Raw genomic sequence first — 144,179 nt, forward strand, 5'->3', positions numbered from 1 at the left:
CTCAGTGACTTTTTTTTTTTTTTTGTGATTCAATAGCTGCGAGTCGGACTGGAGAGCGTTAACCCCCGTGAATCATAGACTGCTGCAACCTTCCAGGTGCCTTTGATGAAGAGCTGAACACAACCAATTACCCCTGTCGAACACATTCTACTAGGACTCTGATCAAACATAGAACTCACATGTGCAATATCCCCAAATTTCCTCCCAGTTCACTGTTTAATGTGATTGAGTTACATTTGAAAAAAAAAAAGTACTGCCAGCTTTGTAGTATCTTAAGTTGTGATACGAGGCATCGACCGCTGATGGCCGTAGTGTTTTTACCTTATTCCTTCCTTCTTCACCATCAGGGCAACATCTCCGTTAAGGCACAATACAAGTGAAATCTGATGGGCTGATTGCCATGGAAGTCACGAAGCTCCTGGAATGTTCCCCAAAGGCTGCGCTTTTCAGACAATTTGGACACGTTCCTGTAAATTGTTTTGCATAACATCCGTCTCCATTTACAAGCAGGTTCATGTTTTTTTAAGAGACAAACGTCTTTAGTGACTATTGGCCAGGATCTAATAAGCCAAATCAGAAATGTTTCTTTCATTTCAGCTGGAAGCAAAATCATGGCTTCTGAGCTGTTAGTCTCCTTTTAGTCCCATTCTTTCTAGGAATATGTGGATGTGAACATTTGTATGTATTTATATATTTTCTAGTTTTTATTTGACGGCAAGAAAAGACAGACAGCAATTGTGGAGAGATGAAAACATATGACAAGTATGACAAAGTTTGGCATTTGATTTTGATTTAGTCTTTTTATAAAAGTGTAGTTTTAGTCCTTTTTTTTTTTTTTTCGCTCTGCACTTATGCGACCGACTGACTCCTTGGTGAATCCAGTTAGGATGATAAACTGAACAGTCGGTCGTCATCAGCCCATTAGTTTGCTACACAAGGCCACCGACTAACTGCTGGTGTAGTTATTATGACTGAGACTGTGGGAACCTGGGTGACATCTAGTGGCCTTGGTAAATATGACAGAGACGACATCATTAAAGCTCGATTCACAGTAAAGTGCGTCTGCGCTACAACAAATTGAACAATGCAATGCAGCAACAACTTCGCAACAAACTGTCGGTTAGGTGGTTGTGTGGACCATGTCCTCTGTAAAAGTAACTGTTGTTCGACATCTGTTCGCTGTGGAGCAACATTTTTGGTTCAGTTTCAGCCACTGTTGTTCATAGAACACAAGAAAAACTCACACCAGTTGCAAAGAAACTCAATACGTTGGCGCAAAACCCCGACTGCCAACTTTTAGTTCGGTGGCGTAATGGCGGGACGACACCAATGCACAGGTATAAATGGACACAGCGTCATAGGTCAACTGAGCTGCCTACAGTAGAATAAACGAAGCTTACGAGTGGACAAAAGATTTGATATTGTTACTCAGCGTTGTTACTTTAGCCAGTGTTGCTTTTGTATTTTAACCCAACCAATCATCTTTCACTAACACCAGTTTTTTCCTTATGTCCAAACCCAGTCACGTGTATGTTTTATCTCAACCCTAGAAGACATTGGATCATTTTACATGATCATGACCTTCTGAGCCTGCTAACCCATGGAGCAGGTACCTACCAATCCACAGCTATAGCGGCGATAGCAACAGATAACCATCATTATTGGGTCTATGTTTGTCTCAGCTGCTTTGTTAACTGCTCACTTTTTACTCAGCGGTGTTTAAATAATTGGGTCTGTGTGTCTGTTTCGAAGACTTGGGACATTTTGGCCGGAAGATTAAACCTCTTGGCAAACAGTCCAAACTTTAGCCATGTAGGTTGTAGAGGCCAGCGCACGTCTAAGTGCTGGTCCCAAGCCTGGCGACAATTTGGAGATGGTTGCGTGAGGAAGGGTATTAGAAATCAAAGGCTGTGCCAAACACGATCCACTGCGGTAACTCCAGCTTATGGGATAAGAGGAAACACAAAGAAAAAGAGAATACGGGAAAGAAAACCTTGTTGCACAGTGCGTAGGTGGACCACCACCTACACTAATAACTTCCTGACCAGGCTGTGTCCTTTCTCTGTCAAGCTGTGGACTCAATCACGTCTTACTTCTGACAGTGGGTCGACCAGAACAAATTTGGGGATAGTTTGTAACAGGCTGCACATACGACATCACACATAAAATAGTCCCATAACCCATTGTTAATATCGAATTATAGTTGAGGCCACTTTAAATCAACTTTGGTCTTTGGTAATAAAGTGTGCGAATAATCCAGATGCTTGTTGGAATTTATTTATTTCTGTGTTTGAGGAACTCATTTCCTCTTCCTTCACCCTCACTTCCAAAATCAGACGAGCCGCGGTTGCAGGCAAAGAAAACTAAAGATCAGCTGAGGAGCAGACATGTCCACTTGTAGGACTGTAATGGAGACAGGATATTGGGGTCAGGCTGTGCCTCACTGCTCTTTCTGCATGTCAAATAGGTTGTTTGTCTTCAAGATCAGTGTAGGCTGTGTCCCATTGCAGTTTTTCGCAATCGGAGCGAAAGAGGCAGATTGAGACTGTGTGTGTGTGTGTGTGTGTGTGTGTTGTCAGCCATCTTCCATTACTTTAATCTGCTTGGCTGAAGTGACACAGGCTGAAGTCACGGCACAAGAGACAGATAGTGTTTTACCTCAGTCTGCTGAGCGGATGCGTTCACTTTCCTTAAAGCGCGTCAAAGAAATTTATGTTTCGATTCCCGCACAAAGTGCATTTCGTTGGAGCAGCGTCGGAGCCTTGAGGGCAGACTGGAGTCTAAGGTGAGAGTTCTTGAAGGGGGACGCAACCTGAATGTTTGCCTGGCTTCACCTAGTAACTGCTGGATGCTGCACGGACCGTTTGTTAAGACGAGAGGAGAAAGAAGAAATTGAAGCCCTTTTCAGCAAACCTGCTGTAGATGCACTGGTTTTTCCACATTTTTGCTTTGTTGTTTGTGCAAGAAACATTATTACCATCATTAAAAATCCCTGTTTTCTGTACCCAATCTGTTCACATATGCTGGCTGCTAATGTTGTCACATCGCCCACATTTTGGCTTCCTTACATTGGCTCCCTGTTAGTTTTCTGGTTTAGAGCCTTTCACGCTACCTGTCTGACTTGCTTCACGGCGTTGCTCCCCGCAGAACACTCAGGTCTGCTGACCAGAATCTGTTGGCTGTGCCTCGCACCGGGCTTAAAACCAAGGGTGACTGAGCATTCGCTACTGTGGCACGAAGATTGTGGATCTCTGTGCCACAAGAGATAAGGCCATTTTTAAAAACCTGTATTGTCAATATTTGTATTGTTGTCAATATTTGCTGCATTTTGTTTTGTGCCCTATGGTTTTTCGTTTTCATTGTTCTGAAGCGAAGCACTTTGTGAGCTCTTCTCCGTGAAAGGCGCTGCATAAATACATTTTGAACACAGTGCAAAACCCTTTCCGTGTCTCCACCAGCCGTGTGAAGTCTGACGTTGTAGCTCATCTCCGCCTGAGGCCACATTAGCCGCAAGTAGCATCACACACCTGATTCTTCCAACGGAGCTGTCAGAGCTGCATTGTGCTCAGGCTTCGACTAAGAACGCACAGTGTGGAAAAGACCACAGCTGCTGGATGTGCTGCAAGGAGATTTCATCGCCAGTTGGACTCTGTTATAGAAGTGCAAAGCAGTGTCCATTAATTAAATATTCAAGGGGTTTTGCATCGGAGGTACCAGCGCCAATGTTTGCTTTGGCACGAGTTTGTACGTTTGCATCCGTTCACACCTTTGCAGTGACTTTATAGACATCAGGTTGTTGTTAAATGTTCCACTTCTCATAATATTGTGACTGATTGTAATAATTAGAGAGGCTCATTAACCTAATTTGTTTTTCTCCATGAAGAAGGTGCTGCTGCTGTCTGATGGTGTTTGTCTGGGCTGCGTTGAATTTTAACAACCATGCAAACAAATTGGAAACAGCTTCACTGAGCTATTGTTACTGAGACGAGCTCTTCGTTGTTTCAAAGGCTCATTTTATCTTTCTTCTCATTGAGTTTACTGCAACTTTCGGATGCTCTCTACAAACCCTAATTTCTTCACTCGCTTCACACGCACGCACACACACACACACACACACACACACACACACACAGACACATTCATAAATGCTCTGATCCTGTCTGTGGCAGTTAATAATTAGCAGGACACGACAGAAGCCCGTTGTGGAATCAGCTGCTAATCTGTTCCCATTGACTGAGCTGAGAAAGCAAATGAAACAGCTAATGAGCATCATGACATCACTCAAATGGCTGTAAACAGGCTCCGTGCTCAGCATCAAACACACACACACACACACACACAGAGAATGTGGAACTTTTCCCACCACACTTTAAATCAGTCCCCTGCACTGGACCCCCGACCGTTTCTTTAAATGTGTCTTGTCTCTAATTGATTTCTGACTGATTGATGGTCTCTAACCTTCAAAAACTTCAACCCAACTGTAGTAACGCAACATCATTTTAGTGTTTGTAAGCCAGCGGCTGTTAATTTGTGATTCCCTGAACTCTGTTTATGTTGAGTGTAATGTGAGTCACATGTGTGATGAACTCAGCTTCCAGACAAGTCTAGGATTATTTTTAGATGTGACATCTTGATCTGCCACCCGGACAGACCCAGGAGACCCAGACCTGCCCACTGTAGGACATTACAAAGTTGGCATGAATCCTGTTCTTATCAGTATTGATTCTTGGTGAGATTTTGTATGTGTACGCACACATGGCATCTGTGAATGAACCGAATGAAAAAAACTTTTCCATATTTGATCACAGTGAGCAAAAAATCCTTCTTTCAGAAACTCATCCACAAGTCTATTGGTCACTAAACATGCAAAATAGCTCAAGTCTTATTTTTAAGAAAGGCCCTAATACAGGACTCAAACAGGGGGAATAATTTCAGCAGTTGTGCAGCAGCAACTTCCCTTTTTACTTGAGTACTGAGACAAATACATGTCCAGTTTTCATCAGTCCACTGCAGTTAAGCAAATCCCTCAAAAAACGAAAATTCTCAGGCCTTCTGCTGCCAAACCAGATATGGGGACAACTGGTGTTTAATAAAGAAAGAAAAAGGTGAACAAAGCACAGATTCAGGGTCAGGTCCTGGATGGACATGCGAGGACAACATAGACTGTAGAGTCTACACAGGAATATGAAGGTAAAATTACTTTGTAAAACGAAATATTCCTTAGAAACACGAGAAGGACTTTTAGTGACTAGATCTTAAGACTTTAGCACTGCAGAGTTTGTATTCAGCTTTACTTTAGTCCTCAAAAACAGCTCTAAACCACAGACATTTTGGCACCTTCGCCTACCTGCCGAGGTAAACGTGGTGTCGGGTGCAATTTTGGAAACGTTTACGAGTACAGGTTCCCCTAGTGTACAGTATATCATAGACTGTCGCTCCTGTTTGCTTCCCGTTCAGTTCTTGTCTTAGATCATCATCATCATCATCATCAGCTCAACTATTGTCTTAAAACAATTTATTGTAGTACGTTCTTCAAATCATGGTTTAAAAAGAGACTCGGTGGCCAGAAGACCATCTCTGTGACAGTAGACAGAGGCTGGTTCAGACTGTGGAGACCAAGAAGATTTCTTTTCACACATGAGAGGGTCTCTTGTTTCACATTACGAGCTGCAGCCCCGTGTTCCCCCATGCACACTTTGATTTGACCAGTAAGGAGGCTTGATAATACTGAAAAAAGCAAGTTATTGTATAACACCTCTGAATAATCCCACACACATACAGCATGTGGTAATGTTACTGAGTCTCACACATTTACTGTTAGAGATAAGGTGGATATTGGGAAACACACACACACACACACACACACACACAGACACACACAGGGACAGGGAGTGGGCTGAAAGAGACCATACATGTCTGCACATGTCTGTTCCCCCCTCACCACAAACGTCACAACTAAATTCTTTACGAAAACAGTTTCAGTTGAGAATCCCATTTCCACTGGTTTTCATTCATTTCAGTGCCTTTGCAAACACCGTGGATGATGCATGTGAGATGGGAAATCAGCAACTGTCTTCATATATTTTAGTCCAGTGTTTTTTTTTTATTGTGTGCTTTGGCACCTGCCATGTTGTGCGAACAAATCCCCTTGTTGTTTTATTCCGGGACACTCTACCTGTCTCACCTGAATGTATTATATTCGTTACAAAACACAAGATCAGATAGACTTCACTGTCCCCGTGGGGGAATGTGTGGCTGGTTCTCATACCGGAAGCCGTAAAGGTTTGAATGATACTGCTGATCATCTGATCCAATAACTGCCTACTTAGACTATTGCACACACTTCTGACTGAATGTCAATAAAACAAAATGTGGCTTCCCACTGTCACATGCTGCATAACACTAACTTCTCTCTGCAGTGTTTAGTGGGTGAGTTTGTAAGATCACAAAGTAGGTTGACTGCAACAAGATATACATATTCACATTTATGTGGCTCAGTTGCTGGAGTTGCCGCCTACCGACCACAGGGTGGGAGTTTCGGGAGGTCACATGTAGTCCCTCCGATCTGATTTTGCCTTGGCTTCTTACCAGTTCTGCTTCCTGTCCACAGCAGACACAGTTTCTCTGGAATGAGCCTCAGTTGGCCCCATATGTATAATATCTCAGGCCAATTTGCACCAAAAGACGCCTGTTTTCTTTATATCATATAAGACGATAGTACATTTAGCATTTCTTGTTTCATGCTCCATTACTTTTCTAAAACCTTTTTTGACTAGTGGGACATTATTTTTCTTCACTGTTATTGAGCCTGTCAGAAATGTGCCCCCAGCAGATCCTCAATTATTTTGGAAACTATTGATGCCACTTTCGCAATGTGGTGCTTTCATTTCCACCGTGTTCTCTTCTCCCAAGTTGCATTAGTCTCATTTTCTTCTAAACAAACACACTCATTAGCATAATAACAATGCAGAGTTACATTTCAGTTGTAGAAACTCTCATATAACTGTGGTGACCTGAGAAGAAAACCCCGTGAAATTGCTTTTTTGGCAAAACAAAAAGCTCTTCCAGTGTTCAGTCGGCACGGTTCAGATGGCAGATTACGAGCTGGGAGATAGAAGTATAATCACGGTTTTCATGCTTTGTTTGTGGATGTGTTCCTCCGTTTATGACCATTTCCCTAATGTAATGAAACGTTCCACATCAAGGCAGCTTGGCGAGACAAAAGTTAATGTGTGGAGGATACAGAGATTTGATTAGGACGTCCCACAACTACTGATGTTGGTAGTGTTTTACATTGGCGATCGTGACCATGAGGATGTTATGTATGTGACGTTACACTCTATGATGTGTGTTGTGTAACATTATGAAAAGTGATTTTAGGCATATTTCTGACATTTTCCCAGACCTGACCATGTTTTTTAGTACCTAAACCCAACTCATGAGTGATGGGGCATAAAATGAAACTAACCGCTGCGTTTGCACTGTTGTAAACCAGTGTTTAGATTGAGAAAGAGTCTTTTGCTTGCTATTATTTCGATGCCATTTTCAGTCATGGCATTCACCATTTTTGGACCCTGGCACCAAAGGGCTGCAGTTTCAACACTATGAGCACCTGTGCAATTTAATTCAATCCAATACAGCAGCTCCCTCATGAATTCTACTTTTACAAAGTTTTAATTTCTCGATTTTTTTAAGTTAAAACTGTCAGAAAGGTGATAATTGTACTCTGCTTATTAAGGTCGAAGTGGGTAGTGGAGTCATAGTGGAGAGGAAGAAGAGGCGGGTCTATGTTTTGGCCACACCATTCATTTTAAATAGGGTGGCCAAAACTTTAGAACCAGCTCTTCTTTTGTGCTCTGTCTGGACCAGCACATTGGTCCAGATGGGACTGTGATCAGCTGTGATCACCTGCAGAATCATTTTGTCTCTGGTGACCTCTGTAGTGTCAGTATTATTTGGGATTTTACAGTAACTGGATTAATTGCAGTGCCGTGAAAAAGTATTAAAAATGTGGCACATAATTGTGAAGTGAGAGAAAATAGGTACAGGCACAATATCAGGTCTTCCAACATGTTAAACGTGTTAATACTTCATTATTTTTACTATTTTCATGTTTCCACATGAAAACATTCATCAGTGAAGCTCCATTCATGGACACACTGTTCTGTACTGTACACAATGTTTGACAGCTGTGAGGTAATGAACACTTACTCAAAGCTTTTTGTTTTCGGTACAGCAGCTTTCTGACAGCCGCCAACCGAGCAACAGAACTTGGAGGCCAACTGTTCATAAAAAGATGGATGACGTGCCGTCGAAGCAATATAAAGGAAAAACGCCGAATTTGTCAGCTGCTAAAGTTTGCCTTCACAGCGCTGCATGGGTGTGTGGCTCAGCAGACATATGAATCTTTCTGCATGGAGAGCTTTTGAATTAACGGATGGCTGTTTAAGCAGGTCGCCTCTGGAGAAAATGGGTTGTAGGAGCAAAGCTGTTGCTCTTTTAGACCTAAAGTATGATGGGAGATTAGGTCTGAGAGGAAGTGTATTAAGCACAGTAAGTGACAAATAAGATGACAGAGTTTAATAATAACTGAATGCAATGTCATCATTAAGACGATAAAATGGGCTTCAGACGGAGTTGTACTCGCTAGAGGGCACTTGTGTCATATTGAGAAAAGTTGCTGTCAGTCTCATTTCCCTTTCATCAGTGCTCCCACTTGGTTTGAAATGGGCCCATTTAAAACACACTTAGTTTATTTACAACATTAATTGTCGCAGCATTAATAAAAGGTTTAATAACTGCTGTGTTCAACCGCTCTGCGGTCCTGGCGTCTTGGGGGCCGCGACGGACCCAAAGTTGCAGCGTGGTGATTTCACTGATTGCACGTCTGTTAAAATATGAACTTGTGCGGAACAAAAACTGACGTTGCATTTGACCTGCTCCTGAGATGAGCTTTTTTTTTTAACTTTGATAATCATAAATGTGCACGATTTCTTGCCCAAGAAGATGAATTTTTCATAAAAAGTGTCTTTAGTTGCAGCCCTCGGATGATGCTCCCGTCGTACGTACTTTAAAGGTGACTATCCAACGTGACATTTCTTGTGATATATATATTGTCATGGGGGGGTGGGTGGGGGGGGGGCACTGGAGCCAATCACAGCTGTCAGTGGGCGGGAGGCGGGGGTAGACCTTGCACCGAACATAGAGACAAACAGCCAATCATGCTCACTTTCAATTTAGAGCCACCAATTAACCTCACTGCATGTCTTTGCACCGTGGGAGGAAAGTAACAGTCCCTGTAGAACAGAGGAACAAACATGCAGGTGTGTGGAGAACATGCAGACTCCACACACAAACGAGTTCCCTCTGATTGTGTTGGTATAGATTATGAAAATTAAATGCATGCTGCATACTGATGCCATATTCAGTCCATTTTCTATAGTTACTTTGCATTCAGCTCAGCTGGATTTGAAATTGCATCCCCACCCAGGTTTTCCTTGGTTGAATCTGATTAAGGCCTATGCTGTCTACACACCACACATTACCTGTGGACATCGACTAATAGAACAACTCAACCATGCGGATTTATCCAACCAGCCAGCCGACCACACGACCCCCGCACAGCCTATTGAATGACGTTACTCCAGCAGCGGCCAGTGCAATTAGTTGTTGTGAGTCCGGCATCAGCTGACATCGCTGAGAGTCAGTTTCGCGGAGAGGAAAATAATGAGAAGCCTCTCAGAAGAGGGTCAAACGAGATAAGATTGCTTTCAATAGGCCCAATTGCAGCTGCTCTATTTGCAAAGCATTGTGATCTGAACGTGTTACAACATCCTCTGCCGACCGGCTATTTAAAGATGAAGCAATTTGTCAAGTGTCAGTGTTTATTCCACACAGGACTTTACAGCTGTATGTCCCTGCTGTAGAATTACTACACCATTTGATGGTTTTCAGACATTTTATATTCTGCTGCAACATCTGAGGAGAAAGTGACTGGGCTGCGAGTAAACTTCCACCTATACAAGGCCACGTCTTGGGCAGAGTCTGGGTCCCACTTCCAGAAGGTGGCTAACATGTTGAGGAACTCTATGTCTACCAAGAATACCTCCTCGGAGACATTAAAGTCGTTCCAAGAAAAGGGCAGTGAGTTAACCTCAGGAACTGTCTGGAGCTCCACCAGGACAGGTAAAGGATCAGGCAGGGTGTGGAACCAACCCAGGAACAGACCCAGGAGCAGGTTCAGGAGTAGTGAGAGCAGGCAGGTGCTCCAACTACTCCGGTGCAGGAACAGACAAACTAACACTCTCCAGAGCAGATAAGGTGGTTGTCTCACCCCGGGGAGTGGGGGCAGCATAGGACATGGGAACACAGCTGGTGGCCTTGATAGGAGCCGAGGTGGTGGAGCTGGGAAAGCCAGCTGACTCGGATGCAGCAACTAAGATATAGGGTGTGGTCTGACGCTTATGGTTACAGAGGAGCTGAAACTGAGGGGCACCCGAGATCTGAGGTTTGGTCTGAGTTTTAGTTTTGATTTACGTCGAATCGAAAGACCCTTAACATAATACGGGTCAGTTTGCCGCCTCGACAAATGAACAGGGCGCTTATAAACATAAATACCCAGAAAACCAAACTGATCTGTCTTTGCTTTGTAATGAACTGGTGACGGCCCCTTTTTTCACAGCTTATCCTGTGAGTTCGGGTTAACCACAGCGGATCCTTTGTCCTTTGTTGATTGGGCACAGTACGGGGACATTCACCCAGGGACACTTCGCCATGTGGTCGGGAAGTGTGGGACGCGAACCTCCGACCCCTATGTTTGGTAGACGGCCACTCTACTAACTGCCTGGGTCCTATTTGGCCAGATTCTACTTTCACGCTTTGTATTAGGAAAGTGGAGGAGAGTGGCTACAAAATAAAAGTGAGGCCAGTAAAGGAGACAACCTGAAATCGACAGCCAGGATCATGACAACAAGATAAATTACATAAAAACAAAACCTCACAAACCGTGATGTCACACACCTACTTGCTCATTCTAGAAACCGCATGTGCCACATTGTGTCAGGATCATCGTTAGAGTGCACAACATGTCACAGCAGAGTTGAATCCTGGTCTCCTGTGGAAAAGTTCTGTTTCCTCTTGCACCATCCGCCGCCCCCGTCCACCTCCCTATGAGACACTTTCACTTTATAAACCCCGTCATTGCTTTAGGTGTGAAATACTGAAGCGTCTGGGCTTCCATTGAATTACACTGCGTCAGCAGTTAACGCAGAGGGACTGGGCAGCTCCTTTTATTGCCTCGTGAACACGAACAGGCTGGATATGCAAATAAAGCGTTTTTTACTCTCACAGATGTTGTGATCAACATGTGGTAAAAAGATGCCGTGAGCTTGGCAACAGTAACTACATGTATTCCAGTCAGTGGCTCTCAGTCCTGGTCTTCAAGGACCCCCGCTCTGCTTGTTTTCCGACCGGCCCTGCTGACAAACCTGCTGGAAGGGATTTTTGAGACCTATCTTCCAGCCTATGCTCGACCGAGAACACCGGGTCCAGGTAATCAGCAGTTGGTAACTGGGGGGAAAAAAGCAGAGCGGGACGAAGATTTAGAGCTGTTTGTATTGTTGATGCTTGTTGATACCAAGACTTTGGTACATTCACTTAAAAAGAAATCAGCATTTTTCACTTGCTGACATATTTTCAAAGAAGAAAGAATATTGTTTCCCTATAGGTTGTTCAGAGCTCAAGGATATTGGTTCCACATGAAGTTTTGATATATATGTATGAATTATAATAGCAATCAAGCATAACTTATTCTCGTGTTTAGCTCAGTCATTTCACAGCAAAGAAGGACCTACATCATCACCTTAATCCACCATTTCCCATAAAACCAGTTCCTTAAGTTCATCACTGCCTTAATCCAGTCCAGTCCAACCTCCTATCAGCCTGCTGAGGGTTTCTGCACTGACAAGCAGTAAAAGTCTCACTAACTGTCACTGAGCCAAAGGAGGTGAAATGGTTGTTTTTATTTCCCAGGTACGAATCCTGAGATCTTTTATCCGACTTTTCCGGACATATACATATGTATACAACATAAACCCACATGATGCACAAGCACCTCTTTTGCATCCTGTTGTGTTTGATGTGTGTGTCTCATTGAAGGACGGTGCCTATGTCCCCTACAGCACATATTCAGTCCCTTGACATTATTCCTTCAGTGAAAGTGTTTCTGTTTGAACCCTGCGACCCACACATCCGAATCTGGATAGATGCACTTTGCGCTTTTTCCATTTGCTTCATTCCACCTGCACTTCACACACTCAAACACACACACACACACGTACATTTAATAAGAAATCCACAGAGGAGGCAGCTGGCTGCTCCATACATCCAGCTGAGGTTATTAACTTCCACTCTCTTCTCCGTCACCTCTCATAACATGGAAGGAGCAGTTTGCTCAACATGTCAAGGGGTCCACTCTCCCAGCAGCTGCCAGTCATTGTGTGTGGAATGAGCTTTGAAAAGAAACAGTTTGCTGAGCATCGCAATGCAATTTAGGAATATTTGTATGCGAATTATAATGTACAAACAACATTAGAAAAACACTCGAGTCATCAGTTTATGTTCTTTCCCCTAAAGCGCGACCTTCTCTTTGAAAGTCTGTCAATATTCTGCTTGGTTTTGCTTGAACAAGCTGAAAGGTGGGTGTGAAAAGAAGCAGTGTGACTGTGGTTTCTAAGACTCTGTCCCTTGTCCCGTATCACTGGGAGTCAGCAGTCGACTAGCGGGCTATCGATCGCCGTTGTCCCCTCAGTCGTTGCTCCGCTATGGTTTTATCAGAGCTCAGGAGATGACCCGCTGTGCCGCTAGATAATGGACAAGGTGGCACAGGTGACCTGGACGTAACACAAAGTGCCACTATGAAACTTGGAGCCGAAATCGATTTGTTCCAACCTTTCTTCCACCTTTCTGCAGCCTTGAAATAGCAACAGTGGCTTCCTGCTGCTGAAATATGATTCGAACAAAAATAAGAAAAAAACACAGTGCATATATAAATAACACCTTAGCATTTGTGCAAAACGATACCTCGTTGTTTCCTCAGACTCACAGAACTAGGTGTGCAGACCTCTTCACAGGTCCTTCCACGCTAACACCTAATTAGGTTGTTCACTTCCACTGACTCATTAAGCCCCGCACAGCGGTTTGTGCCTGTATACGGGGAGGCAGGACACCCTTCATGGTGCCAGGGAGCAAAATGGCGACTAGTTTCATACGATGTTTCTCCCTAAACGGTAACAATTGCTGGATTACAAATGGTTAGTTGTTGATAAAATAATTTGGCTTCACTTCACTGATACGTAACGATTTGCATCACGCTGGACTCGAACCTCCCTGTGGAAAGTTTTCTGCTTTGTGAACCCTACCGAACTTACAGTATTTAATGGAGGACATGTAACTGCTTCCCAAATATATCCTCCAAAGCACTTTTTGGCATTTGGTTAGAGATATGAGAGATATGGGCGGGTGTTGCCAACAAGATCGGTCATTGATTCTGAAGATGACTTAGATGTTACCAGGCCACCTTGTAGCCGTGTCTGAGATTGTCCACAGCCTCAGCCGTGGGAAACATGTCCCGCTGCTCCGTACTATGCTGTGGGTCAGTGGACAGCTACTGTAGCATGTCTGAAGCTCGTTCTAGCAGCAGGAGCTGGTTCACGCTAATGTACGGAGAAGACACCGGTAGCTTAATGGGTGCAGCTCCTTGGTTGGACTGTGATTCTGAGGACGCGGCTTTTGAAAATCCATGTATGAAAAGAGCGGAGGTTTGTTGCAGCTGCCTCATGAAACATGCATAAGGTGAGACAATTCACAGTTTGTGTTTTATTCATGAAATAACTTCAGAAAATATTATAAATTATCTCCTGTATTTGATGGTAATGTGCTGTGATCTTCACTGCTTCTCCACCAAATATCAAGAGGTACTTTCATGAATTAGCCGTTGCCTGCACTTCATTAGGCTTTTATTTGTGCTGTCACTGAACCAGTGGACTCTAAGGTTCAGTGAATATAGGTCAGTGAAGACCGCTACCAAAACATGCAGGCAGAAGCTGCAGACGTCGCTCGTTCAGTGTTTCCATCATTTGCGTCTGTGTAAACACCTAAAAATTGATCAAGTGATTCACTTAATGAAATACTATCGCTTTTATACTTTACTGCTTATTAAAAAGGTTCTCAAATTGTTTCTTATTGCTTTTACAAGGCAAGAATTCAAGACAGCTTCCAAAATTTTATTGCCTGTGGGCCAAGTTCCCAACGTACTGTATCAGATGCTTTTAGACTTTAGATGCTTTTTTCTTCAGTGTCACTCGACTTCAGGGCTGTGCACTGTGATTCCTACCCACTGAAGACGTTACTCCCCCTAATCCCACAAACACCTGCTTCTAGCCTTTGTGCTGAGACACCATTTCCCAAAATGCTTCTTTAAACGAGAAGTCAAATCCTCTATTTCCCACATTGAGAAGCTTCTTGTTCTCCCGCTGGCCTCAAAACCCAACTTTATCTTGTCCCCTTCTCAGTTTCTGTTATTCTTGTTGACTGCTGGGACAAACCCATCCACGCCTGCATGGTCCTCTCTCCTCTCTCTGCTTTCACCCCCCCCCGTCATCCAGCAGCTCGGTGTTGAATAAAACATGCGCGCCACACGCTGCGGCTCTTCGCTCCTTGCAAATCGCAGCCACCTTGCCTCCTTCGCGCCTCTCGCATCCCTCCCCTTTATCTCAGCAGATGCACTTCACTCCATTTACTCTTTCTGCTTCCGCCTCCCTCCTCCTTTGTCTCTCTTCTTTTCCCACTTCTCCGTCCCTCCCTCTTCCATCTAAGAGGGTCTGTTCTCCCAGGTGATCGCTGTTGAACTGTACGCTCCCCCCCCCCCCCCCCCACTCGTACGAGCGCCGTGAGTGGTTGACTGCACTGAAGGCGCTCCCAAAGCTCTCCAGGCAACACCTCCCTCTCCCCTCCGGTCTGTACAGTAGAGGCAGAAGAAGAAGTGTGAAGTGTGCAAGACCACACTATTGTCTTTGCTGCTACTCGCCACATTAGCACAAAGAGACAGAGAGGATGGGCTTTCATGGAGAGAGAAGGCAAGAAGAGATAAGAGGCTGTGCAAGAAAGGTAGAATAGAAAGAGGGGAGCATAGGGAAGTTCAACCAAAGGCGGTTTCTGTCACACCTCGGATGATGACACCAGGGCAAGGCATGCATGTGACAGTAGCAGCTCCCCAGCTGGTGGTTAGGGTGAAGCCAACCTCTCCATCCTTGTTTTAGCAGCACACGGAGCCCTGTCTCTCTCGGGAATGCACAAATGGACGATACCAGCTTGAATATTCAAAGCCTGAGTCCAGAGCAAGGTAAGAAAAGCAAGCAAGCAGTCCAGAATTCACTCTTTCTTTGCATGTGGGAAAGTAGGCCAGCTGAGGATCAGGAGCTCTTTGTGATCTTTCAGAGGTGAAGGAGGAGGAGGGATGACAGAGTAGTATTTACTCACTTCAGCTCATCTTATTTTTTTTCCCTTTTGTTTTAATATTTTTGCTGCTGTTCACTTGATCTGAGCTTCGTCACACCTGCACCGCTGCTTTCTCGGCTTTGTCCCTCGTTGCACATGCTCGTATGAATATTCACTGCTCTCCACCGTCCCGGCGGGTAAATGTTTCAAAAGAGGCTCCTGGTGAAATGTGAAGGTGGTTCATGTGTTGACTGGAGCATTTCTGCACTGGATGTGAGTCTTTGAAATTAAATGTCCTTTTCCTTTTTGTATTTTTGTTTTTTTTGCTTTTTTCCCTTTTCATGGGGCTCAATCTGTTAATTATCGATCCCCAGCCCAGCACCTGCGAGGCAGCTCACTAACAAGCTCCCACCAAAGTGAAAAAAGAAAAAGCAGGCAAAATTAAGTAATCTATCTTTGACAACTACCCATCAGGGCTTACCCACTCCTCCCCCACCTCCACCCTGTGCCCTCCCATTCTTGCCAGCAATCCCTTGAGCCCCAGTAACCATAGAGCGAGTCATTAGTGTTGGATCACCTCAGCTCACAGGAGCAGAGCCGATCTGAGCGCTATAATCAGACTTCCACAGATCCACACAATGGAGCTCCCAAGTCCTCACTGCCGCTTCAGGCTGGTGCCAGCTTCTCTCCGAGCTGACGTAAACGGATTTATATACCGCTCAGATGCGCAAAGCCAGGTGTGATGGGGCTTGATTAATAACTAATTGCAGAATCATGGGTCTCAAATTCAACGCTTAGACTCATGGAGGTCACAGGAAATTAGCAGGAAATGGATGCAAACGTCACTTCACTTCAGAACAGCAGGTCCTGTTTTTGCTGTTGGTTTTTTTTTTATTATATAATTAAGTCATGATGCTGAGTCTCAGCCCTCAGTTGGTTTGCCTGCAAAGTGTGATGCATTTCTGGGGAAAAAACTCAACTCAATTTGAATAGAACCTCAAAATGAACAGGGACATGCAGCAAAGAGATGTCGGCAGTGAAGGATGTGCTGCGTTTGAGTAAGAGCACTGTTGTCAAAATGTAAAGAAAGTACTAGGAGTAAAAGTACGCGTTATGCAGAATGGCTCAATTCCCATGAACGAACATGATGTTACTGTGATATAATTACTGATCCATTCATGTGTTCCTCACTTTAACGCTGTGGTGATGATGACTCATATTTGAACTTATTACTTTCTGTGTTGCTGATCGTGTGTTGTTACTTTACTGCTGGATGTATAAACACTTCTCTTTATACTGTATTTTCTAATATTAATCAGATGCTGCAAAGTAACTATAGTTGTCAAATCAGCGTAGTGGAGTAAAACTACAATATTTTGCCTTTGAAATGTAGTGAAGTCATGTATAAAGTAGAAGAAAATAGAAATAATACTCCCTGAATTGTACTTCAGTTCGGTACTTAACTGTGTGGCTGATGATATTCTCCAGTTACTTATTGTCAGAGAATTTGACAGAAAATATAAATATACTGTTACCATGTCCCTAAGCTGTTGGATACAGGGTTTGGTTTGAGGACTACCTGCAGCAGCTGAGCTGTGGGACAGTCTCCCAGTGCAACAGAGCGCGTTTGTGTGTTTGCTGTAGCTTCTAGACAACAGTGGACGACACTGGGAGCCGCATTAGGACCTTTTCATGGTTGGATACCTTCTTTCGTTGGATTTGTTGGCAAAAATGAACACAAGCAAACGTTTACACCAGATAAATGCTTTGATTGATGGTAGTTCTGCGTTGTAAATGCTTTTTTTGGGGGGCAACCGACCAGCTCGGCTGTAGATATTTTCAAATTCAATTCCCTCACCCTCCAAACCCTCAGTATCATTCATTGCTAGTGTGTACAGCCATGGTGCAAATTGTAAAGTGTGTTGCATATCATAAAAAAATATATTAAGACTTATCATGTAGAGACCGAGCTCGTGCCACTTTCATGCCATTCATCAGTCAGTGTCCGTCTCTGTGGTTTTAATGTGATTCTGCAGCCTTTTTAATGAGGCTCAGGTTGCAGGATGAGGCTTTTTGACAGGAATGATAATGACTTTTTTTGGGGGGGGGGGGGGTGGGATGCATCAGAGGGATTTTTGCCATAAGACCCGAGGGGCAGGAGTTGAATCACCTGCCACCGTCACAGAGTATCAGCTGCTGCCGTCTGATGTTAAATCCGTAGAGGTAGCAGGGACGAAAGCGTGTTGACTTGATATCACCGGGAACCGGCTGCAAACTATTCATGTCACGTTCCAATATTTTTAACTTAAGAGTTGATAGATGTTGATTTCTCAAGGCCGATGCCTGGACTCGGTCAATATCTAACCTTAATTGAAGTGCTGACAAAACTTTTCATGATCTAATATTTGATTTAAATTTGTGATCATTGCTCAGACGAGGAGCCGACTTTCTCTCAGTCGTTTTATTAGGGACACTTAACGCTGTTATCTACAGCATGTCCAGCGTGGTTAGTTTGTAATTATCAGGCATCATTTTATTAGTAAAATTCACACACACACACACCTCCAAGACCCACAGCCGACATATTATTTATTTTTTATTCAGAATTAGATTTTGACTGGCGGCTCTCATTTCTATACCGTTCCTCAGCAACAGTCTCTAATTGGCCAGTACTCATTACGGGGCTTTTAATCCGGAATGGACTGGAATGTCCTCGCTTTAGGCGTCAAATATCGAGGCGTTTCCGTCGTACTACACTAAGCGTCAGCATGTTACCCAGAAGGACAAAGATGGACTTTCGGACACTGTTGCAGATTTTTGAAACGTGGGACGGGGATGCTGCCGCTGTCCTCCTCTTCCTCGTTTCTACGTAACTTTGGAGCAATGGCAGAAAACAAAGGTGCAGAGCTAGGCCCAACACAAAGCTTCTCCATTGTTACACTGATTTTAACACTGAAAAGAAAGTTGTGTCTCGCTCTGTCTGATGTCTCTCAGCAGATTCGAATTGTACTTTGGGCTAAATTAAGTGTAGAGTCACGAACAATGTTTTCCTGACAAATGTATTCAGCAGATTTGTAAGTGGCACAAACATTAACAATATAACCAGAGAAAATGAAATTAAATGTAATGATGGTGTCTGTGTTCAGAATTCTTTATTCTTAACGAGGATTTATCCTCAGGGAGCAGCAGACTGGGAGCTTGTCGTGTTTGACAACAGACAACAGACAAATGACGATGACGAGTGACAGTTTACTTTGTAATCTTGAATGAACGGCGGTTATCGTGTGTTCTGACTGTCACATCACAGGCCCACATGCTCACCGCTGACAAACGCCAACATTTACATCTGCGTGTGGCTTCTCCCATCAATCCTGACGAGCAGCAGGAGCCTGGGAAGTTAGATGCTGTCCACGAATACTGCTTGTGCACAAAAAGTACCATTCAGGATTAATGGTAGTACGGGGTCTGTTAATTGTGATATAATATAAAGCACGATAAACACTTTTTTTCTTTTGCTTGTTGCAAAAGTGTTTTATTCATCAAATAAAAACTGCAGTTAAGTGTGCGCATAGAGAAGAAACCTAACCAGCTTTTATTTCCTGTTTGTTCCTGTAAGTTCAGCGTCACCGCAGCGGATAATTAGTCCACATGTTGATTGATGTGGCACGGTTTTACACCGGATGCCCTTCCTGTCGCAACCCGTTACCCCATTTCTACTGAGCTTGGGACGGGCACTGCACGGTTGGGGATGGGGATGAGCTCTTTGGGGGTTCGGTGTCTTGCCCAGGGACACTTTGACATGTGGTTGGGAGGAGCTTGCCGCGAGCCCCTGAACCTGTGGTCGGCGGGCGGCCACTTTACCAACTGAGCCACGGCTGCCCCTCTTTTACCTCCTACAACCTCAAAAAAGACATTAGATTTATTAATACAGTACATATCAATTTTTATCTTTATTGGCTTTTGATGAAGAAAAGTTTTAATCTCGACCATCGGTCAACATTAGCAATTTGTTTTGTGCGTAATATGTGCATCAATAAAGACAACGAACAGTGTCATGAAGTCTCAGCCATTAGCAGCTTCTGTTCCAAATTACTGACAGTGACATTCAAAACCCCACAGTGGTTGAAATGTACAGTGACCCATTTCCATGTGCAGCCATGCATGTTTATCGTGTGTGTGTGTGTGTGTGTGTGTGTGTGTGTGTGTGTGTGTGTGTGTGTGGAAATGTCACATTACATGTTGGGTCAGAAAGCAGAGCGCAGTGTTTTATTGATGAACTAGTCTGTCTGTCTGCATTGAGTCTTGTTTTCCTCGCTGTTGCGTTGGAAAGGGCAGAGACGCCGACAGCCGAGACCACGACTCTTCTTAAATGTGCCTTTCAGATCTGCTGCTGGTCTTCGAGGACTGAAAATGTAAAGAAAGGGGGGGATTGTTGGCACCCAGATGATGGGACAGATTGTAAGGAAGCAATCATTTTAGCCCCATTATCCAAACGTGTGGACATCAAACTGAGAGACAGTGCACCTGGATAATTCCTGAACACGAGACGATTGCAGTTGCAGAAATCCACAGGAAGTAATGTTAATTTATGCCTCGAGTAATGACGATCAGGAATAGAATCAGAATATACAGAGTAAATGTGATGGCAGCCTTTTTTATGAGGCCCAGTCATTTTACTGTAAGCTACTGTCACAACAATGTGAGTTCTTCATCACTCGAGCTTGAAGCAACACTGGCTTGTCACCTCCTACTGTACCTGCACTGTCCTGCTCATCCATCGTCTGCTGAACTCAACCTTAAACTCACTTGTCACAGTATCAACATAATAATAGTTGGAGGTACTGAACAAATATGTCCAATTCTGATTTGTGTGACCAAAAAAAAAAAAAAGATGCTGAATTGAACTAAATGTCACCTTTGAGGTTGCTTTTCAAAATTTCTGCAGGTTGAGTGAGAGGAAAGTTAATCCAAGTGGCAACAGATGGGTCTCACCTCACTGAGCAGGCAGGGCTGAGCTGATTCCTGGGTGAAATAGCTCCATAAGGCCTCAACACACACTTGTGTTTCATTAGCAGCTATGTGACAAGAATGCCTGGGCAGAATATGAGATGCCTTCTGCGCCCTCATGCACGGCCCCGTTGAAAGGGGAAGACAACAAAGCAGCACCGCGGAGCTCTTTTTATTGAAACCGGCCCCTTTCATAAAGGGACTCGCGGCAGGTCAGAATGAACGCGGCGGTGTCCCGGAGGCCAAGCTTTTTCTTTCCAGCGTCTGATCACAGATGTTGACCCAGACAAGCGTCGTCTAAGAGGTCTCCTGAAGGATCAAGGAAAGGAGCTGCTGTTCAGGTGCAAAAACGGTGTCACAAGATGGCAAACAGTTCGGAAACAGGTACCACTTCAGTGCTTCTTCTGTTCTTCTGTTTGTGCACAGGATGGAGGTTGGGGAGGGGGCAAACAAGGGCAGTCTCCCTCCCCCCTCACTGCCTTTTCTCTCGTTTCCATACGTAGGGATACAAACAGAAGCAATGACTGGAGCCATTGAATTATTTTTTAAATACGTTCTTTTACATTTTTACACATTCACAAATTATTTTTCCGCTTCAGAGACTCAGGTTTATGGGGAAAGCAGAGCAGTAACAAAGAAGCACCATGAATCTAATTGGCCGCTTCAGAGACGCAAAGTGTCTGGGAGGATAGTCAACGCTGGTTTCTTCCGACTGTAATGGCGATTTTACACTCGTGTCTGGATTGTCAAACGGTGTCCACCCCTTATAAAACAAGTGCTGCCTGTGCTAATCAAAGACAATTACAGGCTTCAACCTTCTAAATGACTTAGATTAAGTGGAGATCTTTCAAAAGTGCCTCTTTGTGTTCATCGTCCTCCACTGCAACTCAGCAGGAGAAGACAGCTGAGGGAATTTTATACTAAAAATGTCCAGCTGTTGTTCGCTTTTTGCTCCATCACTTACACTCAAGGGGCATTAAGAAAAGATCTCAGCTGCCGGTGAAGACGCACTTCCAAGTAGTTGTGTCCCTGAACATAACTCAACTTTAATAAGGTGAAGAATCAAGAAAGCTTGTTTGCCATTTCCCTGTCGGCCGTGTTCAGAGGTCACCGCACTGCCACAACACAACCAAACGACTCGACCCGCTGCATCGCTGCACTTCAGAGCATCAAAGCCGACTGTCTATCTGTTTTACCCTGTATCTTTACTCAACTGTACAGCTGCTCCGCTGCAGGAGGCCTGTAAATGCTACTTTGTCAACCAGCAGGCACAAAGGGGAATGATTAGAATGAGTGGATTTTCCATCGGCAGCATACGGATAATGTATTTTACAATGGAGCTGCCGCACGGCCCTCGAGCCTGTGCACCCTTTGCCCGGTTTTGCAATATTGGCAGCTGATTCTTTTCTGCAGGTAAAATTGTTGCGTGCTGCAGAACACTTAGTGCTGCACTCATCCAGAAACATGTCTCGCAGTGTCAAAGCTTGATGAACTGCTGCTTAAACACTGCTATCGTGTGCACGAGGCTCTACTCTTGCTATTTGTGGGCAGGTTCAGTGCAACCACGAGCTATAGATTCTTCTGCTAATAGATTTAATGAGGTTTGAACACCTTATGCGGCAGATGAGGAGGCCTCCCAAGTGCTGCCCACGCTCTCTCAGTCTGGAGCACTGCTTCAGCACGAGGGGGGAATGAGAGCTTCTTCATGGTTAATGACCATGTATGTGGACAGGGTGTAAAAAAAATGATTGGATGTGCATTTGTGTGCAAAGAGGAGGAGAATTAGAGCATGTGCACACACTCTGTGACTGAAGAATGCAAATGTGCTTCAGCAGGGGTTAATCGATCTTCCCCGAATTGTCCTCGGGAATTTGCTTTGTCTGTCTTGGACAAGTTGTCAAGCACTAGTGGGAGTTCTTGACAATACCCAGGACGCAGGACGCTACGCGGGTTTTGACGCTGCGTCTATGCAGGAGCTGGCTGTGGATGAGAGGGAGGCTTTTTCGAGCCCCAGCCACCAACGAGCAGCTTGCTGGAAAAGTCTTTCAAAGTGATTTATGCGCCGACGGAGCGAAATTGCCAAAGCATGTGATTATCCCTGTGTGTTTGTAAAAACTACGAGACAACAGGGACACGCCTCAGAGATGACGGACGGGTCCCAGCTGCTCCTCGCACATCCCAGCGTCCTGCCAGACTTTACGGCTCCGCAGTTCCCTGCAGTTATGGCACCGCTGTACATTTATTCTGAGCAGTACTTTATTTAGAACACGCTGAAATCAAACCTGTTTGACTGAAGACACTCTCTGGGTTTGTACTACATAAATACGCTTTCATTAGCTCTAAAATGTCCAGCTGAGCTTCGGATTATTTTTCCATCATCAGAATGGCTGAAAAATGGCTTTTGTAGAATGTGTCTTTGCACTAGATCTTCACACGCCTGTTGACCTCAAGTACTTCAGCTGTGGCATTAAGTTGAGATCTTTTGGTCCAGTTTCAATGAACAGCAAGTGTCTTTGTGCCAAATCTGTCGTGTGATCAACAGAACTGCAAAATGGGTGCAGAATAAAAACAATTATTTCCTGGTGATTTTTACCCAGTGCGTTCATCTGTCGGTGGTGGCAGGAGCTCGACTATAAAGGAAGAAAGTAAGATAAAGACAAGCTGTTCCTGTTGTGTCCCGTACATGTGCATCACAGTTCTATTTCAGCCACGGAGTCTGTTTTGACTTCCTGTTACTCTTTGACAGCAACGTTGTGATCGTAACAATGAATTCAACCTCCCACGTGAATTCTGCACAACGTGGCAAATTAAAAAACTCATGAAAAAAAGGTTCCAACATGCCTCACAATTGTAGGCATTTTGGGCCTCAGCAAACACAAAAAGATCTGCAGAATGTTGGAGGGACCTGCGCGGATTTGCCGTGACAGTGATGAATGTCAGTGGACTGTTTTGCCTCTTCACAGTAAAAATAAACTGAATTCGGTGCCGAATAGCATCATCCCAGAACATATTTGCTTCGGGTGGGCTAAGTTCGCCTGCACTGCAGAAGATAATGATGACGTGCCAACTTGGCCACTCGGCCTCTTTCTCTCTTTGGCTGTGACACTAATCACCGGCTCTTAGAGAGTCAGGTGCTAATGGAGCCAATGTTACTTCCTGTAGTTTCACCTAGTCTTCCTGGACCACCGCACTGAGTGTGTGTGTGTGTGTGTGTGTGAACGGGTGAATGAGACGAAACATTGTAAAGTGATTTGGATAACAGTGCTTTATAAGCAGAACATCTACCAACGAAATTCAATCTCCACATTCCACCCATGTCACTCAAGGACACACCTTGTGCCTGTGTGTCCTGCATTTTGATGTTGGGGTTGGTTGGGTCCATTTGAAATTTCTGACTTTTGAATTTCTGAATTCACACCTGAAAACACACCATTATATCCCTCATTCAGATCTCACAGGGAACCTTGGATGCATTTATTTTTCCAGTCAGTCTTTTGTTTCTTCTCTGTTTTCCAGCAAAAAAAAAAAAAAAAAAAAATCGCCAGAAAACGTCTTTGCAGCTCTGACGATGGCATCTTTGGGTCTCATTCCTACAGATGGTGTTTTTAATTTTCCTTTCTGTGCCTTCAGCTGACGTCAACACAATTCATGCATGTTTTTGACCTCGTGATCATAGCATCACAGCAGCTGCTAAAACCTAAACACACAAATGACATTTTTCTTTCACTGTGCTTTTGGAGGTTTGTGGACGTGCACCATGATGCCATCTCTCAGGGTTCAATATGGAGTCACAGTGGGGTTGTGTGAAATTCGTTGCAAGCATTACAAATCCCTCAACTGGGCTGCACTTTATAGCCAAGACACCATTTGTGAAGCTAAAAATATGAATGGCACTGTTCTGTGAAGCATTTCTCTTTGGTGTGTCATCGATAGTAACGAAACAGCCAACAGTGGACTCGAACTGCCTCTGGGCGTTTGCTGTGGTTTCAATTAAAAAGCTGAATGGAGCCTGGAAGCCGTCGGCGTCAGCGTGGCAACTCCAGCGGGTGTTGTTCACTGCTCTTTTATCATTTCATCTGTCACAGCAAAAGTTAAGTTAAATACAGTGCAGGTGCGAGATGGGAGGGAAAGCTCTAAAAATAATATTGGGAAGAAGTGTTAGCGAAAAACAAAAAGTCGATTAAAGCAGATCCATTTCAAAGGGAAGCCTGTGGAACTGGAGAGTTGTTTGTGCCGACATCTCTTACTTTATTTGTTCCCTGTCTGCTTCCTCCATTTTCAGCTCCATCCACGAGCCTCTACTTCTGACAAAGCGACTTCTGGCTTTACACAATCGCTCCCATGAGCAATCTCTCGAGGATCTTTTATAAATCCTCTCCTCTTTGATAACCCTGCTGGCTCTCAGGTCCACCGCCTGCTGGATGGTGCCCCCTCTGTGATTCTTCTCCCCCGGCTTTCTGCTTCCCTTTCACCTGTACAGACACAATGCTCTTTATTTCCACATTCTGACGTCCTTTTGAAAGCTATTTTTAGTTTTTGAAAAGCACCTGATGAAGCCAGGAAGCGACTCAGTTACACACCTATTCATTTACACTACACATGATTTGTAGAAGGTTGCATATGGTGCTTGAAGCATTTATTAATGTGAGCATTACGTCATTAAGTAATGGATGTTTTTAACCCGTTGGTGCTATAAACACAGGTATTTGGTTTTAAAAGCTGAAACCAGAGAATATTTGGCATTTGCTAATATATCAAACTATTTATGGAATTGGCTAAAGTGATTTCTGTAAATTGGTGAATAGTTTGCACATAGACTCCGCAGGGACCCCAGCTTGCACCTCTCATGTATCACATCCCTAGAAAGCAGCACAGGGCTACATTTTCGTAATAATTAGAGCCGTTTGACAGCACTCACCCAAATTCTGAAGGAACTGGGTGAGTGTTGGGTTTATGAATTGCACCAGGTTGATTCGACCCCATTAATTCGTGCCTTTTTGTAAATTTCTGCCTCTGACTGGGGATGTTGATTCTCAAGTAAAAACTGGACACATATATATATATATAATTTTATACTTCTTCATGCAGCCAGTATGATTATATTATTAAACAATTATTATTAAACCCAATACGACTGGTCTTTGTGGAAGCTGCTCTTGTAAAACTGCATCATTAACTATTTTTGTTTTGTGGAGACCAAATGGTCGACCTGAGAATCAGACCCAAATATATTCTTCCAGAATGTAATACATTTTATTTTACTCAGGAGAATCAGTTTCAGAGCGTTCATGAGACTTGCTGAAATACAGAATTTGAAATCCTTTAGGGTTAGGGTTTAGGATACTAATGTTTGTGTGCTTCATCTACAGCCTGAAATGACAAATGAATATACAAGTTTCTCTTTTCTGATCCAGCATTTGGATCTAAGCAAATTTCATGAAGAAAGAACCCAAACCTGATCACCAACCGCTCCACCTTGTTTTCCAACGCTTCTCTGTGACATTGCAACAATGATATATGCACTAACCGTAGCCTGTTAGCCTGCAGCTGTGTGATTCACAACGGAGAGTCAGTTCGGATTCATTTCCGTACGCGAGTATAGTGATGCAGAGGCTGATACTGATAATGTTAGACTAACACTTCCACCAGTGGAGCCTGGTTCATACACCATCCGGTCACTCCCATGACTAACAGCAGTCAGTCCGTTTCAGAGTGTGACAGTGATGCTGCAGCCTGTCTGCCTCCTTGTTTACTAGCATTCAGTTGTATGTGAATGCAAGTGTCCACATTCGTTATTCATCCCAGTCTCTGCCGGAGGGGAGCTGTGAGCTCAGGGACAATCTGTGTGAAGCTCACTGTGATTTGTTCCACCAACACCAGCTCAGCCCAACTGTGACTGTTATTGCTGTTATGGTCCAAACTTCAACTGTACTTTCCTGCTGGAAATGACAGGTGTTTTATCTGTTATTTCCTTGAGTAAAAAACTCTGGTTTGCTGGCAGTCTACAGGAACCTGGTGTGAACAACGAAAAGGAGGCCATCCGAATGAGGGTTTTAGTGCGGATTTGAACATAAAGACGTTTGTGTCCATGTATGTGAACTCGACAGCAAAAGCATGTGCCAGACTCAGGCAGGATTTCAGAGCGAACACTGTATGTGCATGTGAGAATGTGCAGGTTGGGTTTTTGTGTGCACATGAGAAGGTTTCGAATGATTCTGCTGCAGCTAATCGTCTTTATTGACTCTTGACACACACACACACACACACACACACACACACACACACACACACACACACACACACACACTGTGGTGGTTGTTGTTCTCCCACAGCGCTAAGCAGCAGGCCTCAGCTTCCTCGATGCGACTAGGCCATCTGGCAGCTTCAGATGGTAGGTTACTCCACACCAGGGTCTGACTCTTTCATCCAGCAAGGACCAAGTGAACTGAAGCCACTAAAGACACAACCGTGCAGATGTAACCAAGGAGAAACGACTTCTTCTTTAACAGCATTCATGTATTGTTTTATTACGGCCTTTGCTTGTTGATTAGCCTGGCGTCTGTAGAGCATTGGGGTTCGAATCCCACACCCCACCAGGTGTGGCCCAGCCACCAAGAGCCACCTCGGTGCCGGTGCCGATCCCCGATAAAAATGGGAGGGTTGCAGCAGGAAGGGCATCCGGCTTGAAAAGTATTATAAAATATATTACTTCATGTGTACTTTTCAAACACGGGGTTAATGCAGCATTGTGCATTTTCCATGATTTGTTTTACAAGATATCAGGTATTTATATGGCAACAACCAGACTGTTTCTATTTTAAAGCTCAGAGATAGAGCCGTTTCATCCCACAACTTGTGAAAAATCTGATGGCTTTGTGGTGTTTGCTCGTACATCTGTTTTGCCGCTCTTTCTCTTTCTGTAAGTGGATGATTATCGTGTTCCTTCTCTACACGAATCAGGCAGAAAGGTCAAGAAATAAAAGTGGAGGCAGTACGGAGCTTCTCTTTCTTTTCCTGGGAGAACGTGCGCGGCAGAAGAAATGTCCCCTCTTGTTTTTGTGTAACGTGAGTTGGCTCGAGGAAATCCTCATCCACACTGAGAGAATGTGAGCGGTGGGTTCGTGCACACACTGATGTATGACGTTATGTTCAACTTCACGTCTTTTACAGTGTACTGTCATAAGGTCTTCGTCCAAAGTCATAAAAATATGAAGATATTTTCCTCACATTTCTAATACAGCGAGTTATTCTTACATCTGAAAACTAGTTTCTGAACCAAAACGTCCTTCTCTGGGAAGCTTAAGAGCTGGTCAATATGTCTCAGTTATTATTAAGTGGAATTTGATTTATTTTACCTTCAGATAAACTGATTCTTAACATCATTACCAAAATTACAATTGAATAATAATAATATAATAACGATAATAATTTCATAATTTGGTTTATTACATTAATGAAATAAAAATATCTGGTTTAATACCTGCTGAGCAAGTGTTGAGATGGTGACCGTGGCAAACATACCTGCAAAAACAGCAGGACTTAGTGCAAAGCCCTGCTCTGCACTGTAAATTCTGAATAATTAGCCTGATCTATAAAAAAAAAAAAGCCATGCGTACTGAAATGTATACACTTATTAAGCGTACGTCACTTACATTTAGTTTACACAACAACAACTGTCTACAGGAATCAGTATGGAGAACTCAGAAGTAGTATTTCAAACTACAAAATCAGTTCAAGTTGAGTGTACAACTGTATTACAAACAACACACTTATTTAAGTTGGGCCAACTAAGGTGACACGTTGAAATCAATAGACTCCTCCCACCCTTTCTCACAAAAACCGGAAGTACTTATTGAACGTGCAGCCTTATTTCCGCTTTACTCTGTGCAACGCAGTGACACGGTAACAATGAACTGCAGTAGTGTTTTCAACTTCTCTGTCAATGAATAAAATTATTGTATTTGTATAGTTATGAGGCTACTGTTTACTGAGCAATAACTTGTGTGGTAGTATGTGAAGCTTACTAGCTTTACCTTACAGGATACGTTGGTTTGCTTTAAATTACAGCCAACAAAACCCACTGAAAATGAAAATGGTTTAAATTTTCGCCATAACTGCCAATAATATTATTACATAGTTATGGATAGAAAATTACATAGCGTCACTATAACGATCCAGAGTTAAAGAGATCGGGTTAAAAAACGCAGAAGTGTGAACAAAATTACAAAATTAGTAAGAAGTGCATATTGTTGATAAAACCTAAATTAGGACAAGCTATGGATTTGCTTTCATTTTGTGAGTTCAGACTGAATAAAAGGGTTTTTTTTTCTGCCCACGTTCGTTAACCTCAAACAGTGGTTAGCTGGCGACGCACAACCACAGCTGTTTGTGAGTTTTTCCGCCGTTGTAGCAACTCGAAACTTTGAGTCACGTAGTGTAAAATTGAAGCGGATACTGAGGTGTTGTTCCTTTTTCCTCTCGCCACAGGACATTTAAGAAGAAGATCACAAAGATCAGAATAAGGCCAAACTCATCCCTTAAGATAAAGACGAAAGTGCGGACGTCTTCACACACCTGTAATTCCTCTCCCACTCTCCGCATCTCAGTGTATATTTTTATGTCGATGATAATAATAAAAAAAGAGCCAAATTTGAACACAGTATGAAAGTTGTAAGCACTTTGACAGCGATACGCAGCGTTGAAACCTTCGATGCAATAAGCATTAATGATGCTAAGTGCGCGAGAGCATTACAAAGTGCACATGCAGCGCTGATCTGGCCCTAATATGTCCTGTGCCCATGCAGGGGTTGATGTAATATCCTGTTCCTGTTATTTATAGCTGCCAAGAGGGAGCTGCTCCTCTGTCTCTGTCTCTGTCTCTCACACACAAAGTCAACACTGTCTGCTTCTTTCTGTCTTTTGGTTCCAGGATGTTATGAGACAGAGAAATTGTTTTTCCCTTTTATTTAGAGAGATAAATCCAATCTGACTGTCGGTGCATTTTTTCTGTGGGCACCTACCATTTGCAATATCAGTATAAAGTGGAGCTCCACACTGATTATATCCAGGACGCTGCTTTCTGAAGTAATCCTTCGCAGCCATTGGGAAAAAAAAGAGGGTTTCACTTTGAAAGCAAATGCAAGGGTTCTTGACAACTCCCCCCCCCCCAAAAAAAATTGTCTTCTGTGATTACATTTCATTATTTCTCCCTCTCTGCTGGATTTAATATGCAACTTTCCAGCCTACCAGGCAGGAGCGCGGAGTTATTTAGCCCGTGGGATCACAGATGACAGAACTAAGGCCGCATCATAAAGTGAATATACCTGTATTCTCACATGTACCAGGGGCTAGTTTGTCATTTGCAGAGAAACATATTGTCTGCATTGTTATGTAACTTATTCTCTTGCTGCTCATTAGTCTTTCTAGTTTGAGGCCTTCATCAGGCGTTTACGAAAATTTTCTGCTACTGTGTTGTAACTATTGTATTCTTTTAATAAAGAAGCTTATTAATCCATTTATCAATTATTATAGTCTGTAATAACAAAACACATTTTGTTACTGACCATACTTATATATATATATCTTATATAATATTTTAACTGGAGTTTTAGCACAGACAGTCATTGTGGCTGTTTTTCATTTTGGAAATGTTTGGCATTAACTTACACTGAATCAACACTGGATTATCACTAATTAGTAGCAAAAAACATTACTATAGAAAAAAATTGTAACTAACGATACAATATATTCAAAAAGGTCGATTGATTAGCAAAGATCCATCGTGTTGATTCGCGGTACTTTTAAGGATCTTTGTTTTTGTGCGTATCCAGGAGCAAAACAAAGATCTGAAAACTGCGCAAATGGCAAAGGCAGCAGAACCTGCAGTATTTTATTATTTAACGCATTCATCCTACAAAACCACAATGCAACTTCTTCTGCTGACGCTTGCGTCAGAGATCGGGCTGCATTAGTCTGGTGCTTCTGGTCTGCAGCAGAAATGAGGAGTGGGCTACAGAGGTCTGGTGAGCTCATGTTTGATCTCATTTGGTGACACTAATGATTTTATACAAACTTATGATATCTGTAGCTCAGTTGGTAAAGGCCGCTGTCCATTGACCACGCTGTCAGTGCTTCAATCACTGGTCCCTGCGATATGTTGAAGTGTCTCTGGGCAAGACACTGAGCCCCTAACAAACCATTCCCCTCCCCCGCTGGTAGAAATTTAGGAGGGTTGTGTCAGGAAAAAAAAAACTGTGCCAAATCAACATGCGGACATGTCGATGTTGGAGTCTGTAGACTGTAGAGTTGAAATGTTTCAACAACAGATCCCCCCCACTCTCTGCTTTAGCTGAGACCTCTGCCTGGCGTCTATGGTCGACCTCCCTGATGCCTTTGCTGCAGACAGAGGCCATTTGCTTCCTTAATGTGCACATCCACATTTCACGGCGGCGTTTCAGCACCGTGGCCGGCACACATCCAGCAACGCTCTCCTCTCTGGAAGCGAGAACTAATTGAATCGGATGCCGAGATCCCAGAACGCCCCCAGGGAGGATTAACACTTCCTGTCGAGTGTCATCAGACATGAAGGTCACCTGAGTGTCCACTTTAACGGTCAAGTGCCTGTGTCCTCTCACTGATTGCTTGACTTCACAGTCTATCACAAACAGACAACACAATAGAAGGAGACATTTCTTCCAGAACAATTAGCCACCTGGGCTTTGCCCCCTTTTCCACTGACCTACTTCTACCTAATGGGCTTGTATTGTATTTTGTTGTATCTTGAGGACCAACATCAGTTTAAACGTGATTACATACCGTTTGCCTGTACTGTGTCACACTGTGCGGCAGATGTCCGTGCAGATGTACTTTACGGAATGACATCTTTCACTTGCTCAGTTTGAGATTTAGATTTTAAAAAAATGATATTGTTTTCTTTTCAACTTTTATGGACTATTAGCAAATTCACAATGTGTAATACCAAAGGGAAAAATCCTTCAATACATGTTTCCACATGCTGGTGGCTTATTTGTAAGTATGACAAGGAGACGACAGGACTGGAGCTACTATTAAGGACACTGAGGACATTGAGAGGGGAAAAAAAATCTACTACATTATCTGCCAATTTACAAACAGATTTCAAATATACATTTCTAGGACTGGGGGGTTGGATCCAGTGACTTGTCATGGTCTGCAGTTCATGAATGCAGAAAAAGAAAAAACTAATATAGACAAGTCAAGATTTCATTTCTGTTTCTGTGTTTTTACGATGCATTACACATATTTATACAATTTATAGAGTTTGGTTGAAGCATGAAAAATAGATGCATGACTACTTCTTCAGACCTACTTCACTGTTGTATTTCAACAGCTGGTCCTAGAACTAAATTTATAATCAGTGGTGGAAGAAGTACTCAGATCATACAACAGTACATCACTGCAGTGTAGAAATACTCCATTACAGGTAAAGATCCTGCTTTGAAAAGTATAAAGTAAAGTAAAGTATAAAGTATAAAAGTTCTACCTTAAAAAAAACAAACAAATGTAAAACTACTTTTTGTGCATTGCAACACGGCTCATTTGACATCAATATGTTACTGTTGGATTATACTGATGCCTCATCATGATTATTAAATGTTGCAGCTTTGAATCTATCAAGCATAATTTGAATTACTTTACGTGCTATGATGTAGTTTGTAGGTTTTACACTGGGGATCAATAATGTGTCAGGCTATACTTTATTTTGAAAAGTTATCAAATCGCGATAGAGTGGAGCAAAGTATGATATTTGCCTCTAAAAGTTAGTGAAATCAAAGTGTGAAGAAGGAGAAAATAGAAATACTCAAGTAAAGTACACAAACTTGAAACTTGTACTTTATTACAATGTGTATTCGTAGCTCGGATGTGGCGTTTCCGATTATCCAGTGTGTGTTCACGTGCGTGAGCTACCGGGAAAACGAGATTTGGCCAAATGTTCTCGCGTGGTTTCTTTTATTTGAAGCGTTTTAAATTGTTAATGAGCAAAACTCGGATTCTGTTGTGACGCTTTTTGGTTTAATAACTGCCGAACAGACGGAGAACATGTTTCCTTCTCGGCCTCTTTGAGTTATCATGCCGCAGATCGGCAGTTCCTGCGACTCGTCTTACCTTTGGTACGTGAACGACAGGTCGTCCAGAATTCCTGTTTATGTCACCTGGTCGAAGGTGCGAGAACGACTCCGTAAGCCCAACCTGCTGCTTGAAAACACAGTTCCCAGATGTGTGTGCGGCAGAAATGTGAAAACAGCCGCGTCCCGGGGCCACGGTGAGTTCAGCTGCATCCTCTGCTCCTCACAGTCCAAGTTCCACTGGGAATCCTGTCACTTTCAGGGTCTCGTGCCCATTAGCATGCACACAAGAGCAACCACGCGGTGATGAAACTGCTTTTACTATACACACGCTCCTCTGGTAAATTCGGCAGCGAAACGATCCATCAAGCGGCGCTTTATGAGGATTACGTTTGAGTTTTCCCTCGGCCTGCAGCATCCCGTTAACGTTAACGAGCGCTCAAATCGGATCAGGATTTCAGAGGCAGTCCGTCTTGAGGAGCGAGCATCCCAGCGATTCAGTGATTATCGCCGGTAATGGGGACAGTGGCGGCCACAAGCGAAGTAAATTGAAGTAATTACTACATCGGACAGGAGCTGAGTCGTCTCTCTGGAGTGTGGTTTGCTGACACAGACGGAGCCCACACGGTTGTTGTGTCCCCGCACGTTTGAGGTCAGACACTCCGGTTAATTATAGATAACACAGCGGGCAGGTGATGCAGGATTTAACACTTCTGCTGGCGACAGCATCCCATACTGTCAGTGCTTTAAGCCTCAGCAGTGGGCTGATCACATTTGTGTTTACAGAGGAAGTTAAAGAAACTTTGGGTGGGGGGTGGGGGGGGACTGATTTTGTGACCCCTAACAGGGTTTTGTTGCATACCTGTGCTATATGGACGCCATTTGCTGTCCAAACCCAAATAAAACAATTAAATCAATCAACAGGGCCGATAATAATTAATAATAATATTTGCAGACATTGCAAAGTGGAATTTTGAATTTGGATCAAATCCTTAAGTGAGCAAATTCCATTGGCTTCTCTCCCACAATGGTAAATGTCACAGTGACCCAAAGTTTGGCATTCATCGCTAATAATGACTGTGAAGCTTCAATAATAGCTCCGAATAAAACCGCACAGAAAGTGTCCGCAATGTGGGCAAGTTAACAGCTTTAAATCACATGAACAGATACTAAAATTTCACCACATAATTACATTTTATAGCGAGCCACTGGCTATTATAGCACTAGATTGATTGAGAAAAGTGACACGTTAATTTATTAGGATGCATTTTTTTGAAGATTTGGGAATCTCCTTGGCCTGAAATGATTGTACTGAAATAAGCTGAAAGTTTTTTTTTTTTTAAACTTTTCCAATTACAGTTTTGGAGAAAAGATTCCTTGTCACGTGATGTAAATCTTCTATCAGAGGCTTTTTGTTGGTTGGTGTAGTTGGTGAATCGCTAAATAGAAGTTGAATCTCATGGAAAGGAATTTAGTGTCCACTTCAGCTTTCTTTGTCTAATAGCAGCTTTCATAAACCCATAAAAATCTGATATTCTGCAGAGTGACCTGACATAATGGTGTCTTATTACACAGAGATGATACAGTTTTATTTATAGAGCAGAAATTCCGCTGATTGTGATCATGCATGTGTACTGTACTTGGACTTCTGCTGCTGCCTTTCTTTTAACCCCAGGCTTATCACTGACCTTATTTCTCTCTCTGTTGACTCGTCACAACACACACACACACACACACACACACACACACACACACACACACACACAAAGTACGATTCGGAGCACTTATCCTGAGATATCATGTCTAATCACGTGTGAATTAGCTGAGCTGAATCCTGTGTGAAAAGTGCCCTGCTGCTCCTCTTATTCCCCCACGTAGAGTCACCGTCTGCTTGCAGCTGCTTTGTATGCAGTTTGCTGAGATGTTGAGTGCGAGAGATGTCCATGCGCTAAAGGTTTCCTGCTTTCAAACAACCTAGAACCTGGAATTTGTGCTTTCGCTGCGGTTCAAAACATTAGACAGTCTTGCAGCTGTTAATGTCGAGTCCTAGTCAGATTTTGTTGGCTCTGTGACTAAAACCGTTCTACATTCAGTACCTGGCATCTGTTTGTGAGGCAGATAGTCAGAGATTCAGGTCCAGAGGTCTGGACAGTGTTTGACACTGCTCAACGTGCTCGGACTGCTACATCACACTGGCAAGAATCCGCCTGAAGCTTGGCCTAGTTTGGCAGGCATACATACATTTTTTGGATGGACTTTGATGAGCTGTTATATTTACTCAAGCGTGTATGGTTAAATTATTTACATTAGCACTGAATAAATAAATTGTAGTAATTAATTTATAGCAATGATAGTGCAGTGCCTTCATCGGGCCGTCACAAAGAGAGAGGGCCAGCCGGGTAATTGATAAAATGATTGTTTCATGTGGAGATTGGCTGTGGCTGTGTGACATCTGCAGATAGCTGTAGGACAGAAACTGTCCAAGCCCTCAGAAGAAGCATCCTCTGATGTTAAACAGACTTGGAGCATAAAAGGATCTCAGTTTGTAGTAGGGTGTCCTCCTCTACTGTCCTCCTCCGTCTTTTTCTGTGGGTCATTGAATTTTACTGCACACATCTAGCAAATCTCCTAGACCAGGATTACCGCTTCCTAGGGATTTAGGATTGGTGCCCGCCCAACACATGTTGCACAGTTACAGTTTGTGTGTGGTGTTGCCGTGTCTTTTCTACTTTCCATCGATGGGGCCACAGTCCCTTTCATAAGAGTCCAGCCATTTTTTCAGCGCTGCCGATGAATCCTACATGAGGGACGAAATAAAGAAACCATGGCACAGGATGAAGAGAAATTGAAGCTGTGAAAACACACTGCTGTGTCTTTTTGGTCTTTGAGATGGAAGAATATTGAAGACATGGCACTGCAATAAGCAGGTTTGCTGGGGAAATACAATCGCAAGATTATTGACCAACTGTTGATGCCATTCATTTTTTCTTTGGGCCTTTTCTGCTTGGATTCTGGATTGAACCTAGCAAGAACACTATCAGCAAGTGCTTCTGTGACTCGGTCTGTGAGTTTTTAAAGAGGTGGAATAACAGATGAACTAGAATATTAGCTTGCAAAGACATTTACTTAAATGTACCAAGCTAGGCGAGCACTTTGACCACCTCGTTTACCCAATGAGACATTTATTCTCGAATGAAATTTTTGTGGAACTATCCCATAACTCTTAGGCAGCAATTTGTAATTTCAGTCAGTCAAGATGATTGCATCTAAGGAGAGCAGCTTTGCACACGTTGGCTCATTATCTTCAGTCCTGATGTCTTCTGCTGCTGCAACTGCCAGAGACAAACCTGGACCTCCAGCTAAAGGGGCTCTCTCCTCAGAAGAGGACAAGGACAAACAGAAGGAGGTGGCTCAGTGTAAGAGCCAGCAGCCGACCTTCCTGCCCTCTCTGGTGGAAGAGTTCTTCTGGATAGGCAACAGTATTGTCGCCTTCTCCAAGTGGAGGCTTGGCTATATGGGTGAGCTCAGAGTCGAGTTGGGGTGTTTTCCCACCTAGTTTGTTTGGTCTGGACCTTTGGACTTTTTACTTTGATCTAAATCAAAACATCAGGTGTATATGGTGCCTTGAAACACAGTCTAATCTAAAGAACCTGAAATTGGTTTGAAAAAAAAGAGGTGGTCTTGCTGCAGACCTACTGACCAGTGATAGAAAGTTTAGGCAGGATATGATCATACCTGAAACAATGGAAACAGGAAAATAACTGAAGCCATTGCAGTTGATCTCTGGAGGCACCCGGGGGAAGGAGGAGACCAGGTATTCATTTTAACTTTAGTTTGAGGAAGAAATAAAGAGGATGATTGAGAAGGGATACAAGAGGCCTGGAGAGCGATGCAGAACCTACAGCAGCGGTACATTAAGGTGTGGAATGCCATTAGCAGGAAGCCACATAGACAACAGCATGTAGGTGTGTCTCGCAAAACGTTCAGAAAACGAGCAATGTGAAACTGGACTTCTTAGTATTTTCCAGCATTTCAATCATGCATTTAGAATATACTAACTTAAGCTGTCTGAGGTTCGTTAATTTCACTGAAGAGCGTCTCGTAAGAACCTGTTGAGGGCAGAAAGGTTGTTAATCGCTTTCCCACTCTGCAGCCTTCACAGTGCCTCTTAGTGTTTAACCTTTACACCACCCTGTCAGTCTTTATTAGGTTCGCTGCTTCGATGTGACCAGCTGCACCAGGAGATCACCTGTGTGTGTGTGTGTGTGTGTGTGTGTGCGCGTGCGCGGCTGCAACATATGGCTTCCAGACAATCCCTCTGAGCTTAGCCTGCTACTTTTAAACTCCACCTCCTTGGTCCATGTTGTGTCTGTGACAGCAGGGCAGCAGCCACCTACTGCAGGTCCCCCCACCCACATCACTGAGGTGACCTACTGCAGGTCACCCACCCACATCATCTTACCTGACCTTAAATCCTGTGTGTGGCTTTTGTGTGTGTGTGTAAAACTGCCACCCCACCTGTCAGCTGTTCTCTGCTCCCCACATTAACCCCATAAACTAACCTCAGCAGCTGTGGGCTCCAGAAGGACCGTTAATGCCTCCCCGTCGATGTAGGTCATCCCATTACACGTCCTTCTAGGAAGAGGCACGAAATGTGCTGGTGCTAAACGGAACTCGAATTATATTCCTGACGAGTATTTAAAACGCTGTGATTGATAATGACACGACGGGTAATGTGTCCAGTAAAGGTTGTCATGTTTATTATTCAAAGCCAATGGTGCAAAATACGAAAAAAAGTACGTTTTAATAGAAACTAAAGAGGATTATTCTTCTGGTAGATAGATGTTCTAAAGAGAACAACCACCATAAATGTAAAACGGATTAAAATCCGCACAGAACAGTTTCTTCCTTTAAAATAAAATGCAAAATCTAATTTTCTGTTTGTCTCTTTCTTTCTAAAGCACACGAGTGCGAGAATGATGTCAAAGTGCTTTGAAGAGTATCGTTTTTCAACCATTTGTGGAGACTGTGCATAAAGTCTCATCGATGTAATTTAAAGAATCGCATCGTTGAACTTTCTAAACTTACTGGTGCTTCTAACATGCAAGTAGATAGAGATTGTGTGTGTTGCTGTTATTTATTGGTTGGGGGACACATGCATGACATGCAGCACTCACAGGTGGAGAAAATTGGTTAACTATAAATGAAAAGCACTCGTGTGTAGATCTCTCTGGATGAGGCTGGTTTTGTGTGCTCGGTAATCACGCTCACAGATTTAGGATCGGAGCCAGTCTCCAGGCGTTGGGAGCATCTAGTGTTTCCCCACAATGCGCATTTTCTGCACATCCCATGCGGACGAGCACATACACACTTCCCATTATGATGTGGTAACCATGGCAACGGGCTCAGACCCTCCAGTAGTAAAGAGTGCGCCAGCTTTCACTGTCTTGTGCTCCACTTTTGTCTCTCTACATGATGTTGTACATGTGCTGCTGCTGCTGCTGCTGCATAGTTGTTCTCTCAGAAACATTGCGTAAGCAGCATCTTCCTGCTTGTCTACTCGCAGTCACACTTTGCTGGCAACATTTCTTGTACTATTATGTGTTTTATTTCCACTGCTTACCTTCGTGAATGCTTCCCATGAATCTCCCCGTTTGGTGAAAGTAGAACAAAAAACCACACACAATCCTATGTTCTGCAATCAGTGTTGTAGTGTCTGGAGTCAGAGTTAATATTTGTAATGTCTTGTGCATTGCCATAGTTTCCACACTACTTGCAGTAAAAAGAAATTTGCATTTAGATACTGAGGACATGCAATTATAAATCACAATTTCTGTATTTCTTAATTGCTATGTAAAGAAGGATGTGCCACCTCCTGGAGCCTCAGCACCAAAGCCCAAACCACTGAACTGTTGCTTAATTGATTACACTGGCCTTTATTATGTAGGTATTAATCAGCCTTCCATAGGCCACGACTGACCTTTCCAATGGGCAGAAATGGGTCAAATGCACGTCTGCATTTATGTTGAAATTTGAGCTGTTATTTAATGACTTGTGTTTTCTCTTGTCACAGAAATGATTGATTTTATTGTATAGCTGGGGCTTCTATGTGGGCACTCCTTTCCAAAGTAGCAGAGGAAGATATTTCAAACATTTACTTGACATCCCAAGGGGCTTCCCACACACAGCCAACCACCGCACATGAGCAAACACACTCTCCTTTTAGCTGACTGGCAGGGGAGAGGGAGCCGAACGTGGCCTCGTTCCCTGCCTCCTCATCTGTGAGTTAATTGTGTTCCGCCACAAACCAGTGTGTTCCGTGCTCTCCTCGGTTGTAGATTTACCTCTTGCTGTACTGCTGAAATCTAAATGAAAAGGGGCTTGTAGCTTCGCTGCTGTGTCCTTCACAACTTATCACCGCTTAGTTTAGACTGGATCGTGTGGGTGTAGGTCGCATTAGCAGCAACGTATATGGTGGACAGGATGCAGTGATGTCTGTTGGAAGGTGTGATGCTCATCTTTGACAGGAGGAGGAAGATGAGCCCCTTAGACTGCTGACTGGAGATAGATTTCAGCGGTGTGCCATCCCGGCCTGAGTGCACGTACGAGTGCACGAGTCTGTAGAACTTTGACAGCAGCTCATTTCATGGATTACTGCTTCCTCTCTCTGGCTGAAGGAATATAGATCCTTAGCTCTGTTAGAGCCACTGGCATCAGGCCCCGTAGTCAGCCAGAAGCTACAGAAAGAACACATCCATGTTGCATGTGTGTCTAACGTGTAAATTCATTATGAGCTAATTGGTTATCGGTGGTACAGGAAAGGTTTGTGTTAACTGGTTCATTAAGGTGTTTCCAAAATGACTAATGACAAATTATTGTGTAGTGTAGTGTAGTGCACAGAATGATTATACATTTCACATTCAATTTACAGTTATAAACAATGTTTTGAATTTGGTACTTTGCAGGTACTTTATGTCTAATTAGTGGAGAAGATTACATTTTTGTGTGGACTGTAATTTCTGGAGGCGTTAAGTTCAGAAGCAGTTTATTACTTGAATGAATGATATGCTACATTTTCTATGCACGGCGAGTCCCAGGGAGGTGAATGGGGAGGGAGGCAAGCGTACAACATGCAGGAGTGTCATACCACAGGCCTGAGGTTTAGGAAACAAAAGCAGTTTGGGTCAGGTTAGAGAGAAGATTGTAGCTAACTTTATCCAAGTGCTGTGAGAACCTAAAAACAAATGCAAATGTTTAATACTCCTGTAGTCACAAATACGATGTACTGTAAGACATGTTGTCAGTGTGGACTTCCCAGGTGGAACTAGCTATGTGGAATGGAAAACACCTCACTAGAGTTTTTTGGATCAAAGGTTTTTAAATGAGATGCTGTATTTTCTCAAGGTGCACAGGTGAGTTGCACAGGTAAAAGACACAAAAGCAACAATGCTGCATGAGGGGCAAGGGAAAAGAGAATGCAACTGTTCTGAACACAACAAGAAGATATTTAGTGTGGTTATGCCATTGATTTGACTGCTTATCAACATAGGCAGCAGTTGGAACTGATGTCGGAGTTTCTCTAATTATGGACGACAAAAATCTCCGGTTGGATTCTAAGGAGGACTGAGGTGTTTTCATTCCTGTGTAGTTAGAGAGACAGTTTTCATGGTGGATGACAATCTCACTTTGTGTCTTTTATTCTACCTTATGAATTCAAATCGTTGTTTCACTTGCATGTGAACATCCATCCACAAACTATTGCATCAGCTGCTGCTCAGCTGATTGCGGACTTTTCTGTCTGCCCAGAAGCCTCTGAATCCATCCATCGGGATTAATCATTGTAATCTGAATAGGACGTAGTAACCTGTGCTGCAAAAAAGTACTATGACTAAATTTTTGCTGGCTCCATAGGCAGAGCATCTTTCCCTGTGCCAACTTAGAAACCTTTATACAGGCATATGGCTGGAAGAGAGATAGGGGGTCGAGATTTGGTCAGAAAATAACACCTATATTCTTCAGGCATATTTGGGCTGTGCTATATGACTGGCAGTGTTTTTACAATGCCTGCTATTACTGAAATGACCAAAACTGTTTCTTCATACATGACCCGAACCAGGATGGGGTTATATATTTAAAAAAAAAAAAAACGTACATAACCAAGGGACTTAACAGAGTCTTACATACAATGAAAAGAGAAATTCTATACACTGCTGTTCTTCTCAAAAAGGAGGTTAAGCATGAAATTAGGAAAACTAATAAGGAAACTGAGAATTAATATGGTTTTGGCAAACTTAGGCAGTCTGGCAAAGAATATAATATATGGCATCAATTAAGCAACAGACTAGCAAGATCACACAATGTATTACTACGAATGATATGAAAGATGCTGATCTAGCAAATGCTTTTCATGTATTTTTATTTTTTTTGTCTCCTTGGGAGGTCGAATCGGAGAATCTTTGTCACCATCTTTGTCTTCTAATGTTTCTGATAAGGTTGTATGTAACTTATCGTCTTTTGAGATTCTCTTATCTGTTGGTTTTTCAATATTGTGACAGTCTGCCCGAAAATCGTGGCTTGAAATTGAGCGACTCATGCTCGTTCTGGAAGGAGCGTGTAGTTCAGAAGGCAGATTACATCACCGATCAAACCGAGCACATTCCATCCCCAGAATTTGTCGCGTTATAAATCCCCCCCAGACGAAATCGAACCGTTACACCTACTCGTTCATTCCCCCCGTGATTAGGCTGTTAAAGATTGATGATTAGTGTTTTTTCGACATGTATTTATTTGTTTAGTCTGGTTTTGTGTTGACTCCTCCTCTGTGTAATATTACGATATGTGAATATTCTCTGTTCACTGTTTTGAGATCAAAGTGTGTGTGTGCGTGTGTGTGTATGAGTGATCCAGCCTAAACATGGGATCAATGGGGACCCTGTGTCTGTTGACACTGTTATGGCTGCAGTATTGATTCTTTAAAAAATGGTGATGGTCTTTTCTGTGTCTGCCTGGTGAGGTAGCAGCATTATTACAATTTATCAGACGTAGCTTCTGCTGAATCTCACTTGTGCGCTGAATCTTTTTGTAAGTCGAGCACTTTTTTTCTTGTGTCGTAGGGTTTTTTTTTTTCATTGGCTCAGTGCTCAGAGCCTTGAAAGAAGATCACATAACCAGACGGAAGGAAGTTTAATTATCCTTCGCAACATGTTTTTGACTTCCTTGAATTAAATTTTGCCTTACAGCTAGAAGATTGAACTGCTGGGTAGCTGATGGTTCTGGGTGGACTTTGGATGTTCTCCTCATGCTGTCTTGGTTTGCTTCCTGGTACTTTGGCTTCCTTCTAATCCAAAGACCTGCAGCTAGCTCATTTGGTGACTCTAAATAAAGGTGTGAAATGGAACTGAATCGTTGCCCCCTACCACTTCATACTGGCTCAAATTAACTCCCCTTTTCCATCAGGCAAAGGTTGTTGACACTACATAGTACTTTTTTAAATCAGTAGAAGTTTCAAGCATTCTAAGCCAAAAGGGGCAGCAGAAATACAGTACCACAGAATACTGACTCATCAGAAAGAAGCATCACTGCCACTGCATCGTCTTTGAGCAACTGCTGTCATCTCAAGATTTTTTCAGCGATCTTTAGTTTTACTGCCTTCCGTCTCTTCGGAAACAAAAAAACAAAAAAAAAAATCCCCTTGCTTGTGGTCACAAATCCAGAATCAGCAGCTATTTTGACTGGCTTGTAGATCACACCACCACAGGGAAGAGGCACTGCTAGTTTAAGAAACATTGAATATTTATTACATTTAATAACAGGCAGCTCTGTTGGGGGGCGGCTGTAGCTCAGTTGGTAAGGCAGTCGTCCACGGACAACAGGATCAGTGGCTCAGTCTCTGGTCCCGGCTATATGTCGAAGTGTCTCGTATCAAAGGTGCGTGAAAATGTATGAATCCATGAGCATATGTGAGGATGTTTGTTACCCTGAGAGTGCAGGTCAGCACTCACATTAAAGTGGTCTATACTAGCCCGCCTGGGTTAAACACAACATGTTTCTAATTTAGACTGAAGACACTGCCTTCCTCCCCAGGCTTGTCCTGCCAACTTGTGTTAGCACTTGCACGAGCCCGATATTATCAATACAAGTCATACAGGTTAACGGCATCGTCACTCTTATTGTAACAGTGGTTGAAAATGTTTTCGGTGTAATTATATTTTTACTGCCTAGGAGATATTAAGATAGGAGATATTATTAATTTGCAGCCTTACCTGTCACCTGAAAAGGTGCATTCTGGGATGGTGTCAGACTGACACATTAGGTAATGCTTACTTTGTACGTATGCTGGAGAGTACTGGCCAGTTGCTCCCAATTACAACGAGAAACGTACACATAGCACCACAGGGAGACACTCGGACTATCGCAGCCCCTTTGGAAGTTGTGCCACAGTAGTGTTATGTAGTGTCTAGTCTGTTTTTAACGATACATGTAGAACACATTGAATAAGCAGTTTGCTCTGCAAATAAGCTTTTCTTGTCTTGCTGCACATTTTTAAGTCGTTCACACCCACCCACATCTACATCTTCGAGGATGCTGCGGAGACAGCAAATTGAATCAAAGTATAATGAACCCGTCTTGTGCTGGTGTAATAATTTTAGCCCAACATTTTTCTGGTGGAGTTGTGGTCTTTGCTTTCATGGTCCTGAGCAAGAGTTTAGCAGCAAAGGGAAACAGGATGGAACTACATTAACAGTGCCTTTAGGGTGGCTCTCTGCAGACAAAACCACAGCCAGGTCACATCAATACTCGGTTAGGGCAACCCATCACTGCCGATTTGCACTGCTTACTTGCACAGCAGATACATTAGATGCATGTTCTGGTCAGACAGGGCGAACTTTGATCTAGATTGAAAGTGAGTAAGAAGAATTTAGGATGGGTGCTGTTTTATCCTGAACATTTTTGTGGCGGCTTCTATCAAACAGGATTCAACACACAAGATCTGTGATGATACATTAGAGTCAGGTCAGAAGTTTAGAGTCTTCATTTAGAAACACACCGAGTTACATCAAGAACGCTCGCGTTCCTGTAGAACCTCGAGTTCAATAAGATCTGTTTACCTTAATGTCAAAATGAAGGCTCAAAACATCTTCCCTCTTCTTCCTGTTCTTTGGTAAATTCAGCACAGTGCACATTTGCACACCAGCCGCATCATACTCAACACCGCTGCTGGTACTTTTGTACAAAAACATTGTCCATCATTGTCATTCATTAATATTCACTTATTTCTTGTTCCTATTTGTTTCCGTTGCTATCAGTGAAACTGGGGAAGTGTTCATCTCACAATGCATATATTGACAACATTGACTTTGCCAGGCAGCAGTAGTGGTCGTGTGCTCCAATTTGTGCCCTTTGTTTGTGCTGAATTATGGAAAATACAGTACAAACACATTTATTTTACATTTATTTAAATTATTCATTCTAGTAAGCTGGTTGTAGTTTTTTTTCCCCCAATTACGCTACATTGCTCACACACTACAATTGTTTAGTGCCATATGTCCGTGACCTGCCATTCTTCTTTAGAAATGATTCCCCAGTGAAGTGGCCTAATATTCTGCATGTTTGATGGGTTGTGACAGAAAGAGTTAGATAGTAGATCATTGCTAATACGACCACATAAGATTTAACTCGACCCCATCGGCCGTCTACACTCGCCGGAAAAGGCCTGACTACCGCACTATGATTCTACCGTTTAGTCAAATTCTCCCACGGAAACGACGGCAAGGAGTTGTTTTATAAGGTGTAGAGGTTTAGGCCCCAATGTGAATCCTCCCATCTGAAAAGAGCCACTGGCTTTATTGATTTTCCTCGTTGATATACCCTCATAGTTCACAGTGTAACGTCGAGATGTCGTTATAGGGCTTTTTGTGCTGAAATTCCCTCCGGCTGTCGTCTTTCTTCTCTTACATTGTCGTGGTCTCAAGCGACACACAAAACCCTGTCCGCAGTGACAGGTATGTCCAATGCTTTGCAATGCTGTGTGTTTTCGTGTTGGTGTATAAGTAAATAACTGCTTTTTGCACTACTGTCTTGATTAATTCTCAAATGAGCAAAACATGTCTAAACATTTGTGTCTGTCACTTTCTCAGTTGCAGTGCATACTTCACTTCACTGCTTTCTCTTTTTGACAACATTCCAGCGTTTTTATTTTTCCTTCTGTCTTTTGCTTGTTTTCTTGCCCCTAGTGGAAAAATGTATGAGCTCCATGCAGATGGGGACCCAGATGGTGAAGCTCCGCGGTGGCTCCAAGGGACTAGTGCGGTTCTTCTATCTGGACGAACACAAGTCCTGCATCCGCTGGAGGCCCTCACGCAAGAATGAAAAGGCCAAGAGTGAGTCTCTTCTTCCTTGTTACAGTTCTAAGGGACAGCATATTAAACTGTTATATTTCTTAGGCTTTACATTTTTCAAAATTGAAACCACTAGAAAGGCCTTGCTGTGAAACACTATTCATCCGCCCTTAGTGTCAAATAATAATTTTATTAGTTGAGGCAACACACATGAGGCTTTTTTTTTTGTTTTTTTTTGTCTTTGACAGGTTTTTACTTCTGTTAGATTTAAATCGTGCTACTATACAAACCCTCAAGGTCTGAAGTGCTTTTGTTTGAAGTGCACATCTCTCTGCACAACAAGCAAGCAAAGCCCTTTTCCGCATTGTTTTAGAATAAAAGAAGGCGAAGTCGCTTTTTAGCAGCAGCTCCCAGGATGGCTGTGCGTCTCATGGGGGCTTAGGTCTCAGTTTCCTGTTGCTCCCCCTCCTCGCTAGCCCTGGATTTAATAAGCTTCTTAAGTCGACTTAATTATTCATCAGCTTTAATCTGCCCAAACTGTGTTTTACACACTGAATGAAAATGACACACACACCTAATTGGCTGATCAGGACAGTTAGAGCTTTGTCTTTTAGAGGTGTGGGGGCCTTTACTTTAAATGAAATCCTGGAATTTATCCTAATTCCTAAACTATTTATGGCTGGATGAGTAAGATAGTGACACAAATGAAAGAAGCCAAACTTTCTTTGCCCGGTTACATGTGATGAAAGGTCAGTATCAGGTACTGTTGTCTTATTGGACCTTCTGGCCCTCATCAAACAAAGTCGTGGCTTCTGTTCACACAACCAGTGTTTCCATGCTTTCAGTCCTGCCCCAACTTGTGTATATTCCTGCATCCCTCATTTGATACACTGACAGATTTCAGTCACTGAAGCAGAACACAATAGACTGGCCATGGCAGCACATTCCCTGGCGATCTGAGTGACGTTCAATGCCACCGGCCTCTGGATCACACAGCACCCACTGGGACGGACTGACAGAGGGGAAACGCAGTGGGCTTCTGGTCTCCCCGTACAGTGATCCTGCGCTTCTGGCTGCAGATTGACTTTAATATCTCCTAAAATATAAAACAATCCAAACAGTAGTTTATCCAACAGTAATGCAAATGCATGTCAAAATAAAAGCAGTTAGTCTTCGCCACTCCCACAGAGTTTCAGTGTTAAGTGAAAGGTGAATGCAACACAGTGGTAAACATGCCCCTGGCCAAATGAACGTATATTAAAAAAATAAAACAAAAATCAAAGTTTTAACATTTGATATGTTATGTAAACATACCGTTCAAATGATTTGCAAAACCATTACATTCTCTTTTTATTTACATTTTACACGTTACAAGTTCCCACCTTTTCTTGAAATAGGATTTTTAGCATTTAGCAAGTAATATAGAAATGTAAAACACATTTAAATCAAGATTATTCAGAATTTAAAAATACAGCCTTGAACAACCGGCTTTTATCTTCGAAGCTGTCAGAACGTTACATGATCATGCTTGGCAAATATGTTGTATGACAGGATTTCCTGACAGCTAAGCACAATGCAAATGGCAAATATTTCGGGCTACAGGCAGCATGAATCGGACGAGTCCACGTTGTGGTGGTCTGCTTATTAGGATCTCATTTGCAAATACACAAGTGGAAATTCTGACCTGATAAGGGCACAGGAGCAGGGCCGCACAAAGTCAACAAACCCTGCAACTTGTATCTGTCTCTGAGGAGGGTGGTAGTTTTGGTTACTGATATCTAGCAGAAGCCTGGTGTATACACATGCATAATTTATAAAATTGCTGGAATCAGGTCAGAGCTGATGTACCCATGTAAAATCTCAAGCTGCAGCATCTGTGGAGAAACATCCATGTCGACATACAGGTGCTTGAAGTATTTACACTCCACTGGCACTTTATTGCGTAGGAGATTTAATTTAAAATGGATAAAATTTCATTTCTCTGTTTTTAAATGGCAGGTCTGTACAGCATAAGCAGGGGCAGGGTGGGTTGCACAAGGGAGAAGGATTGAGTGTACAGCTGTACCACTACATTATTAATGAGTGTTTGTAAAAAAATCTTTTATCTATGAACTGCATTACATGTCTGAAAGACAGAGAGATGCAGAAGGAGAAAGATTTGAATGAACCTGGTCTATCAAATGTCAAAAACCGTGTAAACTGAACAAGCAACAGAAACCGTCATGCGCTTGCTTCCATGGGAAAGTGTGTGACTGTGTCTCGGTCCTCTGGTAAAATCTCATTACCATCGCTCATCTCATAAATGCCGTATTGCAATAAAACTGGGAGCTGCTGAATATTTTTAATCCTTAGTATCATAAACCCTGAAATTACACCAAATAATCTCTCCAATAAACTATCACAACAATCAATCAGCTTTTTTTGCCAGAGGTCAATATTAGAAATTTAAAGAGCGCAGAACGATAATAAACCGCTTTTTGCTCTATTGCTCTTCTGGAGGCTTTGTTTTTCATTAGCGTTTGACATTTCCCAATATTTAACCTGAGGATCTGAGAGACTTTATTTATATAAAGTACGACAGGACTATTTGAAAGCACTACAGTATGTTTCTGCATTTATATTTTATTCACAATGTACCAAAATATTAGCAGTACAATGCATCTATAGTGTCAAATGTAAAAGGACCCATTGCGTGATTGCGATTTTTTTTAATTTTTTTTATTGAACTCTTCCTGCGTAAGCAACATGTTATTCTACAGTTGCAGCTTGTTCTTAATAATTTTCTACAGACATATTAATAACCTGATTCAATATTTTCCATCTGACTCTGCAAAAGTACTAGTAACTATAACTGCAAGGGGAAAAAATTCATTCAAGAAACATAATCTCTTATCAACTTAAGTTCGTGCACTTTATGTTTTATCTCTGACTTCCTGTTTGCTCAACAGTCTCCATTGACTCCATTCGGGAGGTGTGTGAAGGGAAGCAGTCTGAGATTTTCCAGCGCTATTCAGAGGGCAGCTTCGACCCCAACTGCTGCTTCAGCCTGTACTACGGGGAGCACATGGAGTCCCTGGACCTGGTGTCTGGCACTGGAGAGGAGGCGCGAACCTGGATCACAGGGCTCAAATATCTGATGGCAGGCATCAGCGATGAGGACAGCCTGGCCAAGAGACAGCGTACCCGTGACCAATATCCTTCACTTATACAGTTACACGGGGGACGTGACTGTTATATGTGATGCAGTCATGTAGATTTTCATCATCAACATTAGGGGTTGTTTAAATAGGAGTATTTGGCAATTCCGGGTTCTTCTGTTAAAAGTATGACTGGCTCGATGTTTCTTTTACATTGGTGCTTTAAGTGTGTGCTCTGAGAGCTACTAACCAAATTAGAAGAAATGAAATCTTTCCATAACCGTCTCTATCATCACATGGCTGAAACAGACTTTCACCGAGGCCGATAAGAATGGGGATGGCAGTTTAAGCATCAGCGAGGTCCTGCAGCTTCTGCACAAACTCAACGTCAACCTGCCCAGACAGAAGGTCAAGCAGATGTTCAAGGTACAAAATGGTTCTTGGGGATTTTGAGAAGCTTCACATCATTTGTTTTGTGTTTCACTGTTCTTTGTTTTAAAAGCAAATAGTGATTTTTTCTGCAAATTTCTTTCTTATTGTCATTGTTAGAAAAAAGTCTTTGCTCTGAACTTACTGACATAAATCTTTAGATGGCGACAGTATATCTGAGTACTGACGACTTTTTATCCAATGCCTGTTGAGACGGTGTGATGCAAATGAGCTACCGGCAAAAGCAGTAATCAAGGGCATTGTGTTTCTTCGCTATCTCTCCAATCTTCTGTACAATCTCCATAAATCCTGAGTGATGGACATTTTATACAGAGGTGTTGAAAGGCTTCGTCAAAGTGCAAAGTAAATTTCATGAATGGTTCCTTAAGATATACTTTAAAACGAGTCAAAGAAAGTTGGAGACAACAAAAAGCAGTTGTCTTGACTTTGCTGCAAAGGAGCTTATTGCAGAACGGGACCGGACAGCACCCGACTGAGCTGGTCTCAGCCTGTTAACCCTCTCATTGCATTTTAATACAGCAACTTGTTCACAAAAATTTGTCATTCACAAGTTGCTGTGCTGCAGTGATATAATTTTGACCACTTGTTCCTTTTTTCCAGTGACATAAGTTTTGTAATGACCTTGACCACATTAGCATAATGTAACAGAGTGATAGGAACAGATTTTTGAGCTTTTAAAAGTCAGTAAAAATGATGAATTGTAATCTGGTTAAATTGCCGACATATAGTGTTGTAGATGTGTTTGAGCATTGAGACAGGCAACACTCGTGTGTTTCCGTTTACATCAAGCTCTTATGGTTTAGTGTAAATAATTATTTTAGACTCATATTTTAGACTGTCCAAAAAAAAGCTTGACTTAGAGAATCTGAGCTGACTGAGTGATCATCCAATAGATTTGTCTCGTGAAATGTGTGTTTTTCCTGTACACTAGCGGTAATTTCTTATTTTGTGCAACCATGTTGGGATTTGAATGCTCCTGCGGGACCCTTGGAAAGAGTATAGTATTTAACCTTTAGGAGAATTTATGTGGTGGAGAAATGCCATTAAATTGTGCAGCTAATGCTCAGTACACATTGGACTTCAGCTCATTGAGACAGTAAATGGGCTTATTAGGTCACTGGAGGCTGCAGAACTGACTTACTTCCTGCCAGATTGTGAATGAAAGACACTGACTAATTGCGACTGCTGCAGATGTTGGCTATAACACGGCTCAGCCACTACTCTTTCCAAAACACAAAGATTAGCATACTACAGAGTTGAGCTGCTTTTTTTTTTTTTAGCCTCCTTCTACAGAGCAGCTAATCAGTTTGCCGTCACTAAGTCCAGTGGCCTGTTGACAGTCACCCATATGGTGCTGCTGGGACACAGATGGCCTCTGGTGTAATGCAGGGTACGCACACCAGGGACTGATCTGGTCCTGTGTGTGTGTGTGTGTGTGTGTGTGTGTGTGGACGTGGACGTTCATCAAGATTTGTGCATTCACTTTCTTGGCTTAACCTAGTTACGGTGAAAAGAAAAAAACCTGTGGAGCTCATTCTCAGCGTGAAGACACAAACCGATGAGTCTGAGCCTTTTTGTGCACATTGCTCCATACACTTAGAAGACAAAGTAAAGAGAATTTGCCAATTTTGCCGCTATGGCATGTTCCTGACTGGAACACATCAAAATAATTCTTTAGGCCCAGTAAGGAGAAGCTGAACTGTCCATAAAATGCCATTTGCAAGTGTCATTCATTGGCAGCCTTCAGTGTGGCTGGGATGCATCTGCACTGCTATTCAATGCTGGTACTTAACCTCTTTTTGGACTTTGGCCTCAAAACAAATTGTCCAAATTGTCCAATTATATAAAAAAGGGGAAATTTAGCTCTTCTGCCAGTGCCATTGTCTTGGGTATAATTTAGTCCAAATTATCTCCAGTTGTTTGTATGCTCAATATGTCTTGGGGACATTTACAGGATTAATGATTTTCCCATTTGTGAAACAAGGAGGCCTTATCTCTCAATTGTTTAATTAAAACACTGACTCACAGTAACACAGGGGAGAAACCCAGAAAGTGAAGCAAAGTGGAATAACTGAGCCTCTTAAGCTTTCTACTTATATTATAAACACTGTTTACCCAGCTACAAGGTAATATAATGAAGTATCTGGGAGGCAAAATACCACGGTGGCACTGTCCAATGTAATCTGAGGATGATGGACCATGTAGTACTGTTTCGCCCCCATCAAGTCCCCATCTAGATTTTCCGCACGAAACATTTTGCTGTGATTTTCGCTGAGTGTCTAAGCAGTCATAGCGCGATTCATCCAGGGATTTGATTTTGATGGGAAACTGAAAAGACACACACCTGGGCCTGTCTGTGTCCCTCTGATGTGATTTATTACGGGCAACGCCAGAAAGAACGCTGTGGTAGTAGTAGTAGCAATAGTAGTACTTGTTGTTTTAGAACAGTGTAAAATGGAGAAGGAATGTGGGTCATGCATCAATTTAAGGCCTGGCACTAACTGGAGCATTTGCAAATCCTAACTGGCTTTAAAAACATGGGCGGCCACAGACATAACAGCAGATTTAAGCCGGTTTTAATATTTATTTTCAAAGACAAATACCAGATGATTCACTCAAGAGGCGCATGCAGTTAGATGATCTTAACCCCGATGCTAGTAGTATTTGTGTTTGCCATGATTTGCACTGAGAAACAACTTCAGCATAGTTGCGGTTTGTTGCTGATCCGTGACTCATAGAAGCTGGTTGCATGTGGTTGGTGGAGCTATTACTGCAGCTGTAAATGACAGCAAAAGAATCGGGCTCCTCCTGCAGAACATTTGCTCTGCGATTTATTACAACGGAGACCTGCAGATGTGCTCGCGGAGGAAAAGCTCTATAAAGAGGAAGCAGCGATTCTAAATGCTGACTTTTTATTTATATTGGCCGTCGAGCTAAAACGCAGTGCGGAAGCATGCAAACAACTTAAGTGCCCGGTCTCATGCATAATGTATCGGAATGAATAAAGCTAGAAGGATGTTTTAGTCTTTCCAGAAAAAAAGGACTCTGTTCATTATCATCCTGGGGCTAAAATACGGTGTTTGTATCTGAAAATAATTCCTTCACCTCAGTGAATGAATAAAAATGCAAGTCAGCTGGCAATTGGGTCTCACCTCACCAGTGGTGGCCATCGCTGATTCCTATTCATCTGAAATGCACTTAACTGCCAGGCAAACGTTGGCCACTGCAGCCTGGCCACATCGCAGTACTGATGAGTGCTCTAATTACTCCTGCATCAGGAGTAATACTGTGTGCATGCATCTGTGCTCGCCACTCATGTGGGACTTGGTCACAACTTAGGCGGCAACTAAGTGACGTGAATGCAAAACCAACGGCCGAGTCGTGCGTTTCTGAGTCATTTGACTTCCTGTGTATCGGCTGTGTTGGGCAGAGAACATTGTGATGGCAGTAAGCTGACATAATACTTTAGGTTAGTTGCGGACAAATGTGTGGTGTGTTGGCTTTCTTTCAGGCTACAACCTCGTCCCTACTGTAGTTGACAGTGCAACTCTTTAAAGGGTCAATGTAAAACTCTTGACTGGTCCACTTGATCCAATCCACAGAATTGTTATTGGTGCCCTTGCTCATTTAATCGATCAAGTATTGTTCCATATTCGTCAATATTTAGCTTTTCATGTACATTTGTGTAGTTGTGTCCCAAGTGTCCCAGTTGTCCCTGGTGCACGGCTCCTATTATTTACCCACTGTGGAGGCCTGTAGTGTCTCCAGCCCAATCTCTCAAATCAAACCTGTGATCCTATAATGCGCAACACTTCAATAGGAGAGTAGGAGAAGCGTGGAGCACTTGATGGAAGACATTTGAAGAACAGTCCAGATATTTGTATATGAAGTCCTTTATTAAATTTTTCCCACACCACCTTCACTGATTTTTACGTACATGCACATCTACAGTCAAATAATAAAAAGCCCGTAGAATTATATTTATTTGCTGCCTGGAGTGATACTTGGCATATGGAGCTGGTCACAGGCTGTCTCAGTCAACGGGGACAAGGATTACACAGGCCATGGTGTGACCCACTGCAGAGCTCGTGTTAACTTTGTTCTAGATTACAGCTGTAGACTGAACCTGAATAGCTTCGGCTCATTACATCTAGAAAACCAAGCCTGTCTTTGTAATATGAGCTGAGAACCTATAGGATGGTAGTAGGTATGTAATGATGAAAATGACTAATAAATGCAATATCCAAATGGGCATTATATTGGTTAATGAAAATAATTGCATAAATATATGAATTCATAAAAATTATGCGATGCATTATATTTTTGCACGTGATGATACAAGAAGCCTCTTTAAAAAACATCTTAAAAACAGTACAACTTTTGCTTGTACCCGGTGTTTAGGAGGCAGACACAGACGACAACCAGGGGACACTGGGCTTCGAGGAGTTCTGCTCCTTCTACAAGATGATGTCGACCCGCAGGGATCTGTATCTGCTCATGCTCACCTACAGCAACCACAAAGACCACCTGGACACAAACGACCTGGCCCGCTTCCTGGAGACTGAGCAAAAGGTACACGCTGTGACTGCATTGTAAGAGTCACCGAGATTGACGGTGAAAAGTGAAAACAATGAAGTGGCAACGCCAGTGCAGCAGAACCAGAGTTATCATTGTTTTCCTTTCCCGCGTCACTTTGCTTTACTTCATTATTCGTTCATTTGTCCCACTGCTAGAAGGAAAGGGAGTCATTAAATGTAGTTTAAGAATTCACACTAGATGTCTGTCAACTGGGCCAATTGTGTGCCAGTTACTTTTAGTTCAAGAAATTACCATTGTTGGCTGTTACTGAAAACGTTAAAAGACACACAGATAACAGGATGATCTGGAAACCAGCTAAATACACTGAAGTGGTAAAGTACTGCACCACAGCATAACACCCCCACTTAACCCGAACCGATGGAGAAGGAGGTCAATGTCAATAACAGTAGTAATGCAGTGCTACATAGCTTTTGGGCTTCATCATTTTACAACCAATAAAAAGTTCTTTCAGATCATTGGCCTAGTGGGCCACTAAGAGTCAATAGTTGCTATTGTGGAACTGTTCCAAAACACAGCCTGTAAATGGAGCAGTGGAATGTGGAGTTTCAGGGATGAACAGCCGGGTACATTCCAAATCCCGCTGAATATTTGTACCCATTTCTGTGCGGTGAACCCAATTTCAACCTGCGTTTAGCCATTAATTACGCTCAACACCATTACGTCCTGATTCACTGTGATGTTATGTCCTCATTCAGAGCTACATCAACTACCCCCACATTTGGGGGCTTTAATGTCAATACAGGAATTCTAAATTGTTGGAGTGCAGCCTTTCTGCTGTTTTACCAGGCCCATTCGTTCTCTCTCCACCTGTGTGTCACAGCTTTCGAAATTAATGATCGTTTCACTTTGGTGGTGACTGCTTTCTACTGAAATATGCCATTGGACATACTGTAGAGATGGGGAATAGTTATAGTGTCCCTTTATAGGGTCATGTGGATCTGGAGTTTGTTAGACGTCTAGTTTCCGTTGCTTGCATTTCTAAATAAACAACGTTACATATGTAATCTTGTCATTTTTATTTACTCTATAAAACACTTCCTCCTTTAAAAGCTTCCACTGTTTGAGACAGTACAGATATAAAATTCTCCCGAACATGGATATTATCCCAATTTACCAATCAACTAGCAGCCAGTCTGGGGTTGTTCACGGCTCAAAGCCCAAACTCTGCACCAATCAAATTTAAAATCGCTAATGTCTTTCTGTAGAAACACAGGACGACGTGTGTGTTTTGTTTTTGGTTTTTTTCGCTCTCACAGTTTTAAAGGGCTGTAAGGCTGCTTGTCTTTAGCTTCTGCATGGTGGGAGTTGCCCTTGGGCCCAGTAGTGGTGCTTAATGTCGGATATGTAGATAGAGAGGGCCATGCAGGGATATTAGCAACAGCACCATCAGACCACTTAAGGTGCACTCATAAGCAATTTTTGATGAAGTACAGTTTGTTAATGATACCATTGCCTTAAAAAGGAAAAAATGTGCTAATAAGCGTAAGAGCTAATTTTTCCTTAAACATCCAGTGTGTGCTCATTCAGCTAATATGCACTTTGGCAGGCTATTTAAATATGCAGAAGCAGTCGTTTTAAACGGCCCACTTTGAATAGCTACACTAGTCAGCTCCACTGAGAGAGGTTGTGTTTTCCTCCAATTATACTCAGCATTTAGTTCGGGCACCGTGAGGAAGGAAGAAGACTTTCTCCCTGCTGCTGCTGCTGGAGAACATTGGAAGAGGTTTTTTGTGTTTAAAGTTATTTGTGTGAAGTGTTGCCAAAAATCAGCAGTTATCGTTGTTTCTGTGAAATCAGACGGTTCGTGTAGTGCCGCTGTTAATTGTGTGTCTTACTGTATCAATCAATAACCGGTGATTGACAGCAATGTCTTAAATGTAAACAATAGCCAACAAGTGACATGAAATTTTTTAGACACGAAGATGTAATCATTTAAATTATTAATAAACGAATCTTACTGAGTGTTAACTCTAGCTTCATATATGCCAACAGACAGACAGATGTATAAGATGTGTGCCAGTGTTGCGAGCGCTGACAGCCGCCTGTGAGCTGATCACAAAGCTTTTTGGAGCCACAGAAGCAGTGGTTATGTCTAACCTCTGCTGAGTGTGGCTGGATTTACTCTCCACAGAGCAGCCTCTCATCCGGATTATGACGAGATGGGTAGCAAGTACATCCCATTTGATCCAATTTTAGCCACTCACCCTGTTTAGTACTGTAGAAGTAGGGAGTATGAACGTTAGGGCCTCACCCGTTTCCCTAAAGCTACAGCATTGTTAAGCCTCACAGGGCTGTTAAGTTGTCACAAACACTCTGGCACAGTGTGAGGGAGTTAAGGGGGAGAGACCTTTTAAAATGATGGACAGGGATGGAAATCTGAGCGACCAATCACAGTGAGTAGCTATCAGACCAGAGCAACAGTCGGATTCTGCAGTCAGGACAGAAAGACAACTGCATTATTCGTATCCCTGATGCACATTCTGTTTTTAGCATTGACTGTGCGTAACGCTGCAATTTGACACCCATTTCTCTATTTGTAGATGATCAAAGTGACTAAGGACCATTGCCTGGAAATTATAAACAAATTTGAGCCATGCTCTGAGAACCAGAAGCAAGCAGTTTTGGGTATTGATGGTAAGTCCACTTTGATTTGAGATCTTCATCAAGCTATCTTGCATTTGGAACTAAAATTGAGGGGGGGGAAAAATTGCATTATTGGCGTCTTTAATAATTATTAACTATTACTGTGGTTTGTTTTGAAAATCCTTATCGAAGGTCAGAGTTTTGCTAATCAAAGATGTTTCTGCATCTGTTGTGCTGTGTATATGTTGTTTGTGTCAGTTGGCCTTAATAAGGCTGAATCTGCCTTTTTTTTCATCCTTCTTTTCAATATTTAATTACATTTTGTCCTGAAAGAATCACATTGAGTGTATGCAGTGGTTCAATTGAAGTTCTAAGGGTTATTAATTCATTTTAGGAAGTTAGATGTCAGTGTCATCCCAAAATAATGTAACCCAACGTACATACTGTTTTGTTTTTTGTTTTTTAGCTTCAAAAAAAAGTGCTGACTTTTATTTTCTGTCTCTCCTCACATCTGATTAGCCAAACACCTAATCTGGGTAATCAAAGGTGGCTGCAGCGGCAAAAAATGCTGATATAGTACCAATTATACATTTGTTTATAGTACACCAACATAAGAATAATAGATTGGTTTGACAATTTTATATACATTTTTAATTGTCAAGTACACTTCACATTTGCCACTTCCTGCAGTAAACAAGCTTGTCTTATAACTTTCTTGCAGGTTTTACTAATTATATGCGCAGCCCAGCGGGGGACATTTTTAACCCAGAGCACTACAACGTGAGCCAGGACATGAACCAGCCGCTTTGCAATTATTTCATTGCCTCTTCACATAACACCTACCTGATGGGAGACCAACTGATGTCACAGTCCAGGGTGGACATGTATGCCTGGGTGCTGCAAGCTGGCTGCCGCTGTGTTGAAGGTCAGCACAGATGTGGAACACGTGTGTGTTGTTGCAGGGCAAGATACTACAATGGAGTAAAAACATCCAAAAACGGGTCCTCAGTGTTCACCAAGTTTACCAAAAAGCACCTTTTGTGCACTGGTGAAACCTAATGTTACATTGTTAAAGAGTTACATGCAGATGTTAAGGTGTAAAAAGGTCAGTGTGTATGAGCATGAAACGGCAAAGTATGGTGAGGGGAGCAGCAGGATTTGGGGCTGCTTTACTGCTTTATCTTAAAAAGGGAAAAAGAATCCCAGAGCTGTGTTACAGGATAATGTCACTGTCCTGCTTATGTATGCGTCTTCATGGTGCAGTGTAGCATGTTATCCTTAGACTGATCAGATGGAAATTTGAAAAGCGTAGAGCTTGAAATAAGACGCCGTAACAATTTAATACTCGAGGAAATGTCTCAGGTACACACACGAACAGGGTAAAGTGACAGTGGGAGAAGCCTCGCAATGTCTACTGTAAAAAGGTCACGACACACATCACTGCAGTCTCTGCCTTATGCAAGTCACTTGTGTGCACCTTGTCTTATAAAGCGTTTCCTGATATAAGTCAGTGCAGACTGTTGGGTTTAGGCTGCACACTTGAACCTAATAGCACGTTTGGTGCGATGTGAAAGTTAAAACTCATAACTATGATTCCCAGACTGCATTGCTCACAATGTGTGTTTGATTTCTGTTCAACAGTGGACTGTTGGGATGGACAGGATGGTGAGCCCATCGTCCACCATGGGTACACCCTGACCTCCAAGATCCTGTTCAAAGATGTCATCGAGACCATCAACAAGTACGCCTTTATCAAGAACGAGTACGTTTATGCACACACACACACCTGTCAGTATTGTCCCACACTTCTATTTATTTGTTTCATTCACTGTCTCTCACATGATCAGTGTTGCAACAAGCATGTGACTCAAATGTCCATTGGAGCTTTCACTGCACTAAAGAAATGTTAAACACTGAGCTAAACGTCTCATCATCGTTTTTGCTTTGCAGTTATTATGTTAATTAGTGCAGTGATATTAATATCTCATAGGTGGTCCAGCTGGGTTGAGGTCTGATGACTGGGTGGGCCACTCAGTGAGCCTTGTGCCTCTCTTACCTATGCACATAACACACAAACACAGAAATGAAGACACACATACAGACATCCTCCTCCCCCTCACGGTCTCTGCATCAGAATGTGATAATCCCACTGACATGCACACAGTCTGGAGGATGCAGAGAAGATCTATATTTTTAGATCCTGTCCTCTTCAAGTAAAAAGAAGGCGAAACACTTGCTTTGTGTGCATTTTCTACCGCAGAGCGTGCGTGTCTATGTTTCATACATAATTGTGGACCATATTCCACAGATAATTCATTAAAATGGAGCAGGGTGAAAGGCTGCATTATACATCAAAGAGCGATCAGATTTATCCGGAACGCTGAAGAAAAACGGGCTCTGCCGAGGGCTGAAGGGGACAAAATTTGGATGAAAAGGTTTCCTCTGACTGACACTGGAAATCATCACAGCCAATACGTTGTGAATGATTCTAGTCTTGAATGTAGCTCATTGAAAGACTAGTTTTACATGCTACAGTGAGGATTCACTGTGGAATAAATAAGCATTGGAATGATTCCCCAGAAATGCTAATAAGGTGCATTTAAATCTTATGTTTTCATGTGGAGATGAAAGAGAATTCACGTTGGAGTCTTTTCACAAGTAAGGACAGAACGGATTTTGACAAATGTCTTGCAGAAAACTCAAGTGGCCTCTTGTGCCATTGCTTTTAGAAATCCTCAAATCCTCAAAACCACAGTACTAACAGTATAAATATTAGTCATCGCTAAGTCAGACAAATGTATAAAAAACTTTTTCTTATAGCAGAAAATTCAGTCAAATGTTGGCTGCTGCAAAGATTACAGACTCTTTATATTTATACATTGCTTATAGATACCACTTCAGGCAAGATTACAGTATTTTATTAATGAATATACTACCCTCTGGTGGCCTTGTGGGTCAGTGGTAGAGCATTGGGTTGGGATGCAGAAGGCCACGGGTTCGAATACCATCCCACCACCCAACCACCTTGGTGCCGGTCCTGAGCCCGGATAAAATGGGAGGGTTTTGGCAGGAAGGGCATCCGGCGTAAAAACTCATGCCATATCACGTTGCGGAAGACGTTCTGCTGTGGCGACAAAGCCGAAAGCCGCGGATCTTTTTGATCCTACCCTGCAAAGATCTACCTGGGCTAAATGCTAATGTTTTCATGGTAATGTTCTTGGAATAATAGGGATTTCTGGCATGATAGCATGTTGATGTTTACCCGTTAAATGTTCGTCTAATTTTAGAAACGTGCAAACACATTTGAATTAGATGTAAACACAAAGTACAGCTGAGGCAGATGGGAATGTCATTAGTTTTGCAGGCATTTGGACATAAACCAATACATGATACAAAGTGAAAGGTTGATCATATGGTGGCAATAGATGAAAAACCAAGAGATCCAAGTTGATACAGTTGATCCTTTGGTGGAGGACTGGAATATCCTGAGATCTTTCAGTTAATAGATCCACCTTTGTATTTATTTTCCCTTACGTCCTCCTTATATTGTCTGTCTTGTCTATTGTTGACCATATCGTCTTCTGCCTTTGACAGTCACCAACAAATGCATCAAAATGCTTTTAAGTTATTTCCATTCTCCAAATTGCCGCTGTATTTCAGTATGGTCAGACTGATTGTCATCACATAGGGCCACGTAGCTAATATTCATAAAAAGCCAGTGTATTTTGAACATATCAATCACACTTTATTCACCAGAGTTGTTTAAAGTTCTCTAAATCCATCTGTGTAAACAGGGTTAAGATTTCCTTCTGTCTCCTGTCTGTTTAGAAGCCATAAAATTGCCTTATTCTTGAGCCGCTACACTGATTTGCTGTAGACCTGAATGAATGAATAATGCTTATTCTCTTATACTGTGACTAAATCGAACCCCTAACCATAACCCTGGCTGTTGGAAACACAAAGAGTCATATGTTGATCTTGAGTGCGAAAGTGAAAAACCTGCTGATGCACAAACTGAGACTGAGGTGTAGCACAGGTAAGAACACGTGTGATGCTGCACTGTACTTGTTCCAAATGTGTTTAATCCACACTTCAAACATCCTGCCTTACTCTTCATCCAGCTACAATACAAAGTTGGTCCACTGACGTTTTGTGTGCCCCTTAAGACCTGAGTCTACCTCTTGACAGGGGTGTGGGCTTCGCTGTCAGAGCAGTTCTGACACTGCTGGCTCTCTAAGCTGAGGATCATTTGACAGCACAGCCGGGGCCACAGCATCACTTTTGTATATTGTATCTCCATCATACCAGCTCTTTTAATGGCTGGTTAGATTGATAAATGCAGGTACTGTATGAGCACTAGGAATTCCAGCTTAGCGTGAAGCATGTTTGTTCTAAACGTAGCTCCTGATACTTTAAAGAACTGAAATGAACAAATCACTTCTTCATTGCTGGCTTACGAGGAAAACTTGGCGTCATCATAAAGTTGAAGATTTTAAACTCTGTCCTCTTGTCCTCCTCAGCCTTTCAGCCCTATAACGCCCAACTTTTGTGTTCGATCATGTCCCCAGCTACCCAGTCATCCTATCCATCGAGAACCATTGCAGCGTCCCCCAGCAAAAGAAGATGGCCCAGTATCTGAGTGAGATCCTGGGGGACAAATTGGACCTGTCCAGCATCAAAGCCGATGAGTCTGGATGGCTGCCGTCACCAGAAACACTGAAGGGCAAGATCCTTGTCAAGGTAAAGTGTGGATGGTTAAAAAGTGACTGATTCTTGTCAGTGAGCGCAGTCAGTCCTCAAGCGATAATCTCAGCTGTTCATTCTGGAAAGGCAAGAGGCTGATGGAAGTCATGTGATTAGAGAAGCTGAAAATGACATGTTTAGAGGAAGAGAATGGAAAAACAAAAGTTGGCAGTAGGATAAGTTGTGTTTAGTAACAGCAGACTGCAGCCTGGCTCATTATCTGGCAGCACTGGTCTGTGCTGTTATCGCAAAACAGCATCCCGAGAACAACAGAACACAGATAATGAGTTAAACGTGTTCACGGCCGCAGGTCAGGAGCATTTTGTTGCTGTCAGCTCCAACTCACAACTAAGAGGAGCTTAGAGGTCGTAAAAAATATTGATACGCTTATTCGTTGTCCATAAATGCACAATAAACGTATGTAGGTTAAATAACTTTGTGAACTGCGGCACACGATCAGGTTCAGCCTTTGGGCCACAGATGTACACAGTTAAAAGAAAAAGGGTAAGAAAACTCTGAACGTCACGGCAACAAACCTCAGCAGAATTTTGAGTAACTTTGTTGAATATAGGCTTTGAGTTTATTTACTTATTTACTCACGTACTTAAGATACAGTAATATAATATTTCACATGACCGCGGTTTGTAATAGAGATGGAAATGTACTCAAATCTAAAGCAACTCAAGCATGTGTGCTGTAACTCATTATTTCAACTGAGATGTGACTAATGTCCATGCTTTGCTTCACTACCAGTTGTTAGTAGGTCCACACACTCAACATGACACATTTTCTAAGTTTTTTTTATGTAAGAACAAAAACAACTTGTGGGGATTTAAACTTGATGAAATGCCTGCTTGGAAGTACATGCAATGTGTTAAACATTCAGTCAACTGGAGTCATGATTTTAAGTTCGAAATTGATTAAATCAAACAACACACTTATTGTAAAATATTAAAATCCCACTTTAAGATTCAAAAGTGTAGCCGTTGATAATTTAAGACTTTAACATCTACAGTTGTTACAGCAAGAAGTCAACATTGGTTTTTGTTTTGTTTTTCGCTTGTTCTCTGTTCAGGTGTGTGTAGTTGGCACGTTGGAAAACCACGAAGTGCTGACACTGTGTCATTTTATTGATATTTGAGTTGGTCTTTACTGTTTGCCATAGTTGCAATTACAGCACAGCACTTCATAATATAGTGTAATCTAGTGTAAGCTGGTAAAGCATTGATGGTTTCACGCACGGCCTTAAACAACATGTTGCCGAGCAGCAGCAGCAGCAGCAGGAGCAGCAGGTGAGGGAACAGCATTAAGGTTAATGAGGCTTTACTGACACCAGATGCTTTCACTGAAGAGAAGACGCGTTGCCAATACTTGGCACACCGAGGACTGCTCCACCAGCTGTCGCGCCAGCACTGCTACCTGCGCGTACATTTAGTGGTGGCACCTCCCGCTGCTCTGCTACACGTGTTGTGCATCCTCAACGGTGGGTTTGACGAGTGTCATCTGCTCTCTCGCAGTAGCTCTGACGCTGTGCATGAAGACCATCTCTAACCCCCGGACAAACTGCCTGACTTGTTAATGAAAAGCCACGGCCCAGGCAGTAAGACTCGCATCTGAACCTGAACATTATTCTCTCTCGAGTCTCATACCCTCCCTCTCCTCCTCCCCTGAAGCCTGACACTGAGAAACATAGAAAGGGTTGTTTAAATTGACACAATTCCGATTGATCGGATACTAGATCTTCTTCCAGGCTTTGTCTTTCGTGTTTTCAGGAGACATTTCTACACACTTATAATGTCATGAGAGCCATGAAAAGAAAGTAATTATAGGCTTCAGCAAAGGCTGAGTGGATTCAATTATATAAGCACTAAAAGTAGAGAAACATTTCCTCAAGTGCGACTCACCAGTCACTTGACAAAAGTAAAGCCGTTCCCAACAAATAAAACTGCACCAGTTGAGCCCATTCATTGAAATAAGCCATGCGCTGAGAGGACGGTTCAGTTTCTTACACCCTCTTGACTCTAATCAAATGTTTAAGCAAATAAATTAAATGGCTGCTGCAGCTGTTTGTTAATGTAGTGTGAATCCCCGTCTTTTCTCCACCAGGGGAAGAAACTGCCTGCAAACATCGACGAGAACGCAGAGGAAGGGGACGTGTCGGACGAGGACAGCGCTGACGAGATGGAGGATGACTGCAAGCTGATGAACGGAGATGTATGTTTCCTGTTTGCTCTTCTCCTGCGCTTGACGTTTATCTCTTCTCTGGCAGATGAGTCGCAGTGAATTGTGCAGGTGTTGTGGTGATGATGGAGTGTTCTCCTCCCTCTGCCATGTCTTTGCTCCTTTATTACTACCTCTGCTGTTTGGTTTCATCTCTTTCTTTTTTTGTGCGGCTGTTTTTTCTTATTTCCTGCTCTTCTCTCTTCCTGTTTGTCCCTACGTCTCGTCTTCAACTCTCGCTTGCTTCTTTCAAAGTGGAAGGTATTGTATAAAAAAAAAAAAGACATCCAATCAAATCCTTAACTTCACCCCGTCGTGTGTCATACTTCCCCATCCTGCCTGTGAAAGTTTAAAGTGATAAAAACAATTTGCAAATGTTTAATATCTGAAAAACAAAAGTGAGCAGGGAATAGAAGTTAGAGTTTGAGTTTTGAGAGAAAACTTGAGGCAAACACGTCAGGACCAAAACGACTAGGACTGATTAGTGTTTTTTTTTTTTTTTTTTTACTTTGCAGCTACTGGCTAATGAATGTAGATTTTTATATAACAGCTTTATCTGCTCCTAATGATTATGTTTATTAATTCACACTTTGCACTGACCTTCACAAGTGCACTGACAAATTGATCTTTTAGTTCTAATGCTGCAGGTGTTTTTCAGCGTTTATTCCGAAACACTAGGAAAAAGCAGGGCTATTTTTGGTTTTGACGTGCCTGCTCTGAGCTCACAGCAATTCAGCTCTTCATGCAGCTTATTACAGAGTTAGGGGCTTCATGCACACACTCTGCCACCATGTGGCTGAACTGATCATGTGCACATTTTTCCAAGTGAGGCAGTGTGCAGTGATTCTTTTTTATTTAATTTTTTCAACGAGGACATCTGTCATTTATTCTGTTTCATCTGTATGAAGGATGCCCCATCGCCATTCTCAGTCATGCTCAACATTCCTGAAGGCTCCATTTATCAGCCCCCATCAGCAGGTTCCTCTTCATGTATAATGCATATGCTTCATCTTTGCTTTCTATGAGATGTGAGTTCTTACAGGATTCTGCATGCAGTGTTGTTATTCTCGGTCTCGTCAAATCAGGGTGGGAAGTAATTATTCACTGTTTTTTCTTCAGTGAGACATCAGGCAAAGCCGTGTGATTTAAAGGGGCATTTCACGAACAGTAGTTAAAAAAAACAAAAAAAACAAAAGAGCTTCACTAAAGTCACCTCCAGTGTGAATGAAGGACATTACTTAATGTAATTACTTTTGGTTTCTTACTTAATGAAAAACTCATCATACAGCTTAAAAAAAGCAACAACAAAAAAAAAAGGCCATTGAATCCTGCCAGAAAGGAACTATTTCATATTGCCCTCCCCTGACATATCACGTATGATCACATATCATCGCCACCATTCTTTACTACTGTTCCTCCTCCAGACATCAGCCAACAGGAAGCAAGTAGAGAATATGGCTAAGAAAAAGCTGGATAACCTGATGAAGGAGTCCAAGATCAGAGACAGAGAGGATCCAGATAGTTTCGCTATCGCAGCACTCCATCCAACCGGGAAGCCCACAGACAAAACTGGCTCCAAGGTAAACACAGAGATGCAATCCTGGTGAGCCAAACGTTTACCTGATACTTCTGAAATAAGTTCATAGTCCATAAAGTCCATAAAGCCTAATCTGTGTTTTAATCCTAGCCTCCAGTCTTATTCTTTACCAACTATCTCACCTTTTTATGTATCGACAGTACACAGAATACAGTAATTGAGCCGTTGGCATCAGAAAGCTTTTAAGGGTCCATAGGGTTGGAAGGGCCACACCCACCCGGTTCCAAGCCCGGTAGAAATGGCATCAGGGAGGGCATCTGTTGTAAAAACTGCACCAAATCCCCATGCGGACAAATGATCCGCTGTGGTGACCCTGAACTCACAGGATAAGAGAGATAAAAATAAATAAATCATCCTAAAACAGACCGTGGAAAAAAACAAGGACGTGCAGTAAGTGATAGAAATGTGACACAAACTGAAGTCAGAGTGAGTGACGGGGGAAGAACTACTTAATCATTCTCACTCTCATTTAACCCATGTTAAAAATATTTCTCCTCTGCTTTCAGGGTAAAAGTGTGGATGGCACAGACACAGCGGACGAAGCTAACAGCAGCAACAAGCGTACAAGCCGCTCCTTCATGGGGAGCTTCTCCAAACGCAAGGTTGGATGTTACATTTCTAGCACAAGCTACTTAAATATTATCAAATTGGATGCAAGTGGCTCTCACTAATATCGGTTGGTCTTTCATTAATGAATAACTTTTGTTTTGTTTTTTTGTTTTTTGCAGAAAAAGACGTCCAAACTGAAGAAAACGTCAAGTTTTGAAGACACAGACACAGACCAAGAGAGCACAAGTAGTGCCTCCCGTGCCCCCTTGCACCATAGCAGGTTTGCTGAACACACACACACACACACACACACACACACACACAGCAGCTACGTTAGAGAAAAAACACAGATCCACCATAACATTGATTCATTTGGGGAGCAAAGGGTGGGCTGATAAGTCTGATCCAGTAGAACAGCTACAGGAGCTAAAATACTTCATAATATAATGCTGGTTACGATAGAAGGTTTGTCAAAACACACAGTGCATCTTTGGCGCAGACTGGTCAGGGTGTCCACTATGAAAAGTGCCTACAATGGGCATCAGAACTACACCATGCTGCAATGGAAGAATGTGGCCTGGTCTGATGAATCGCGCTTTGTTTTGCATCATGTGTTTGCATCACTTACCCGGGAAAGAGATGACAACAGGATGGCAAGCTGGCAGAAGGTCAATGCACACTGCCACGCTGCACAAATGGTTCAACTAGTACGAGAGAGTGTGCTGATGATCCTAATTTCCCAGATGTCAATGATCTTTGGAGTCCCCACCTCGTAACTTACAGGATTTGGTGCTACTGTGGATACCACACAATGTGCAGTGCCTTCCCCTGTAGATACTACTCACTCACTTTGATGAGTAAATGTTAAAACCAACATTGTCAATCTGTAACAAAGTCTGTCTTAACATCTGTCATCAAGCTCTGTCACACTCTACATAATATACAGTTACATGCAAAACACCATTTTGAAGATTTTTTTGCATGTGCAACAATAAGAGATCTGAGAGTTTTGATCACAGTCACCAAGTGAGGAAAATTAAAAACTTGAAAATCCACTAAATGCTACTTGAAGAAACACAAACCTGAAGCCTATGGAACACCTCTTTATGTTCTGCTGACATGAACAGCACAGAAATCTTTTAAGAAATGAAAAGTCTGCATTAATAATAAAAGAATTGCGCCTTTTTTAATGTTTACTTAATTGAGCACAGGCTTCTATTTTAATTTCACTTTGAATTATTCTGGGGGCCAAGTATCATCAAAAACAAATCAGTAGTGGCCAAGTTTCTGTTACAGTATTTTCCAGTGTTCTTTTACTTGTGAAACCTTTGGCTTTGGTGGCTTTACAGAAAGAAGAAGACAATGAAGTTATCCAGAGCACTTTCCGATCTGGTCAAATATACACGTTCTGTGGGTCTGTATGATGTCGAGGCACAAGGTGAGAGTTCTCTTCACTCTAACTAATCAAAAGAGACGAGTGCAATATCTGAGTTTGCTTATATCTTTTTGGGAGTCGCTTTTTCATCCACGTGTCTGCACGTCCATTTTAACATTGTACAGGGAATAAGAATGTTCCACAAGTTAGAAATCTAGTCCATAAGTTGGACCCTTGATCCCATGTGCACCTGTGTAGCTGCCCAGTGACCACAGGTCTGACTGTGGCGTCCAGGTGTGAATGTGATCAGGGCTCCTGCAAAGGTGAAAACTACCCTCTATAAGTAAATGTAAAAAAAAAAAAAAAAAAAAGGTCCATGGGTTGTTTAAATCATTAGAAATCTCTGACAGAAATCTCCTTACTTAGCAGCGTGTTAGTTGAAGTCTACATCTTTGTGTTGTCCCCGGCAGCCAACTGCAGCTGGCAGGTGTCATCGCTCAGCGAGACTAAAGCCCACCAGGTGATGCAGCAGAAAGCTACATCCTTCATACATTTCAACCAGCGACAGCTCTCCCGCATCTACCCTTCTTCTTATCGTGTGGACTCCTCCAACTTCAACCCGCAGCCCTTTTGGAACGCCGGCTGCCAGCTTGGTAGGAGCCTAAGCCGACCGTCATCACTGCGGTGCAAATGCTCAACTCATTCATGCTGCTGCTAATGCCTTCAACCTATAAAAAAAAAGTTTTGGGGTTTTTCCCTTAATGAACCTCCCTCCTGTTGATTATTTTGCTCTTCACACACATTGACGTAAAATATGCAGCCCGCTGACAATAAAGTAAAGTGAACTGTTGTGCATTTCAGTTGCACTCAACTACCAGTCAGAGGGCCGCGTCCTGCAGCTCAACAGAGCTAAGTTTTACAGCAACGGCAACTGTGGCTACGTCCTCAAGCCTGCTTGCATGTGTGAAGGTCAGAACATTCATTTTAGTACCTGATGAATTCAATTTTACTTTTTATGCTTCGAGTATGTGTTTTCAAGGAAACATGGAAGACGTGTATTATTTGTGCCTTTTGAACATGATTACATGAGACTGTCTATTGTTAACTGTGGAAACGATGGTTGTCATCTTGGAATTTACTGCTTAAGTATGAGATCACAAAAACAAAACGTACTTCCTTTTTGTAGGTGCCTTTAACCCCAACCTGGAGGACCCACTACAAGGTCAGATGAAGAAACAGCTGGTGGTGAAGATCATCAGTGGACAGCAGCTGCCTAAACCTAAAGACTCTATGTTAGGGGACAGAGGAGAGGTAGAACCCACAAGTACAACTGCAGTGTCATATTTTAACACGACTAAGACTAAGGTTCAGATGGTAGAACAATTTTTATAAAATCGCAGGGTTAATGATTAGATACACAAACCATGAGTAATGATCACTGATAAGTGTTTGAACTTTACACAACTTACAGCTGGTTGTTAGTAATAGGACATCTTTCTGTCAGATCATTGATCCCTTCGTGGAGGTGGAGATCATCGGGCTCCCAGTGGACTGCTTCAAGGAGCAGACCAGAGTGGTGGACGATAATGGTGAGTTGAACAAAAAGTTTGTCTTTATTAAATCAGATCTTTTGTGATCAAATTTGCCCGTTGCCATAAAAATACCCAGCAGTGACAGAGTAATGTAGAGTTAACACTAACATAAAGAAATGATTTAATGAAATTGGGATGTTTGTGACAAATAACCTTTTGGAAGCTAACTAAAGTCTGCTTTGATGAAATGCTGTGTCCACCACACAAGCCGATTTCTGATAAATGATACAGTGAAAAGCAACACAAGCATCACTGTCAGGGTTTCTCCTACCAGTTTGATCTTCATCAGATGATAATCAAGTCAGCACACTAGCATGATCCACTCATTACAAAAAGGGGACTGTATGGTTTTTTTTTTTTTTAATACTACAACCCCAACAAAAAGTTAGGACGAAGCGTAAAACGTAAAGAAAAACAATATAACTATTTCAAATCTCTGCAACCCATATTTTATTCACAATAGAACATAAACGACATATCAGAGGATGAAACTGAGACATTTAATCATGGATCGTGTTCACATTTGGCTTCTTCTTTGCATGATACAGACGTTTGAGGATTTTACAGTGAACTGTGTTCACAGACAGTGATTTCTGGAAGTGTTGCTGAGCCCATGCAGTGATGTCCAGAAGAGAATCAGGCCTGTTTTTAATGCGGTGCCACCTGAAGGCCCAATGTTCACATGCTTCTAGTTTTGACCTTCAGCCTTGTTCCTGGCACACAGAGGTTCCTCTTGACTTCTCTGTTGATGATATTATAAACCGTAGATGGTGGGATCTTCAAAGTCTTTGCCATTTTACGTTGAGAAATATTTTCTGAACTTGTTCCACCATCTTTTGGCGCAGTTTGTCACGGATTGGCGAACCTCTTCCGACCTTTACATCCGAGAGGCTCAGCCTCTCAGAAATGCTCCTTTTATACCCAGAAGCGGGCGACACTTCCAACTTTTCTTTGTAGGATAAATCTATATATACTGGCCAGTTTCCTGTGAACGTCCCAGTGTTTAGGTGAGGAGAGCTGTGATTTGCTGTGGTTTACCTTTGACATGTGAATATTGGATGTATGTGCTGATTGGAGCAGAGCACTGGTTGAATTTGACTCTATCCTGGCTTGTGTGAGAGGTGTCTGTATGGGTTCTGATCTATAATTGATGAGCTCAGCTTAAAGATGTGCACAGACAGCACCTCTGTGTCAGCATTCTCTCTCTCCCTGTCTATCTCACACACACACACACACACACTGAATAATTGATGAGTGCTGAGCTTGTCCTTTGATTCTGCCCTGGACCGTTCACTCGCTCTGTCCTCTGTGTTTGTCTCATCTTTTATTGGCCAAATTTTTTCCTTTACATTTTTTGTCCCATCTTTCATTTTTCTTTTGTTTTCCCTTTTTTTCCTTTGATGTTTGTCTGTTCTTTCCTCCTCCTCTTCACATCCGGCCTGCAACATCTTTTGGGACGGACACATAGGGTTCAACCCGATGTGGGAGGAGACTCTGGTGTTTACAGTCCACATGCCAGAGCTGGCGCTGGTGCGTTTCCTTGTATGGGATCATGACCCCATCGGCCAGGACTTCATCGGCCAGCGCACCATCGCCTTTAACAGCATGATGCCAGGTAAGACATAGTGAAACACCGGCTTTGGCACGGAACTGATCGATACCCCAATGACTTTCACAGATTATGTTATGTCCAATTTGCTCAGAGTAAAGTAAAAAAAAGCTTTAAGGTGAGCGTGTATTAAGATTGAGGCATGTGGCATTGATACCTTTCTGTAATACAATCTATGTGATACGGCTTATTTTAAAAGTTAAAAAATGGGCAACTCTTTTAGAGAAAGAAGTTGGATGTTAGACGGTGCTTGTATGGTAAGTGCACAGCTGTGGGAAGAATGTGGTCAGCTCAGCTCTTGGCGTGTTCAAAGTGAGGGAAAATAAAGAACAGTTGATTATTTAATCTATACAAGAGTCATTTCGGAGAATCACTGGGCACCTTAAATGAACTTAAATGTGCTCTCTGCAAGTGTGCCATCCAGTACAGGCTAATGGAGTATTGAGGATTGGATTGCCCTCCTATTGGCGGGTTGTTAGAGGGCTCATAAACACTATTCACACCCTTTTAAAGTAACTTGTCTAAATCATCCCTGGCGTAGGCCATTGGTTTCAAAAGTCACAGAGGTCACCCGAGTGCAGCAAATGGGTTTAAATGATTGTATTACCTGTATCTGGTAGGTCGACTCACTATGGAACTCTGGCCAAAAACTGCACCATGAAGACAAAAGAACAAAGTGACCATATGTACAAAATAAAAAAGGGTTTCACAGCTAAAACTCTGTTTGTATCCCAACTGCTTTCAATTTTCATTTTATGCCTTTTCATGAGGCACTGTGATTCAGTTTGAGTATGTTTGACATACAGATTTGTCCATCTAGGAGACAGGACTAAGTCATTAGAATTAATAGAAACTGAGAACATTGTGTGATCTGTTTAAAGTGTAGAGCTTTGCTAAAGTTGCAAATTTGACAACTGAGCTGAAGCGTATGAACAGAAAACTTCTGCCAAATGTACTGTATCTGGTTACCTGTTCGTTAGGTTGGATTTCCCCTAAATACTTTTCATATTAAATGAGCTTGTTCCTTGTAAATGGGATTTATGGTGCTGTCGCATCAGAGTCTGCTGCATTCTGTATAGTAGATCATCATCCACAGAGAAAATGATTGTGTGTTTTTGCGATTGTGTTACTTTTGATTATCACCACACATATTTAAACATTGGCGTTTATTTCTGCAGTCAATCACTGCTAATTTCGCTGGGCCTGTGATGTGTTTTTGAACAGGTTATCGCCACGTGTACTTGGAAGGTATGGAGGAGGCTTCCATCTTTGTTCACGTAGCTGTGAATGACATCACTGGTAAGGTAGGTACCACTGAGGAAGGCGGCTGAAAACATGACAGATCTGTTACATTTGTTACATTTTCATAACGTCATTACGCAGCTTTTTAGAACTTTGTCTGCAGTTTTTGAGATTTTGTTTTGTACACAATTATACTGCCGACCACTTTTGGTGGACGATTTATCTGTTACTGAACGTTATGGCACAAATTGACCCGTGTCGAGCTAAGTATCCCAAATCAAAGACAAGAAATGGAAACGGTGCAATGGAGTATTTTTGGAATTGTTCAGGAACAACTGGAAGATCAGTTTGTGTGACACAGTGCAGTATGCAATACGACAAATACATTTCAGATAGAATTTCCTCTCACCTGATTCCATCACTGTCCAGATGCTCTAGTGAATGTTCAGCTTGTATTTCCTTGGTTTTCTAACCCTTCGCTTCAGTGAAGGGAAATCTTACAAGTTAATCATGCAGTAAAAACTTAAAACTGCAGTCTGCTTGTGCAGGTAGCTTTTCCCTTTGCTGATTATTCGTTATTGTTGGGATGAGAAAGAACACTGATCTTGAACTTGACCATCAGCTGGGTGTCCTCCTATTTTTAACCATGTAGCCTCCAGTACATTTTTAGTACAGTTGGAAGAAGAAGTAATCCTACTGTTTGCACTTTTCTTGTTTCCTGCATAAAATGTGATCAGATCTTCACCAAAGTCACAAATTTAAAGACAATATTTCTAAGCTAATAAATAATCTTTCTTGTCATTAGACACAGCCATTTAATATACAAAGTGATGGTGGGAAAAAGTAGTAGCAGCAGTGTTTCATGAAGTCGTCGAACCACCTTTCGCAGAATGAACCTTAATCGACATTTTCCCAATACAGGCAAGTTTCAAGGCTGACTTATGGCAAAACGTCAGATGTGCCGCAATACGTTTTTGGAGAGTAATGTCTTCCTCTGTGGTGGGGACGGCTGTAGCACAGTTGGTAAAGGCAGTCGTCTGCCGACCACAGGTTCAGTGGTTCGATCCCAGGTTACGGCTATATGTCAAAGTGTCCTTGGGCAATACACTGAACCCCAACACCCCATTCCCCTCCCCAGCTGTGCAGTGCCTGTACAAATTGGGGAGGGTTGTATCAGGAAGGGCATCCGGTGTAAAAACTGTGCCAAATCAACGTGCAGACAATGATCCGCTGTGGCGACACTGAACTCACGGATAAGCCGAAAGGACAAAACGAAAAAAAAATGTCTTGCTCTGTGGTGTCCTGCCATGGATGTCATGTCATGAACATAGATATTAACTTCACTTCAGTGAACCTCTAGAGTTTTTTTATTACCTTATTGAGCATGTCCTCTGTTCTCTACTACTTCTATAGAGAGTAACTACAGAACCAAATCATCTCCATCATCATTTTCCCCCATCACGTTGTATATTTAACGGGTGTGTTCAATGACATGAAGGATTATGTTTTATCAGCTTAGAAACACTGTCTTTGTTGATATTTGTAACTTTGTTGAAGATCAGATCACACTTCTTAAGCAGAAATGGAGAAAACTAGCAAACAGTTCCATTACTTTTTCTTTCTTTAGATGAATGGCGTAAAAAGTCTGTTCTATTCAAACTGAAACAATTCCTGCTGTGACATTGTTGTTCACGAGAATATTTTAGTTATTCCTTTGTAAAAGTCGTATTCATTAGATCCTAAATATTATCGCTATCATCACACAAGTTTTGATTTTGTGTCTCTTTGACCATGCTCAGCTGTGTCCAGCCATGTAATAAATGAGTGCTCTGTTGTTCATTGTCTTCGCTTTGAACTTCCTCTTTCTCAGCTGTTGCTGTGTGCTTCCTGTTGTGTTTTCTCTTTTATCCCACCCACCCACCCACCCAACCCATGTTTCTCTTTCATCCTCTTCCTCTCTGAATTTCACTCTCTTCCTGTGTCTTTTTTGTGATTTCAGTGGACCCCTCTTTTTCCAAATGCTCCATTTAGAGGCAGGAAATTTTTAGGAGCCCTGAAGCTGCCACTCAGAACTCAGGTGTAGTGAGACCCAGTCGGCATCTTGCATGAGCCACATGCTCCACCCTCTTTGCCACTTATGAGACCCCACCCCCCCCCCCCCTCCCCTGCACACACCCCTCTTGTCAACCAACTGCAAGCATTCAAAACTATAAGGCCAACTCATGCCTCACATGAGTTATGATGGCCTTACACTGCCTGCACTTTCATTGAATCCCCAAGTAGATCCAATGGCATCAAACTGCACAGTTAAAAAGAACAGAGGAAAGAGAAACATGAGTCAGGAAGTCTGTCAGGCTGCAGTGACCTCTCACTGCTGTTTTCTGTCTCAACCACAGAGTTTTTGTCAGCGTGCTGCACTGCAGGGAAACACATTTTCACGAACTGGAACACTGAGAGCATTTAAGCCTCGTTTCATCTCTGCCATTTTTGGGGGGAAACACACAATTTATTTTAACTTTTTTTTTTTTTTTTTATTTGTTAAACAATTTGTAGAGTTGTTTTTCTTGAGTTTTTAAATGTGTCTTCCGTACAAGTTTTGTAGTGACCCCACATGATAGAAGAACAGTTTGACCGATCGCACTCATTGCTATTTTAACCACAACATGAAAAAGTGTGGATTTAGGTTCAGTTCTATTGTAGAACATGATTTATTGAGCCTCACGTCCTAGCAACTAAACAAGAATCACATGCAGCTCAAGCTACTTTCCCTGTTTTTTTTTTTTTTTTTCCCCCCCTCAGCCAGAGCTGCTTTTGTTGATCGTCTTTTCTTTCTGTCTGCCCTATTTTCCTGTTGACAGTGACCGTGTCCAATAAACCATTCGCCACACTGGTCAGTTACTTGGATCTACTTCTCTCACATTTGTTGAACCTTCTGAGCAAATATTAGCAGGTTGTAAATGATGTAATGCGACGCATTTGATTTGGCATTTCTGTGGAGTGATACAATGTCGTTCACCAGAAAGCCAAAGTGAATTTCATCTGTGTCAGTGTGTGAATGTTGTGATCATTGTCATTTTTGCATTTTGGTTATTTTAACTTTTGACCAGTATCACACAGCACCTAACGACACCGGACAGGCCTGTACATTATTTGATTGCTTTACTATGTATCATTGTCAGTCCCCTCTTTCTATTGGTTCTCAACAAAATATGTTCACGAATGTTGTTTTTCCCTTCATCTGAAGCCACTTTGTAAATCTGACATTAGTTTTTGTATGTATACAAAAATAAGCAAACCCAGTGTAGTTCCTGTGTAACTCTTATTCCATTACTGCAGTGTTGTAGTTACTGTTTATACGTTGTGTATATTTTTTCGGGTGCCAAAAGCGTCAAATTTCAAGTCTTGCACATCGTTTAGCGTCAGTTTATTTCGTTGCACAAGACTGTGTTTTACTTTGACAGGTGTCTTCATGTTTCTCTAATATGTTACCACTAGGACTACAGCTGCTGGATACATGTCATAGGTGCTCAGAATTTAATACAAAGCATAGCTGCCTGATTACATGAAGATGTGCGATATCTATGAGGCAAACACTTTGAATTCTAGTGCAATTCAAAGCATGGATTACAGCTGAATGATCATGTTAAAGGCTGAGTGATCATTCGAGTGTTTAGTAAATTAACACTCAAATTTCTTGGGTAAAAGTTATTGATGGAACTTTTTGAGCATGCTCAAAAAAAAAAAAGTGCCCATTTATTGCAAATGATGCTGTGTGCACGACTGTTTGTGATCTATGCCGTTCTAGTTTGTTAAGTGTTATTTTGTTTGACATTGAGGTTTTGTTGTGTTTTTGTCAGGCCAAAGCAGCCAGCGGCATAAAAGGGCTGTTTCACAGAAACCCAAAGCAAGGTTCCCTGGACAGCCATGCTGCTGCACAGCACAGCCGTAAGCACCCGTTCGGTGCCCACCTGCTGCGCCGCACTGCTAGCGCACCCACCAAAGGCCAGCCCAAAATCAAGAAGGGCTTCCCAGAGATTGCCATTGACACCAAAGACTACAGTTCAGAGGGGGCTAGTGAGGAGAGAGAGTCTGAGGACAGGGACAAGGCCTCTGCTACCACCTCTCACCAGCCCACTCCACCACAACATCGTAATGGGGATTCACTGGGGCCCTGGGTCCCACCTGACACCAATGGGGCTTTTCACCCCGAGGAGGGTAAAGGTAAGAGCCCAATATTTGCCCAGCGTCGACCAATGAGTGAGCCTCTGAAGCGGGCCAGTCGGCTTCGCTTTCATGACCCGCTGGAGGTGAAGCCAGGGGTGTTTGCCCGTGTTGCGTTTAACAGCTCAGGCAGGGTGGGGATGTCCTCCAACTGTATGACATGTGTGATCGGCTCAAAGGAGAGTCCAGAGGCTGACAGAAAGCGTCAGGTTGAGGAAAGGCAGGGATGCAAGTCTAAAAGGGAAAAAAATGTGGAGAGACAGGATAGAAGTAATCGCTCCACATCAACAAAGAGACAAGTTCAGCCAGAGCCAGTAGCCAAGCCCCAGCCACTAGCTGCGCAGCCAAACTCACAGCAGTCCCTTTCCGAGCTCAAGCAGTGTGTGCAGGATCAGTTTCAGCCCTCGCCCCACGCTCTCCTTCGACCTATCTCCTTCCCCAGATCCAAAGCCAGGCAAACTCTGGGTGTCCAGCATCTTCGACCTCAGCCTGACGCATCACAGAGGAATGCCCGGTCCTGCAGTGTCCCCCAAAGGCGCTCCCCGAACTCTGTGATGCCAGCACCGAGCCTCACCCCAGACTACAGGACCAACCTCTGTTGGCAGCAGGCAACACCCCTGAACTATGGCACTGTTTGTGGCTCAGTGCTCAGTCCATTAGCAAACAGTAATTTAAATGAAGGTCTCCAGCTCAGTGACAGTAGCAGCTGGGACAGTTTTGGCAGTCTAAGCAGCTTGGAGTCCCCTCCTACGCTGCCTCCACGTTCTGTCCTGGACAGCCGCAAAAGGGCTGTTGGCACCCTGCAGCGTGAGATGAATGCCCTATTTGCCCAGAAAATGGAAGAGTTGCGCCATAAGTCCCCCATGTTCTTTGCTGGTAAGATGCATCTGTGGCAGCAACCCAGTAGCTGTTGTGTAGTGGCTGTAAGGGGCCTTTTCAAATCCTGTAGATGGTAGTCAGTCCGCTGTAGCCTCCACACATACTGCCATACCGGGAAGTCTGATTCTTCCCCCCTACTCTATACCTGTGAGCCAGTCCGCTTTACCACCTGTGTGTCCCTGATAGTTTAAGACCAAGTCTAAATCCCAACTTTTTTTTCCCCACCGATACCAATTCAGAGTTTAATTCTAGGCTTTGTTTTCTAGTTTAGTTTTGAGACTTATCATTAATTCTGATTTCACTTAATTGACTCTAATTTTGCTTCTTGTTGCCTCAAACTTCTGTACCTCATACTATCCAACCGCTTGACAGATGAGGGAAGTGGTAAGTTTTTGACCTAAAAAAAGTCTAGATTTTTTTTTTGTTGTTGATGCATATGGGACAAGCCGTTGATGTATTAAGAGCTTAGCGAAAAACTATCCCCAAGTAACAATAAAGAAACTTTAGATATGTGTGTTGTTTAAATACACTGAGTGTTGGAACATAGAGTATTTGGAGTACGTGACCCACAACAAGTAGCACAATCGTCGTGTTAACACACAGCACTGCCACCAGGGGAGTCCAGCTCATGCTGACGTCTCTTCGGCCTGCGAGGATGCGTTTTTGGGCGTTGGCCTCATTCCGAAACCCAATATGTGCTGATGTGTGTTAGTTGTTGTGAAACCTCAGTCTCGGCAGCTTTTACCTCTCGTCTTTCTTTTCAGTGTAAAACAAAGCTGTGATGCTTGTTCTCTGGTCAATTTGGAGATGCAGCTTTTCTTGTTCGGATAAAGCCTTTGTCCTGTAAGCTGTTTCCTTGCCACCATTCTCCCTCCTCTTTCCAGTTTTGCTAAACTCCCTTTTCCTCTCTGTCCCCTTTTGCACGCTCTCTCTGTTCCTAGTGCAGAATTGAGGGGATGACCGGAACCAGGTAAACTGCTTAAGGCATGCTACCCTTAAATACAACCTGCACAGCTTCACCTTCACTTCACCCATCAATCTTTCTGCCTCTTTCATGACCCACATGTCGCAACACTGGGGGTTGGCCAGGGTTTTTTCCTCCATGTGCACATTCTTGAGGCCACACTAACTCAGAATGACATCAGTGGAAGTAATGAGAGCACCATGCCGTTTGTCAGTTCACATCACGAAAAGGTGTGGGTCCAAACTGAGCAAGTGGAAAACACGACTGATGAAACTGCCCAGAATCACATCGATGGTGATTCCAGTTCGTTACAACTGAAGTCTTGTCTTTGTAGCTTTTAGCATAACTCCATGAAGCGATGCCATCTTGGTGTACATTGTAATTTCTGAGATTTAGGAGCATGAGATCACTGACATTTGATTTTAAGAAACAAATGCCTCCAACTTTCAAATGGATTTAGATTTTTAAGCAAAAACAAAGGTGAATTACACAAACTTCCTATGTGTAAATGTCCATCCCAGTTTAGAAACCTACATTCTTTTTCCCAGTTGACTTGCTATAGTAACAAGTCATAGGCACACATTTGTTTCCCCTGCATTAAGGTTATTTAGTTTGTGTTTGTGTGGATTTAAAGAATTTCTGGGTTTTCTGACTGCTTGAATTTCCTGTCCCCTTTGTACGTCTTTTTAGTGAGGACAACTTACAAGGTTAAACCGTCCAATAGAGCTACAAAAATGTAAAATTTGGTTTCAAATTTGAACAAGAAATGTGGATTTTAGCATTAGTAGTTAACTAGTAATTGGATTTTGAGTTATTTTGTCATGTGTCTCCATCAAATATAAATTCTGTAGGCCTCTCTGTATACAACGGATTCCTCTGCATCCGAGGAAACTTCGAGTGGAGGTTACACAGCGTCCACCACTCACATCTCTTCACCACTCGTGTGTGTCCATCCTTGTCTCTTTTACTGTGTCATCTGAGTTAAATGGCTCTCAACTCTATGTTTTCATTCCTAAAAGTGGTTTAACTGTCAGTCCTTCTCCTATGTCATGTATTAAAATATCTTTATGTGCACTATGTGGCTCTGTCAGCACATGTGGTTTCACAGTGGCGGGACTTGAACTGCCTTCACATTAAAATTCATCTTTTGTAAAGCACATGAACAAAGCAAGAATTTAGTGTCTGCAGACGTTTATGCATTAAATTAGCTCACTGCAGAGCAGCAAACCATATTTTGCATAATGTGAACCTAGCAAATCTGCTTTATAAGGTCAGTATCCAAGCTACAGTTTTCCAAAACCTCAATAACATTGTCTTTGCTGCTTTTTTTTCCTCCCCAGACTGTTCTACGGTGCAGAGATCACCTTCCCCTCTTCATATCCTTGCACTAAACTCTGAAGACGCCAGGAACACGCATTTCATACGGTCTGTCTCCACTCCAGAACGGAGCCTGTCCTCACATCACTCCTCATCTACACCCCTGGAATCACCGTCTTCAGCAATAAACGCAGAATCCCCAGTGGCCATTCCTTCCAATGGGGTGGTGGACAGTCCTTTCAAGGTAAGCGGAGACCCTAAAAAAGCTGCCCTTCCCAAAGCTACGTCACTCCCTTTTACGAACCCGGCTGAGAAGACTGTGACAACACAGTGCCGTCGAGACACCCAGACCAACACAAGCACTCATTCTGTCATGGAGAACATGCCAAAGCAGAGAGAAAACCAAGAAATTCAGTTGGAAAATAAAAATGGTGCAGAGTTAATGTCTGACCACCGAGCAGAGACGTTTGCAGCTGTGTCCACTGGAACCCCTACAGTCTCTGCCGCTCATACCACCTCATCCAGGAGATCATTATTTAGCAATCTGGCATCACAGACGCCAGTAAGAAGAACAAAAAGTGAGGGCCACGTCCGGTCGGCTGTAGCCTCGTCCGGGCAGGTCCAGTCAGCGGTACCAGAAGTCTGCACAGATGCTACCATGAATGACCGCCTTTGGAGCAAGATAGAGACAGACAGTCACAGAGACAGCATGTCCTCCTCTTCCAGCCTCTCTTCCAGCGACACTGTCATCGATCTGTCCCTGCCTAACCTGGCTAGGAAGAGCCTCACGAGCCTTCCCACAGCCAGCGGCTCCTGTGATCCTCCCTGGGTTAGCTGCCATCGCTCAGCCTTAGGTTCTTATGATCCCCTGCGAGTTAGCAAGAGCAAGTCGAACCCCAATCTCCAGCAAAATGACTGCTCGAAAGATGAACTTAAGCCTCGCCCTCTGCAGCCACCCCAGGAAGCTTCCCTGGACTCACCCAGCCGACTGGCTCAAAGGAGGCACACCTGGAACAGACTTTACATGGAAGGGCTAAAGCAGTCCTCAGCTAGCAAGCCACTGTCTGCAGTAACAAATACAACGACTACAGCTTCGATGTCTAAAAGCCTCGGGGATCTGACCTCTGATGACATTTCCTGTAACTTTGACAGCAAGTACCGCAGCATCAGTCGCAGCTTCATTGTCAGGCCAACCAGGGACCATCTCCGCAAGGGCAGCCCACAGAAGTCTCAGCCACACAACAACCTGACAGAGCAGCTAAGGAAGCTGACGGATGTGGAGCCCCTGACTGCTAGCGACTTTGCCCCGGAAAACAGGCCTATCGAGTCACAGGAGGAATTTGTGGATGAAACCCTTGTGCGAAGAACGTCCTCAAGGAGCCAAAGCAGGGTGCGCTACATTGCAAACAGGGCAAAGAAGGCCCAGGAGAGGCAGAGGCTCCAGGGCCTGATCCAGGGCAGAAGTGCAAGCTTTAGCCTTATTGGTGACCTTGGCAGTGGAAGCAGTGCTAGCCCCATTGAGGAGCGGGGGAACCCCGAAGGGGCCTGTTGCGTGGCCCGGAGTCCCTGCACCAGCCTGGATTTGCTGAGTCAGCTTACCCCCCTAGGATCCCCCTCTCCCAGACAGTCCCAGGCCTCCCCAGACCCTGAAAACAGTGAAGTCTTTTTCATGCTCAAACTCTAAGAACAGGCTGACTTGGAACTGAGTGTGAGACACACAGTTAGAGACTTGTTTGGAATACAGTCCAGTTTTTCTCAAGTAGAAATCTTTTTTTTTTTTTTTTTTTAAGTAAACATTGCATATCTTGCAGATTATCTCCAAGAAAAATGCTTCATATTGTGGATTATTTCAGCGGCTCACGGACAGCTTATCTACCGAATTAGTGATCCATGAACAATCAAGTCTACAGTTTGTGCGAGATCCATTTTTAACCTGAGCATCATAAAGCATTGTTCTTTTGAATATCAACTATTCCAGCATTGTCACCTGTTTGCACCAAATGTTAGACACATGCCAGTATTTAGTGAAATGTACCCAGTTTTAAATGGCTGTTTATGTTGACCGTGATCTACTCTCATGTTTGAGAATTTATTATTATTATTATTTTTATTTTTCTTTTTTTTTTACTTGAACAAACAGTAGCAATAGATCACAGCTAGAGGACAAAGTTTAAATGTTCCATTCTTATTTGTATTTCCTTGACCTGTAATTATTTGTTTTGACTAAGTTTAAAGTTAGCTACTTCATGTCGCCATACTCTTATCAGCCCATCCATCTTCTAGCAATATTTTGAGAATAACGGCCTGGTTTATTATTGAAGAAAATGTGCGGTTTGATGCTAAAAGCCAGGGCCTGTCTCATGTCTTCACTAAAAATAAAAAGAAATGAACTATTCTCCTTCGAAGCTGGATTAAAGGTCTTAATTTGATTATTTGTGTAGTGGTTACATTGTAATTTGATTGAGCTGCCAATATTTTGCTGACCCTTCCTGATCTGTGGCATGTCACAGCACTGAGATCTGTACTTTAAATCGGGGGGTAGACTGCTCCGTACCAAGTTTAGCCCTCTTTAGTTACTGGTTTTACTGCATGTCCTTTATGCATTCTGATGCTCATCCTGAGACCTTTTTAATGAAAATTTGCTTAATATTCCAAACTTCCTTTTTTTGGATCGTCTCTCAGGCGTCATGTCTGAAACCCTATGTTTTCATTGGTCTGTGATACTAAAACTAAAGCACGTTTATTTGTTGGCCTGCTGTATTGTTTGCACTGCCATGTCGGTTCTTTGTGCAAAATTTTAAGGACAATATTTAATTGAAACAATGTGTAAATTTGACCTGAATAAATCTCAAATGAATATTATTGAGTTTCACAGCTCATTTCTTCCATTTACACTCAATCCATCAACATCTGCCTCAAGTTAAGAGACAAAGACAAGTTGTTAACCAACCAGTTAAACTGAGCCTTACACAAGCTGACATGTACAAGCATTTGGCTTTGGTTTTGGCAGGGTCTCCCTTCTGCTCTAATTATGGACTCTGTCTGGGTCTGTGTTTAGAAGCCATCACCTCTCTCTCAACCTCTCTGGCACAAAACCCTCCAGACCCCCTGCAGGACAGGAAAAGGTTCCAGAATAAATACTTGAGGCTGCACAAGAGACAATGAGCTCAACCATTAAAGATGGTCATTAAAGGACAGGAAAAAAAAAACGACGTTTCACTAACACTTGCTGCCCGAGGTTGGATTTTGTTTTTGTTTTTTGTCTTTTTATTTTGTCATCCAGTCCTGTACTTTAAAAATTATTTCCTTCAGTTTTTTTTTTTACCATACTTTCTCTGGAACACCCAACTCTCTCTTGAATTGCTAATATTACAATAACAACAGTAATGGATTCATGCATCGCTTTGAGGCCCCCCAAACCAAACCCCCTGCCGTTTTTTCCTTTTTGTTTCTCCTGTCCTTTGATGATCACAAAGATATGCTTGTTTCATTGACTCTCACGCCTTAAGTATGATGGACAGTTACAGGTCGACTATCACAGCACTATTCACCTGACACACAGTAGCTAAACGTGGCCCCATTTCGGGAGTTTCTGAGAAAGCTGCAGTGCTTTTATGGGAGATTTGAAGGCGGTAGTTGTCATGGCAAAATGTGCTAAGATGAGTGGCCAGTGGGGGCCTTTTTCCCCTTTTTTGTTGCCTTTTTTTCTTTTTTTTTAAGAACCTAAAGCAAATCCAGCTGTCACCAAATAGCCCTTTTGTAAACCCTGCTACAATCAGCAATTCTGGAATAAACAATTTGATGTAGATAATCGCTGCCTCAACCCAACTCTGCATTTAAACCTCCTTAAACCCTTTTTGGATATTAATGAAATTAAACTTGGGGAAATCAAAAGCCCAAGTTTTCCACTTCCAGACTCGGTGTTGCCCCTCCCTGATTTCTCAGGACACTGATTTGTTAGTCAACGGTTTGTCCATTGTCAAGTCTTTGGTTTCCAAAGCTGACAACCACCTCTGGCGATCTGTCAGACACTGCCAGGCCTCTTCTTCAGCTCTGTAAGACTTTGTGAAGTGTGACATGCTCATTTTTGCATCACAGACTCTGCTTCAGCCAGCACATAAACACAAAAGACGGCTTCATTAGGATTCCAAGAAAACCACCGAGTTCCCTCTTAAAGGCGTATTTATCTAGACAATTTGGCAACGGCCTGGCCTCTCAACTGAAACCTCCAGGCTCTGTCTGGTACTTCAGGCCTGAGAGAATGTTTTTGTCTCGAAACATGAATGCAGTTTCCCTTTCACGATGAAATCACTGCCTGTTTTTGAAGGTTTTGTGCAGATACATTGCTTCATGGTGTAGGCTTGTTTTTTTTTTTTCAGGATTAAAAATCAGGAGAAGATTGTGGAGTTTGCACATATGACTTGCTCTAAATTGTGTAGTTTGTACATTTGAGATCCTGTAGGAGTCCTAACAGATGCCACGTGTGGCGTGAATTCATCAGGACGACAAGTACAATAAAGTAGCTGCTGTTTGTAGCTTTTCCCCGTTTTCCGAGTGAGAGTAAGTTCTCCCAGACGAGGACCTCAGAGGGAGAAAACAAAATGCCAATCCCCCTCCCACAACTCATAACCCTTGAACCATTTTTTTTTTCAAAGATCCTGTTATGTAACAAAAATAAGCGTATTAACCGTTGAATTACACTTCATTCTGAAGGTAAACGGCTAGAAACGCACAGAACATGAAGGACAATAAGACAGTTTTGTTTTGTTTCCTGTTCTACAGTAAAATATATTCGGCTCCAATCATTTCATATCGTCTTTCTTCGGACATCTGCTCAACGTTCACGCTGATGTTTATTCTTCCTTTCAAATTCTTTCTCCTCCCTCCCTGTACTCCCCCATATAAGCCCCCCTACCACATTCTACTGCACACAACTCTGCCCACTGGCCATTTGCAAGACTTGTTGTGAATTTACACTTATTGTGTCTTGAGTCCCCCCTCGCACACTTGTCAGGGTTTTAATCCACGCTGAACCTGGTACAGCTAAGGTAAGGGGAGTCTTTTTGTATGAAATTGTTACTTTTTTTTATCACTGTGTTGTTCTGTCATCTTCAAAGTGCTGTAAATGTGTATTACTGCCGGGTGGTACTGTGCTCAAACATGGAGGATATCTGTAATTATTTCCAGTAATCGTTGTGTCTTTTTTCAGGGTGGTGGTAGGATGAGACGTCGCGTGGTTTTGGTCTTCTGTGTGGCAGCTCTGACTGTGTGGACAGTCACTGCAGGTAAGAAGACCGAAACACGTGGTGGAACACGTTTGATCCAGATCAGGGGCACGCAGGGTTCTGGGTTCGGGGTCATTTTTTTCGCAGAACATCGTCTTCATTTACTTGTGATGGAGGACAATGCAGCTAGTTGAACACGATGCTCTTCAGATCAGAACATAATCTCATGACCTCTTCACCCTCATTTTTCAGGGCCAAATACCACTTTTCCAACCTTTTGGGTGAATATAGAAATTGGTCGATCGTGGCTAACTGACATCCCAGCACTGATTTATGAGTACAAGCGTCTTGAGGCCGTCGGTTTACTTTTTTCCTGAACTGTACAACCATCCCAAATGTAACTTTTTTTAAAATTTGTGACCTGATCTGTGACTGTTGCTGGGAAATTCCTTTGTGGCTCAGTCACGTTCATGGGACAGCACTGTCGGCTGCCTGGGTTCAGGGTGTTTGGGCTGACGAGCACAGGGTTATCTAACGAAAGCATCTGGATACGCTGGTGACAGAACTAAACCTTTGTGTTCCACCTTGATTTTGCTGGCAAATAGATGCTACTCAGTTAAATGTTCTACTCTAGTTTTAATTGGTACCTGGACCAGTTTCTGTTTCTGTCAAATATTTCTCTTTTGAAAGCTCTGGCGTTTCATGGTTCCGTGTGTTAATGTTTAAATCAGCCAATGAGATGATGTCCTCCCCTGAGCAGCCCCCTCCCTGCCTCTGCAAACTGTCTGCAGACTTTCAGCCTGGCTCTGTGCCAGCAAGCTCTGGCTGACCTGTGAGACGGGGTCGCGCTCCCAAATCATTTTTCACACTTGACTCTTTCCCCGCTGGCCCCGCTGGACTGCTGGAGCCCTATCAAAGCACAGAGGGAGCACCATCCACTTGTGAAGGCATCCCATTTCTCACCAGTGGAGGGGCTACCCTCTTGCTGTGGTGCCGAAAGCACTGTGATAAATCAATTAACCGTGTGGGGGGGAGGACTCTGCAGGCAGGCACCGAATTGACAGGCATCTCCGCAGATTGTAGGTCCTGCCATCTTCTCCAGAGGAGGCTGACGGGGTGTCATGGGCTCTATATGACCCAACTGGGCCAGCTTTTTGTTATTGCATGCAATTATGAAGAACTTGCACCCCTGGCACCTCCGCTCGCCCTCCCTCCTTTCTCTGACTGACCCTGGCAGGGCATGTTAGGTCCTGCTGGACAAGCTGCAATGCCATTGGTCACAGTCGTGGCCAAAAGAAAACTCCAAGTGTCGTGGGTAATGTCAGTGTACGGGGTGGGGGCTTCGTCCCCCACTGGTGGCTGGGGACTGAAAAACAACAGTGGAACTTGTCCTTGAAGAAGGGCCCCCACTTTGATCCCCCACAGGGGCCCAGCTACCCAGACTCAACACCCCCCCTTCCCCATTGTACCTTGCAACTGTGCCTCAGTATGGAGCCCTTTCTCTGGTCTCCTGAAAAACAGTTCACAACAACACTGTCATTGTCCTCCAGTGGCTGTTTGCCTTATTTACTGCTCAGGCTGACGGGAAAACACATGAAAGAGGGCGGTTTTTCAAAAGCTGCTCTGCACATAAGCTTGTAGACTTTTATGGGCTTAGAGTAAATCTTGCTTGATGCCTGATGATCTTGAATTGCTTCGTTAGAGGAATCCAGAATTTATCGTGATGTTTGTTTGTGTTTTTTGCCTTTCTAGATGCCAAGGAGTTATCCATCACCACTATAAAGGTACTGTGCCACTTCTTAGACTCGAAAGCCAACGTGGCAGTGGTCCTGTGCAGCTGTGAAACGGCGTCACCTTGGCTCAGCCAACACTTGATTCATTATCTGAGGGTCTTTTGTAGTTTTAATGCGTCAAAATAGTTGGTTCCGTGTCAAAACGAAACACACTTTATTTATTGAGCCCAATTCCCAAATAAGCCTCGGTGAGCTTTTAAACAATGACATCCTCTGTAAGGTCTTTGGATAAGGAACAACAAAAAAAAATCTTTAATGGAGGAAATGAAACCGAGCACACCATAGGAAAAGCAACAGAGGCCGTATCCGTGTCCAAGAATGGACATGGACAGGATGACAACAATGTAGGTTATAGACATATTTCAGGAATACGGTCAGTTCCCAGGTCAACAAATAGACCACGTCCTGTCCTTCAAGAAGTGTTGTAGATTGTTGTCGCTCATTTGAAAGATGCAGTTATATCAGGATGGGAGGTAAATAAAAAACACGGGGATATTTCAGCATGAGATTGTTTTAGAGAAAATTAGACATATAAGGGCTGCAAATATAGATTGTTAAACAAAATTATTATCAATTTATTGCTACAGGAGTAAGCATCCTGTAAATGTTGGATTATAATTTAAAAATCCTAACGTAATCTAGTCCGTCAGAGATTTTCCTGCTCAATTTGGGTTGAAGCACAACCCAAATTAAAAGGCTCTAAAAATAAGAGTTAGAAAACGAAATAAACAACAGCAATTCGACTGTAATACTTTACAGTCCCCACTAAAAAGGGGGCCACTCGTTGTGTTTCCTCAGGAAGAACCGTACGTCATGAGCAAAGGCTCGGACCTGGAAGGCTACTGCATCGACCTGGTCTCTGAACTCTCCAAGAAGCTGGGGTTCAAGTACAAGCTGCACCTAGTGAAGGACAATCGCTATGGGGCCATGGACTCCAGCGGCACCTGGAGTGGGATGATTGGCGAGATTGTCAGAGGGGTAAGTCGGAGACCCTGCACCTTCACCGGACTTTACATTCAGCAGCTACTAACACTTCACGCAACAAGCTGAACAATGTTCTTTCTTTTCCTACATTTGTTAGTCTGTTCCCAAGCAGAAGATGTCACGAATATGCATAGAATTGCTATTCATATAAGAATTGAAAGTGGTTAAAATGATGTAAACCATTGTTCCACAAACAGCATTGTGTGAACCACAGAATTTGGCATACAATTAAAAAAAACAGAAAAAAAACACTTGATGTGTGTGGTGTGTCCATCAGGAGGCTGACCTGGCTGTGGCCCCGCTGACCATCACTGCTGTCAGAGAGCAGTTTGTGGACATGACGACTCCCTTCATGCAAACGGGAATCGGCTTCATCCTACGCAAGGACTTGACCTCGGAAGACAGCGCCTTCAGCCTCCTGTCTCCGTTCTCCACGGACACGTGGGTCGGCATCCTGATCGCATTCCTGCTAACAGGTCTCTGCATATTCCTGGTGGGCAGGTAAGGCCAAGCTTCAGGACACCCCCCCCAGAAACCTCTTCATTCACTGTAGGATCCAGATCATAGCCTCAGGGACAAGTTCTAGACAATAATATTTTTGATACTCTATCGCCACAAAACTATGTAAATTGCTGTCTTGCTCCCACGTAATAAGGTTGGTTGCCTGTTTCTTTTACGACTTAAGATAAGAAGAGCAGATGATCGTGTGGCCTAACAGAGGCTCTTAATTTGTGACATTTCCTGCTAGTGACTCCACAGTAGTATTTTAAGAGTTAGCGCTGCTCGTTATGACGACTTTTACGTGTCTGCAGGATCAGCCCCACCGAATGGGCTGAGCCGGACTCAGAGGAGCACAACTTCACGTTGCTGCACAGTTTCTGGTACATCACCGGAGCCCTCGCCCTGCAAGGTAACTCAGCTGTCACCCCAACACAACCACATGCACATGATGGTTTCAGACATACTTTTTGGACAGGATAAACAATTTGAATGTCAACTTTTGAATTTGAATTCAATTAGTACAGCAAGGGGGGATAATAATCACGGCCAACCTGCGGCCTTGCACTGACTACTTTGTCCCCTCAGGCGCTGGCCCTCATCCCAAAGCTCTGTCTGGACGTGTAGTCGGCGCCATCTGGTGGCTGTTTGCTATAATGCTGCTGGCTTGTTACTTTGCCAACTTCAACTCCATGTTGCATTCGAACAACAAACACATCTCCATCCAAACTTTTGAAGACCTCGCCAACCAGGATTTGATTGATTACGGCACAGTCGAGGGTGGATCCACCAGCGTCTTTTTTAAGGTTAGCTGGTAACTGCTGCCCTGAAATAAGAAAGAAACCTCTTTGTGACTTTACTGACAGCTCTGGACCTTCTTTGTACCATACAACTGGATGGACAACAGCAGGTGTTGCACACTCAAGATGCTCGTGACAAGATTAAATTGATTTATTACCAATTTCTTCCTCAGAATTCCAACAACCCTGTGTATCGGCGCATCTATCAGAACATGGAGCGTAAGAAGAGCTACGTGACTAACATGAAAGAGGGTCTTCGTCGCACCCAGGAGGGAAACTTTGCCTTCATCGGTGAAGCGGTGTCTTTGGACTTGGTAGTGGCTCGATTCTGTGAACTCACCCGTTCACAGGAAGTCATCGGCATGCGAGCCTACTCCATCGCAGCAGCTCTGGGTGAGTTGTCTGGGAAGGTGCAGATCACCCGCCTGGTAATTCACACAGGTCAAAGTTCAGCTGTGTCCAACACTGGTGGTGCCAAAGACAGATATTCTGCTAGGCTCACATCAGGTGGCTCATACCGGGCACAGAAGGCTGTAAATGGTATGAGCTTCCAAAAAATAATAATAAAAAAAAAGTATTCAAGTGGTGATATTTAGTTTAATGAATAAAGTCCATTTGTTTCCCCTTTAAATTGCTGTGGAAAAAAAAGGCACAAAAGTGCTGCAACTTTGCAAGAAATATCAATGTTATTTACTTAAAATCTCCTTGATACAGCTGATTATTTTAATAAATATCATTATTAAGCCATATCAGAATAAAACTACCATTGCCAATCTGTATTTCTAACATTACAACAAAGCTGTATTTTCCTTCTTTATCTTTGCTGGTAGATCAGTTCCGGTATTTATCTTAGTAAAACATGCGCAAACAGCTAAATGGTTTTTCCCACTCAACAATCCAGAGGATGTGGGTAATGTGTGCAGTATTTATCACGAGCTGCAAACCAGCTCCAGCAGCGCAACAGGACGTCAACGAACCACATGCTGCTTCTTACTGGGGTCATTCTGAAAAAAAAAAAAAAAGCTCTGGCTTCTAGAAGAGAAATCGTTCACGCTTATTCATAGTTATTCAGTCAAACTGCAGCTCATGTATTTTGGCATTGACCAAACGTTTTACCTACATTAACACCAACGATGGAGGAAAATCGTTCGGTTGCTTAGAAGTATATCACTGGAAAAAAAACTTCCGTTCTCGAGAAAATACAAAGGCCATAAAAACCATTACATTTATATCTGTGTCGTTGTGGTGTCAGTTGTAAATCAGAAGGTTTGTTTCCGGCTGCAGCTTAAAACACTGATCCCTTTAACCACAGGAGTGTTGGTGGTTTTGAAGTGAGTCTTTTTGCATCGTTGTTCCACCAGGTTCCCCGCTGGTCAAAAACCTAACGGTGGCCATCCTCCAGCTCAGTGAGTCCGGCGAGCTGTCCTACCTGCGGGACAAGTGGTGGGCCAGCAGCTGCGAGGGCGACGCCTCCGACGACACCTCGGACGCCCTGCAGCTCCGTGACCTGCGGGGCCTCTTTCTCGTCCTGGGCCTCGGACTGGCTGTTGGGTTGCTGCTGGCTCTGCTGGAGCTGTTGTCTAGGGCTCGCAACCAAGCTAAGGATAGCAAGGTAGCTGGTGGGGGTGGGGGAGGTGTTGCACGTTGGGATCCCATTGTGGACTAATTTCATCCCTTACGTTTCTTTTTCTTGTCTTTCCCAGAAATCCTGCTGCTCGGTGCTGACGTCAGAGCTGAACCGGAGGTTCGGCAGCAGGGGAGAGAGCTCCGAGCAAGATGCCTCAGACAAAAACAAAGCTTAAACACAGAAGTTTACATGTTGCCTTTTGATAAGATAACGTCAGACATGAGAATCCTGGCTTTCGGTGTTTCCATAGTAACAGTGATGCGGTGGGTTTTGTACTCTTCCAGAAAAGCTCGGTGACCACATAGAACAGATTAGGAGCTGCAGCATATTAGGCATCAAGCAAACGGACTTAGACCTTCACATTTGTTCACTGTTTGCTTTGTAGCTCGTTGTCAGGTTCCCGCATCCCGCTGTAGACTAACACGCACACATTTCCTCCGAAGCTACGATATGATTATAACAGTATATATCCGCACGTGCATGTGTTTGTTTCACGGTAGACAATACAACCACGCGCCCACTCAGTGGTGGGAATGTTAGTTGGCAAGATGTGTCATTTATCGATATTTGTAACTGAACAACAGATTAAATAACTGTGTGTAATGGGAATGTTGTGTGTTTATCAAAAGAAACCAGTGAATTTACATCCAGAAGGCAAATATGTGCAGAAATGGAAATAAACCGTTAAGCTACTTTTGTTCCTCCCAACTCTTCTGACATACAGCTTCGTCTATTAAGACGATGATCCACTTCACAGTTATCCTTACAGTTTATAGACACGTAGAAAGCATGAAGTCTCCTCCCGGGTTCTGCGCCATGACGACCTGGAAGACGACACACAACTTCACAAGCACACAAGCTCAAACGGGTCATTGCCACATTTGGGCAAAAGAAACAGACGCACCGAGAGAACGAGATGTGGACAGCGAGGGGGACATGGAGAGAGACAAGAAATGGGCTGAGACGCCACAAGGATCCAGGTTGGACCCATGTGAAAAGATGCATCAGGTTTAGAAATATTTCATGAATAAAGCACCATATAATAAATTCAGGAGAAGCAGTGCTGATTTCTGAAGGGACGATTTAAATAGACTTTTGCAAATGTACCACGTGCAAAGAGCTGTGAGTCTTTCTGCTAAGGTTGTTCATTTTGGTATTTTTTTCACGTCTGTATCAGGACATGAGTGTGTGTGGAGATGAATCCTGTAGCAGAACAAAAACATGACATGATGCACGAGTCGGCCATGTAGCAACCTGCATCTTGCGCGTCCATTAATTTGTCCACATTGGTCGACGCAAACCTTTTATATAAGAATGTACGATGAGCATCTTCTTCAGGACTGTAGACAGTGATGTTTCTACAGAAACTGCATCACACGTTGCTATGCACCTGTTTGGCCGTTTGGAGGCGCTGTTGGATTTCTATTGGTGTGGAGTTCAGCAGCGTTTGGGTCATTGGTTCGTTTATTGCAGAGCAAACATTGATCTGACCTCATGACCTACAGATATCTAGCAACAGCTTTGATGCTTTGATAGTATCAGACCGATGATGGAGCTGATTAAGTTCTGGTGAGGACATTCTCCTGCCTTTACTAAAGGAGCCAACCAGGCACAGGCCCCCTGCCTCTTGCCCCTAACCCTTACTTTAAAGAGGTCATTTAAAAGGCACAAATAAGCACAAAAGATGCGCAACAATCACAGGAAAGTATCCAAAAGAGCCACAAAAGAGCTTCTCAAAGTCAGATGTTGATTTTGGGGCTTTGGAATCTTTCTGTTTTTTTGTTTTTTTTTTAAACATTTATTAAAATGAGCTTGTTAATAAGACGTGTCACGGAGAGCTGGGCGGTGTGTTACGCCCGCAGTCCTTCACTGTACGTGGAGGAGTTAAACTTTTCAAAATGCAGGTGCAAATGAGCTTATACCAGAATGTTCGTGAAACCTGTGGGCATCAGTAACATCCCTGCACTGGCTGCGTGTCGTTACAGCAGCTATGAGTATGTCCACCGGGGAAACGTGTGTGAAAAACGACCTGCACTTGAACCTGCCCATCAGCCTCGGGACTTCATGGACTCAGCCGGATGATGGCTGAGGCCGGGGAGAAAGAGCCGTATTGATTTGGTGGCAGCTGCACTAAGATCACTCATACTCCTCTCGAGCACAGTCTGCAGCTTGGCTGACATGGAAGTGCCTAAACAGATTAAGCTTTAATCCCGCAGATTTCCTACCCCCACCAGCCCATCGCTGCACAACACTTTGTCTCTCTACCCCAATTAAAAGCTTAGTGATGTAGCTGAATGCAGATGTGACTCTTTATCCTGATGAAATGCAGGAGAAGTTAACACAAGAGTTTCCGACGGTGGCGGAAGTTCGCAGCCTTCCTGCAGCACGACGCTGTTAAATTTGGGGGGAAATAGATTCGGAAACCATCACACAAAAACTGAGACAAGATGTTTTACACCGAGACGGTTTCATCCTCCTTCTTTCTGACGCTGCGCGTGTGTTTTTTTTTTTTCTTTTTTCAGTGAAGATGTGAAGGAATCGCTAAATTATGTATAGTTGTTATCATTGCTAATAATATTCCCAGAATATGTTTGAACTTTTAGGGATTTATGTGAAAATCACGCACTTTGTAGACTTTTAAATAATGAAGGTCCAGGGTACAGTGATGTCTCCCCCCCTCGATCAGTGGCCTAGATTCCCGATGCCTGAACTGTAGCCGTAGGCCTGTCGATGCGATCAGAATTAGAAATTCTAATGGACGTGTCACCGCTTTGAACTCGGGCTTGAAGAGCTTTGAGTGTGTTGCTCCCTCGGATTCGCCAGGCGCAGTCTGCTCATTGATCCCCGGGAGTTTGTTTGACTTTGACAGTCTTTCTTCTTGATTCCTCCCCTCGTTCCCGTTCTCACCTCGCTTCATTCAGGCCTTCGCTCGCTGTCTCCATCTCTTTCTTCTTCTCTTCTTCCCTCAGCGCTTGTGTTTACACTGTTCACACGCACACACACACACACACACACGCTGAACAAGTGATGTGCAGACTTCAGCACTATCGCTGAAGTGCAGGTCTTATTCCTGCTCTTCACTGGACTCTTTTTGACTCCAACCTTCTTAATGAACATCCAGTACAGTTCAGGGATTTGCTCAAGGGCATTAAAGCACAATGCTTTTTAACACCGGGGCTCCAACCACAAACCAGTATGTCCTGCGACCACATCCAAAGCCACATGTGTTTCTAGCTCTAAGTGACAAGAACAAAGCCTGTTCTCACGGGGAAGGACGGGGACATGCTCAGTCATTAAAATCAAAATTAGGATGCACAAAGAAGAACAATGTTTCCACAAAGAGAGAAAACTTTGCTCAGTTAGTAAAACACCTGCAGACATCACGATGAGATGATGCTCCCTCACTACAGCGCAGCAACACGTCGCCGTGGTTCCGAAAATCGACGTGACTCAGTTGAGGCACGAAAACTTCAGCTACTGCAATTTGAATGGAAAAAGTTGGAAATCAACTGCTTCAACGTGCTCTGCTCCGCTTTTCCCTAAACACACTGTCTTCCTGTGGTCGCCAGATGTCACATGATCGTCATTAGACATATGGGCAGATCTTCACCTATGTAACCATGTGGGTGTGGAGCAGCAAACAAGCAGAAACAACAATTTGCTGCATCGTGCAGACAAACCACACACTCACCACGAGCTTCAGAAATGTTCTGCTGTTGTGTCTCCAGACAGAAAGAATGTGTTCATCTACTGGATGAAAGCCTGCAGATGACCCGAGGGTCATGTGTGTTACTCGGCTGCGGCAGCAGTGCAGAGAAATTCTCTTTTGATGCTTTTTGGACGAGTTCTGCTCTTCTGATAAACCGAACCAAGCCAAACATTTCTTGTAATTTCACAAGAAATGAGCAGAGGGAGGGAGGACTGGGTTAATACCGGGTCTCCAGTCTCACGTTATCTTAGGGTGCAAATTGCAGGTTAACTACGACTACTACTACTAATACTACTGCTGCCACTACTACTACTGTTGCTATGACAACTACTGTTCATCTAGTTCTACTAAGACACGGTTTTGTGCTGCACAGAAACCCTTTAACAGGAAGTACAAGGTCAGCGCTCTCGCCCCTCCTCCAGTGGGTTTTCTACAGTACAACTATGTGAAGTTAAAGGGTCATTTTGCCCAAATACCAAACTTGCAGCACCTCCACTGTTAGTCACTCGTGCTGTTTTCACGTACTTTTGCTTTTATGAGTTGACGTCTCAGAGTGAAATTTTATTTTTGTGGCTCAAAGCATTAAAAAACAAAAAGGTATTTTGTCTTCTTTCCAGAGACTCTGTCCTGCCCCTGATTTTCCACAGTCGTCCCTGTACGGAAAGTGAAACAGAGACATCAGTGGATGTCGTTCCTGGAACAATTAGACTTTTCAATAAAGCCCGCATTAGATTCCACACTTGCTGCTTTGGGACTTCAAATTTGGCGAGTCTCAACACCTCTGTCCTCACCACAATGCAGATTCCCAATAAACAGAGCCCGACACCATTCATCACACTGCCTTCGTTTGTTTTCATTAGATTTTCATTTTCACTGAGGCGTGGTGACATCTGTACACGCAAGGAGCCAAAATTCACTGTGCACCGAAGCACACGAGGCCGAACGGGAACCTCACATGACCCGCTTATTAGACTTTGAATCATCTTGTCCAAATGTTATTATATGTTCCTCATGAACTGCTGCGTGGATCTCACGTCTCCAGAGGTGTCTCACATCTAAATGTTATTCTTTTACATTCCTCAGGTGCCGTTTCCACCTCTCACCTGAAAGACGTCTTCACCTCTGACTGACTGGTTTGGGGTCCCGGGTATTTACTGTAAACTCTGTGGAGTTGCCGAGTCGTTAACACCTTGAGGGTTGTTGACACCACCTGTAGGTTGTTGCTCAACATGTCCCGTGAGTGAATCCACCAGGGGGAGGGAGGCTTGTTTCAGCTTGGTGTCGATGGCTTTGCTTCGCTGCTCTTCCTTTACTTTAGCTACAGATATTTCTCAGTGACTTACATGTGTCATTTGGAGGCTCGGACGTTGCGGTTGGACTTTATCGTCTTCTAATAAAGAGGTGGGTTAGTGTAAGCGTGTGTGCATCATTTCATTTTGTCTTGGTGGGAAGCAGCAAACCTCCGAAGACGCCGCGCACGCGTTTCGCGGCTGCTCTTTGACCTCGCTCCTGTGCGTTGATCGGCTCTTTGTGCAACGCTGCGCCAGTCCGACACCAGGGGCACCTGGAAGCCCCCTCAAACCCCCCGCCTCACTCACTGATGTCTGCAGATGTGCCTGCCTCCACTGGAGGGGCCCCTCACAGAGCCAGTCTATGAATCACACAGGGGACACAGAGCGAACTGAACCTTCGATGTGTGTGTGTGTGTGTGCGTATATTCAAGACTGTGCGTTTGGGCCTGTTTGCGAGTCTGCTCACCCCTTGTGTGTGTGCACACTCTTCTTGAGGAGCTCTATGTTGCATTATTGATGGCCCGCAGGGAGGGATGAAAGTGTGAACAGTGGCAGGCGGAGGAAGAGGGAGGGAGCAAAGAGGAGGAGGAGGAGGAGGAGGCTTCATCTGGCAGGTCTGTGATGCACTGACGTCCACATACAGGGACACTTATAGGTTTGTATAGAATTTAATGCTGACAGGTGAGGACAGCAGGGCAAAGGGTTAACAGGAGGAGGACGTAGCAGATGTGACAGCTGCTTGGCAGGTGGTGGACAAACTGCTGATGGGGTAGAATTAAACTGATGGAGACAACACCGAAACAATGCTTTGGTTTATCTAAGATAATAATCCGCCCTGAAAACCATCGAAAAACCTTAAGTGAACGAGAGAGAAACAATAGTGAGTCATTTTCTTTGGCCTATTGTAGCACAAAAAAAAAAAAAAAAAAAAGACTCGCATGAATAGACACATTCATTCTGGGCAACAAAATAAAAAATAAAAGTGAAATAAAAAAGTGTCCATATGAGCTCAAAACGTTTCCACTTGAGCAAACATTATCCCGAGGCCTAATGACTGCACTTCATGGCAGCAGTCGAAAGCAGAAAAACTGGAGGAACAGCAGAAAGAGTTTGGAGAGGCATGGAAAGGATTATGTGTGTGTGTGTGTGTGTGTGTGTGTGCTTTCCTGCTTTTCCATCACAGAGACAAATTAATGCTCCACATTTTGCAAGATTAACTCAACTTGACTTCATTTAAACTTTCACCTGTTCCCAAAGTTATAAAAACACGTGACACCAAGACGGCGGTCGGCTGTCAGCCAGTGACGCGCTGCCACTGAGCCTCCGTCCGCAGCATCACCTGGTGGGAGAGACCATCTGATTGGCTGTTCAGCTTAGAGAATCTGTGCATGACGAGTTAGTCGTTTGTTACCATGTTGCTAATCCTCCACTTTCCCTTAGGTGCTCGTCGGCCGTCGGCTGCCGTCTCTACAGCGCGTTCAACTGCAGCAGCAGTTCAACTTCAATTTAAACGGAACCTAATGGTACCGAGAAATAACGAGGCCTGTCTTTGTGCGTCCGCCCTGACGGGGCAGGTAACACCTGCCTCCTGCCTGACTCTTCCCGTCAACGCTGGGAAGGATGAAATAACGGGTAAACCAGGAGTGAAGCAGCAGTGCTCCTCCTTCCCCGTTGAGGACGTGTACTGTGGGAGACTCACTGTCTCACCGAGTTTGAATGACTGAGCGGCTGCCAGCGGGATGTTGATGCAGTGTATATATTCCTCTGTGTGCACAGACGTGTTGTGGCCACGTGTGGACAGAGAAGAGCATCAGGTGAATAGTTGTGCAGTGTCTGATTAGTGGGGAACCTGCACAGACCTGACAGAGGTGTAAATTGCCCAGATTAGACTTCCGGCAGCCGCGGCTTTGATTGGCGCTTTATGGTAATGACTCTCTCTCTCTCCCCCTTCTCCCACGTCTTCTGTCTCCATTGTTCTACAGCCTCCTCGGGTTTGATCATCCTCGCTCGTTATGAGCGGCTGCACCTGTTCTCTGCTCGTCACAAAGCTGCTGAGAGTTGGCAGGAGAGTCCTAACATGATAAGCTGCGTGTGTGTGTTGTGACTTAGCATCAGACTCTGCTTATCTGCCAGTGGCCTGGTGGTCTTGCGAGATTCAGATATGATGAAGTTCGCGTGATAAGAGTTTAAAACACCTCAGCCGTCGCAGCACCACACACTATGTATACTCCCCTGTTTTTTGGAGGAGACTAACCACCTGCGTCCACCTCGGGCCCCCACAGCGTATTTCCCCTGTTTACCTCACAGTCCCCAGAAGTGGACTAGTGTTATCTTTTCACCGCCGTCTCACGGAGCTGTCACTCAAATTGGAATTCATCGTCTCACCAGCGAACAACATAACAAATGCCACTTGTCTTCTGCGTGGTTAGTTTGAATCTCAGCGTGTGTAACATTGTCTTTTACAACACAGCACATAAAAAGTTGATCTTGTTCAACCCCCGAAACTAACACAGATCAACTACTGCTTGAAATTAAAGCACTTTTCCACCCGAACGTTACAATGGGATTTTGTCGCAGTTGCACCAGAAGGGATGGATTTTTACTGTCTATCACTATATGTTTCCTATGTTATACATACACTTCATTATTCATATAAAGAATATTTCATCTGCACCCTGTTTAGTGCTACAAGCCCCTGAAGGAAAACAGTGGCTCACAGCAGTGCAAACAGACAAAACATACATGTGAAACAAGTTTTCTTCATTTGATACCAGCTAATGTGATTAATCTGACTAAATGCACATGCACATAGTTGATGGGGGCTATTTAGCTGCTGCCAGAGACACGTCTGTAGCCGTTTGTGCTCCTTGCAGCAGTGTTGTAGCTTTTTTCTCAGTTTGCAGTGCTGTGAGCTCTCACATCCAGGGAAACTCGTTTTCAGCCCAAACCAAAGGGGCGTTGATCGAAAAGCCTTCGGAAATACGTTTATTCGCCCTTTGAGGTCGAAAAGGTTGATTCAGGCTTCGTGCTCTGCAAAAGGTCTATTTTTTTGTTTCATGACAGAGTGATTCACACTGACAACTACACAGTGTTTCGTGATGTGAGAACTTCACGCTGCAGCGTGACACAACACGACCTCACAGACAGTCCAGGAACTCGCATGCATGCTAATACAGGTAGCACATGAGCCGGGACCTGAGCAGCCTCCCGGACGCCTCCGAATACCCACATCTGATGTTGTATGCTAATCTGCTAACCTTTACGCCTGCCCAGACTGAAAAAGCAGCGCGGCGGCGAGAAAGAGCTGCCATCTTCCCTGGAAATGCTTTGACCCTGCTCCACTGAGTTTCCAGCTTGCACTCAAGGGCTCTTAATGAATGTTTGTAGCGCTAGGAAAATTCACAGTCGGTGGAGAAAAGAGGGTTTTTTGTTTTTTTTTCAGCATGAGGCATGGGGGGAGAAAGTGAATGGTCTTGATTAGGCATTGAAATCTGTTTGTATATGACAGGTGGTGCATCAAAAAATGGTGGAGGGAGGTGACGTCTTGGAGGTCGTCCAGGACTCTCCATTTTGTGCTGAAGCGCGGCTGCAGCGTGACGACTAGAAGAAGACAACAGGTGACAGACAAAAGAGAAGCCCATCAAGCAGAGTGAAGAGGGCAAACGGGAACAAATGCGCACGGAAACTTCTGCACACGACAAGTTTGAGTTTCTGAAAAAATTCCCACATTTGTGTTCGCTTTCCCTCAAGGCTCATTTCTATGGGAAACTTTTGATTGCACAATGGTCACCGTGGTGAAGGCCAATGCGTTCGTGGCCTAAAAATCAGACCCATAGGTCACATGATAACAGGCGGTTGTACATGGGGGATCTCAGCATCCTGTTCCAAGAGGCCTGGTCGATGACCTTTGCTCTCTCCGCATCCTTCCAAGGATGCATTTGAAGATCAGTTGTATCATAGTGTTGCACTGAGGTAGGAATATTTCAAAGGCTCCTTCAAAAGACCTGAAGTGCTGCCCTCTATTCCCCTGGGAATCACATGCTGACAGGAAGTGAGGGAAACTGGGCTTTGACTCAGTCGATTCCCTAAAGATTTAAATAATAATTAACCGATGACGGGAACAGATCCTTTCATTTAGCGTTCGGGCTTTGTGGTCCACGAAAGGCCATGTCTTCTTAGCCAGCACAAACTATGTCCTTTGAAGGACGCTGTCCCGGAATTGAGACGGAACATGTGAGTGGTTTTGGAATCACTGGATCTGGTCTGGCTCTGGTGTTCATTCGACATCTTAACAACATTTCAGGTGAGCTCCCTCTCTGGTTTATGTCCAAGCGACATCTTTACCGGTCTTTCTGCATTAGAAGCTCTGTGGTATAGTTAAATCACGTCTAAACATGAAGGGTCAATAATCTTAACCATGTTCAATATTTCTCTTTCATGATGATGATGGGACGCCAGCTTCCAATAAGACACTACAATGGGTTGTTGGAGAGGGTGGGGACAAACTGTTTGGTGGTTAGAGCTGGAGAACTCGTCTGATTGTCTGTGGTCAACTAGTTCCAGTTCTCAGTGACTAAATATTGGATTTTCGACAATTCCCATGCAGATATTAAAAGCTGCTCGTGAGCTTGAGCAGAAGCAATTCAAACTATTAGTCTAGAAAATGAACAAAAGGTATCTTTTAAGTAATAGAACTCACAGTGCAAGTACAAAAATAAGAGCCAGCCGGTTTAAAAACCCCAAAAATATCCTCTGAGCAGGACTTTGTGCACTTCCAATGAATTGTTTTTGATTTTCCCAGGTGTAAGCAGCAGGATTCGGCAGATATCAGCTGGCATTCAAATGCATGATGTCTCTGCAGCACGGCCTGCCAGCCTGCTGAAGGTAGCCAAGGACATCAAAGAAACCACCATCCAGACGCCCTCGCAGGTGATACCTTCCGCTGCCAGCTTTGGATTTACATGCCAGGATGACACAACCATCTGAATTGGATTCCTGACAAAATCCCTTCATTGCGTTCATTATGGATAAAAACACCCAAAAACAAAAACCGTGGATTGGTGCATTCCTCCCAGCCCACACTCAAACTAATTCAATGCTTCTAAATCCATGCGAGCTGGTGAACAAATGTGCGTGTCAGGAGAGAATGGACCCCGGTTTGATTATCTGCCAAACACTGTGCTCCTACGCTCCAGTCATGTTTGTTGGTGACTAAAAGGCAGTGACAATATCCCTTTACCAACGATCACTGATGCCAGTTTGTCTGCAATGCCATCCTCTTTTAGCTGTTCAGACCTGGCTCATGTATAGCTGCCTGACTTTAATCTCTTTTTGGCCCCATTCTGTTGTGAACACTTCTCACAGAGCAGGATGTACTCGGGCTAAAACTGTATTGTGTATTTCAAGTTAGTCGGAGGGATTTCAACAGAATCCAGACAGAGATGTTGGCTGTGTACGTATGTGTGATTTAGTGACGGTAAGAGCTATAGTCCCAATAATAAATCTACAAATCTCCCAACGCTCATCTTAAAGTCATAATCAAATCTGTCCATTGCTGATGTGTTTTGAAGATTGCAGTTGTGCAATGATGTGCAGTTGTTTCATGGATTATGTTGCTAACTTTCTAAATTAATCACATTTTCCACAATCACAAGCGTTGAAGCTTCTATACTCGAGATTGGTCACGTGGCCGCCTGCAGTCTGGATTTGCTGGTTTGTCTGCTCAATGGACGTCCATTGTTGTCCAAAAACAGTACGGCAAGACGAAACCGCTCCACGTTTCTTCATTTCGGAACGTGTGATCGTCATAATCCATGCAGCCATTATCTGTCATCGCTTATCCTGTGTAGGATCATGGGCACCTGGGACCTATCCCAGCCGTCATTGGACAGGTCTCCATGTCTGTCTCAGGGCCAACACAGTGAGACATACACGGACACACAACCATTCACACCTTTGGGCAATTTGGAGTCACCAGTTGACCCAACATGCATGTCTTTGGACTGTGGGAGGAAACCCGAGCTGAACAGGAAGAACATGCAGAAAAAGTCCCCGATTTGAACCGGGGACCTTCTCGCTGTGACTCTGAGCACTAACCACTCCACCACTGAGCTGCCTGGTTGGTATAAATACTGTCCAGACTTCCGTGGATCACCACGACTTTAGGTAGGATGAAAGGGTCAGTTACTGAAAAATTGCAAGTTTGGTCAAATGCTTTTTTTTTTTTTTCTTTTTGTCCTGTCGGCTTGTCCTGTAGTCAAATACTAAAACCCTAAAATGTACAATTTCTGGACAAGTTTGGACAATTTATTCTCAACCTGATTGTATCCAGCTACATCTTTTACTCCTCCTTCAAACCATGACTCTTCCCTGCCCAGAATGTCAGAATGTCTCTGACTCATTCCGATGCAGATGGACTGCTGAGTCTTTTTTTGTGTTGTGCTGTGTGTTTGTGAAGTGGTTGTTTAATCTGTTCATTCTTCGCCACACAGAGCTGCATTTCTCACATTGCTCTGCTCATGTTGGGGTCTGTTGCTGGGTTTGAAATGTACAGGGATGATGTGTTTGTTGAAGATCTTCCTGAGCTTTTCAGATGCAGCAGCGACACGATGATGGACAATGTTCTCTTTGTTCTATTTGTCTCTGTCACAGATGTCATCCTGCTAGATCTTTCCCAGTTTGGACAACGTGAGGTGTTGAGTGGGTCCATCTTCTTCTGTCTACAAAATGTTCAATGTTTGTGACTTTAACATTTTCACTTTGTGTTTAAAGCATATTAACAAAATATTGGAGGTTTTTTAAATCAAATGATGCCACGTTTAGCATGGGTCCGATTTGCGCGACCTCCAAAAGGTATTCGTTTGAGAATTATCCCAGACCATTCATAAGGATCGTAGCACAACAAGACCTACGTGGTTACTATAGTAACGAAGCACGTGTGTACTGTTTCGATGTCACTTATCTTGGAACGTCACCTCCGCCTGAAGTTGTTGTGTCTAACCCTAACACATCATTTCTCTCAACATAACCTTTCCCTAGACTTGTTTTCCCTCAACCTAATGCAGTTTCGATGTGTATATGAAGTTATTCTTTGAGCGTCATTTAAGGCCCAAGTGCACCTGTGGCATTAATATGATACAAAGGATGGAAAAAGCTGCACCGTGTGACCCTGTATGAAGGGTTATTATGTGTATCATCAATATGAAATGTCGTTTTTTGAGCCTCCATTTAAAGCAATGAGAAACTCTTCAGTAAATGTTAAGGAAGAAGTAGGACGACTCATCTAAAAAGTACAAAACATTTCCACAACTCAGTGACTTCTGGTTAAACCTGAAAAGGTCTAAGTAGAACAGTGTGTCCTACAGAGGCTGCTAAGCTAAAAGAAATGTAGTTTGGCCTCGAACCAAGAGTTTTGCTGGCTGCATGCAGCTGGAGAAGCTGTTTTCCCCTGAAAACAAAACATTTCTGGCTTCTGTCTCGGCAGAACATTTTTTCAATCTGCAGGGACACTTCAGCATGAAATCACTTTAAAACAGGAAATATCAGTTAAAAACTGCATCAGTCAAACTTTTGCTCTCATAATTCTCCGTCTCTCTCCACGGTTTCATGTCCTCCACATTCCCATCTGTGTCTCTTGCACCCATACAAACATCACTCCTCTCCCACTACCTCTCTGTTTCTGCCCCTACTTAGTGGCTTTCAGGTTGTCATCCGGCCTTTGATGGAGAGAACCCTTGAAAGCTCAGGATGACCGGCAGCTCTCCCCCTTCACCACGTTAGTGTTAGTGGCAGCTAAATCGGGCTTGGCGCTGGAGGCTGACTCGTCGCTCTTGGAGAGCGAGTGGGAGTCTGGAAACGGATCAGAGGGTCCCGGCCTTCGCAGGTGGAGGAGCTGCCACCTCCAGCTACCTGGGCTCTGAGGGAAGATAACGGTGTGTACCAGCGAGTCCTTCACCCTCGCTCACACACCGGTTGCCGGATTCAGTCAACCTCTGTTTGAAACAATAACGTAACTGTCCCGTTCCTCATTTTTCAAGTTTTAATTTTGCTTTCAGTATGAGTCTGGTCTCATTGTTTAGGGCAGTGAAACATATTTTCATTAAGTTCTTGTTTTGTGCTTGTGGCCCTGTAGGTTACACAACATTTAAACGACGTCCCCACTTGCAGCATGGGGACATATTATATGAAGGAGGTGTTTGGATTCTCATTTCCAAATGTTCTACATTTGCATTCACACAAGACACTGTTGTCCAGTATAATGTCCAAACCCTTAACACGAACCAGGCTTTTGCCATCAGACGTTCGCTGGGCAAAACTAGTTTCTCCAAAGAGAAGTTAATGATGATGAGGTTAAATGATTGACTTGATTTAGTTTTTGATAGCAGGGAAATGAGCGCAGATGCTGGGGGACTCAACGTCTCTTAGTGTTAACAATCTCAAAAACATGATGGTGACGTGTTCATTTTGATCAATGCTGCCTTTTAACTACTATGTAACAGGTTTTATAAATCATGTCTGCTTGGACAAATTCAGTCACCTCAGCAACACGAGACACTTATGAGAAGGAATGTGGTGGACAAGGCTCTGGATATTGCAGGGATTTCACAACAATGCTCTCAATATCAGACATTAGCTAAAGAGCATCAACACATGAAGTGGAGGTCGGGGCGGTGGAGGGAGATGACCAAAGCCACACTGGACTATTCCACCTAGTGTAATTTATCCATGTTCAAACCAGGTCTGATATGGTTCCGTAATGTACAAACCCCATCTACAATGATTTGCTAAGCTGAGTGGCCATGGTCTTCAGGCTCCCTCGACGCCTGTGGCTTGCATCAAATTCAAAATGAGAATTATTTTTCAAAAAACAACCTAATTTCTCTATTTCAGCGTATGATATTTCGTCTGCAATCAAAAATACTGTACGCATCAAGCTTTCTGCAAATCGGGTAAGTGGTCTAAGTCTTAGTGTCACTACCACTCGACGATGATGATCGGACCTGAGAAAAGATGGAGAGTGTGAACTTTAAAGTGCAGTAAATAGTGGTCGAATTACTAGATCCTCAGGCCTGTTCTTGTGTTTATTTTAAACATTTAAAGGTTCAGGTAGGTTTAGATCAAGTACTGAAGACCTGAAGTTCAAATGCATGTAAACAAACAAAGTGAAACCATCTCAGAAAAGGTGAACGGCATCGTTTTGTGCCATTAACCCTAACGTCCCCAGGTGATCTCCAAAGAAGAAGTTTGCCACAGTCTTTTTGCCACTTGGGTCATTCATTTCTCTCTTTCTCACTCATCTTTCTCTACCTCCCATATTTCAGGGATCCAACAGAGTTTCACTGGGCCAATTGCTGTGAGAGCCTGAGGCTCGCTTGCAATGAAAATCAAAAAAATTCCTAGAGTGCCAACGGCTGTGTTAGTCTGCTAACTTGAAAGGCTGCTTGGATGCTGTAATTCACTTATGGGCTTTTCTGCAAGAACCCCACGAGTTTCCAGGGGAAGATATGACTCTATCGCAATTTGCAGACATCTCAATTAGTTGAGGATGGTTTGGCCTCACAACACGGGAACAGCACAAGTCCTGGGCTGGTCTATGAACATGATTCTGCCCTGGGAGGTAGTTATGATGCTCTAGGAGACAGAGAGACACCCCCCCCACAAATATTTGGGTTTTTCATCTAGGCAGAAAAATGTCATAGCTGGAAGAAATTCCAGCTATGAAGACATAGTTTAACAACCTCAAAAGTGGACAGTGAATTTGATGAACACAGATGGGAATGCGGAGGCCATGGAATTGTGGAGGGAGACGGAGAGTCCCACAGTCTGAAATCGGCAACACTACAGGCTTCCGGCACAACTGAAGGTGCTTTTCATCATTTAAAAGCCTCAAAGCCTCCAAGCCTTTCCTCATTACAAATAGTGGGAGCTTTCTAATATGAAACCCATTTTCTTTATCAAAAGTACCAAAACTAAAATTACTGCCACGCGTCTAGTATGACCCAGAATTTTAAAAACCAGGAGGTAAAATACTTTTAGGATGTAAAATGTCTGTGTTTTTAAAATACGCCTAAAGTAAAAAACAAAAATGTACGTTTGTCAGAAAAGTAAAAGTACTCATGCAGCAACATGACCTTGACCATGAGTTTTTTGGGGCAGTGACGTATAAGCTGCATAAAATAAATATTTGAATGGTTTAAACGGCCCGTCAAGTTTTGGATTTTGATTTGAGCGTCATCGTTGAACCAAAAGCATCTATTTTTTTTGTGTCTATCCCATTATATTGGATGATAATGACCTACTGAGCCTGCTGGCATGTGACAGGGAGGCAATAATATCAGAGGCAGGTACACAACCGAAAACACACAAAACATAGCAGCTTTAATATTTAAACACCAACAAATTACACTGGATAAATGATGGAGTGTCTTTGCTGGTTATATCGGACTTGAGCATGATTTAAACATTACAGTGCTCAGGAGGTTGGACCAGTTTCATGTCGAGCTCCATTAAAGACACAGGAGACTCTTGTGCCTCTCCTGTGCTTCGCGTTTAAAATGCCTCAACCACCCTCTGCAGAAAATGTTGATGATAATTCTGTAAAAGCAGTAGGTGTGTGTGTGTGTGTGTGTGTGTGTGTGTGTGTGTGTGTGTGTGTGTGTGTGTGTGTGTGTGTGTGTGTGAGGGAGTTTGGGTTTCGAAATGAATTTGATGATGATTAATCCAGACAGTGTGTGAAAAGCTTTCCGTGGCCTTTCACTACATGTACTAAAGACACAATTTGGCTCCAGAGACCCCATCCAAGCAAAACCGAAACATACACAGTGTACGTAAATATCTGACCTTTCCACGTGGAGTTTGACCAGAGGAAGCTGGAATAAAACAAGAAAGTGAAATCCTGACTTGGCGGGAACCAACAGGCTACGCACACACGCACTCATAGCTTCCAATCCTCATTAGTGCTTCACAGATGCACCCACACAAACCATGCTCACGACAGCATCCCCACACACACACACACACACACACACACACACACACCATACAGACATCAACTTTACATCGTTTTTGACGCTGGGCATCCGGCACGTTGTGTTTAATGTATCTGGTGCGGTGATAAATAATTGAAAACACTGATGATGATATATGTCGTCAGAGGTCGATTGTAGAACTATTATTTGTGTTGAGTATCTCGTGATTAAATACTGAAGGTGAGTGTTTTTCCGTAATGTGGCTGCACTTTACTGACCTATGGAGATGTCAGACCTGTAAACTACTTTCACTCCTCGGCACCAGAGTTATAGCCAACAGGAAAGTCATCAAAGCGGGAGATGAGGGTTCAAGGGAATTTCTTCCTTTCAATATCGAGGCTTAAACCCAGTGAGTCACATTATTATCTCTCAAACTGACAACAACTTTATACAAAATGGCCTTTAAGTTTCTGTCAACCGCACATGCTCAGATTCGAAGTCGTGCATCGCCTCATCCAGACTTGATTACTGTAATGTTTTTTAATGCTTTACAGGTTTGTCATGTGCTTGTAAAAGATGGCTCGGAATGCAGTCGCTTGAAGTTTAACGTAATCCAGACACTTTGGCCACACTACACAGATTTCGGCTCCTTTTCCATGGTAGATTAAACTTCAAGGTGCTAAAAATGCTAAATGAGTGCCTTATAATTGTCCCAACCACTCTCCGAATGCAGGGCCTGTCCTCAGACTTAAAAAGAAGTCCGCTCGCTGCAGGGCCTTTACTCAGTTTGCACCATTTAGCTGGAATAACCTCCCTGCTCACATCAAATGTCGGACTTTTGCTGAGGTCTTCAAATCCTAACTTCAAACTAATCTTCTCTCTACCTGCTTGCCTGTTTGTGTAGTTTGTCCTGTTTCCAGGGTGGTCTAAGGAGGGCTTCCACTGGGGAGAGGAATGCATGATGACTCAGTGACCCTCAGTAAACATCACGGAGTGGATTAAATGGTTTAACGTGTAGAATTCAAAAGATTACGGTGACAGTGCAACACAGAGTTTGCCTTTATGGAATGTTAACGGTATCATGCATGAAAAACATCAGGGCTCTGTTTCATTGACATTCCCTGAATTATAATCTAGAGTTAATATTATTTGTGTTACGCTGAGCACAGACTCCCAGTGAGTAACCAGTAAGTAACCCACCATTTTCCTTCACCGCAAAGGGAAAAGTGAGTGAATTACCAATTTTTCTCCAGTTGTAAGGTTGTTATTCTAATTAAATTAAAACCATCCTGTAATTTCGTCCTGTATCTGTTGCATTTCTGTCCATCCTGGACCATTTTATGGTGATAAATCTGTGCTCAAAGTGTCTAAAAGTGGGTGCTGAGTCCTCAGAAATACAGATTTGGGATCAAAAGGGATGCATCATTCATCTGGAATTCATTTATTTCTTAAATATATATATATATATATATATATATATATATATATATATATATGTGTGTGTGTGTGTGTGTGTGTGTGTGTGTGTGTACTGTCCTCAGTATATAGGGGTGGCTGTAGCTATAGGGGCCCTCAGTGTATGTAAAAACTATGCCAAATCAACATGCGGCCAAAGATCCGCTGTGGCGACACTGAACTCATGGCAAAAGCCGAAAGGACAAAAAAAGTAAAAAATTAAAAAATACTGCTCTCAGTGTGGAAAGTTGCAGTGCTTTTTCACTCAAGCACAACAACCTGCATAATAAGTATTAGTGATGGGTATTAACTCACATCACAAACAAGTTTGCAACCAAAGACAAACCACCTAAGACACAGATTTCTTTTTTGTTGTTGTTTTTTACAAAAAACTGAATAAAGTTAAATCTTCATTTGAATTAGATGGTGTGAATGTGCCCAAATAACAAATCTCCCCAAAAAGTTAACTTGGTAAAAATTGCTACTACTAAGAGAATGAAATTTGTGATTTATAATATTCAATTTCTATTTATATTTGCCTATTCTTATATCGTTTGGTTTTTTCATCAACATTCAACTAATGCAAGCTTAGAAATCGGTATTTAGCCTTAATTTAAAAAACAAAAACTAATTAATTAATTATAGAGGTAAAAAGCTACACTTCCCTTAAAAAATAAGGACATTATGTAAAATGGGGCGACTGTAAATGTAAACAGAATTAGCTGTTTGAATTCTCAGTTCCTCCTAATTACATGTCAAGTTATGTCAAATTACTTAAATTAAGTTATGTTTGTTTGCCGATGATGCACATTCTTACATTATAGAAGTAGCTTCATTCTATTTGCTAGTAAGACCTACTTTACACTCGCATATGTTGTTCATCTCCTGCCTCGCTCGCTGATCCTTCTCCTCTTTCCACTTCCTTCTGGTCTCTATCTCTAACATCAACCTCTTTGCAGCTCGGCCCATTTGCCTGAGCCACTCACGCCTCGTGAGCAGCTTGCGAGTGAGATGTGGCTTCAGTCAGTGACAGTTCAAAAGCAGCCCACTCCCTGTCAAGTGGAAATCCACTGGTGGGATAATTCCATGCCTTGTCTTTTCCATGTCGACTACAGAGAAGGACAGGACTAAAAGAAGAGAGAGGAGAGACGAGTATTAACCATCCCAGACAAAGAGGGAATAAACAAGACAGGTAAGAGTCAGTGCATGGAAAGACAGCGACAGAGGTGGATGCAACAGTGGAACTTGAACCATCCAGTTTAGTATTTACACTCGATCCAGTAGATGCTGTGTTTAAATGCTGAATGACACGGAGCCCTTCTGAACTGCATTGCTGCTCTGAGAACTGTGCACAGGTAGCCTACGAAGTGCACGACGAAGACAAAAGCCGCCACCTGCAAAAACCCGGTTGGATTACTTTGTTTTCCAAAGATGTTTCTTTTTCCCCTTTCAAAGAAAAACCCACATACACAGTGTTCCTGCATACGCTTGCGTGTTGGTGTGTGTATTTCTTCCGTTTCACAGTCAGCCACTAGTCCCACAGGACTGCTGCTTCATCAAGTCTGGTAGTGGGTAGCAAAGGGCATCATCATTAGATTAGTCTCTGATCACCCTCCCTAAGTAATTATCCTCCTGCCCAGGCTCCTGCAACATGCAGACTTAATTGATTTAATGGAGTGTGTTCTCCCCTCCATGTCTCTGTCTCACTTCTCTTTTCCACCCAGATGTGCATTTCCTCTCATCAGAATTTGGGATTCAGTTTTAGAGTCAATGGGGTGAAAGAGAGAGTGCTTTTATCGCTTTTGTTTCACATTTCATCCCTGTTGCTGTCATCGCTGAAAGGCTGAACAATATCAAGGTTCCACGTGTTCAATGAGAGATATATCAGATATCAGATCAGATATATGGAGAGTTGTGTGGTTCTGATAGTTTGTCCTCTTCATGTGTCATCTGGTTTGGAGACAGAGGAGAGAGACTTGCACTCCTTGTAATAAAGAACTTTTATGGGTTTATTTCAAATATCATCTATATCTCTATGCTATTGTATACAGCCAATGTTTATGAGTCTGTCTTGTGTCTGTGCACAGTTGTGAAGTTTACTTTTTCCGACTATAATCTCCAAATTTCATAATGACATTTGCATCAGATTTGTCTTGTTGTTTTTTTGTAATTCAAAATCAATGAAAAAGGTTATAAAGCAAAAATATATATTGATAAAATACTGCAATACGTAGAGTCAAGATGTATGTATTTAGTTTTTGGCCTTTAGCAGATAACAGATATAATTTAATAGTTGCTATTCTAAAATTGCATTAATGTTTATATCTCTGCAGCATTGGAGGACAACATATACACATTTAGGACCTTCATATAAAAAACAGAAATGACACTGAGAGCTAACTTGCTAAGAAACACAACCTGTGTGTGCGTTTCAAATTAAAAGCCTCGTAATTCATTACTTTGGTGACGTGCTTTTATTTGAAAACAGATCCGAAAACAGAGCAGAAGCGATCGGGAAATGAAAGTAGTCTTCTCTACTGTAACAGGTTAAACATCCAGTCATTTATTCAGTAAAAAGCCGAAACCGAAAAAGGAAAATGTTTTAACATTCATATTCTGTTCAACTCCAAACCACTAGGTGGCAATAATGCATATTTAAGCTGTCAGATAGAGGAAGAGAGTGTCAGCTGCACATAAAAGGGCACCAATGCAACAAAATGTGGATGTCAATGAGCGTAAAAGTTAAGGGAAAACAAGAAGAAGAAGAAGAAGAGGAAGAGGAAGAGGAACAAGAACAACAGGTGAAGAACAGGAGGAGAAGAGGAGCTGGATGAGAGAGAGGTAAATGGATCACATGGAGCAAACAACGTTTCCTAACAAGTCACACTGTGCTAAGTCTGATTTTCCTCTATGATAAAACCAAATGTTCGAGTAGCACAAGTGAAATCCCAGTGATATTTGCTAAACCGCGATGACTCGGTGACATTTGAGTCACTGTTGTGATAAATGAGCCGCAGAGGTGGAACAAAGTCACTGCTTTGTGTCTGAGTGGCTCAAACAATTCAAGCTGAAACTATCCTGTTATTCTTCAGCTTTTCTTGGAAATCACTTTGAGGGTTGATTAATTATTATATTTTTCTACCTTGTATAAAGTTATCTCGTGCCCGTGCCGTGATAAAAGGCCAAAAGAGTAGAGATTTGAAATCCTGATCAGTGTTTTCTGATTGGCTGAGTGTCGACCATGTGACTGCAGGTACATGAGATAGAAGAGCTGGGAACCAATCAGGATGCACTGGGGTAAATACCTGAAGTCTCATTTCATGTGTGCTGCCGCATTTTATTTGAATTCATATTGAATTTTCAAAATGGACACTGTCCGTGAGGTTTGGGACGTGTATTTACATGGTGCAGATGAGCAGATTGGATTCATCAAGTTTAGCGTGGTCGGCCTCTACGTGCTCTTCCACTAATGTTTTAATGACGACACGTGGTCTCATCTACCCCACATGTTTGGACGGCTGCCGGAGTGTTTCAAACCCATGACTGGATAAACTCGAACACCTACTGTTACTTTTGAATCGTTGTCTTTGTGTGTGGGGCCCACACAGAATCGCGGACTCATTCTGCTGTCAGACGATGATTCGAGTGCTGTGTGATTATCTTTGACGTATTGATTTGGCTCGTTTGAAGATTGACTCTGACAAGTGCAGCAGAAGCAGATGCCGGGCTAAGTGCTATCAACAGCCATGAATATCGTATGGCCGGGGGCTAATGCTCGACCTTATTGCTGCTTAATGAACCGCTAAGAGACAATCGGTGCCATTTGCCCACCTCTCTGCATCCAGAATGAATCACAAACGCGCCGCTGCCAGCCAGTTCGCACCCGGTGCTGCAAACTAACTCAGGGTTTACTGACTGGAAGGTCAGAGTATTTGTCATGAAACTGTGCTCCCCACAGAGCAGCAACAGGGACTTCAGCGAAATTGAATGTACAGCAAACACACACTAATCCACGCGGCCTTTTGCCGCACAAGCACTTACTTAGCTTAGATGAGATAATGAGGCCACAGTGCAATTACGGAAATCGGAGAGGCAGGTTTGGGCATATTCAGCCCCGGCGTGGTGCGCGCTCGCTAACGTGAGACGCTAATTGGCTGGAGCACCAGGACACAGACACAAAAGCAGCCTGAGGGAGCAGATCGAGACGAGCCCTGAAGCACTGGCCACATAAAGACAGGCCGCAGTAACCTCTACGTCAATGTCTTTACGAGTAAGGACGAAGTGGGTGCTGCTGGCAGGCAGCGCTTAATTTGAAAATTAATGGGCCATGGGATTATTTCTACCACTTAAGACACTTTGCAGCCCCGGCGCGGTTACCTCCATCCTGACTCCCCCCCCCCCCCCCCCCCCCCCCCCGCCCCCCCCCCCCCCCCCCCCCCCCGCCTGGGTTTTACGGCTCTGTCAGACGGCTGAGGATGTGGAGACCTTGCATACAATGCAGTAAACGTGTGGCTAATTCGATTAAGTACTGCTGTGTCCTTGTTGCTGCTCAGACAGAGAGGTGCCCAGGCACATCCGGGATAATATGCCCAGGGTGAAAACATCAAGTCAGGTTAAAGGAGCAATCTGTGATTCAAATCTAAACAAAAAGGCGGATGTGCTGTTTTTATAGTGGTTTTCCTTGTTTCAGACCCGGAAAATAACAAACGCGTGTAATTCGGCGACACGAACGTGATGAAGTCCTGGTGTGTAGAAAACGGGATCAAGGTGGGATGAAGGAAATGCGAATGCGCATATTGACGACCAAAAAGGGGGGAAAAAAATGGCTGACGCTGAACACGCCGATAACATGTTCCCACCACTTTTTTACGGTTGGAGAAAGGTGGTGGTTTGGCTTAATTACTTAGAAACAAAGCCTCCACCTCCCACTAACCTTAACCAAAGTGCATTTGCTGTCCTAATCAAACAGGTTTCTGGAGTCCAGCTCCTCTACATTAAAAAAAACTACATGTCACATTAGAACCTAATCCATCCGGTGCATTATGTTCATTCGCATTTGCAGTTTCGTTTCAGAGTTTCTTTTTTTTTTTTTATGAGACAGACATGAGATTGATGGAATATAACAGCTACCAACTATAACAATGGAGTAGGTGTTTCCAAAAACTTTTTTTTTTTCGGTGTATAATACTATTTATTTCCATAGGAAATCAGGTGTCTGCAAGTGTAATTACACCCTTTGGGAAGCTGACAAGCTAAAAAAAAAAAAAAGGGAAATTATGGAGCGTTTGCCCCTTTTTCAGAGAATTGGTCATAATTCGTGGAACAAAATTGGAGGCTAAAAAGTATTTAGAGCTCGTTTAATGTTGGGTCAAAAGGATTGTGGGGAAAAAAAAAAAAAAGGCACAAACACGGCGTGTTAGCAGAAGCTTCAGAAGCAGCAGCAGCAGCCCACACAGCGTGGTCGACTCCTCAAACCCTTTTTCTTCATGCTGCAGACAGAAATCATTTAAAAGAATGAACAGACACAAGGTTTATTTGCCAAATTTGAGACATCAAAGAACTGCGAGCATGCCACCCGAAAATTGGTGGTGGGCGAGCATTCTCTCTTTTTGGTTTCTCCCCCCCCCCCCTTCCCTCCAGCTTAATGTGTCATCACTGGTTGGTTTTATTATGAGTGGGTGACATGCAGACATGAGTAATATTGGATTGTAAAAGCTTTTTTTCTAATTATTTACTCCGGCTTTCTGGGTCAATAAAACCAATCAGTTTCTGTCGCGAGTGCACCCCCTTGTGAGATGATGAGTGGCTTGTGAAACGGTGCATAATCAAAGCTAATATTCTGCAATTGGAGCTCAGAATGGGGTTCTGTATATCAGAGGCTAATGTGTGCAGTTGATCTCTCCATAAATACGTAATGTGCCTGCTCTTTTACGCCCTGGTGTGTCTGACTTTATCTGTTCGTTTGACTCTGTTTTCTGCATCTTTTCTGTGCCTGCATGCTATTATCCTCCTCCTCCGCATCCTACTTTGTTGTTTCTTCCGAGCTCCTTTCCCTCGCGTCGTTATCTTCTTCTGCTGCTTTTCCTCTGCCTCACCTCCCTGCTGCTGCTCACACTGCTTCCTCTCCCCCTTTACTCTTTTGTTCTCCGGTGATTTCATTAATTTCCTGTAGTGGTCAGGTGGCAAATCCCTCTGCGTGAGTCATGACTTGATTCCTAACTGACCTTTACAGCATCGCACAAGGAAGTGACCCCTATAATCTAATTTCATTACAGTCCACGATCAAACCCAGCAGTCCTAGCTGATTTTCTTATGCTGTATCAGAATAAAGCCTGTGTCTGTCTCGAGGACGAGGAAATTACTGTCCTGTGTGTGCGTTCATGAATTAGTTCGGTGCTTGGACTCCGACAGTAGAATCCTTTTCTAAAATTCGATCCCCGAGCGTTTCATTAATGTCCAGCATCCGTCTAATATAAGTCATTATTCACTCTCTGCCTCCCAACCAGTGCTGCAACTGTTCCTCAGCTTGTGCTCAGTACTGCGTCGATGCACCTGTAGAGCACCTGTGCAGCCTCTTCTCTTACTTGTTTAGGCCTTGTTGCACTAGACACAACAGAAAAGTCTTCACTCTGGTGCATAAAGGCACCCAGGGTGCATTCATGATTTGAATTCTGCATGTATCACGCCTGACTCATTTTAGTCCGACTTGACTCATTTCAGGGAGATTTACAGAAAGGCAGACTGACTGCTGCTAATTAGCTGCTCCTTTGCCCATGCTGGGAGGTCAAATGATCTGAGCCATCTCCCAGCTTGGTGTAGAGGAAGGGAAATGCTTTACTCCTGCTGTTCTGCAGTCCCAGAAGGAAGATCTCTGACCTTTCTCCATCTCCCCCAATCTCTCCTCCCTTCAGTCTGTCGACTCATCATACTGAGTTGTAATGGGCCCCCCTAAAGGGTCAGAAGACCTTCTTTCCTGTCAGCACAGTCTGCCGACTCCTTCCTGTTGTCCTTCTGTAGCTGGCTGCCATGACGCGCTGCAGCTGTGCATCGGGATGAGAATATTTAGCAACTCTGTATGCTAACGCCGTGAGCACATACAGTGCTGTACCAGTCATTCGGCATCAAGGGAAATTAAACTTTTCTGAGGGAGTTAACTTGGTTACAGCCAGAAGCATGGCTTCATTCTTCTCTAGCACCCTTCTTGCATGGCGCCCCGCTGCCTTCATCAGATTGCATAATTTCCAAATTGCACTCAGGGTTCTCATCATTTTCTACCTTGTTACAGAGTCCACACCTACAGTACAATGGCTGTTATGCAGCTAGCTGATGTAATCACATTTTCCAAAGGTGTGCATTAAGTCAATGAGGTGCTAGACTTGGAGAGAGGGGCCTCCATGGCAGCGCTCGACCGCCTTCTTTAACAATCTCACACAGTGTCACTGCAGGAAACCCAAAGTGCAGCATGATGTTAAATATAAAGTACTATACCTCTCTCTTTAAATTCAGTGAATCTACACTATGCCGCTTCATGTCACTGACTATACACCATTGTAATTTTTCACCAGAGCGTCGCCGGAGTGGAAGCAAAGCTCTCCAGGCACCGTGAAGGGGAGTGGAAAGAGACGCCAAGCTTTCTCGCCCTTTCAGCTGGATAAAGACGTCTAAAGCACACTCAGGTAAAAGCCTCCCCTTTGTGCCTTAATGCAATCAAACGCTGCTGAAGTTGCTGTACATTAAGCTGCTGTATGATTCCCAATCAAACTCTACATGTACTTTATCATTCTAAGGCGGATTTGGTTGTCAGATACGTCTAAATTTGATCCGATTTACTAATGTTGATGTAGGTCTGCTTCAGGGTGAATGAGCACTGTGCAGCTCTCTGCCTCGCTATCAGCAGGCCCCCAGCTTCACAGCTGTTATTGAGTCTTTTAGATGAAGTGCACAACAGCAAGTGAAAGCTAAAAAGAATAAATCCGAAAGGAAAAATGGACGTGCAGCCCGGCCGTTTTCACTATTTCGAGACTGTCGTCCTGTTTAAAAAAAAAAACCCACACAGCTCAACAAATATTGTTGAGCCGCATTAACTGTTTTCTGTAACCGTGGTGATAATAGCTCATATTTAACAATATGGATGCACTAATTTAAAGCCAAACCACAATCTTTTAAACAAGGTTCTTTCTGCCTTAACACGACCAATGACTAAGGTCTAATACAGTGGCCATTGGGACACTATGTCCCCAAAACCTATAGAGGGTTTTCATGTGATATTGATGGACGTCTTCATATTATTTGTCCCTCCTGCTTTGCAGTACCAGTGGGTATCGTTTATACCTTTTCACCTTTTATTAACATCGCTCCCCGGCTGTGTGTTTGACCACATCTGCTTTACACGTCCAAATGAGCCAAATCGGTAACGGTAGACTTCGGTTCCCACCACGATAAACTGTTCGGTTTCCGCTGTGGATGAACCTTCGGCGCTTTATAAACAAAGTTAAATTGAATAGAAAAATTGAACGAGCTAATTCCACGATAATCCAGGTGAGAACTGAGACCCAGAGCCACGTTACCGGCGTAACCTACAAAGAGCATGACAATTAGCAGGAGGAGCCATTTCAGCTGGTAGGCCTGTTGATGGCGTCCTACAACAGGTCACTCTAAATAATGATCCTGAAATATTTTTGCCTGTGTCCTGCGGGGACTTTATTTCACCATTCCTAGTAGTGTACATTCAATCAAAACAGTCCACTGTGGTCCAGCAGTAGAACAAGTGGATGATGGTGTGTATTTCCACCAGCCTCACCCAATAAATGACTAATATGCTGCCTTTATGTATAGACACAAGCATCATTTATGGTTTTCTGTTGCTCCCAAAGAGCGCAGGTGGACTGTCGGCAGGATGGCAGGCTTTCATTTGTCAGAACTCAAAACATCATCAGGCAGAACAGAGACATTTCTGTGGCGTGTTATTTGCAACAAAGCTGCTTGATTACCCCTCCTGCACTTTCCATTTCGCGTAATGGAACAATTAGCTGCACCGTACGCTGCTTGTTTATTCGCCCACTCACTCCAATATGGCAAAGAAGGGAGTAATTGTGCACACTCACCTGAAGCCACTTAGAGGGAAGCCACAGGGACACATGGCTGGGAGAGAGCGGAGAGATGCTGCACTCATTATTAGATAAATCCTGTCTTTTTCTCTGGAAGCTTCATTTTATGTCTTGCAAACACATTGTGTGGAACCTATTTATACAAAACAAAAGGCCCCTAATATACTTTGGAAATACACATGTGAACAGCAGCAAGCAGAGACATGAATTTTCGCTCAGACGTCCTCAGCATCTGAGCTTTCCGGCAAATTTCCAGACAGCCTCCGAGCATCAGAAGTTCTTAACTACGCTGTGCAAACATCGGAAAAGATAAGTTGGGACGATGTGTAAAATGTAAAAGAAAAACCTTTGTGTCGTCGTATGTTGGTCTTTGTAATGGAGCAGGTCTGTGAAGCAAAATGAATTTTAGTGGGTCTAAACCCACTATCCCTGCTCAAACCTTTTCTTCCACCTTTTGATGGTTTGAACACACCTGATCCAGGTAAGGGCAGCACTGTGGCCTCGCAGCTGGAAGGTTGTTGGTTCATGTCCCCAGCTTCCTGTGGCCTTTCTGTGTGGAGTTTGCATGTTCTCCCTGTGCTTGTGTAGGTTTCCTCCCACAATCCACACACATTACCTGCAGGTGTGTGTGGTTGTCTCCCTGTGTACGTCTTTCTGCGTTGGCACTGGTCTGGACTGGAGACCTGCCCTTCTGCAAACTGCGAACTGGACAAATTGCGTAATGCTAAGAAAAAAAGCAGTATTTTTAGGATTGCTGTGAATAACCAGCTTTCTGTTTTTTGACTTTTTTTTTCCTGAGCACTGATATGAATCTTGCAGTGTTTCTCAGAGAATGAAGTTTGTCGAGTTGTTTTGTTATAGCTTCCCTTGAGAGGGTTGAGGAAGATTTGTGACTGGAAAAACTCAGAGAAAGGCTGGTAAGTACTTACTTTGGTGAAATACTGTTTCTAGGTCAAGAAAGATCTAAAAAAAAAAAATAATAATAAAAAAATAAAATTGTAGTTTTTATTCAAAACTTTAATGTCAGAAGTGTAAATTCTTAGTGCACTTTTAACAAACCTGGTGGCTGGAGAATCCTGCTGTTGGTGTGGAACATGAGCCAAACTGCTTCTGCTCGGCTTCGCTTAGACGACCACTAATCAGAGAACACGTGCTTGTTGTCAAAATGCCGACCAATAAGTAAACGGCTTTAAAAAAAATGCCCATTAATCCTCAAATTCAAATTATCTAGAGACTCCTGCAGGTCAGAAACAAAAGAGTGTCCATGAATGTGGCTGTCAGTGCATTTATTCACTGAGAAGCTTCTGGATTCCCTGGGTTTTGCTCAGATGGTACAAACCAGTTAATAGTCACAGCCTGTATACACACTCACAATCATTACATCGTTCTTGGTGCTTAATGTTCACATGTTGCCCAACATTGTTCGTGTTATCACAAGCCGTTTAATTTAAATTTGACAGATTGCTGCTGGTAATGTCTCTTATTTGTGCACAGAATTTTGCACACGTTATCATTCGAGGAACATCTTTGGGGATCGTGCATGTTTCCTCTAAGTTGTATGATGATTCCTCAAACAATGACGAGGCTTAAGCAACAATATCATGCTGCTGATGGCAGGAGAGATCCTCCAATAACCATCGGAATCCCTGTAATACTGTAGTTTGTGAGAGATTTCAGTCTGTTGCTGACTGACCGACACAGCATCATGACTCCCAACGTTAGGGCTTCACTATTCTGGGTAAAAAAAATTAGATTTATTTTTTTATAGTGTTAAAATTATGTGTAAAACTTCATAACGTAAAATAACTACGAGATACAGTAAATGCAGTGTTTAGTGCATCTTAATCCTTCACTACCTTCCCACAATCCTCATCACCTCGTCATTTAATTTCTTTTCAAATGGAAATCAGACTTACTCTATAACAGAGATTATTTCAGGATGTTAAATGAAAACAAGGCGCAGATCATGTCGGCAAAGTATGGAGGCCCTGAGAGTCCACAACACTGCAAATTGATGGCCCAACACATCCGAACTGTAAAAAAAAAAAAAAAAACACGCCGCATGGAGCACAGTCAACGATGGAAACGTCTCCAGGAGCATCTCCAGACCACCTGTCAATTATGTACACATACATTTCATTAGATTAACTATGTCATCAGAACAATAATTAGCAAAACATGAACACTAGGTTAACAGTAGTCATCAGCAATATAGTAAAAATTAAGTAAATTCTCTCCAGTGAACAGTTGATAAAGTTTTTTCTGTTTTTTTTTTTCTTGCACTGTCCTGCTCTTGTCCATTTATACATCAGTCCAACACAAGAATATGTAAGAAGTATTTACACACGAGATATTCAGAACCAGGACGTTTCGAGCGAGACGCACCGTAAAAAGGAACGTCATGATTTTTCGCACGAATGTGAGGCTTCGCCAATACAAAAACATCATTCCTTCATCCCAAATGCGTTTCTTCCTAGCATCGGTACCACCTGCATGCATGTGAGCGTCGTGTCATCTCCGCCCCGACTGACTGGGAGTCGTCTCCCCTCGAGGCTGAGCGCCTGATTATTTATTCATGTCTAGACACATGACTTATTAAAGTGCTCACAATTTGTTAATCCCCCTAGAAGCACTGAAAGATGTGGCTGTCCATTGATTCGGGCTCGTCTGCTGCTGCGTGCTTCTGCCCCTGTGAGGAATTCGACCCCGGCGCCCAATTAGCCGAGCCCGATCAAATAATGAAGCCAGGAATTATGGAGGGAGCGCTGCCGTCCGTGAGTGTCCACCCCACCATTCTGTATTTACTTTATAGGCAGCTAATTGTGGGCTTATCCTAATTATTATGGATTTTGCCTTTTTACAGCAATCCCTCACAGTGTGCACACTTTATGAACCTTTGGGAATATGACCAATTAGGCAGCAAAAGGTTAAGTCAACGTGAGCTTAACAAAGAGGTGCATAGTTACATTCTGTCAAGTGTTGTAATACCTTTTTCTTACGGAGTTTATTACTGCGCCCCTGTGGTGCGTGGCAGTTTGAAACCTACTGTAGCACGGCCTACTGCGTTTCCCTGTGCGCTCAATAGAGAATAGCGTATAGAGATGCCAGGTGTGTGCTGCAGGGGAAAAAAAGATGAATTGACATCGGTTTAATAAGCTTCTGCCATTTATAAAGCCCTACAAGGAGGCAAAACCATAAAAAAAGCCGTGGGGTGGTTGAGTCACTTGTGTGGAGCTGGAAACTTTTATTTGACACAAGTTAATTAGACAAGTTCATCTCTTTCATCAAGGCCACCTTTCTCTGCAAAGGTTCCATAACTCGATCCGGCATAATGGCAACACACAGGCATTTTGGCACCGATGTCAATCAATGACACTGCTCTGTGTTAACCTACTTCTTTTGTTGCACATTTTTATTCAGTGGCCTTCATTCTTGTAAAGAAGTGGAGAAAGGTTTCCCAAATTAATTGGATCAGCGATTAAGTGGGAGGCATACCGCCCCGCCGAGCAGAGACAATGGCAGAAGAAAGGATCAACGCAGGCGCCGGCTGAAAATTGACACTTGAATTACATAATGAAGAATAGAGAGCAGAAGAAAGGGAGAGAGGCCTATCGGTGTGAGGTCTTTAAGGAGGTCCAGACTTCCCCGGTGTGGCCAGAGAGATGGGTTTTGATTGACTCGTGTTGCTTGGCAATATCAATTTGCAAAGAGACGCTGAACTGTGACATTGTTTGCTTGGTATCACTCTGTTAAAGGCAGTGAAACATTTTTTATATATGTCCCCAGAGATTCAAATGGGAACCAAGGCCCCATGTGCACGGCACTAGCAGCAAGGACGTTTGGATCCGTTGATTTGAAACGTTACTTGGTCTCCTTTTGACACGGAAATGTAAAGAACTAAAAGTATTCAACTGCTGCTTTTTATTGACTGCTTTAAAAAGAAAAGGGTAAGAAACAGGTCAGTACCTGCCCCTGTCCTTGCTTCGGCCTTTTGTTTGACAATGATCCCTAAGAACTGAGCTGTTTGATCACGAATCGCTGGTATATTCCAGAAATGAGGACATCTGTAGCATTCGTGAGAAATATGAGCCAGCCTCAAACCTTAAAACAAAACTTGATTCCACATACAGTGATAAACCTACAGACGGTGACAAATTAACGAAGGAACCAGTCAAACATGTCATAATACAGTGTTGGGGCACCATGTGCAGCCAGAATCACTTGGATGCAGCTTAGAATCCAAGTGATTCGGGCTGGGACACCATTCTTCCTAACTGGAACTATTCTACTCAATCTTCTGTAGCCGTCCCATTGAGTTGAAATGTGGTGACTGTGAAGGCTGTAGCATATGATTCACATCCTTTTCAAACTCCTCAAACCATCAAGTGACCCCTTGTGTTCTATAGATGGATCCATGGTCATCCACAGGAAACCACTGAGGAGTTTTCTTTAGTTTGTTACCTGTCTATGGATGCTTTTTTTTTTTTTTTTTTTTTCAGACTGTTGAGCTGACCTGAAGTGGAATCACCTGACCCTGTTGCATCATCTCCTGTTGCTGTTCTCTTCCATGAAAGAAAAACTAAACTCTATTCAACATGAACGTGAAACTGTTCCCGGCTGCTTCGTTTGGTTTCAATATTTGACCTCATTATGCCCATCATTAGGATTTTAAATTGGGATCAGTGGTGATTGTTACCGTGGCAACACAGTGATTCTTTGAAAAGTGCGTCTGTTCACCGTCAATAACTCTGTGAAAAGTAAGTAGCTTTCTCCTTCGTGGAGGAAGTGCGATTCAGTAAGTCTCCACTGCTGCTAAAAGAAAGCTAAACTTTGTCACACTCTCCATGTGCGAGGTTGTAAAACCACTTACATGCACTTACTCACGTCAGCAAAGGCACCTTCTCTTTTGTCGTTCTCTGTAGCCGGTGCCTGGGTAGAACCAAGCAAAGATTGTTTGTGAGACCAGATGATTCACTCCGAACCTGCACAACAGCAAGAAAACTATTGAGCGTTTCTATAGCTCCAGAAAAATCCAGCAGAGAGATGCATCTTGACTTACTGTAAGAGAATCCCATCATATCGGAAGTTAATTTATGTTATATCAACAATTTAAGGTCATGAACTTAAATAGTTTTAGACCAAGGCCTCCTGCATTTCTGATCAACAAGCTCCTGTTAGAATTTCCCAACAAGAAGGCGTAAAGCTCAAAGCCAACATTAGAAACTATTGGTAAAGAAAAAGTCTAAAGGTGCTGAATTTAAACCGTTCATAACGTCTTAAATTGTGTTTTTATTAGGGAGATGCGCCATAACTTGACTCCCACAACAGCACTGGCAGCAGTGCAGAGATCTGTTTCTGAGGCTTTTGATTGAGACTCGCTATCTTAACCACTCACAGATGGTTAAACCCTGTGCATCACACGATGACGAGAAATTATTGGATGTCAGCAGTCAGCTGTTGGCCAAAGTGGCCGAGGAGGTAATGAATCAGCCGCCGATGCAGGAAGATGCCAATCAGCTAATATAAGCTGTACTTCAGTGCCCCTCTAGGTGGTCTCTGTAAAGCAAGCGCAGCTCTTACAGTGGGGCGATATGTCTGGACCCATTAGGTGAAACCATGTAAGCCTCAGCTGTCTCATTCAGGCGCAATCACGACCGAGTCAAAACAGAAAAGCATGAAATGGCGCACGTGGTAGCGACTTCCAGGCTCGCATCCCCCAAAAGTAGCAAGCTTTCTCCTTCCCCAGTGTTTCACATACCGAATGGGGGATTTGAAAAGCTCAGATGTTGCTTCACAGTGGCAAAGACAGGAGGTGGGAGATGGGACGGGATGTAATAACGAGAAGCAGGTGCAGGGATGAGGAGGGGGAGAGAGACTAGCTGGATACGAAGCCAGGATGTGCAGAGGTTTTACTGGAGAAGTTTCAGCTTCGGATTTCTTAATCCCCGTAGGTCCGACTGGAATACCTCCACCATGATGTAATTAGGGGATTTTGTGTGTGTGTGCGTGTGTGTGTGTGGTGCAGTTGGAGGAGGCTCACATGCAAACATATGGAGGGGATTGTATAGCTCTGTGAGAGACTCGGACCATTCAGAACAATAATGGGGTTTCGTGCATGTGAGGGTCCTCCAGCAGCATGAGCATGTAAAAGTATACTTGAAGTTAAGTGTGTGTTAAGTGAGCAGATGCAAACGCACACAAACATACACACAATGTTTGTGACATTTGTTAAAAAGCCTTGCACGTGTGTGTGTGTGTGTGCAGAAATGCAGAGAGATGAAGAAGGAAATGTGTGGGGGAGGGGCTGACAAAAAGGTTTTACTCCTGTCTGATATGCATATTAATCTGCGGTTCCAATGGGAAGATAAAGTCCAGGCTTGTGATATGACTAGTTTGATGTTTTCTTATTCTCTTTTGTGCCACTATTTAGAAACTGAGACTATTACAACCATTTTCTTCACTGGGCGTCTGTTTTAAAGCTGTACTATGCAGTTAGTGACCACTAGGTGGCACCTGGGTGTTTTATTTTTATTTTTTTTTTTCTCTGAACTTCAGCAGTTGTGGGAGGGAAACCGAGTACGCAGAGGAAACCCATGCAAGCTCCACACAGAAAGACCACAGCTGGCTGGGGTGCAAAACCCACAACCTTCTAGCTGTGAGGCGGCAGTGCAAACCACTTCTCCTCCAGTCTGGGATCATTTTGATCTCATAACCCCAAATAACTTTTGCTCCGTTTTACATCTTGAGTTAATCATGTCCAAATTCCTTAATTTATTTAGTTTCATTTACTTGCAGGTCAAATGTCAGAGGACATCGTCAATGAGCCTCTACAAACTTTAAGCTTTAACGTTTTTATGTCCTGTATGTGTAAACCTGCCTTTTCCCCTCACATAAGTACACAAACACCCCCACCTCCACAAATATTTCATCTTTTTTTTCCCTTATGCTTCCTTTACATATATTTCCAGAAGGGACCAACCGAGTTATCCACGTTGCCTGCAGTGTTTTTTGTAATCCAGCAGATGTTGCTATTAAGCGATACACTAACACAGTGTCAACACTTCGTCAGCCCAGTTGGGGAACTGTGCCACACACTCCATGAGGTGTCATCTAGCCATCACTAGTGTTTAGGCTGTGGGTGAAAGACCTGCAGGAATCCCAGACACACAAAGGCAGAACCAGCAAGACTTCAGCCCCAGTCACAAGCACGGTTCTATATTTGAGAACTATCGTCATGTAAATGAACCCGTTAACGTGCAGTTTTCATCTTTTATTTCTGGTTTAAAGTTTAAAAGCGAATCTTATTCCTAACCAACTTCTTCCGTCCTGTTCTACTTATGCTGCACCATCGCAGTGTGTAAACGTGCATCATTTCATGTGTCTGGAAAAACACATTTCAACACATTTTTGGTTTCTTTAAAAAGTCTCTAAACCGCTACAACTATTTACATTGGGCAACTTAATGTGAATATTTAATCAGTTACCTTTTTACTTATCGCTGTAAAAGGTATAAATATCAATTGATACTCGGTAGGAAGTGAGAAGTAAAGTTACGACATGTACATAAAGTTGAAACATCCCCTTTTAAACATTATTGAATGTTACAGTAGTTGTACTACATTGAGCCAAACTACACAAGTACAACCGCTGCAGGCACAGGCAGCTTTCTGTGAATCAATAAAGTTACAATCTCTCCATCCAGTTCAGAATCCAAATCTAAATCGACAGGCTCAAATATTTAAAACATGTTTGCCAAATCCAATCCTTTGTCCCAGTGGCTGTGACTTTACCAAGCAGTAAGTTACAATGTGGTTCATTCATCGTGTGTGTGTGTGTGTGTGTGTGTGTGTGTGTGTGTGTGCGTGCACCTATTTTCAGTTCTTTTACTCTCTGTGGCACGTTGTTACACTCCAAAGTACAACTGTTTATTTCCTAAACTGTTGAAAGTTTTAATCTGTTCACACGTCAGCTGTGGTCAATACTGTGTCTCCGAGTGCGGCTTTCGAAGTTGGTGTCCATCACTGCTTCTTGCTGTTCTGTGTTGCAGTTTGTCGCGTAGGTATTTTCTCTCCCATTCTTCCGAACAAAGTCGAGTCAACTGTGAAAATCTATGATTTTACCAGTAGCAAGGTCCTTCAGAACTTTAACACCCGATGTCTGTCCACCCACCGATGTGTGTAGATGCTCGTCTCTGATATATTATTGACTCAGAATAACGACAAAACTGGTAAAAGAATGTTTGTGTCCTCCATCCTTCATTAAGCTGTTTGTCTATTACCCAATGCGAAGTAGTATTAGTATTATAAGTACATTAACTAGTACAGTATTAATTAGTACAGTATTTGTAATTTTACTATTTTGAAATTGTACATTGGTACACAACTTATCACTGAAAGAGGTACTATTACTGCGACATGTTTACAAAGTAATTCATCAAGCAGAAATACAAATCATTTCTCTCTTGTTTGACTATTTTTATTGTTTTAAATTTAAATCTAAGGCTTCGGATTTTTAACTGTTCATCAGACAAAACTAGTTATTTCATTATTTTAGCGTAAACTTTAGATATAACTTGTATTAAACAGGCCTACGATGGATTTATTCACCTTTGCAGAGGAATATGTAGCAAATTTCAATTACGTCCAGTGAGCATTGAACATTTTTGAAAAGGAGGCTGTAGAACACTGTAAGAATGAGTCCTAAACCTGGAAATTAGAATATTTGCACATTGTTGATCATCCTAAACTCTATGGGAGATGCCAGCATTGGTTCGGAACGTATGCAGATTCACTCGGTCTTCCGTCACTTCACCCTCGTCTAGTAGCGACACACCTGATCCAGGTATTAGGAAAAGAAGCAGGGCAGCAGCTCTCGAGGACCTGGGTTGGCCCCTCCTGCTCTAGCTAGACCAGGTCCCCTCGAAACATCCCATTGGTATTTCGTTAAAGGTACCGGGGTGATGCTAACTTCAATAAAACGTCCTACCTACAGGACTCTATTGTGAGAGAAAGCGTGAACACTGGGGCTCTAGAAAGCTGGTTTTCGTTGACCCATTCATCAATGTCATCTAGGACAGATCTGTGTTATTTCTTTTATTTCTCTAAATTCATTTTGTCAGAATGTCAATCGCATGACCTCCATTTTGGACATTAACCACCTCCGCAATCCTGAACTCTCAGGAGTGGTTGAAGTTTGGGTGGGCTGCCGTTCCGCGTCCTTTTTCAGACACTCGGAGCGGTAAACACTGCACAGTGTGGCAGTGGAGGCTGTTTGACTGGCCTCTTTTGTATGTATATACTGTATTGTGTGTATGTGTGATGTGGTGGTGCAGACAAAGGTGAAGCCAGTATGATGAGTGACATTTTCCCCCCTGTTCACCCTCGTCTCCTCAGTCTAGAAAGCCCCTCCTGCATTCTGTTTATATGCAGCCTCTCTGTGTCTTTGTCCCTATCTGTCTTCAGTCGGACCACTGTTTTTGTTTCTCCCTGTCTGTGGAGCAGCCCTCCCAATCTCTTCCTGGCCTGCATGACCAATAGAACCTGTGAAGAAGAGAGGAGCGCTCCTTCACAGCCCTCCAGGGGTTGCTTCAGATGGAGAGGCCATCCTTATCGTCTTGTGTATTCAGTGAAAGAAGCCAGGTCAGCAGGGGGTTGACTGTATCTTCTGGGCCTCCTGCTTTTATAAGAACCCTTGTCTTTCTTCTGCCTCCCTCTCGCTCGTTTTCATGATCCTTGGTATGCACTCAGAGGCTGCAGGACTTCCAGCTGTCTGACGGGGGGCGCTCCTAATACCTCTTTTCTCTTTCTTTCTCCACCGTCTTTCTTCTTCTTTTTTTTTTTTTTTTCTTTTTGCCCAAGACAGGTCCAAGGGGTAAGTTTCTTCAGAAAGCATTTCAGGCTGTGCAGTATTTATACTAGCTAAAGCCTAGTCCCTCGTGTGTTTGGAAGGACCACGCAGGTTGAAACTCTCCATCCACCCCCCACATTGCTCTGGATTCTTAAAAGGCTCTCCGGCAGTGCCACGGCTCTTTTAAAAGATGGTGGTTCTGTGAGAGATGTGGCAGGATTGAAAAGCTTGGCATTTGGTGTATAAGAAAGTAGCCCCAGAGAAAGTTCTAGGAGAAGAATATTAATGGCAGCAGACAGCCTTGTTAAAGGAATCTTAAGCGACAGCTAAACAAAGCCCCAGAGTCTGGGTTTTAAAGCCCAACACATACATACACACATAATAAATGTATTGTTCAACAATTGAATGTTGGATGATCCATCGCTTTTCAACTAGTAGCAGGTTTAAATTTTTATTTGTGTGGTACTTTTCTTTATGGCTAAAGTTAGGTACTTGCAAACAAACCTCATATGTTGGAATTGTGTTAATTCCAAATTGCTATAACTTAGCATGGAGTCCTGTGCCCAGCAGCCGCCCCACTCGGCTGCTGTGGGGAGTTACGGTCATCATTGGGTAGTGATAGTTTTGGACATTTGGCCAATGGACAAGTCCATCGTTTCCCATTTAACCAACCCCTTTGTCGTTTATTCTTCTTATTTTTTCTGCCTCTTCACATTTGAGGCAGTGGCTGTTCACTGTATAGTGACTGTATAGTTTAAAGGTGTGTATTGTTATTGCAGTAGAGGTTTGGGGCAGCCAACATTTTCCTGGTTTGCCTCTCCTTTCCTTCTGCACTCGATTCTAGGGATTAGTCGGTATTTAGTCATTATCGTGCCCATAGAAAGGGGTCTGCGGGGCACCTACTACCGTCAGTGGGTTTATTATCGTGTGTATTTGTGGTAATTAGGCGACATTTAGCAGTAGGAAAATGTGACTGAAGTAAAAGTGGAAGCTGGCAATGTAACCTAAAAATGATAAAGTTCATATGGTGGGGGGACGATTTAAAGACCAAGGACAGGAGTTTAATTGAATAGCGCGATAACGTCCAAATTGGGATGATTTGTGTCTGTGACCCATATGCTGGTATAAGTAAGTTACTAAGCTGGTTTTGGGAGGATGCTTGGTGTCCTGGGGTTTCTCCTTGGTAACCATCCACACTTTTCAGGCCCCTGCTAGCACTTACACATTCACTGGCAAACCAGGCGATGAATTTAGGGGCTTTACTGTCCTGCTTTTGCCAACTAAAGACCTTGGTGACACTACTCACATAGTTGTCCTAAATTGGCAGTAGATGGCATATGACAATCATTGTTTCCATCCTCTGAGGACTTTGAGGGAGGGTCTCTCTGATGCTGCAGTGATACACTGAAATGTGCCAGCCTTGTTTTACATTTGTCATTTTCATTTGATGTCAAAGTTTGCTGTGCTCTGCAACACTTTTCTTGTGTCAGGTGGAACTTTTTCACTGATGTCAACCGGAAACTTGTATTCAATGGGGCTACCAGGAAGTATTTAAAATAAAATTTATGAAATACTGGTAAACAGGATGTTTCATAATGGAATGGATTTGTAATTGTATGTAGATTAGAGGGAAGAAGTAGCATTTCTCCTTTTTTTCTAACTTGAGAAAGTTTGACAAAACAATCTTGCCTCACTCCACTCACTTGCTTTAAAGTGGACGTCATTCACAGTGGATCTGCTTTGCAGAAAAAAAAAAACCCAAAAGAAAATATTTTTATGTTGGATAACTTTCAGTATTCAATGCACTTTCCAAGTAAGGCGTTGGTGTAGGTTGTGACGGTCCATCAAGCTGTAGCGTCTCCAATGTCCCTGCACTGGGCCGAAGTTTATACCCTGTCAGATGTTGTCATAGAATTTAAGGAGGAGGATGCCAAGCGAATCCAGTGTCCATGTTCTTGTCTGGCAATACATCTGGTGGGTAAATAAGACTTGAGATTTTAGAATTTGGATTACTTGCTCATAATGTAAGAAGGATTTTAAAAGTATGCTTTTTCAGTAAGTATTATTACACGGCTGACTGAAGGAATCTTTGAAACATCGCCCAGAACTTAAGTAATGTTCTCTTTGACCATCTGGGTTAAGGGCAAAAACAAAAATGCTACAGAATTCCAAGTGTGTTTCCCACAGTGTAAACTCTGTAGAAATGAGTGAAAAATCAGAACATGAGATGACATCAGGGTTGGCGATGCGTTTAATGCCACGCCTTTCCTCAGTCTGTCCAGAGAATTCACTGGCTGCAAGTCTCCTTCAACAGCTACGTTTGGACAAAATGAGCTTTCCAAATGGCCCAAAACCACATACGTTTGATTTGTATGATGGTGTTGGTCTCGCTGCAATTCCTTGACACTTGCCTTTCGATTTTGGGTTTTGCGAATGTCTGGGCAAGGAAAGCAAAGTAGGAAAAATCACCTAATTTCTCCCACCGTGAGAGAACTACGCATGTGTGAAATACATTATGGTTAAAGCTTAGAGGCTTTCTAGTTGTATGAGATGGACGTTTGTCAAGAGTAATCGCAAAAAAAAGAAATGAACAGTCACTGTTGAACTATAGGAGCAGTGTTTTCAGAGAGAAATTTGTCTCTTCAGATATCACTTTCTCCTTTTCCCATAACAAAGATCCAACCCAGTGTTGTAAATCCCAGCAGGATTAAGAGACCGTTTACTGATAAGATTGTTGAAGACATCAGCATTATAATCCTGTCTTCTGCTCAACTCTAGATCTTTGATCCCTTTTCAGAAATCACACACATAAACGTGTAGACTTATTATGAGATAACAAGTCTGCAATGCCCCGAAAGCTGCGTTTCCATATTGTGTGCTGGCTTTAATCGCGCTTGCATTAGCTCGAAACACACTGTGGATGAGCCAGATTTTTATAAAATATGGAATTTGAATTAACCCATGCATGTGTGCAGCTTAGATTTAATTAGCTGATGTGTTTGATGGGAACTTTGTAGTTGCTGCAGGATCAGCTTTATGTATCAGTCTCTAAACCGCCTCTGTCTGCAGGAAGGTCACGTGCTGTAAAAGCACTTAATGCTTCCTGGCTGTGTCTTTTGCAAACAGCAGCTCTTAGCAGCCTAAAACATGCCAAGCAGCAACAACCATTTCATGCCACAACAAGAGCAATTCAATCATATGACAACTGCACAACGGAGACCATGGCCTTGTAGTTTAGAGTCGTTGCTAGTAATCCAACACTACTAGCAACATACACAAAAGTACATGAGGCCCATTGATGCATTGTTTAACATGGTTGTTTTTGCAGGCTTTTAAAGTCTAAAGTCTCCGTTGAATGATGCCAAACGTGCACATCAACAATAACTGTGACGTGCCTTTGGAACCCCACAGTGCAAACTGCACTTTATGGCTTGAAATAGGGGTTGAAAACAAGTGCGAATGAATAGCAAAGCTTTCAGCCGGGATTCTATGAAGCAGCTCAACCAATTGATTGACAAATATGTACAGCAGCTGGAACCCTCCGTTATCCAGCTGTAGCTGTAGCTCCTGAACCCCTCGTGCCATTATTCAAAGTCTGTCTGTGTTTGTGAAAAGTGTGGCTTCTATTGGTCTGTCAAATTGCAGTGGAGTATGTGAACTACGTGGCCAAAGAGGCACCCGCAGAGCTACAGCCTCACAAGAGACAAGAGTCTGAGGTTACTAAGGGGACCCTGCAGCTAATGATGACTTTTTGTGGTGCAGTGCCATAAAGTACAAGACGCAATCAAATGCACATAGTGGATTTCTGAACGACTACTTTGTATCGAAGCACATGCAGGTAACCAGAGATTTGGTGTCAAAGGTAGCTGTAATCTGAAGAAACTTTTTTTTAATTTTAATTAAAAGGTCTCGGTTTGCGCCAGAGCATCAAGTGGACGTGCACGAGACGGCACACGGCCCCAATCCTAACGCTGGTTTAACAATGTCGTTTGATGTAGTTTGACAATAATCCTTACAAATGTGCGTGTCCCACTTGTCTTTGAGTGTGCACCTCTTCGAGAAAACTCCTTCTTTCTCAAAGTGTCTCACGTTGTTTTCCCACCGTTTTGCTTTTCAGGCAAAGCGTGAGTCCCCTTTTTGACTGGCAACCCAATGAAAACGGCCCTGGAAGGCAGAAGCGTGAGAGTAGGTACTGTTTCCTTCAGGCAGATAATCCATCTTTTCTCCGAGCATTCCTCAGTACCCCTGAGAGCGGCGTCTCACATCCAACAAAAATGAAGTCTCCACACACCAAGCTAAAGGTAGGAAAGACAATGTAATTGCATACTGTAGTTATATGCTTCTCTCCAGCTGGACGTGGGAGGGGGGGGACATTTCAACAGAGTGAGCTGGAATAACAGATTGAACCGTCCAGCAACAATTCATTCTCTTGCTCTTTTTTTTTTTTTTTTTTTTTCTGCCCCGTCTAGAGCATTAAACAACAGACTGCAGCTTAAGTATAGTGTACATGTAGGCTCTGTCAGTCCAGAGACATTTCATGATCCTGTTCTCTAAGGCAGTGAAAACCTGACCTTTTCCCCTAAAGCTCCCACAACTCTAGCAGAAAAGTTGGACATGAGTACACGTTAAGTCAGCGCTTTAACATCTAGTTTTGTTACGACGCTCAAAAAGTGTTAAGACCAGGAAGACAGCTTGCACCGTGTCGACCCTATCGTCAGGTCCAAGGCAGGCGAGAAGGCCGTGCACTCATTTACCAGTTAATTTGGATTTCTAACACAGAGCCGACACTGCAGCTCTTCATGCGTTTTTCCAGTCCAACTGTTTCAACCATGTATCCGCTAACGGAGCCAACGAGTTCATCGTCATCTTCATAGCTTTAACAATTTCTGCTTCACTTACAATAAGATAAGTCAATAAGCCAGTAATCTGGTGTGAATAGTGTTGCACTGGTTTACTCAAACAAACCAAACATTTTCTGGAAGCTTTGTGGCCTTTGTGTGTGTCGATTTCAGGACATTTTGCGTCCCCTTTTTGGACGTGTGTCGTGTTGTTTTTGCGATCGTTTTGCACCTCTTCAACGCGGAGTTAAGTCGATCTCATATAATGACCTGCGAACAGTACCTTCAGAGCCCAGTGGACCCTGTTTGGTCTCATCGTTCTGGAGAACTCATGCTCTACACCGTAGGTTGAGTGAGTAATCCTACAGTTCCTCATCTAAAGCCGTATTTCTGGGTGTCTTTCCTCCCCACAATGCACTGGGCCACAGAACAGTTGGCTGAAAGTGGGCTCTGTAATTTAACAGCCTCTGCTTTTGGAAGCGGAGACAAAGCATGGAAGGAAGCCTTTGCTTTTCTTCTTTCCACTGTGGAAATGATATTTCCATCCCTGGCCTAATGATACACGATCCAACATGGTGGGAAAGAAACACAACGTTAAATATTTGACTATGTGCATGTGTTTTTTCTGACGATTTACATTTGTCTGGGTGTGCATTTCATCTTCTGCACTGCAGGGAATACTCCTGTTTGTGGAATATTAATGTAAGGAATACTGCATGGGGCCTTTACAGACTGCAGAGACCTTGCCTCATCCTTCAACCCTCTAGGGCAGAAAGATGAGGCAAGAACTGAAATACAACCAACACACAGTTGACTTGAATAGGAGCACAAAACAGCGAACTGGACATAAATTCACATAGAATGTGCCGGCGTTGATTATACATGTGCGCATGTGTGTCTTCCTGTTTCAGTAGCCGATGCACGAGCGTGTAGGTAGTTCCTCACTTCGTTGTTTTCTGCCCGAGCATGAGACGAACGAGATGGTGGAGGATTTGAATTTATTTTAGGCACAGTGAATTATTAATATAACAATGGTTGCAGAAACAGCCATGAGACAACACTGTTATCAGTGTTATAAATGCTTTTAGTATCATCAGTGGACGTGACAGTTTGTCCACAAACCAGTTTAAAGGATGCTTCCAGAACCAGTCGTCATTTGGTCTTAGTTCCTGTTCAAAGCCATTTTTGTGCTCTTTGCTATTAAATATAACATTGTCCTCCTCACGTTAAGTATTAGGAGATGGAACATGACAGCATGATGAAATGTGAGCCTTCAGATGATCAGACAGATCAGAATTAAAAAATAAAACCGTTTCTTATTGGAACTTATTGGAAGACCTTCTTAGGTGCTCTTCCTTTCAGTTTTACTGCCAAGGAAACTAGTGGCTTAGATAATCAGAATAAACTCACTTTTTTTCTTGAGTTTTACTCAAGAAAAATAAAAGACTGGTGTAATTTTAGACTAGTTCTGCTGTCTTGTGTTTTTAAGTCTTTAAGAATTTACGATATGTTCAAGAACTAGGAGGTCAATTCACACTAAGGGACAAGCAGCGAAGGGGGGTCTTCTTCACAACACAAAGTTACAAATTCTGCTTGTAATGTGTGTAGACTAATGCCATAACTGACCAGCTAAGTTATGAATACAGTCTGAAGGCAGCTCTGTCAGAGACAGGTCACATATGGAGGTGACGAGCTAAACAGTAACTGAACGGATGAATTACATAATTATCTTTGCAGTTTACGTTAGTGGCACAATTATGGCAAAAGAAAATTGCTCCAGTCAAGCTGCTGCTGATCTGTATTAAGAATAATTTACAGTACACAGGGATCTTAGCAGCAGCACATTTACAGATGGTGTTAATGTAAACAGGTTAATTTCCCAATGACATGCATCAAACTGGAAGCTTGGCTTTTCAGAATGAGTCTGTTCTTTTTTGTGGGTATTGATGACAGCTGCTTTGATTTGAATATGCCTGTGCAAAACTTAGTTTAATCAAATATTACACAAACTGTATTTTCTCTTCGACAGTATGACTTGAACACGCACAATTCATACACCGTCCCACTCTCTCCTGTATGTGAGCCAGAGAAAGTGATATTGCACATGCCAGTGTGAACAGGTGCAGCAGCCATAGATATATCCAGGAAGACGGGCTTAGGTTCGGGGAAGCCACTGCTCTCAGAAACGTCTAACCATGCAGAGCATATGTGGCTAAATCCTGCCGCCCCACACTCACTTTCACACACCGATCCTCGCAGGGTAACACAGTATCCCACTGCTGCCGTCACGCACCAGCTAGATTGGTGTCGGCTCAGGGAAAACAGCTGAGGAGGACGGACTGTCTGTAATGTATGAGGTGTGATAGTGTGTGTGTGTGTGCGTGTGCACAGGATGGCTGTGCTGTCACGGGAGAGACAAATGTCATCATTTTCTCTCTGTCGTGCACATGAAAATGGAAATACTCTGCATTCTTTAGTGGCCAATCAGGAAAATGAACTCCAAGCACTAAAATAAACAGAATCAAAAGCCCATTTTTGTGATTGATGTCGTTGCCTAAGACGGCAGTGTGACATACAACCATTTTGAATTGCCGCCTATGTCTATAGCAGCCTTATCAGCATGAGTGGATTATGGGAAAGTGGGCTCTGGGCACCGGCAGGTCTTTAAAGGTTGAAGACCTAATGTGTGTATGTTATGGTCTTTTCAAGTCTATTAGTCTACACTTTGTTGCACAGATGTCCGCTGCTGCTTAGAACGACACTGTATTAGACAACTTGCTTTTTTTCATAGAAGACTAAACTCGGAGCTGGGAGCTCAAAATGCCAATCAATGTGAATAATCTGGTCACGTTGTCCACTGCTACCTTTGACTTAGTAAGATCCAGATTCCTGCATTAGCTGAGGGGGTGAACATAATGAGGCCCCGTAAGAAAGCAGGGGAAGTAGTTGAAGTTGAAAGAATGAAAAAGCAACGTTGTGCTATCAGGTCACTGGGATGATGCCGTGGAAAATGGAACGTTTTCCCTTCGTCCCTGCTCTGTCTGACGGATGAATTTGTACCATCTACTTGTTGCAGTACAGAGAAATGTTCATGTCATTGACTCTCAGGAGGTGGTCTGCAAACTGTCTTATCAAACCTAATAAAGCAACAGGCCTGGACAGAAAACTACAGCTTTAACTTTCCTCTCGGCGCTGCACAACCGAAGTCTCGGAACTTTTTCTGGTTCATAGATGCTGAGACCTGGGCACAAGAAAAAAGGTTCTAGTTCTACGAACTACTACGAAAGAGCCCTTTCAGTCCAGCAGCTCCTAACGATCCACTTTATATGCCCTTCCATGCGGGTGAGGTGGTGGCAGTTGTGCCTTTTGATGTACCAGGCTTTGAAACAGCCACCGCATTTAAAATGAAAGAGTTGGCCAAAACATTAGAACCACCTTTTCTTATAACGCACTCCAGTACAAACCTACCACCCGCTTTGACCTCAATGCTACTATTTATTATTATTATCACCTATCACAGTTCCAACCTAAGAACTGAGAAATTAGAACCTTGTAAAAGTGGAATAGATGGCAGACATCAAATTGCACAGGTGGTCATAATGTTATGTCGTACATTCTCACACACTACACAACAACCGAGCAATCTGACTAGAATCAATTTTCCAGGTGACTTCTATTTATTTATTTTAAGCGACTTTATAAAAAGACGCCTTGTCTCTTCACGTTTACTCCAAAGCAGGTGAATATTATCACAGTTAAAGGGATGAGACAAGACGGAAATTTCTTTCGTCCCCTGTTCTGTCTTAGTAGTGAAATGTTTTGTGGGTGGTTCTGATTACATTGTGTGGTTTGTAAGTGATGAGTGACTGTTGCAACAGAGGTAAACTGTCGAAGGCCCGCGACGAACGGCGCAGACGGACGTGTGTGTTTACCTCATTTTTCATAGCTGCTATTGAGGCTAAGCAGCATTGCTGTCGAGCTGCACACACGACGACAACTCTAGACGTGACGTACACCAGCTCCACCAAGACTCGTTTGCTTTATTATTTCAGCATGCTATTAATCATCATAAATCAGTGTGTCATTGCTGTCGTAAGCCCCCCACCCCCTCCTCCCCAACTGATCCCAAAGTATACGTCTTTACAGTCCAACTTGCTGTCTCCCACCATGAGATCAGAGGACCACACCCAGTCATGAATAGAGCTTATAAATCCATCACAAGCACAGATAATCAAGTCTGCGAAGACTTAGGAAAACTTTATTGACCTTCATGTACTCAGGGCAGAAAAATGTTTTCCACTCATTGATGCTTAATAAACACCCAGTAACTGTGATGGCTACAGTGACTGATGCTGCCACTGCCTGCACTGCTACTCCTGCTAGAAATATTACCAGTAATAATACAGAATAACCTGGGATGTAAAATTAAATGTTTGTGTCGCATACAGTATATTTTGTATTTTGCGTTACGTATACAGTAGTTCAGTATCACTGAGATTAGTGTTTTTCTGCGTTTTCGTCTCCTGGTCTTTTCTTCCACTCTGGCCTTTCATCCCCTCGACTGACCTTCCCTTAACCCTTTATCCTGCATATGCTGGCTTGACTTCGGGGTTTGTCATCTCGGCACAAAGGCCGCTCTGTTGACAAGAGCCTGGCATCAGCCTGGGTGCCTGCCAGCCTAATCTGTCCTAGACAACTGCTCGCGGAGCCGAGTTTAGTGTTGGGCACGAGCCGGGCACTGAAACGTTGGCTGAGCGTACAAGGCGGGAATAGAGTCACAGCTGTGAGGGGAGGGTCGACTGCCCTCCCCCTCTTTGTCATCATGTTATATAGCCTTAAGTTAAAGCAGTCCAGTCATCAGACCACATCTCTTTCTGCAAGGAGACTGGGTTACTGGGTCAATGCTCCAGTTCTTACTGCTGTTTTTATGTAGACGCACGTGATTTTTTTTTTTTTTTTTTTACTTAAAGGCTTCAGTTGAGAGGAACACCAACAACTTTTTGTAAGCTATGTTGGAAGGCTTTGTCCCCTTTTTCCTCCTTCACTAAAGTATATCTTCTTGTACTGCATCTTTATGCTTAATACATACAATCTGTTGTGAAAATTGTGAAATGCTATTTGGCATTTACAGCCCTGATTCCACGAAAGGGACTTTCCCCCAGGGTCAGGAACCATTTTGTGGAACTTGGTTCCTCTACCTGTGTTTCCATTGGAAGAACAAAGGTCTCAATTTAGTTCTGGGCTTGTAGATCTATCCCTTAAAAAGTCTCTTGTCTGGGCTTAATACTTTCTGAAGGATCAAAAACAATGGGCGGTGCCTGTAGTGCAGAATGTAGCTGATTGGTCAGATCAGCCTCACATTTTAAATGGATGGTATTTCACAGTTGTAGCTGAGCTACAGGGTTGTTTTGTTTCACTTGCTGCAAAAGGCAGTTACTGCCCCACGGATTTTAGCTCCAGCGGTCATTTGAATATGAATACGGATATTAAGCAGTGAGTGTCAGAAGTAGAGTGAGTGACGACAGCGGGGGACAAGTTAGTTTAATCCTCCTGGTGCTGTGGACATGTTACAATGTGGCTGTAGCTCAGTAGGTAAGGCAGTCGTCCACGGACCAAAGGGGTCAGTGGTTCGATCCCTGCTCCCAGCATGTTAAAAGATGCTGAACTGCGAGTTGCTCCCGGTGGGTCATGTGAGCACCTTGTGTGGCAGCCACTGCCATCGGTGTGTGTAAGTGAATATGTGAATTGAATTCAACATTGTGAAGCGCTTTGGATAAAAGCGTTGTACAAGTGTCCATTTACCAATGCGCTGGAAAAACTTTTACTCTAACGAAGGTCTTTGAAAGTACTAACAACTTTCTGGTTGAAATGCAACTGATGTGTAATTTTGGTACCTGTACATCTATCCAATCAAATTCATGTGTCGCGCCCTCTTCTCACACAAAAGGATTATTTGACAATCAGTTGTCAATCAAACAGTGGCGATCAGTGTTGCCAACTTATCGACTTTGTCACTACCTTTAGTCAGTATTAAGTAATGTTAATAAGTATTAAAAATAGCTCTCAGGGGGAAAGAGGTTGGAGACCCCTGCTGTACGTGTAGGATAAGTCTAGAAGTTTTCTCTGTTACAAACACTATAGACTGTAAGCACAAAGCCTCCTGCTTGAGTAAAAGAGGGTTTTTTTTGTGGTTTGGCAGTGAGAAGAGAATCCCTGGCTACCAGAGACATCCACCGTCTAACACAGATGCTGACAGCTGAGCCCCGGCACTCTCTATTACAGGCGAATGTGCAATACACTTTAGGCCCTGGTGCCTTCCCTGGCCTGGTTCTTTGAGCATGTTTCTCTCAACTAGCAGGTGTCAGCTCTGACATTTTAAACCTATAGTGGTTCAGACTGTAATGACCATCTCTCTAAAGATCACCACTATTATCCTAGCTGCCTTGTAGCGCATACACTTGTCAGGCCGAAGTCCTCTGACCCATTTCAAGGACTGTGTAGATCCACGTCAGTCTGCCTATGCCTCAGTGGATCTAGAAGAAAATGCAGCTCGACCTATGTATGTATGGAACCTTGTTTGTTGACGTTCTCTTAATATTCAATACCATTCCTTCCACTCAAAGTCAAAGCAAGAAGCTCGAGTGTTTCTGGCTTTGAGTGTCTGCAATTAAATGTGAAGCTTTATGGTGGAGAGGCCCCAGGCAGTACTTGTTCGGCTCACATCAAGAAACCAGGGTCCCTGCAGGGATTGTGCCTGGTCCTCTGCTGCTCAACTGCCTCTTTTCTTATGAATGAATGACCACGCATGCCCCTCATGCGCGGGGTGATTCGTGCTTGTGACGACACAGTCGTAGGGCTGATCGCTTAAAGTGATGAATCAAACTGCCGGAAGGAGGTGAAGAATTTTCATAGACGTTCATGTTTATTAGCTCTACTTTACATTAAAACTTTTTGATGTAGGATGTTATGTGGTGAATTACTTATTATAGGATAGTTATGGTTTGGTAGATCACCTCCTACCTACTGGTTTTATAAGTCACTGTACTAAAGGCACCATTATTGCAAAATGTGTCAAAATGAAATATAAGATCAATGGGGGTCACTTTGTCTAATTACTTTATTTTTTGGAGGGCGGGGGGCTGCTTTAACTTTTGTCACTTTTTGTGTTATGTCATTATGCATGTAAGGTGCTCAGACGTGACTAATGCACTGAGTCACGAGTCTGGAGCCCAAAATGAAACCATTCCAGGAAGAGTAATGTGTGGCATATGGAATCAGGTTAAACTGACCAGGTGGAACATTATACATGCCAACCACAGTTTATAGCTTTTCATGGTGCATGTGTTAATCACAAAAACGCGCAGCAGAGGCAGCGTGTAATGATCTGCTAAACTAGTATTTACAGACTCCATTCACATGAGGTCTTAGGGAAAAAGTTGGAGAGGGTCACTATCTTAACAGTCCAGTGTTTTCTTCCATCATGCTCTGTTTTGTTGGCTCCTCGATAGGATGCCATGAAACTGGTGTGATTCTTTTGGCCTTTGTGCAACCTCTGTCTTCGGTGCCAAGCTCTGTGGTGTTTCTCCGCTGCTCCTCCTAGACATCAATTCACTGGGGTGATTTTTTTGTGACGTGTTCTTGCTGAGGCTTTGCTGTTAATGAGTTTGCAGTTCTGTGGGTGTGGTTGCTCTCTTTGTCTGGTCTACGGTTTTGCATCCATCTGAGGTGCAAAAGCACCTCACACCACATGAAATTACCTTGCAATGACACACTGACACATCCGTCAAAGGCAACCTCCCTTAAAACTGTACTAAAACTCAAGGAATACTTGGGAGTGCAACCCTCCCGAGTGGCTACTCCAGCTGTTTGGTGTTGGCACTTACCTTAAGTGAAATGGGGAAAACTGCTGATGCCATAACTTTCCTGGAGATTATAATCACAAACTCATTGATGTTGCAAGCTTATCCAAAAGCTTTTGATAAGGATTTCACAAGAGCCTAATGCTGTGTTTGGATGCTCAAACCAGCCTTTTGCATGATATGCTGCAACATCTTCCCATTAGTTTTTATATTTCATCCAGTGTTTTGTAAGTGCAACTCAGTAGGTCTGTTGGCTTTTGCGAAACTCTAACAGCCATGTTGGTGGATATATATATAGATATATATTTACAGACCTAAATCATAAATTAAATTGAAAGTCACAATGACAGCAATAGAGGGGTAAATGTCCATTGATCATTAGTCCCATGCCCCCACTCTTAACTCTCCGGCGCCACTACCCTGAATGGCAGGCCCGAAAACTAATTCATGAGAATCCTTGGGGAGGAAAAAAAAAAAAAACAACAACTCATGTCCTGTGTTGGTGGCTACTGGTTTTCGCCACATGAAACTAAGCTCTGAAGTGTGTGTGATGTTTCATTGGCCCACACATGCTGCCCGGCAACAGACAAGGCGACTAACTGAATCACGGTGAAGACCATCTGGGGAGCTGAATATGTCATGCTGTGCCAAGCTGCAGAAAAATAACTCATCATTGCGCTGCCCTCAGAGGAAGACAGAAGGCAGAGGTAAGCAGCAGCAACCATGCCAACGCTCTTCACAATGCCTCATTATTATGGTGAGAACCTGGGATGGGCAAATCACCACCTGCCTATTCATTGTCGGCACATCGGGCTTTGGTCAGCACGGCTGCATGGCGCACTGATTATGTCTTTTTGCAAATGTATTTGGCTTTGCAGGTGTAAATCTCCCAGCCGTCAAAACCTGCACCGTGACATAGAGAGTTGAGATTGTTTCCTTCTGATTAGCTCACAAGTTTCGCTTAAAATAACATGCCAGGAAACCATATTTCTGCTTGGCACGTAAATCAGCTTATATTATCTGAAATCACCGCACTTTTCATAGATGGATCACAGACGGGTACAGGCCCAGGGGCCTAAGTAACCTATATATGACACAGTTCTGTGAGAAGACATAAACTGATGTCAGAGATGCAAAAATAACAAGGAAGAGAGAAAAATGTGACACACAAAATGTGATCTGGGGTCGTGTAGCAATTTTCTACAACAATTTGGTCCATGAATAATTTACTTCAACCTCTGAACTTTAGATAAGTGTGGAAAAAAAAAAAAAAAAAAAAAAAAAAAAAAAATCTGATCGAATTCAAAGTCTGTTACCACTATAACTTAATTTCGCATCCAGTGCAAAGATCTTTGCAAAAGAAATTCCTTTCTAGTGGACTGACATTAGACCAGGGCTGTCGGAAGTCCGGGCGTAATGTATATTACTTATGTCCTGCCAGCCCTGTTCAGTAAAAACCCAGTAAAAATAACCCCCATTTGTTGACATTGGTGTAATGTCTGTATGACATTTGTCACTGTGGCCCTCAGGTTTTTTGATATTAGGGAAACCTCTGTAACGTCAAGTTTGGACGCCCCTGCATTAGACCTTCTTTGGCATACGTGTAACCAAAGTGAAAATGTGAAGAAAAATAACATCTAGTCCAGTCATTAGTGCTTGAAGCCCATTAGCAGTGTGCATCTGCATGAGCGGTGACTGGGTGTGATTCAGCCAGACATGCCTGGAATACTGGCTGTATTTCTTTGCATGATGAGCTATTCTGTCATCCTACAGTCTGGATCCTCATTCTGTTCTGCCTCAGAGTGATGAAGACTCACTTCAGTCCAGATTGACATGACTCACAGCCCAGCAGGCGGCCTTTTCCCTGACCAGTTTGTCTACTGTGGTGTCATCTCCCACTGACTAACAGCACTTGGAAAGGATAGATGGTCAGAGAGAATTACAGCAATGCTCTCATCTGCCCACTGGAGAGCTTCATCGATAACTTTAGCCAAACTCAGAGATAGATAGAGATATGCGCTGGTCACCTTGCTGGTACTGGGTTGGACCCTTTCTGCCTTCCAGACTGCCTTAATTATTTGTGGCATAGATTCAACAAGGTACTGGAAACATTGTCTGGAGATTTTAGCCCATATTGGTCTGATACAGTAGCATCATGTAGTTGCTGCAGTTGCCTGCACGTCCATAACCCAACTGGATTAAGTTCTGGTGAACCACTGCTTCAAGGTTCGACTTGTTGTTTATTCATAGTTGCTCTTCTGCATCCCGCAGCTGTAACAGGTGGTTATTTGAGTTACTGTTGCTTTTTCTTTCAGCGCAAACAATTCTGATCAAGTCTCCTCTGATGTATCCGTGCACTCATTGATAATTTCTCTTTTTTTAGACCATTCTCTGTAAACTGTAGAGATGGTTGTGGATCAGCAGTTCATGAAATACTCAGACCAGCCCATCCATGCCACCTTCAGTCACTTTAATCACCTTTCCTCCCCATTCTAATGCTGGGTTTGAACTTCAGTGGAAGCCATGACCACGTCTACATAAAACAAAAAGATGTCCATCTACTGGACATCATAAAGATAAAGGAAGGAACATAAGGTAGATCAAGCAGAAAGTCTTCCAGACGTTAATTTGCCATGTGTTTTTATGCCGGAAGCCCTTCCTGGCACGACTCATCTCATTTCTATCTGGGCTCGGGATCGGCGCCAGGGTGGCCTTGGTGGCTGGGTAGGGCCACACTTGGCGGGGAGAGATTTGAACCCAACCCAGTGCTCATAAGCATAAGGTAACTAAGTCTACATAAGAAAAGGTAGGCAAAACATGAAAAATGTAAAATACTAATTAAACAGCAAAGTTCCAAAAGTAATAACTACAAATAACTATGGGTGAGATTCTTTATTTTTTCTCATTACTTATTGAAAAAATGTTGGTGAGAAGCACAAACCATTTTGAATGAATATATAAGATTCAAATGTGGCCTTTTCACTTTAGCCATGATGAGCTTTTTATTCTTTTTTCAGTGAGGGCAACTTGCTTCTCTGTTCTGTGGATTTTAAATTTTGTATTTAAAAAAAAAATCATTCAGCAGCACTTTTACCAAAGTATTCAACACGTAACAGCAAGTGACCGAACAACAATAATCATAAAATAAAATGGAACATATGCAGAACGTTTCCTTGAAACCATAATGCCCTTTTCCAGTCATTGAGACAGTTAGATTCTTTCAAAACTCTACTGTTATTGATGAATATGATGATACACAGCAGTTAAACCATGTGTGGTTAATAATTCATCAAAATTTAAAATGGGAATAGGCCCAAGCAGCTGCCTTGTGGAACACCACGTTATTCACACAGGCAAAACATGAGATGTATATAGAAATAATACTGCAGCCTTGAATATTTTTGGTGGCTGGTATTCTCAGCATCAGCAGTATTGCAGACGTTGTTCCGAACTCTTGTGGTGAAAAAGGAGCTAAGCCACAAGGCAAGGCTCTCAATTAAGCAATCAATCTACTGTATGTTCCAACCCTCACATGTGGTCATACGCTTTGGGTTATGAACGAATACAAGCAACCGAAATCGGTTTCCTCCGTAGGGTGGCCAGGCTCAGCCTTAGAGATTTGGGTGCTCGGATTCCCTAACCATCCATAGGGAGTTTGCAATAGAGTCGCTGTTGTGTTTCAGGCATCTTATCCCTTATGCCTCCTGAGCGCCTCCCATTGGAGGTCTTCCAGGCACATCCCACTGGCAGGAGACCCCGTGGTTTCAGAAGACGCTGAAAAGATGATATATTGTATCTCATCTGGACTAGAAATGCCTTGGAATCCTGCCGGAGGAGGTGGAAATCATTGCTGGGGAGACGGACGTCTGGAAAGCTTTAGTACGTCTTCTGTAGTCAATCTTTAAGAACATCTGATACTACTGTCAAAAGGTAAAATGTGACCAAAAACACGTACTTCTTTGCGCACACACAATTCAATGCCATCAATTGGCAGTTTAGTATTTCCCAAGATAATTACGTGTGAAAATAAGTTGTCTTCCTCAGACTTTGATGAATGCTGTCATTTTATTTTGGGCTAAATGTATTTTGAGATTTTCCTTCCTGGCTTTCCAAAAAAGCTTTGGATGACATAAACACCAACTATAGTATCCATGACGTTTGGGTGGAGGAAGGCAGGGAGAGGTTTTTGGAATGGGATGTTTGTTCAGTCTTAAATGAAGATCAATTATGCCAAAAGCTGTGGAAGTGACTTGCGAAGGATTAATTGTGCTTATGCTGGTGGACTTTATTCCACTTCATCTTCAGACGGCCTAAAGTGAAACCGACCTGGACGTTAACTTTTTCATTTGGGTGCACGTGGCTTTTCTTGCCAAATGCTCCACCCATTCAGCACGAACGAGCACTGTGCTCGTCAGGTTTTGGACTGTGCCCATGAAGAATGATAAAGGTATAATTAGTCCCACTCTTAACAGGTGGAACAAAACTAACAGAAGAGTGAGAGAGATGCCAATCTAGCACCGTCTGTACACGCCCACACAGTCCTGACTGTGCAGCCAGACTGAATGCAGAGAGGCCACCAGGTGCTGCCAACGCCTCCTACGGTCAGCTGCCTGTGGGCGGGCCCATTCCATCAAATGCACTTTCCTTTTTGCTTCCATTGAGTTTGCAAGTGTGTTATAGTTTAGCAATAATGTCATATTTATACAAAAAAAACTTCACACGTTTTAATTTGTTTTCGAGCCGTGCTGTTCGCCCATTTCCAGGTGAGCTTTTCCCACCCACTGCCACATCGCGGTCAGATAGATCTGGTGTTGTGCTCTGCAGCCGAAGAAAAGTATTGACCGTCAAAAAGAGCAGAAATGACCCACAAGTTGTTGCAGAAAGTCACCGATGAACCATCAGCATTAGCATCTTAGCATTTAGAATTTAGCCAATATCATGGAGGAGCTACATGGGTATATTTGACTATAATATATATATTATCTTGTTTTCTACTTATATCTTGGATCCAGTTAGTCTTGAGTGCTGCAGCTATTGACTTGGCTTCTTACTTTTGTTCCATTCTCATATGATTCCTCACTGCATTTCATGTTTCCGCTCTGCAGGGGATAAAGCTTGAAGTGTAGCCCTGACTTAGATGAAAGAAATGCATATGTGCATTAAAAAAAAAAATCAAAAAATGGCTGCTCATGTTGTAACATTACGTCGTCATCATTAATCAGCCAGTGCAACTTAAAACAGAGGGAGCAAAGAAAAAAATCGGTTGAAATAGTCTATTGCTTTTTACTTAGTTAATAATTGATTTTTCTTTCCTCTCCATTTCTGGACGGCCCTGTATTCTTGTTTTTCGAAACTTAAAAAGTCAGGAGTAAGATATTTCCTCACTGTAGCTTTCACTTTGTAACTTTCCTGACTGTAACCTCCTCATAGATCCACAATTGGCTGCCCTCAATAAACCCTGATTAATGAACCTAGATGACTACTGTCAAACCAATTTCATAAATGATGCGAGAAGTATTAATGACTGATGTATTGGTGTCCCAGGAAGCACCAGCCAAGAGAATCCAATATTCTGACACAATCCACAGATATCAATGGCTTAAGGACACAAATAGAACCAAGTCATATTGATTAAGTATTCAACATGCTGGCATTCCAATGGACTCCTTTGTAGTTGTTGATTGTTAATCAATGATGCCTCTCCTCTGATTCCCTCCCAGCCCACTCTTTCCTTCCCAGTCACCTGATCAGCAGAAGACATGTACGGCTGCATTAGCCGACATGGGATGGTGGATTTTCCTGCACTGATGCTACAGATTCCTGTTAATGGTTTGGCTTTGTAGGGTTAGATGCTAAATTCAAAGCTGATATCTAAATAATATTCAGGTGGAGCAATTACAAATGACAGCATATGGTGGTTGCTCCCTTCTAGTTAACAAACCGTGGCTCCCAATTTACACCTCCCTGTGTTGGAGACGGACCTGTTGATGGGTGCATTTACATGCACTGAAGTAACCAGGTAACTCAGAGAGATCAGCTTTCTCAGGTAGTCAGGGAACAGCATTTACATGCCCTTGAGAAATGTGGTTAATCGAAATCTGCATATACAAGCAGCAGCAGATTAACCTGATTTCTCTTCCGCCTCTTATTTTGGAAGC

General features: G+C 43.1%; 3 protein-coding genes across 3 annotated transcripts; all 3 read left to right on the top strand.

The window, feature by feature from the left end:
* Positions 1 to 32,518: 32,518 nt before the first annotated feature.
* On the top strand, positions 32,519 to 80,883 carry plch2a (phospholipase C, eta 2a). Its single transcript, XM_067526937.1, has 22 exons — positions 32,519 to 32,803; positions 44,840 to 44,986; positions 47,893 to 48,136; positions 48,378 to 48,507; positions 52,933 to 53,103; positions 55,671 to 55,764; positions 56,435 to 56,638; positions 57,355 to 57,475; positions 60,282 to 60,453; positions 62,563 to 62,670; positions 64,101 to 64,256; positions 64,780 to 64,875; positions 65,002 to 65,102; positions 66,172 to 66,260; positions 66,668 to 66,850; positions 67,059 to 67,166; positions 67,384 to 67,508; positions 67,702 to 67,786; positions 69,258 to 69,404; positions 70,623 to 70,702; positions 74,498 to 74,861; positions 78,045 to 80,883. The coding sequence occupies exons 1-22, from the start codon at positions 32,611 to 32,613 to the stop codon at positions 79,703 to 79,705; spliced, it is 4,779 nt and encodes a 1,592-aa protein (XP_067383038.1). The 5' UTR covers positions 32,519 to 32,610; the 3' UTR covers positions 79,706 to 80,883.
* On the top strand, positions 74,868 to 76,673 carry LOC137139540 (uncharacterized). The gene has a single exon (XM_067526936.1). The coding sequence runs from the start codon at positions 74,894 to 74,896 to the stop codon at positions 75,815 to 75,817; it is 924 nt and encodes a 307-aa protein (XP_067383037.1). The 5' UTR covers positions 74,868 to 74,893; the 3' UTR covers positions 75,818 to 76,673.
* A 2,029-nt stretch (positions 80,884 to 82,912) lies between the features above and the next one.
* Positions 82,913 to 89,641, top strand: si:ch211-251b21.1 (uncharacterized protein LOC571720 homolog). The gene is made up of 10 exons (XM_067528008.1): positions 82,913 to 83,069; positions 83,231 to 83,306; positions 84,999 to 85,030; positions 85,838 to 86,017; positions 86,301 to 86,524; positions 86,836 to 86,933; positions 87,110 to 87,327; positions 87,495 to 87,714; positions 88,683 to 88,933; positions 89,025 to 89,641. The coding sequence occupies exons 2-10, from the start codon at positions 83,243 to 83,245 to the stop codon at positions 89,121 to 89,123; spliced, it is 1,386 nt and encodes a 461-aa protein (XP_067384109.1). The 5' UTR covers positions 82,913 to 83,069; positions 83,231 to 83,242; the 3' UTR covers positions 89,124 to 89,641.
* The last annotated feature ends 54,538 nt before the right edge of the window (positions 89,642 to 144,179 follow it).

This window comes from Channa argus, chromosome 13 (assembly GCF_033026475.1).
Source record: "Channa argus isolate prfri chromosome 13, Channa argus male v1.0, whole genome shotgun sequence".
NCBI classification, from domain to species: domain Eukaryota; kingdom Metazoa; phylum Chordata; class Actinopteri; order Anabantiformes; family Channidae; genus Channa; species Channa argus.

Excerpts from the sequence above, each read along its gene's own strand:
- si:ch211-251b21.1 (XM_067528008.1), top strand. The coding sequence starts at position 83,243 with ATGAGACGTCGCGTGGTTTTGGTCTTCTGTGTGGCAGCTCTGACTGTG. Across the intron at positions 85,031-85,837 it reads TATCCATCACCACTATAAAG|GAAGAACCGTACGTCATGAG; the intron begins GTACTGTGCCAC and ends GTGTTTCCTCAG. Across the intron at positions 86,934-87,109 it reads CGGAGCCCTCGCCCTGCAAG|GCGCTGGCCCTCATCCCAAA; the intron begins GTAACTCAGCTG and ends TTGTCCCCTCAG.
- plch2a (XM_067526937.1), top strand. The coding sequence starts at position 32,611 with ATGCCGCAGATCGGCAGTTCCTGCGACTCGTCTTACCTTTGGTACGTG. Across the intron at positions 48,508-52,932 it reads AGGTCAAGCAGATGTTCAAG|GAGGCAGACACAGACGACAA; the intron begins GTACAAAATGGT and ends CCCGGTGTTTAG. Across the intron at positions 74,862-78,044 it reads TCACCCCGAGGAGGGTAAAG|ACTGTTCTACGGTGCAGAGA; the intron begins GTAAGAGCCCAA and ends TTTCCTCCCCAG.
- LOC137139540 (XM_067526936.1), top strand. The coding sequence starts at position 74,894 with ATGAGTGAGCCTCTGAAGCGGGCCAGTCGGCTTCGCTTTCATGACCCG.